Source organism: Phalacrocorax aristotelis, chromosome 4 (assembly GCF_949628215.1).
Source record: "Phalacrocorax aristotelis chromosome 4, bGulAri2.1, whole genome shotgun sequence".
Classification (NCBI taxonomy): Eukaryota; Metazoa; Chordata; class Aves; order Suliformes; family Phalacrocoracidae; genus Phalacrocorax; species Phalacrocorax aristotelis.
The window spans coordinates 43,477,090-43,610,179 of NC_134279.1; the positions used below are offsets into that span (position 1 = coordinate 43,477,090).

The 133,090-nt window shown below is 38.4% G+C and overlaps 1 long non-coding RNA gene across 1 annotated transcript; it reads right to left on the reverse strand.

The window, feature by feature from the left end:
• Window positions 1-42,632: 42,632 nt before the first annotated feature.
• On the reverse strand, window positions 42,633-102,583 carry LOC142056935 (uncharacterized). Its single transcript, XR_012660483.1, has 3 exons — window positions 102,359-102,583; window positions 47,884-48,033; window positions 42,633-42,833 (listed from the first exon to the last, which is right to left on the reverse strand). It is a non-coding gene; the product is annotated as an uncharacterized LOC142056935 (long non-coding RNA).
• Between the last annotated feature and the right edge of the window lie 30,507 nt (window positions 102,584-133,090).

The following is a 133,090-nucleotide window of genomic DNA, read 5'->3' on the forward strand; positions in this document are numbered from 1 at the left end:
TTTGGCTTCAATCATCATCATGCGAACAGTATTCATATATATTATAATGCTCATGCTTCTGTTTTCCAGCAGGATGGTGGGAGCTCTTCCCTGATCATGTGTAAATGTCTCTCCAGTGCAGGTTTGTATCTGAATTCTCACTATGGTCTATATGGAGGTATTTATTTCAGATCTAAAGTAGGTCTGAGGATGCATGCCCGAACATTATCCATTTCTCCAAAATATCTCTACAACAAGGAGATCCCTGTAAACACCTAAATGCAGGTGAGGTGAATGCCTCTACAGTACTACTACAATTTGCACTGTCAAAAACTACCTGCAGGTTTGAGATAAAGTTGCAGGCTTCTTATTTCTTATATTGGCCTGACCTATCTTATCTTTTTGTTTAAATTTCTTGTTGTTTTATGTGGAGTGGGAGAGGGCTGTAAAGACAGGTACTGACTGCAGATTTAGGAGCTCAGATACATGTTTTGGAAGCGTAGGACACAAGGACTGAGAGCACAACCTCAGAACAGCTTCTCCTCTTCTTCTTGCCAGCCCACTTAGTGTTTAACCAAAGTGGAAAAGAATTGACATAAGAGCCAGGCAGGAACTAGACCCAACTGCTGTCTGTCTTCCCATGAGTACCCAAGCCACTGAGATTTTTGGGGAATTCTCCCTCCCATTTTAATTTTAGCCAGGTCATCCATCTTGGGCCTGAATTTTTCTCCCAGCAGATGTTAAATCAAAACCAACATTTGCTTGCAAGAAGCTTTGTTTTGATGATTCAGCATAGCCTGAAAAAAAAAAAAAAAGAAAATGTCCCCAATCAGCTTAGTTAGATAAACAAAGAATAAAGCCGTGTTGGGAGAAGGTAATTGACACAATAGTAACCTGGCTGATTACAACGTCAGCTGCTGGTGTTTCACTTACTAAATTAAATAGTCACAATCTCTTTTTCACTTAGGTGTTCAAACTATAGATGGATCTTTTATTTCTCAATGAACCTTTCATCCTCTTACTGACATTTATTCCTATTTTTATTGAATTAACCCAGAAAGAAAGCTTCTGGCAAGGCAAGTCATCTGTTGTCTGTGGAAAAGAGACATACAAATCTTGTCACATAGCTTTTATTTTTATGGTCAGGAACCCTCGGGCCTAGTATTAAGGCAACTTAGGCTTGTGTGGAACTTTACTGTCTCCTGCACGCTCTGAAATAAGATTACATGATGGAGAAGATCAATTTACTGAGGACATTTAGGCCCAGAATATTAAGCTTTTTGTGCAATCACATCTCCTCTCTAGCTGTGTGGCAGAAAAGCTAGCCACAAGATCCTTGACAAATTAGATATTACCACATCTAACTGTGTATATTTAAGCTTATCAAACTGAATCGTTGCATTGTAACTGTGCTCTTATGCAGACAAGGACTCCATTTAATAAATGCAGTGCCATTTAATAGTAATTAATCACCCAACTAAAATGTCACATTAAGGTCAAAGAGACCAGAAGACAAAAAGAAGAGAACATTAAATTCAGCTGACAAACATAGGAAAGGAGAATATAGAGCCAAAGAAAGTTCTGGGACATTGGCACTGGTAAAACATTTAATCCAAACTTCTTAACTTTCCATTCAGTTCAGAAGTAATCACATTCACTTGGTTCAAAGATAGGTCATTTCTGTAACTTTTAAATGAAGTTTCCTCTTTGCATGTGCAGTGACAGCCCACTGCAAGCTTGGAACTGTTGGTGCATTTTACAGATGTGTTCTCAGTATTTGCTATTTCCTTCCTCCCTGTTCTTATGATATTCTTCATTTGGGTGGAATTTTCCTCAACGTATCCTGAAATAGAAACAGTTTGGAAATGTAGCCTTTCTGAGGTGGAATGAAATAAGTACAGAGAAGGAAAGAATTAAACATCGTCTTCAGTCATGTGCTTTACTAATTTGAGAAGTAATTTAAGAATAAACTCTACCTAAGATACGCAAATTGTGGCAAAGTTCAAAAGTATGTTGCAGAAGTTTTTGATACAACTGCTGTTGGTCCTAGAGCTAACGACCAGCATCTTAGAAAGCATCTAAGCATCTTAGAAAGTCTGAGGTTTATGGAGTATATAATACAGAATTCAGTTTTGTGTTACAACTGTGTAATATTTTAGCATCCAATAGCAAAAAAAAAATATTGAGTTGAATAAAAAGAACATTTGTGAACAACATTCTTAGAAACACTATATAGGGGGCTCTGTTGCAGAGGAAGTGCATTTATCACCTGAATAATTAAAAATGCATGGAGTTCCTTGTACTAAAGTTATGGAATATTGCAGAAAAGGTAAATATCCATTGTTAACCCCAATTCTTCATGATGGTGTTTATCAACTTCAGTATAAGTGTATGAAGAGGTTTATATATGTTTGCATTCTCTCTCACACTGTCTCTTTGCTTTCTTTCATAAAATTTAGAAGTAAGCAAGTGCTATCCACTTTTAAATGATATATTTTGAAATGCCATGGGCTAAATAGACTACTTTCTGTGCATGAAGAAATAAGCTAGTAAAATAGTCAAGCATGAAAATGTATTATTGTCAGCATGTTACAGAATTCAGACAAACTGCTTCTAAATAGACTAGTTCTTTAAAGCATCTATCATTTCTCCTTCCTGTTCCAGAGTTCCCAGCTTCATGTCCAAGAATTTTTGTATTAGTATTGTGAAAAAGAGTAATTCTTCAAAAATTACTCTACACTTGGCAAGTTCTATCTTTATAACATCTGCGTCAGTCCAAAGAATTTTGGCCTTTCCAAAGGTTAAATATTATCTTTCAAAATTGTGTAACTCTGGCTTTGTCAGGAAATGTGTCCATTTTCTAAAATAACCTTTTCTTTCGTTACCTTTTACATGGAAAATTTATAATGGGCCAAGTAATTATAAATTATTTGTTCACCTATGAAAGCTCAAACTCATGATATTGAATTATTTGGCATTCATTTCTCACACTTCGCTGCATGAAAGATTTTGCCTTAGTACTGGTCATGGCTGTGACACATCCAGGGAGATATTTTCATGCGTAAAGTTGAACCACAGTTTATATTGCTGGTTACCACGCATAGTTGTACATTTCAGTTTTTAACGAAGGTTTTGATGATGCAAAATTTGAGAGTTCTGTTGTTGACATCTGAATGACCTCTACAGTTTTTGTAGATATAAAAATACCACTCTGTTTGGGTTATCTATGTTTGTGCTGATTTCTGGAAGAGTATATGTCACTGTATTTCCACTCAGTTTCTGCGGGAATCCTACAGACAAGACTGTACCTCTTACTCAGCCCTGACAGTCCCACAATAAAAGCTCTCCTTTGTATGTTTCACAGTATAGATTAAAAGATTATTGTGTTTATTTTATAATCCAGTAGTTTCCAAACTGTGGTCTGCATTCCAACCTAGTGGGCCATCTTTAGTGGTGCTTGGCTGGCTTGTGATCTGCAGCAGATCCTGTGCTCTGGAGGGGCTCCATGAGGGACTACATCCTTCGGTTGCAGTGCAGCACCACAGCCTCTTCCAAACTGTGTGACCCATAGCACCTGAAACACAACACGGTCCTACGTTAGACCTTGCGCATGTATGAATGGGCTGCGTTGGGGAAAAAACAATAGGGACCTGTTCTCATGAAACGTGAATAAGTGAGAGGAATTAAAGTCACCTGACAACCTGAACACTAGACATGCATAACATTGGGTGGTCGCTTCTGAAATATAATTCCACTTTTTTGTGCTTTTTTTAAAAAACAAACAACCAAACCCCCCCATCTCAGAGTCAGTTCTGTCACGTGGAATGGTGTAAAGCACCAACAGATATCACAGGCAGTTGATTGTTCTCAAAACCTAGTTTGTGCTTTCTTTGAACAAACAAACATTTGGCTACATAGCACTTGATAGCTGTGGTAGTAAGTGCTCTGCCCTTTTTAGTCTGTTTTCAGCAGCTAGAAGGTGGCTAGTCATTTTTGTAAGCACATTTCACAGATTATAGCAGAGGCAGTTTGGGAACTTTGAACTAAAGTAGAAGAGTCACTGACATTTACAACTTTTCAGCTCTTCAGCATCTCTGTAATGACTCTCTCTTTCCCTCTACCTCTGCTTGCTTCTTGCATTCATCCTCTCATACACAGTGGCTCTGGCCCTTCTCTTTTTCTCTGACTTTGCCTTTGGTCGGTTTGGTTTCTGCCTTTGATTTCCTTCCCACCCTATTTCCTGCTCTCTCAATCTTTCCAGCTCTTATAAACTTTTTGCGTCTCTAAATATGCCTTCCATTTCTCCTGGCATTGCAGACCAGTCCTTTTCCTCCATTGCCTCTCTGCCTGGAGTGCACTTGGAGTGGAAGGGCTTTTGCTCTCACCTCTGTCCTTTCCGGAGACCACTCTCTCACTATCTGTTCCCTCAAGAAAAACTTTGTTCAGCTCCTTGTAGCTCTAAATTGAAACATGCTCTTCTGACAGACTTCTTGGGGAGTAACTAATTCTTGTATGAACACTCTGAGCATGTACGATATGAGGTTTTGTGGAGACTTTTGGTTAAATATGGGTGGAAGTATGTTGCTGTTGCTTGGGTAAACTTGGTGAAGTAAACTGTTAAACAAATACACAAAAAGAAAGTTGGAATGGGATACCTGCTGTAGGAAAAAATTTAGCTCAGTGGTGAAGTTTAGCAATGCTATAAGCAAAGGTTGTGATGGGAAGCTTTTGCCTTTGCCTTATTGGTTCCAGCAATTTCACCTGTGGAAAGGCAGAGAGATGAGCTCTGCGCGTGTGTTATTTGTTACGAATGGCTTCCTTCCTAAAGCATGCATGTCTGAACACGTGGCAGGGAATAGATGCTTCTTTCTTCATATCCTATGTATTTGAAGCACTTTTAGAAAATCTTTCTTTGCAAAGAAGACTTATTAAGCAAAAATCTCATTATAAAATATATCTTCTTCGTTTGCCAGAATGTTTGGCTCTGATGCACGTAACAGTGTGTTGTCTGCACGTTTTGCATTTTCTTGCACAACAGTATGGGTGTGACGTGGTGTCTTCACTTTCTGCCTATGATTTGCCTGTGCTCTGCCTGTCTTTTTCATGGAGTTGTTGCCAGAAGCTGGGGCTTCCTAAATCCCAAGAAATACAGAGTATTTATTATTAGTTTATTATATATTATATTAGAAGTTAGTTATTTCTAAATAAAATGTTGTAGCTTGACTGCTACTTTTCTATAACCAAATGTGACTGTGACAGGAAAAAATAAACACTTTTAAAATGAATTCAAGTTTAGTTTTAAAAAAAAAAGTCTTGAGCTAGAATCTGTCAGACTTGCCTGCATTTGACATTCTTTCTGACAGTGGCATAAACCCACTGTACAGTTACATCACATTAAATTCCCAGGAAGTTATTTGCTACAGTAGATCTTGGTGTAGAAACAAACAACTGATCCAAATGCTAATTTAGTCTTCACTAAGTGTTTGCACGAGGGCGATTATGTCAGTGCCTTCCCAGAACTAGCAAAAACTGGAGCACTCCCCCTATCAGAACTCCCACCCTCCTCATGAGCAAGGCCCAATTTAATTGGGTTTTCCAAGCTAAGATTAATGCAAAATCTGACCATGATGTCATGAATCAGGACAAATACTTTTTAAATCCCTACATGTCTAGCAACCTGTTTGTAATGCAGGGAAAGAAGTCTGCTGGCTTGCAACGGGGGATGAATATGCCCTCAGTGGAGTCCCCTCCTGATCCTCAGGGTGACACTGAAGCCTTTGAAAGATGTGCCCCCACAGCATCTGCGATTGGGTTTGAAGGGAGCCTGAGCAAATGCTGTACATATACATGTATCTGTGTATATATGTAAACACTGTACAGCCCAGTCATGGTATGAGGGAAGCAGGCGGGTGCACTTGCACTGCCAGCAAAGTCCCTCTCTTTCTGAGGCGGTCGTCCGTGTCCCGACCCCTGCTGTAAGGAGCGTTCCTTGCTGAGGGCTCCTCACCCCCTCAAGGGACGGTGTTCCCCAGCCTGTGCTTGCACTGGGGCACACTGGGTGTCTTTTATTTGTTTTCTTTCCCAGCAATACTGCCCCTCTCGGGGCAGGCACTTTAGTGAGATGGATCGCACTCAGGTAACCGGCAGTTCAAGGAAGTCCTTCCCTGGGTTGTTTACACCAAGGCGTTTTAGAGCAGCCATTTAGCTTCCACCCCGTCCCACCCCGCTGACCAGCTGTAAGTGTAAAGGCCGCCAGCGGGCCCGCGGGTCGCTGATAAACTAAACCCCCATTTGGCAGGCAAGGAAGCCAGGATGATAAGGATGTTGATTTATGTTTTATCTGTCACTACATTTTCAGTAAAGCTGGGCAGCCAGCCTTAACGGAGCGAGGGCTGTTATCACCTCTCCTTAGCCCTTTAAGTGCAGCAGGCTCTTTGGTGTCTCTCGCTGAACGCTGCTTCGTTAATTGCGAGGGTAAACAGGACACACAGCGCCAGCCCTCGCTGCGCTTTGCTCAGGCGGCACTTAGCACAAAACTGGCAGATTTGGGGAAAGGGTCTGCGTTTGGGAGGGACACATGCATGAAAGAGAGTTCCTAGAAGTATTTGGCATTTCCTAGACTTGTTTCTATCATTTAAAATGTGTGGCATACCTTGAAACAAATGTAATGGCTGGCTTAATTGGAGATAACTTCACCGAAGTGGCCAGAGGTAGCTTTTATGTCAGCAGCGAATGTGCCCTTTAACGCCGTGCGCCTCAGGTATGACTATTCAACGCAGGAAAAATCTGACAACATTAATTACCAGGGAAGTAAATGTTGTGAATTATATGTATGATTATGCACCATTTTCCCCTCATTTTGGAGGTGAGTGTTATTTTTCTGAAAGCATTGTAAGATTTTACACATTATATTTAATGGCAAACACATTTTTAGTTTTGAGAAGTACTGCATGCCTTTTGGGGCCAGTAGAAGTGCCCGCACAGAAGAGGGTGGAACGAGCTGGGATGGAAATGTGAGCATTAAAATACCAAAGTATTCCGGCGAAACCAGAACATGGAAAATCTGAAAAAAACCCTAAGCAATTCTTGTTACATCCTATGCTAAATGTTAAAGATACAGCTCTTTCTTTTCCCTCATCCCCTTCTGATTTCTCTTTCCTTTATTTCTCTCCCTCTCCCCAAATATTTCATCTTATCTTTCAAGTCTGTCATTATATTTTTTCCTAAACACAGCTAGAAAGACAAAAAGAAGCTAGTTCCTGCTTGAGGTCAGTGGGAACTTTGCCATTGACTTTAAATAGGTCCAGAAGTGGGCCCAACAGAGCATTTTATAGCTTCCTTTATTTATCTTAGGTTTTATTTTGAGCAATGTGTCTTTTGTATGACTGCATTATTTCCACAGTGAACACCATAACAACCTCGTATACATTATTATATACACACGTACTGAACAAAGCATTATTGATAGTTATACTCTTTTAAACAAGAGTAAAAGACAATTACAAAAGTATAAACAGGAATACTGCTGGTTACTGAGAGACAGGTGATTAAGAGAAAGGCAGTATTTAACGCTTTAGTCAAGGAAGCCCAGGCTGCCATTTCTTTGGTATTGTGATGCCCATAGCCAATCTATTCTTCCTGATGAGAAATAGGGGAAAAAGTAACCATTCGCCAGACTAGAATACAGCAGGAACCATACTGAAATGTTTGAGCTTAGTATCATTAGGCTGGTAGGTCAAGGATAACTGCGAAGTTTGGCAGAAATTTGGCTGATACCCAGGGATATCAGCTGTGGAGCGTGCTGGCCATTTGTTAGACATGATTCAGAGGCACAAATGATGGTAGGGACTATTTCTGTTTCTTGTTGACAGTTATGAATCTTGAGTTCATCTGAAAACTGTGTCCAAGGAATCCCCAAAGAGCCATCTCATGCATAGTGATAATTTATCACAATTACAAGTGCAGTGTATTACAATCATGAGTAGAATAACCAACAGCACAAATAAAGAGATGGCAGCGGTTTGCTGCAAATGTGGCTGCAGCCGTGAATCAGACCAACCAGCCTTTCTCTGTCTTGTCAAAAAGTAAGGTAGACCCCTAGCTGGATAAAGGCTTCAGCTCACAAAGATTAGGCAATGAAGAGGGATCAAAAGCATGTTTTTCTCTTTCAGTCCTCATGAGGGATCAGCTGTACTCAGGACACAGTGGTCTGAGGGAGCTGTGCTTCTACTTTCACCCCAGCCAAAACAGCCAGCTGAACTTATCTATGTGCAGGTACATTGCAGGAACAAGATAAAGTCACTGTTGTGCCCATTCCCTTCAGCTAGCTGAAGTGAAAAATCAATTTTCCTTCCAGTTAGTATGGTTACATTACTTGTAGGGCAGCTTCAATGCTGCTGGGTTTGTCTTCCACAATAAATTACAGCAGCTGCCTGGAGAACATATAACCCATTTATGTCTGGTTGTCACAGAAAAAAAACCTACTGATAGGCAAAACAGAAGCATTTATGGAAACCCATTGGTGAGTAGAGGCCACAGAGCCTGGGGCTTACAGCAGCTGTAGTCCTTCCCTATGAACAGGGACACACAGACACCGTCCGGCACCCAAGGAGGATGCCAACATGTCACAACAAATGCAGTAGGATTGGTGACACTGTTTTGCACCCGAATATGTTTCTAGGGATGAAAACAAAATGAAGTCATTAGTTACCACAAAAATATACTGTTGGCAATTAAATGTCACTCTAGAAACCTCAAGGGAAGGAACAACTGTATTGCTGGGAGAGCAGCCCTGCGTAGTATATTTGTTACACTGGAGCTAGTAAGAAATTTTAGAATATAGTCTAATTTTTTTAATTGATTAATTTCTCAAAAACCATCACGGCTGCTCTCCAGTGTATTTGTTTTCCCAGGTATTTGCTGAAAGCTTTCTGCAAACATATCTTTAGTGTTCATAAATTTGCCTGAATGCATAGTTTTCCAGTGTTTTTATTATTTATTTGTGGCAGAACAAATGCATCTCTTAGAATTTGGATCTTATAATAAATACATAGTCTGGAAATGGCATATATTCTCGCAAGAGGCTTTAGTTTCTGTTTTTCCAAGCTTTGCTACCAGTAAACTGAATATTCATGGAAAACGGATTGACAAAGGGTGTCAGTAACATGGAAATAAATCCAGTGTTTTATTCAACTGATTATCCAGCAACATTTTTGGGCCACTTTCCCAATTTCTATTAAAAATAATAAAAAAAGAGAGAAACAAGTCCTCCCATCCATTTATGAGTTAAGCCATTTTAAAAGTCGCTGTATTCCATTACACAGTCCCACACCCACTTGTTTGCCAAAATACAGTTTGCTACTAGCTGGATCCAGAGCAGCCGCCTTGCCCCAGAACAGCTGCTGGTGCTCTATATTTGCAGCTTCCTCTTGCTCTCTGATACTCTATAAAACTGTTTATATTCACTGTAAAAGTATTTTCACTCTGTTTGCTTAGTGACCATGCACCACAAATATTCTCTTTACCACTAACAATCATGAAATGAAAATGTTTACTAAACTTTATTTAGTGCCAGTACCTAATAAACTATAGAAATGTTCTGAAGTGAATGTGCGCACGCGTGTGCACACTTGCGCATGAACAAAGTGTTTGCCTAATTTTTCTGTGCGGCAGGAAGGTGACGATGTACTTTTACTAGGACTACTCTGAGATTGCATGCATTTGGTGTCTGCTGCCTGTTTTTATAACTCTTTGAAGCTTATTTATGGCCTGTGGAAGAACTGACATGTGAACTAGGCTAACTATTTTTGAAGATTTTTTTTTGGAGCCTTGGCCATATCTATTCAAGATCATGTGTTTATGCTGCATCAAAGTGAAGTTGTTGTTTCTCCTACCTCAGATCAGGTATTTGAGCTCGTTTGTCCTGCACTGCTTTAATGCTACCCATCATAAACTGTTTACACATTTCTCCCTGCATTGTTGTAACCTGATGTGTTCTGAAAGAGGAATTGGCCCATAGCTTTTATTATGGTGACACATTTGAAAAAATTTGCTTCAATATTTGGAGGGCAAGTATTTGCCTTCAAAGGAACTCTGCTCCATAAGAGGGAATCATACGGCACATTTTAGTTCATTGAGTTAATTTCCACTACCCTGAGAGTCTGAGACAGACTTGCTGTTCGCTGTTCTGCTTGCAGCTGACTCGTGTTTCTCAGACGATACACAGGATGGCTGAGCAACACTTGGTAGCTTTCATCCATTCCTTTGCTACTTTCATTTAGTATCTCACACACAGTATGTATTTCCAATGCCAAATCCTCTTTATCACACTCTCAAAACCAGGCTGTGATGTGTTGCCAGCGGGAACAATATGCAAAGGGGTAAACTCTTAGAAAGTAAAACTTTGCTGCTGCACAAAAACTACTCAGATCCAGCAGCAAAAGGATTTATTCTCTAGCTGATCTGTTTTTGAGGCAGGGTGGGATTTAGGCAGAAGAATAGCGATACCCTGTCTCTCTGAACTTCAGGGATGGAGAATCTGATTTTTTACCTATCATTTTGGGTATTTTTTAAGCATGTAGTTTGGCTTGGAGTATTTATTCCTTTTCTTGTGACCCTGAAACTCATGACTACTGCCAACATAGTAGTTGGATTTCTTTTATGTTCCCACAGTTTGTGTACGTAACAGATTCTTTGGTTTGGTGCTTTCCATTCATGTATAAGTGAAGAATAATTGGTGTACAGATTCCGTATTTTCATACTTTCTGATAATCTTGCAAATGAAATACATTGGGATTTCTTTCATTATTATGATTTTTGTTATTTTATTAATTTATTTACCGCTGCTAACCAAGTAACTAACTCAGGAACCTTCAGTTGAATTTATGGGTTCAGTTCCTTTTCCTGCTCTCATCAAGTGCAGGAACCAACACTACAAAGGGACAGACTGGGAAATTTTTGTTTCACAAATACACCTCTGTTGCTTCCTGCATTATAAGAGTCTCACACTCCAAAAATTAGAGCCTTTCACCTTGCACAGCGAATAGCTGCCGGTCCACAATGGAACCAAAGATGGTTCATGCCAGCACTGATAGACCTCCTGCCAGTGGCACTGCCAAACATTTTGCTCTCCTAACTGGATCTCAAAACACAGCTTAATAAACTTCCTGTACTGACAGACAACTTTGGGCTAAGAGAGTTTATAACATGCCAGTGCACAATATCTTCATTTTTTCTGGGATCTCTGTAGCAAAACTGTCCTGAAAGCGATGAATTTTGTGGCATGGAGACTCCTGAGGCTTCAGAACAAAGTCTTCCAAAAAGTCCATGAAAATTGTCTCTACATCCCTTTGTCTGGCCATAAATACCTTCATTTAAATAAAGACTCAATTTCAGTATCTCTTGATAGTGGAAAAGCTGTTTTTCTTTGAAGCATTGAGGACATTGTGCCTGCTCCTGTTCCTCCTTTTATGGTGCACATATAGATGATGTCTGATACTTCTACCTGATATTCTTCCACAATATTCACATTACAGCAGGTATCCCTCTAATTCAATTAAGACACCACAGATTGGCTTCTGTGCACTGAGGAATAGGGTTCGTGTTTCTCTAGGTTTCTCTTAGTCTTTGGGAAAGTAGCCAGAGCTACCTCATGCACCCTAAACTTAGAGGGGCCTTTGCTTGTCCAAAGCAGTTCAGAATATCTGATACTATAAGATGTGTGTGGGAGATGGTTTTCTCTCTTGAACACCCCCATCCATCGCTTCAGGAATAACTAACTTTTCTTTTAAACCTGTAGACTGCATATGTTTCAGATTAGTCTCATTTGTGTTTTTGTAGGTTTTATGAGTTTTTAAAAATAATTTTCCTGTTTTCTGAGTAAATTATATGAAACATTTGTCCTAAATTTAATCTATCAAGCTCATAAAGGAAAAGGCAGACATTTTATGAGTGATATTATAAAATTTAGATAATTATCTTATTTGTTTTAGCAGTTTCTATTTTGGTGTCTGTACAGTTTTCTTCCATTAAAAGACAATTTTTCTATGGTGTACTGGTTGAAGGGAACAGCCAGTGATCACATAAACCATACATATAATAATGCTTATGTTAATCAGTAATACTCTATGTATTTTTAACTGAACTATATTTACTGTATAAGCATAAACTTAATTTCAAGCCTGTTATATGCTTCTCACATTAAAAAGGAAACAAAAACCTCTGCATAGACGGCATAGAATTCCACTAACTTTCATTAGCAATGCTACTTATGCAAGTAGGATATATAAAAGTATGCCTAGAGCAATGAATATAAGGCATATTCACGGCAGCCTTTTCCACTGTCATCTGCATTAGTGCACTGAAGTTCTGCCATTGTGTATATACTGTATGTACAAATCTCTTTCATGGAAGGGGAAGAATATTCTGGGGAGATATCATCATGTGCACGCTGGTTCTTATGTTCTTTACTAGACATCTGCCACTGTCTGCTGTCAAAGACAATATACTGTGCTAGTTTAAACCACTGGTATGCCCTGATGTGGTTATCCTTGCTCCTTATGTGGTTATTCTTGCCTCTTTTTTTTTTGGCAAAAGCAGCTCCTTCCATTAACTTTGCAGGATAGAACAAAGTACTGGAGTTAAGATCCAAAAGGGATGACAAAAGTATTTTATTCAGGAGAAGATGCTGATGGTTTAGCTTCAAACAAAAAGCCGCTGGGGTTCTGTTGCCTGTAGGCATCTGTGAGACTATGCACCAAACAAACAGGATCACAATCTTTCAAAGCTCATTTCAAAATAATATTTTGACTGCCTTGGTCAGACCCCACCCCCTCCGGGCAGGTTTTGGAAGACACTTGTTCCATCCCTAATTAGGCCTTCTTTGAGTTATTCTAAGTGAGATATCAGTTGTTATCTCTCTGCTAGTTCAAATCTTTTTTCCTGATTTCCACAGATCTTTCCTCAAACAAAAAACCCAATAAAATTGGCTCAGACTCCTGCTTTGTTTTACCATGTGCTCAGCTGTTGTCCTGGGACTCTGTGCTGGTCAGGAGGCCCAACAGGCCTCTAGTTAAAGTAGCTTCTGCACTGGCTTTATGGGAAAGACTGGTCATTTCTGGCTTCAAAATTTCAAAAAATTACATGGTCTGTAAAATAGAGGTCAAAATGTAAACGAAAACCAAATACCTGGTAGAAATATAGAATTTTTGTCAGCCATGTGAAATCAACGCATCTTTCTGGGGGCTATTTATGTTGCAGAGGAGCTGAGAGAGCAAGGTAAGAGAAGCATGTGTGTTATTTTTCAGTGCAGAGCCTGCATCCTTTTCCCCCCAGTATATATCAATGGATAGAGATTTCATTCATTTGAAACTTGCTAAGTGGTGCCAGAAGGCAACAGAAAATGATAGCAGTGCTCAAGGCTTAGCTGTATGTGTGATATGCAGTTTGTGTCCATAATTTATCATGGTTAGTTGGAAATTCAGGGTTTAAAAGATAGATTTTAGGACTTTTGTGTTAATCCAAAGACTATGCCAGCATGGCTTTAGGGTCATGAACTAGTTAATATTCTGCTAATTCTCCCTTATGGATAGAATATATTATAGCAGACATTTGTGGTTCATACACTAGTAGTTAGGAATAACTGAATAATTCTCAGCAAATATGTGAATATTTTTTCTTGCTTTCTGTTTGAGAATTCTTGATTTCCACACATTCATCCATGGTACAGATTTACTTTTTTTTTTTTTTTTTTTTCATTTTTCTCACTACTTAATGTTTTAAATTCAGGGTTTTGTCAGTTAGCTTCTCTTTGCTGTCTTTGCCATTATTCCTACTCCCTGGCTGGATAAACACAATAATTTTTAACCACTTTCCTGATCAGTAAGTTTAAATGAAAGAAGTGCTACAGACCAAACAGAGAAGTCTGTGACCCTGTCTGGATTTCAGATTCTTACTACAAGTTGATACCACAGCTTCATGATGAATATAAACTGCCCAAAACTATAATGTCAGTGAGAGGAAGTTCTGGTCTCCCTGCTCCTCCAGGGGCTCCCATGCACCACCCCGGCACCTGTGCCTTGTCCGGTGGCACAAGCACTCACAAAGCCGTGCTGCCCCGTGCCAGCTTGTCCTGCAACTGTACCCATCACCTGCTCCGTGGGGGCCCGAGGAGGAGCAGCCGGAGAGTGGCGTGGGGATTTTACTTTTCAACGGCAGTGGCAGTCTGCTATCTTAAACTGATCATGAGACTGTGGGCTGAGTAACAGTAATAAAAAAATGTAGCTGCCTGCCTCAGGACGTGGCTACTTACAATTTTTCTCCATTACAGTAATTTCTGGTGGTTGACTTTGATATTTATCTTCTCTAGGTTGGGTCAATAACCAGTCATTTAGACTGTGATTTTTTGCAAAGCTGTGCTGCCGTGTTGCCACTGCCTACTTCCAAGCAGCATCAGGATCCCTGAGAAATCGGTGGTCTTTCCAGTACTTCCCAGTGAAAAAGTCATGGTTGCCTGTAATCCCGTGCTGGGAGCAAGAGTGCTAACTACACATATGAGAAATAGGAAGGGGCATTTTTACCTCAGAAGCCAGGGAAAGAAAGGGAATTTAAATGCTGGGAGACTCTGGGACTTCTGTTTTGTCACAGTGTGAGTGAAGCTGGAGGGCAAATGCTTCCCTCCTGCTCAGCCTTGTTATTCTGCCCTCTGTATATCCCACCAGCCTGCTGACATTTGAGCAGGGAGGGGAAAAACGTGCTTTTGGGACCTAGCAGGAGAGCTGACTGAATCTCCTTATTCTCCAAATGTGTAAATCTGGTATAAGCCAAATCAGAGTGCAAAATTAAAATATTTTCTCTTTTATATGTTTTCTATAATACCATTTCTTTGAGGATTTGAAATGCCAGAAAGGATTGCCAAGCTTTCATCTAGTTAGCTTACACGCTGATTGATGAGTTTGATAATATGTCTAGTTTAATGATATTTACGCTGTTTGTCCAGCTAGGTATATTAAAAGAATATTGAGAAAATAGTAGACGTGCTAAAATCCTATGGTAACAGCTCGTACATTAGTGGTGTTTCATTGTGAACAAAGTCATTTTTCAGCCGAGTCATAAAGTAGCCTAAAAACAAGTGTGGCACTGTTTGCTTCAAATGAGACTGTTGCCATGTGACCACCATTCATCTGACATCATTACTGACATTGCTTTCGTTAGTATGATATCTGATTAAGGCTCCCAGCCGTGGTGGAGCCAGACTAAGTAGCCTGAGCGAGGTGGCTGAGGAAAGTTAATGTGTCAATGTTACTATTGGGTGAGAGTGTCTGCTCAAAGTTTGCTTTGGAGAACTAGGATAGAAATAGTTGATGATCTTTCTAATGGGAATCTTCTGGAAATATCTGAAGATCTGGTATTAATTAAAGATGTGCTGAACTCCAATGAGAGACGTAATCAGTTCAGCAAAACATAAAGTACCATTTCTGTGTGAGGAAACGTGAATGTGGCTAAGAACTAAAAAAAATAAAAGAAAAAAGAAAATACATGAGTGAGGAGATGCGATTGATCACATATTTGCAGAAACCAATTAATTAAATCTCTGTGTAACGTGTGAATAAATCCCTGGCTTGTCTATATAAATAAACAATCAGCCTTGTTTAGGACTAAATTTCTGTTTTATAAAAAATATATAAGGACTGATTAATTCTTATTACCTTAGCAAAAAATAATTTTCAACAGGTTCTGTAAGATACACTTGCAGTCTTCATCTGAGGTGGGATGAGCTCCACTATTACTGCTTTGGCTTTTAAAATCCACAATGATTAGTACTGTATCCAGTAATTTAGAAGACATCCTGACTAGCTTGCTAAAGTAAAAAAAAAACCACATAATTTACTTTATCTCTATGCAATAAGATGATGAAACAATTTCTTTTGGCAATTTGATTTCTAAAGTCTGATATTAACCTGTGTTCTAATTTTGCTTCTGGACGAGGGACTTCTGCTATTGTTGTTCACTTTTTCCTTTTGAAACTAGAATATGGTAGGTTATTTTCCTTGCACAGATATCATAATGCTTGATATAGCTATTATGCTTTGAACCGTTATGGGATTAAGACCCATTTTAGACAGGACTAAGATCCACAGTTAAGACTCCCCAGAGAGCTGAAGCATTAACTTCTCCTTCCTGATGCTAAATGACTGCTCAAGTGAATTGGGAAACCGCTTTACACTGTCAAGGGTGACAGAGAAACATGAGCCCAAATAACTTCCAGTGGGAAGTGTCATTCCCAGTGTAATTTAAAATACAAATTTTACTATAAAAGAAGGGAGTTAAGGATTTGTCATGGGAAAGATGTGACGCTCACCAAAGACTAGATCACATATAATTTTAAGAAGCACTTTTAGGTCAAGGAAATCTTTAATTCTGATGCTAAATTATCATCTGACCCATAGTGTTTGAGCATTAAATTTGTCTAGGTAACCAGAAGCCAGCAGTTCAGGAGGCATACTGCATTTGCATGGCACTTTTTTTAATAGCACAGCTGTTGGCACCATCAAGTGATAAAGGCCATTACAAATCCAGAATGGAAAATCCCAAAGGGATTTGCTTCAGGCAAAATTTTTCAGATGAGTCCTTTGTTATCCTGCACAAATACACCAGAAGAAGAATAGAGTATATTTCAAAGAAATATTGAAATATTAATTGTATGTATTACTCACCCACGTTCAAAATGTTTAATGGGTTAGACCCAAAGTAAGATGGCCTAAATTCCGTATAATTTGGCCTGTAGCCAGCTGATGGGAAATCCTAAGGTTTTATGTGAGATTAAGTTAGTGCAATTTGGACATTAGTCCTCCAACAGAACAAGTGAAATGAATGGATAGACTTAAACATTGAGCCGCAGTATATTTTTTCAAGAAAGAATAGTAGAGTCTGTCCTATCTTCATATACCTTGTAAAAATGTGATAAAAGGTATTCATTTCAGCCCAAAGGAATATAATAAAATAAACTTGAAATTGTTAGAAAAATACTGAGTATTAATCTACTATAGCCTTTTAAATGACTGTTCATTTACTTTTAATCTTCTTTTCCTTTAATTAGAAAGGGTTGTAAAGTGATAGATTCATTTGACATTAGGCTCAGCAACACATTACTTAGATGAAATCACACTTAAGAGTGCTGTGGACTGGACCTGAGTAGCTTAGCTGATAAGGCACTGGTTTGTCATCTACAAGACAACAGTTCAAGACTTCTCTGATTTCTTAAGTCAAATTAATTTAGTTATGTCAGCTATGCTGCCATAAGATGATAATCCAAGCTGCATGGATGCCAGGCATGCTTTTACCTTCTTTGGCTAGATTGAAACTGTGTCAGAAACACTGGGGGTATATAGAATTCATTTCAGGTGTGATGAGGAAATTAGAACATTTGAATTGCATGAATTATAAAATAAATGTCACTATATATTGGGTTCACTGATTTGACTGGTCTAGGATTTTTTTCCTGCAAGACCTGCTATGACCCAGAGTGACACACTTCAAGCCCACTTGAACTCTGGTTGGATCTAGGATCTATCTATTACGTTTACTTAAAAAAAAAACAACCCTAAGAACCTACCAAACAAAAACCCCCACCTCGCTGCCTTCTCTGTGCAGGGCTTTAGCGTGCATTACTATCATGACTCAGCAGAGGAACTGGTCACTTTGTGTGTTTCTAGGATCAGCCAGCATATTGCAAACCATTCCTCTGAAGACATACACTCTCCACAACAAAACTATCTCTCCTAGGGTGCCTATTTCCTCTATGGATTTCCACTGTGACAGTAAATCTTTTCAGGAGAGATATGAGGATAACAGAGCCTAAATGCTTACAGAGAAAACACAAACATTGTTGTGCAAAAATGACTCACTCAGTAAGAGATAAATGGGCTGGAATTTTCCTAAGGAAATGTCTTATTAACTTATGTTTTCTGTCTGTACCTCTGTCAGAAAAAGCTGTCATTCCCTGGCCTTCCTCAATAACTTCAATTTCAGTCAAGATGTTGCAGAGAGAGAAAAGTCTCAGAGATGCAAAATACCTCCCAGTTTTGTCAAAGTATGTGGCTGAGTAGGAAAACAAAGTCTTTCATTGGTCCTACTGATAAAAATGATTTTCAGCATGAGCTGTCAGAACACCCACTTATGAAGGAATTGTTATGAAGATTCAAACTACAACATGTATACTGACTGTACTGCTAGCATTGTGCATAGAATGCCATCCCGATAAGTGTGCTGTGTACTAACAGTGTCAAGGAGAACATGTTGACAGAAATCAGCACAAAAGGAGAATAAAATATGATTCTGGAATGAATGGCCCAAATTTATGTAGCATTGCACAGAAATCTGGAAACACTGGTACCATTCAATAATATTAACTCTGGACATAATTAAGCTAAGATAACATCCCTCCCTACTTAATGCTAAGGAGACCTATTTAAGCTTGTTGCAAAAGATTAAGATATCAGGGACAGAAAGAGAGGTGCAAATAAAACTTTGGAAGTAGTGTTGACTGTAGGGATTCTGTCAGTTTAGTCTACTTCAAGTATGGCAACTGATAGCTCAGCTTAGAAGGTAACTGATCTCTTGAAAATGTGCCACTGTCATCTTATTTCCAAGACACCTTGATCATTGTGAAAGCATGTAATTGAAATTCTTATTCACTATTAAAAAATGTGCTTAGTATTAGTCTTCTCATGCAACTTCTACATTGAAGTCTCAATTATATGATTTACTTAGCTGGTAGCATCACTTTGTTTTTTGCAATAGTCTCAGTGATGATCAAACTTCTCAGGAATGATTGTCCACGATCTATCAGAGCTTGTAAAACTTTTACATTTATCATAGAGCAAATAATCTGGTAAGCAGCCAAGCCTTCATTTTCCACCAAAGAATACTAAAAAGAATCCAGTTCCTGGAATCTGATGCAAATGTATTTTCCGCGAACTGCTCTGTATCCATGCACAGTTTAGAAGACAACATCAGAGAAGTTATTTAATGAGTAAAATATTGTTGTTTCTCCCCCTGCCTCCACTAGAATTCCACATATCAAGTTTTCCAAGACACATATGCTCTTTTTAATGACTTGAAATACTTTTCTAATGATTAAATTCTGCTTAGCTGTAGTAGGCTTTTCCAGACCTTTTGGAAGCCAATATAATGTATGCAACTGATGCTAGGCTATAAACATTCATTTTAGACCACTTAAGGCAGTGCTTGGAAAACTAAGTTGTCCATACCAGCTTTGTTTAACAGCTTGTGTGATAAACATTCCTAAAATTATATATTATGACTCAATAAAGCCATTTGGCAGTGCACTAGTGCTGTCCAGCTACTTGAAACTGCAATGTCTAAATTAATCAGTTGCATTTCTGCAATACTTCTGAGACATGTAGAGTATTTTTTGCCTTGAAATTCAGTAGGCTGCCTGACATTTAAAAGGTGTTTCTTCAAGATTTGTGAAGTGGAAATCAATTGTTCTATATAATGTGAGAGCACAGCTTTCATGTTGGTAGGGATTTCTGTTTCCTATACTTTTTCATGTCTCAGTAACTTCCAGCTTCAACATATGGGGTCATTTTTTAGCATGCAGCATAACACTACTCTATGGCACTTTGCATCTCAAAAGTTTCAGGTGGCAACAGTTATGTATACATACAGGTGATCAGATAAAGGCCAGCTTGGCCAAAGACAAGCAATGTCGTGACAAGGTGCCACCTCCAGCGCAACTTCTGTGGCGAGGCAATTTTTCTCAAGCACTCATTTTCTCAAGCATACAATTGTTTGCTAACATGCGAATTTATCAGATCTGCCACATGTGGAAAGTGTCATGCGCTGCTGTCCCAGCCAGCATCTCCTGTGCTCTGTAGCGGCTCAGCTATAGTAGTTACTAAGAAGTTGGACACTGCAGCAAAATTAGGCATTTACACTGTAGACGCAGGCTGGCAGAGGTACTATCTTTCTATGTCATCTTCCCACAGCTGCTGACAAGGAATGTAAATTTGTACGTTGCAAGGGAGTTTCATTTCTACTCACGCACCAGCTAATTTAATAAGTTGAAACATTGTCCTGGTTTCAGCTGGGATAGAGCTGAAACCAAGACAAACATTTACTATAAAATCACCTTATTAATTGTATGGTTTTCGATTTGTTCCAAGTATAACGAAGAAGAGACAGTTATGACATAGAGGAGTTCTCAGCATGGAGATTATTGCATCATCTTCCATCCCTCCCAAAACAATTTGCCTCCTGTGCATATTTGTTCCTGCAGGGATTAGGACAACCTTTCAGGACTTCACCAGACAGGGGTGGCACAGGAATTGCACATTGATTCTGTAGCCTGAGCAACCAAACTTGCCCAGGATCCTGGCCATTCATCAGAGTTCACATCTCTATGCCCAGTGCCTGCCCTTCACCAACAATTCCTTTATGTAGGCCAAGAATCCTGCAGATCAATCACATGCCAGTTTCCACCTTTTTGGCAGAAAAAAGGGCATTCTGTTATGTTAGGTATGTCCCTCCTTTTTTCTTGCATGGCCAAGTTTCTAGTTCTGCTCTCTTGACTCTGGATCTTCGCTTTTAAACACGTAAAATTCTTCCTGTTTTTCATTAAGTTTTCCTGCTCCATTCTCTGGGTTCTTGCCTTTTGCTCATGTTTCCAACTTCACTTTTTCATTACTTCCTCTTCACCCCACATCTGCTGTTGCTCTGGTGCCTGCTGTTTCTGTCTTCCTGCTTTGGAGTTTTTGCTTCTTCCCACAGGCTGCTCTGGAAAGCTCTTTTTTTAGTAGACTCTCAGCCATTATCTGCTCACACATAAGATTAATTTGCTGCCTTTGAGGTATGCAGGCAGTAGAAAGGAGCAGTAGTAGAATTAAACTGGCTGGAGAGCCTGGCTGTTCCCTAAGCAAGATTTTTCTTGTTTTAAATAGCATGAAAATCAATGCATTGTGTCTATGGGTTCCTGGAACATTTTGACACTTAGCAGCTGAAGCACTCCCAAGTTGTCTTATGAAAAGAGCAACTGGACCTGGTGTTGGATTTTGCTTTACCATGCCATTCAAGAAGCTAATGGCATGATATATAAAAAAAACTTTAAGTGATATGGAAGTTTTATGAAAGTTGTATAATTCTCTCATATGACATTTTTTTCTTTTTTTCAGACTTGTACTTAGCACCATTCAAGTACGCTCTTTATCAAACTCGAAAATGGAATGGTTCATAGTAAGTTACAAGTATTTCAAAATTGTTTGTTTAAATTTGGTACTTGGTACTTCCAAAGGAAAGGACCGTGCATATTAAGGTTTGAAAAAACCCAACAAAACACAAAATAGAAACCTGGACTTAGTGTTTTATTTGCAGTATCACTACTGTAGCTCTTTGGAATATCTTGGTTTTGTGGTGTAGTTTTCCTACATTTCAGAGGACACCATGAATAAAGACCTCTGCACAGATGAGTTCATCCCCTACTTCATCATGCTACTGTATAAGTCCAGCTGAGACCCTGAATCTCAAAGAAGGATAGAGTAGATCTGGAAAGTATTCAGAGAGGGGGGACAAGATTGTTTCAAAGCAAGGAAAGACTTTCTTAGAAAGCAAGAAAAAGACATTTTGGGAAAGAAACAATAGGGGAGGCAGAACATGAAAGGCCAATACAATTGTGACTAGCATGGAGAAGTTAAAAAGACATCAGTTATTTGCTATTTCTTTGAATATTCTATCTGAGAGACATCAAAGCAAACAGAAGGAAAAGAGGTTCTTTGTGCAGTTGGGTAGCTCAGCTGTGGAACTCTTTGCCATAGGATGTTGCAAATGCTAAAAAAAGTACACGGTTTGTGGAGAGGTTTGATTTGTTCATGAAGCAACAAACAATTCGGTGTGACTATACATACAGAAATCACTTCCGGTTCAGGAAATTCCTTAGCTAAAATATAAGCAGATTCTGAAGCTACCTTTATTTTCATAATCTTTTTTAGGCATGCCACTTTTGGAGACCAGGTAGTGTACCACATGGACGGTAGGTAGTGTACCCTGTATTATTTTCTTGTGCTTCATCACTTCACAGAACTGTCTGACAGGCGATTTTAGGTTGTTCTAACAATCATGCACCTACACCAATTTTTAAAAATGTATTGTATTACAAATATTGTAATGTGGAGGCTGAAGGCAAGAAGAAAGGGGAACAAGAATGTTACAGTTTGCATGGATTTATAATTATGCAGGAATTGATACTTCAAAAGAACTTGGTTCCAGCTGACTGTCTTTTCTTGGCTGCCACATTTCAAAAGCTTGGTTGAAATTCTGCACATTGTAGACTCTCTTGGATAACATCGGTTGCTGAACTCATGCATTTGAGAACTTTTTGAATAGAGGCTAAACTGTGACCATGCCCCAGAAACGCAGACTGCTGATTGTGAGTAAAAGCCCATGTACAGGAATCTACAGATACAGCTGCTGGGAGGGTATTTCTTCTTCTGGTTCTCAAGACAGATTTGGCAAGACTCATTAGTGGGACTCTGGTAAGAAAAATAGACTTTTCTTGCAGGCCTTTAATCTTTGCAAGCTCTTGAAGAACTTGATCGCTTCGAAAAATTGGCTTTAGAACTTAGTTTGCACTTATTATCTATTTTACTGCTCTGTTTAATTTTGTTTTAATGAGTATGGTTAGATAATGTGAAATTTAGTAGTAATGCAGATTTCTTTTGAAGCAAGTTTAATTTTCGTTTTGATCTTTTACATTTTGCCTGCTCTTGGCTTTGTAGCATATAGCCAAAATCTTTTCCTGTGTGCTCTTTATTGAACAGTTTGGTTAAAGATATAAAAAACATTCAAAAGAAAGCTACTGCGTAAAATTAACAGAACCTAATATAGAAAGGTGTACTGGGTTCAAGGGAGACAGCTTTACTAACAAACTGAATACTCACATAGATAACAAAACCAACTGTACTTATTTTTCCTTTACTAAAAGGTCTGTATGTATAGGCTTTTAACTAATTAGCCATTCATCTTAATTTAGTTTTTAATAGCAAGCTAACATAGAACAGAAAACCAAAGGAGTTCAAGAGCTGTAGAAATAAGAATTAGCAGCTTTATTGCTTGTAATACTTTTTCTTATCCCTGGGGGGAAAAAAAAGCTAAATAAGTCCTTTCCTCCCTTGCAATCTATTTTGAATTTGGGCCAATGTGGGTGTGGAATTTGGGTGGCAGTTTAAAGTTTTAGTTAACTGTAGACCCCATTATTAATCTGCTGTGTGTAATTTGGCACAGTCCTGAGCTAGTTCGGTATGTAGATTAGGAAAGCAAAGCTGGCAGAAATTTAGGTCAAGAGATGGCAAAAAGCATGTGTAATTGTCTCCAGTGCTCACAATTAATTCTCAGAACAACACTGAGGAGAAAGTTGCAGTGACAAGGCCAGGCAGGCCCTCACGGGGTGAACAAAGTCTTGAAATGCCTGTAAGTTTTGGGAGGTGAAGGTCATAGGAGCAATATCAGGCCACTCAAAGTCTATGTCATAAACTGTCAATAAAGAGCTCTTGTGTGGAGCAGACCTCATGTTTTCTCTGCCTATGTTTGTTTTTCACCAGCACCCCATCAATTCACAGTGCAGGGTTAATAAAAATCCACACAAGTCTCAAGGTGTTTCCTTTAAACTTCTTTGGAGGTTGTATAGATGGACAATAATACTCAGCTGACTGAATGCTCAGAGCCCTAGTGGTCTGTGCTCTTTATTGCAGTACATTTTAACCTATATTGCATATATCTGGCATGATTAAACTGTAGGGCTGCATTTTTTAATGAAGTTTATCTGAACAGAAATTTTGCGTGTAACATAAATCCCAGAAATCCTTCAGAAGAGGAAGACCTGAATCATCTTAGCCACACTGCCAGCATATCTAATCCATTTTATCGCTACTTGACAGACCACCTCCCAAGTCTGGTTAAAGAGAAGATGAAGCTCTTCCGTCTGATCTTCTGGGCCCTCAATTAATTTTTGTTCAACTTTTTAAATGGATATCTGTGACCTTTACTAAACATCTTCTAGCTGTCTTCAGATTCCATGACATTTTACAACATTGTGTTTGGGCTGAAAATTCTTATTAATAGCAAGGTTGAATGAAGCAAAGACTAATAATACCTTGGAATTGCAGCAGCTATTCATCAAGCTTAATTGCCATCAGGCCTACTTAAAAGATAGCTGATTTACCTATGCTGCATTACACAGTAAAGGAGTATTACATGGAAAATACCAGAAAGAGACAATTTTTTTTAGCAGGTGTACGCTGATCTGTGGTTGAGCTAATTTCTAAGCTAATGAGCTAAGTTCCCATGTTTGATTTTGTTTGGGTTTTTTCCATAATATTATGAAAAAAGATCAAGGCTTTCCATAGTTTTTATGACATTGTGAAGGTGAAAATCACAAGCAAAAAACCCCCCAATAATAATAAAAAAATTCTTTTACAAGTCAGTTTTACCAGGGATTTCTGTGACCATCGGAAAATTTTGTACATGAATCACAGAAAGCCAGACTGATGTTGTTCAAACGTGGCGTTTCTTTACATTTCATTATGTTAAGATACAGATAGAACAACTGAAAATTATTTGATCAGTTGTCTGTCAGCTCCACAGGACTCCATGATGTTTTATCTCCAATTCTAGTCATTTAAAAGGTCAAATGATTTTTTTAAAGAAAAGACAGCTAAAGAAGAGTGTCAGGAAGTGAGATAAGGAAGACCCGTTTATGTTTGAAAATATAACCTTATCTTAAAGTCCACTTTTTATTTAAAAATATAAGCCAGCTCTGAAAAGAACAAACAGTGTTTTATTATGTAAAGGAAGCAAATACAATCTGTGTATTTTTTTCAGTAGAAGAACACAAGCATGTTTTTTTCTACAGTTGTCAGTCCATCACCTATAATAACAATTGTGCTCTTATATAAGTTTTTATATATATATATATATTTTTTTTTTTTCCCATGAATGGTATTAATTTTGTGTCAAAATGTAGTTATTGAAAGAGAACTAGACCCAAAGTTTTAAGAAAGATGTTGTTATGGACAAGCCATTTCATCATTGGATTCAGAAATTATCCTGTGGAAGAGGAAGTTTTAATAAATCAGAACTAATAAGATCATGACTGAGAAAATTGTCTATACCTCTTTATGAATAAGAGCATCCATTTCTCACAACTGATCATAACACTTTTATTCTACAGGAAAGCATAACTCTTTTTTAGTCTTCTCAACAATGATATTAGACCCTGACCTTAAAAAACTGATGGTATGCCACAACCCAAGCATTACAGTTCAGTATTGATGCTTCTGGGAATAACAGGAAAAAAAAAATCCTGAGATAACGTTTACAGTATGGGTAGTGAAATATCTGAACCATATGCAGGTTATTGAATGTACTCCCAAACTTCACATCCTGATTAATCAGGAATTACCACAGCTGCACACAGTGTAGGCAACAAAACATAAAACTATTTGATACTCACCTGGTTTGGAATTTATTATAAATTTGAAATGCAGACCTGGCCAACCGAAAGGTTTCCTACACATTTTACAAACTGTTGAACATAAGCTTACTGTAACTGATCTATTTTAAAGCAATTTTGTTAATTCAGGAAGCAAATCTTATCAAATAATTTTCTGGACAACAAAGGGTTCTTTAGAATACTGACTGGCTGCAGAGTTCTTCTTAGATGTTTCTGTGCATTAGTTGCTGAAACATCCTCTTCAACTCATCACGCTCTTTCTTGCACAGAGCTTTTGCAAGAAATAAAGAGTCCTTGCAGAGTGATCAAAAGTCCGACATTCAGGATAGGAAAAGATATTTCTGTTAACCTCCTGCATGAGGCACTAATTGTAATCTCCTTTGAAATTCTTTTGGAGATCTGTCTAGGCTGCTTAACAGAAATCTAACATTAGGATACACAGTAAATGAATCAATATAAGCCAATTCACATACAAACAGAACCTATAAAAGCAAAAGCACCTTGCTAGCTAAAGGCTGACCAGCATTACTGCATCTCTTTGTGGTATTAGTGACAGGGATGGGCTCATCACGACCTCAGGACCACACAATACGTTAGATGCTTTTGGACACATATCTGCATCTGAAAGCAGAGTGGTTCTTGGGATTTAATTATCTTTTGCAGACCCCTTCAGTCTTTTATTTTTCTTTTTTTTTTTTTTTTTCAATTTAGGCTTATACATATTTTGTATTTCTTTCAGCATTAATACACTGAATGATGAAATATATAATGCCGTACATCTGTCAGCTGAGAAGTGTCTACAGAGTTCTTGGTCATCTCTATACAGATAATATGGTAAATAGAGATTAATGAAAGGTAGTAGCATTAAGATCTTTGAGGAATTGTGTAGCAAAAGAGAGGTTGTCTGACAATGTCTGTTTAGGCCCTACTGAAAAGGTATGAACACAGCCAAAAGTACACAGAACTCTGTAATTCCTATTTGCACATTTATATTGTTTCCAGATTGTTTTCTTTTAATGGCTTTTTATGTCCAGTAGAAATAACTGTATTTTTACCCATTCTGATTAAGCTAGTTATGGTTCCAGCCGAATTAGTTTCATTCTACAAAAACATTCTGCAAATATTTGCTAGTGTATCACAATAAGTAATTCTGGCAATTAGAATCTTTTAGTGTGAAATTCTCATATACTTTTGAGAAATGTCTCTTCTTGCAGACAAAATTTTCTTTATTTACAGGAAAAAAAAAAAAAGCAGAAACAATGCTGGACTTATTTTTAAATGTTCTTGAGTGATTAACCATAAAGCAAGTGTCAGATGTTACCAACACAGAATCATAAATAATTAATAATTGGAGAGAATTATTTTGAGTCATTCCATTGCCTTGAAAAGAATTTTCTATTAACCTTGATAGCAAATTCCATCACCTCTTTTTGTTTCCTCTGGGGGGATATTTTTAGATGAATAAATAAGCCACACCTATTTAATGAATTATCCATTACAAATTATTCCCTCAATTCCAGCCGTCAGGTCAAACCTTTATTATTGCTTGGGAGAAATCACTTACAATCTGTCAAGCGCTCTAAAATGTTTACCACATGAAACAGGCAGGATTATATTTTTTTTTCTGGAAAAGCAAAAGGAAACATTTCTGCAGAAAACAACAGCCCACCTTCCAAATTGCCGAAGTGAAAGTTAAGGTCTGTCAAAAACTTAACTGCTTCTCTGTTTAGGTTAATGTTTTACAGCAGAAAAGTGAGGCATTTTATTGAACTCCCCCAAACTACAAATTTAGCGCTCCCTCACAAAAGAATGAAAAAGTGACTTTTGAACCACTGGTATTGGTAACAATGTCCTATTCCTCCTATTGCAATACATGGACAAGTTAAAGCCTTATTTCCACTCAGAGTTTCTACTTTTTGCATTAGACATACTTTTTAGATGCATAGCTCAGAACTTCCTTTTTTACCCAAAATAATGGGAGATTTTCTACCTAGTTCAAGCTGAACGTAATATGGTCCACAAGGTTTTAAACTAGGCATGAAGCAAATGATTTGGCTAAAATAAAACTGACCTGAAGCTTTATGCAAAACTGAAACAAAACTTTGTATCTTGCAAAAATCTGATTTAAAATAACCTGCAAATTTACTATGTTACTTTTCAGAGAAAAAAAATATCATATTTGTCATACTTACAACAAAGCTTGCAAAAGAGTCTGTTCTATAAGCCTACAACATTATTTTGGGGGGTTTGAGTTCATTCAGATAAGCATCCAGACTTCTAGATGCTTATTTAATTGAACCTCCCAACCTTTTGAGGTTTGCCCATCTCCAATTTAAAAATCCTCTCTGGAGGAAAATTATCCAGCTGTAAGCTCTACAAAAGCACACCTGGCAAAACAACATCTGCCTGACAATGACTTCGTGAGCCTCAGTAAAGGCTGACATATGTGCACATACAATTGGACCTTATAGCAACAAAGCGTTTTACATATTAGTATACACTGGGGAGTCCTGACTCCTGAGAGAAAAATATGACGGTTTTTACACTTTAAATTACAGTGAAGCTGTATCCACAGATGGTGCAGGTACAACACATGTTCTTATACAGCTGGCAGGTAAAGAAGGTCATTTCCATAACTGCCTCCTTCTGATTTCCAGCGTTTGTTCCGATGCAGTTGCAATTTGAAATCAGCATTTTTGGTGGGAGTTAGTTCCAGCTGCTGATAGGGCACTGACTGGAAGCCTGCAAGCTCCAGTACAGATGCAGAGGCTTCTGTTGACACTTCCAGATCATGAAATATCATTCCCTCTCCTCTATTACAGCATCTCTTTCATAAGGTACAGGGCACAGTGTGTTGTGGTTCGGTCAGTTAGGAGAGACAGACACTGAGTAAGTTAACAGGGTTGCTTGGAAACTAGTCAGCTGGAGAGCCCGCAGAGCCCTTACTATGTACCAAATGGCCGCGCTTTCAAGACAGGGAAAGTAAATCTTACATGGTAAAGTTCTTGAAAATTATCAAAGGAGCTTTAATTCTGAAGGAAAAAGGGCTGATACGTAGCCTGTTCTCTTATGCTGACCTTTGTTTTAAGATTATGACAAAAATTCCAGGAAATATTCATACTTGGCCAAATTCTGAGAGCAGGACATGGTCCAGCTGACCACCAGCATCTAACTGAGGGCAGGATAGAAGGAAGTCTACCTCCACCAGGCCAAGCAGTGGTGCTGCATTGCCTGCTTCAGAGCTGTAGGAGCCTTCTGGCTAACACAATCTTTCTTCTTTTCTTTCCAAGCAGTGTATTCATCTGGATACCCAGCCCCAGTCTTAGTTGTCCTCTTTCTCAACCTGCCTGAGAGCTTTGTGCTTCTGGGATGAAGGGAGAGTGTAGTGCATCGCAGAGTTTTGCTTAGTCTTGGAGGACCACTACTGCTTTCAGAAGGGCAGGCCTCAACTCTTTTTTAAGATGGCTTCAGAGGACTACCAGGGAGAAAAGCAGTCTGTGAGAGTTACTGAAATCCTCTGCCTACTTCTAACAGGCCTAATGTAAGCCCAGAGTGTCCTCATCCGTTTTTAAGTTAACCCTTTCCTCCCTCTTATTTTGTCACCTGCAGCTCATGGAAATGTTCCTTTATTTCCAGACAGCGAGGGGTGGTTGTGCCATAAGGTAGGTTTAACAAGTAATTAAAATTTTTGCGACTAAAGTAAAGTTGTATAGCCTAGTGATAAGGAAAAATGAGTCAGAGATACAAGTTTGCAGAGTTTGCAACAGGAGGGACAGCAGGTCCTGCTTGGAGGACCTAATCACAATCATTCCCCTATTTCCAAGCTGGTCAATTTTATGTTGACTTTAATCTTTTACTCGGGGCAAGAAGCTATTCATGTCTGAACCCTGCACTGCACAACATGTAAAATCTGAGCTGCCTCCTCCAAACCATTTCCTACAAAACCTTTTGTTGAGGCATCTTGCTGCCTCTCAGCTCACTTCTATACCCCAGATTTCTCCAAAAATATAGGGCAATTGGTGGGACATATGGTGAGATGTGACTCAGGTTAGGCTGTTCAACAACACTGTCAGCAGAGATGATGGTCATCATGGGGTACAGCTATCTTCTTATCTAAGGTACTGCTCCTAATGCTGTGCATTACACTCTCTCCCCTCTTTTCTATATTAACTGTTACATTGTTTTAGATGTTGAAAATTCTGAAATCAGATTTCTTTTCTTGGAAATTGGTATAAGAATTGAATAGATGCAGACTAGACTTTGCATCTGCATCTGGAATCAAATAGTCTTTTGGGATCTAACCTTAAAGACCAAGGCCAAATCTTTTAATGAGAACTTAGGCAGTGTCTTATAGCAACACAACTGACTTGTTGGGAGGTTTGTATAGCACCTACCAAACCGAATTTCCGTCAGGTTATGGTGTTTACACACTTCAGCAGTGTATATTTTATTCCATTTACTGTATTTCATTTAACTCTTTCTCTGCTGACCAATATCCTGTTTCCATTTTTTTTTAAACTGGGTAAATTTTTTTTATTTCAGTAGTTGAATAAAAATTTTGCAAATAATTAGATTTTTATAAATATTAGAAATAATGGAATAGTTTCAGATTAATATCCCAGTGTCAAAGACTGGGAGTAAATTTGACACAAGCATAGGGGAAAGACTTAGCCAAAAGTAAAGAGCCTCTGTTTCAGCAGAAAACTGCAAATCTGACTGAGTAGCCAGATGAAATATTGGTCCGCTCTGTGAAGAACAATGAAGATTTAAATGACTGTCAACACAGTTTCCAAGGAAGTCTAATAATTGTTAAGGCAGTTAATGGAAAGGATAAGGGTGAAAGTCAGGGGAAAAGTAAGGTTAATGAACTGAGACTGATCATGTAATTCACAGGCTTTATCCTGACTTTGTTCAATCCAAAGTAAAGTAGAGGATGGGAGCTTCAGGTGTGAACTAGAAACTCTGAGTTTCTATACACTAGCAGTGCAGGACAGGACAGTTTAAGCAGGCAAAAAAGCATCCGGATGTTGGATAGAATTGTTATGGAACACACTGTGAAAAGTTACTGGAGACCTCATTTAAAGGCAGTTGCCCAGCAGAAAATACCTCAACACTTTGGGCACAGGAGCTAATTTTAGGAAGAACAGTGTGATTACAATGTAGGTGGAAAGAGCTATCAGCTCACCTTCCATGCCTATACTTGTACTAGGATCATCAGTTGAACAAGTCTTAAAGATGTGTCTTCTAAAAATGAAAGCACCGATACCACTGAGACTACAAATGATTGCTCTCATCAGTTACTGAAGACCAGGCACCTATTAGCACAAGGGCTGCAATCCTGCTGGCTGTGGTGGTCTCAATACTTCTTTGTTGAAAGGGATCAAGAGAATTTGAAAAGAACTGAGAAACTTCTGGGGTTTTTCCAAGCTTGGAGGAAGCCAAGTGACTGTATGCTATGATTACTGTACTCATGAGGCCAGAGAATGAGAAATCTGAACTGATTGGACAGGACTATGTCAATTAAGCATATAGGAATGTATTTGTTATGCTAAACTGTGCATTTAAATTTAAATATTGAACAACATTTTAAAGAATGGGTGCTAGTAAATCTATCCTCCAGAACGTTATAATTAAAGTTTTTTTAAATAGTACTTACAAAGTTTATATTTTAAAATGTTTTCTGTGTGTTGACTGGAAGATGTTTTTCAGAGATTTCTTTATGGTAATGTTGAGGTCTAATCCTGTATTTTACTTTTTGAAATACTGTAAAACAACAGAACCCCAGGCTCTGTTTCAGCAGGGAGTTAAGGCGAGGTGCAGAAAAATGGGGCTGTAATAGCTGTGCATAATATTGCCTCATTACCCCTCCACGATTTCAGTCATACCACAGATATTTCTGGATGCTGTTGCAGCGTCTGTGGAACCATATTTCAGCTGTTCTCAGACTTTCCCATTTCTGGAAGCCTGCCCCTCCCTCAGCTCCAACCGCAAATGTCCACACAATAGAAATCCAGTCTTCCTCCAAGAGATCAAGCCCAGACTAACCAGAAGTTACACCAGAATTTCTCTGTTATTTTTTCACTCCCATCTAAGTACCTTTGGAATTACAAAGTCAGGCATGAATTCATTAGCCCAAAGTAAGACACCAACGCTTTTGTGAACTAGCCCTGGCAGAATTGTGTGTTAACATCTTTCCCAAAGTTACTAGGGCCTTCGGAACAGGTATGCCCAAGCTGCAAATCAAAAGCATGTGAAAACTTATAATAAAGCCCATTTTAATTAGTCACAACCCCCCCTAAAGATTTAATGAACATTTCCTAGGATGTCTAAAATTTAGGCAACTTGCTTGATGACAATCAGCAGTCCTGTCACTTTCAGATGTCACCAGCCATCACTTGCTGCTGCATTATTTCAGATTTGAAGTTCCATCTGCTCTTCCCTTGCCCTTTTTTGGTTTTAAAAAATCTTCCTCCTGTGGTGTCTAAATGCTTGGGAAAGCATTCTCCAAATGTACAAAACTTATGCAGGAGACCCCAGATTTTCTTTAAAAAGAAAGAAAGAAAGAGAGGAATAAACCTTCAGAGTTCTGCTGAGAATTTGTGCATCTGCATATTTCTGATTCCTGATGCCTGTAACCTCAGTTCTACTATACAGAACTCTACTGGATTCTTATTTCCAATAACTGTTAGTTATCTTACATCCTACTTCATTTTTACAACATTGCACACTAAGCTTACCTTTATGTGGCTGACGAGAACACCTACTATGTAGTTTAAACATGTAGATAGAGTTTGTTTATGTGTGCACCCACAAAATTTTTTTTAAATTAAGCTGCTAAGCCCAAACTGTGTTCACATAAATAAGTTGTTCTAGACTAGTCTAATACATTTTTGCTGAAGAAATCTGGTTTTGCTGGAGGATTTTTTACAGATTTTCTACAAGAGAACAGAATTTAACTAACGGATGAAAAATAGCAAAACCAGAAATGCTGGATCCTGGAAACATTAATGTACTACCTAAGCAACAGGGAGCAGTTTAGCCTGTACTATATGGACCTGTATACTGCGGACTGTATCTTTCAAGATAACTTCTAAACTTTCTTGTGTTCTAAACTTTTCTTTGATTCTTGTTTATGTAAGTTGCTTTTCCAATCCTGTCCAAGAAGGTGACTGCTCTCCATCTAAAAAGAAAATCTTTCACAATCAGTTAAGGTGATCATTAAATGATACTGGGATGAAATGTAGGGATAGTCACGAGAGTTTAAAGCAAATTGTTATCATTGTTATCATTGTTACATAAGGATAAAAACTATGTAGCCCTCATTATATAAGGCACAATGAATCAATAAATTTCTCCATTATCATGATACTAAAAACATACTAAATGCAACATATTAGAATGTGTCATTCTCATCCCTAAAGCAAAAAAACGAGAGTAGAACCAAAAGGTGGTACTGTTACGGGGAATCACTTTCCTATGCAAGTAAAAGCGTTATTCTTTTTTGCAAGGTGACATTTTAGTCAGGAGTTCATGAAGATTTTTCTTCCTTAAGAGATTTTTTTGGCTATGTAGAAGACCTTGTATAGTCAGGGCTAAAAAAACCAAGAGTTTAGGGTGATTTGCAACTATCTGGCTGCAGTTCTTTAGCTTACCTCTGAATAATAGCACAGATAAAAAAAGCCTTTTCTTCTGGATGTCTTATTCTATAGCAGCCTTCCTACATGAAATTTATTTCCTCTTTTTCCAGAACATCAGTACTGACCTTTAAAAGGAAAGTATTGCAAAACTAGCTGGTCTAGAGAAGATACATCCAGCATGGCAAGCTGCTTAAAACTTAATCAATAGCTTTATGTGAAAGAGGGAAGACTGTACAAGCAGAGTCTAGGATAAGGCATAATGCTACTGGAGGGATTACTAAAATTATCAGGGTATTGAGAGATTTCATTCTGCTACTTTTTTGGCCAAAATTAGTCTTTGTCCTAAGAATTTAACAAATGATAGTGGGGGAAGTAACAGACAAGCAGACAGAGATGATATGCAAGTGATTATGGCTGCTTGCAGAAAAAATGTCTGTGCTTTGATTTAAGTTTTATTTGCTGTGACGGTGTTTTTCTTCATTTCCATGACAACAGCAAAGAAAATAGTATATAAAAAGCTTGTTTTAAAACCTTTGCATTATTTTTTCTTGGCTTGTAATAAATAGGCAACATCAGAGATTAATGGTTATTTTCTGTGTGGATAATTCAGGATTAGAAAAAGTGTGGGAATACTGACCTATTGTTCATTCATCTCAAAGAAATGAACTTTTCTGTATAATTCCTGATTTTTCTCATGTCTCCACTGTTTGCATGCAATTGCTAAAATGAAATGAGTACAAGGTGGGTGGCAGAAAATGCATTTGACAGTGTCTCAGTAATACATATTTACAGAAGGATGAACACAACTCCAGTCTGAATGGGTGTGGGGGAGGCTGTATGTTCATGACTGAGTCATGCAAAAGGGTAGGCTGAATCAAATAGCACTAATAAGGAAACAACTCTCTTAATAGGTCTGGGAAATCAGTGCCTAATTTATATAAAGATAAATGAAAGTGGAATATACGACTAGTAGAGGGTGATAGTGAGCTGTGTTAAGAGATCTCCCCTCCTGTACCCTCCTCATCTTTCTTTCTCACCTTTATCCCAGGATTTCAGGATTTGGTAGCACATAGCCCAGCCCATGTGGTGCAGTAAAGACTGCAGGCTTTGGAGTATGAGAACTTGATTTGTCTCCCAGGTTGGTCCTTATAAAAGACAGCTCCTGTGAGGTCATAAAATCCTTGCAATGTGGGGCTTTAAAAGGATTGCCAAAATTAGAGTTGGGTCAGTCAAAATAAAGAATCTACTCTAAGCCTGTTCTTGGGGATTGGGGAAAACTGCCACCCTGCCATACCTGCTAATGGTATTAGGTGGACTCTCTTGAAAGAAGATGACATAGAACACAGAATCATGTATTGCTTTCATCAGCAAGCAGTCTTTGATGCATATTTTTCCTAAATCCAGCCCTTAGGTAACAGAAAATGGTAGAATGTATTTAATTTTGGACGCATTCCATATTTACTTGCAATAACTGCCCTGGGAGACTCATTAATGCTTTAAAGCTTCCTATTAAATGGAAACCTCACAGTATTTTCCTTTTAATAAAATAAACTGAAAGGTGAAAATATTTTCTGTTTGCTTTTTAATTATGAATGCCTGTCTCAAAAATTACTCTTAATTTGTTGGATTATTTTAGTTTTATGTCCTTTCACAGGCATGTAAATGAATAATGAAAAAAGAGTAATAAAAGCAAACAATAATTATTCATATTGACCTGAGGCATTTAACGAAATGGGAGAGAGTCTAAAGAAACAGATTTCCTATAGCACTACTTTCTTAAGTATACTAAGGTAATTAGCTTTAAGAGGAGATAATTTCAGTTCACTGAGATTGCTCTTTTAAGTCTTTCTGGGAAATTTGGATTTTCCATTGATAGTAGTTTTAACATGTCACACTGGAGCCAGAGTGAATTAAAGTGAAGAGCTACACAGTCTAAACAAACAGTCCTTCCCATTATCAGAAGCCTGACAACGTAACAGCATAAACTATAGTCACATGCCCATGAGTAATGCAGGAACAATTAAAAAACTAACAAAAGCTCACTGCAATCCATAAACAATATTTGGTGGCTTTTATTGAGCTAACATATTAAGTTGTCTTATTTTCCAATTTAACATGTTGCTTTCCTACTGATCTTAAGAAAATAAACAAGAAATATCCCCTCTGTTCTACAATCTTCTATTCTTTCTTCTGATTAAATGGTGACATAGCCTCCTCTAGCAATTCACCATGAAAATAACCAACTAAATCCTCAAAAACCTCAATAAACAACTGAAAAACTTCAGTTCTTTTTTCCATTTTGAAGGATAGTTAGGATATAGACTTTTATATATACATATATATATACATATACATATGTATACATATACATATACATATACATATACATATATATATACATATATATATATATACACAAACAAATATAGATATTTGTTTGTGGGTAGGAATCTTTTAGTACTTTTGTTACATATTGAAAATTTCTACTTTAATCTATGATTTACATGTCCATCCTACTTCCTGGACAGACTTGCGTTTTCATTGTCCCTACAATTTTTTACCCCAAGTAGCATAATCCATTCTATTTTTTCCCTTACTATTTTGGACATGCCCCATAATAACTGACATATTATTTATTTTTTCTTGTTCTGAGTCGATATTCCAACAGTTTTGCTAAACCTCATCTGTGCTTCCTCTGCACATCTCTACGATGATCATTTTATTTCCTCTCATGCTACCTTCTAACTAATTAAGAACTTAAAAGGTCCAATTACTGCATGATCTGAGGATCTCCCACTCTTTGACATTGTTATTCTTGTCATAGGATGTCCTCGTTATCTGTAATTATAGATGGAGAATTCAAACACAAAGAGATTATGGGCTCTGACTTATGTTCAGCAAACAAACATCTGACCTTTTTTTGGGCATTGCCACGTCCCTTGCTCCCCGCAGGTGTGTGCTGCTACCCTTCTGCAAGATGCTCCTGTTCCTCTAGGAGACTTACATTTGACCTCTTTTAGTTCACAGGCTTCAATGGCAACTTCAGATAACATCTGGAAGGTGGACTGGAAAGCTTAGGTGCAGGCATGTGTGGCAACATGCCCCAGCGCATACCCCCGCTCCTTCTCTGGCTGCATGGGGGTCACAGTGGTTTGACCACCACACCATGATGAGCAAGGGGACGAGGCCATCTCAGCAAAATGTGATGAAAAGACAGAGGATGCCATGCGTTTCACAGCATCCAAACAAATCCTATAACTATGGAATCTCTGTCCCTGATATCCCTGTGAGTAATGTCATGCTTTATTCCTTGTGCTTTGGTTAGGTCTCCAGCGGTGCCTTCACCTCAACATCAGATACAACAGGAATGGGAAAAAGCCCTTTTGCCTTTGTTTTTCAAGTGCATGTTACTGCAGACCTTTTCTTGTTTAAGATGTTCTCTTTCCTTGCACCTCTGGCCAAGTGTGAGTTAGATGGTAAGGTTGATGGCAATGCCTCTTGTGCATCATCCTGTTCTTTGTGCCTACAGACAAGAGGCGTTTAATAAAGACAGTGCATCGAGGAGTTCCTTAACTGGATAGTATGCAGAAGGAGAAGTTTTTCCCTACCTGAGCAGTGTCTGAAGGTGACTCTGTAGCACACAGAGTGAGCATGTTGTTCTCAACATGAAGTCATCCAGCCTGATGCTGCAGACATGAAAGGATATTAGAACTCTTTACATATCACAGAATCACAGAATCACAGGTTGGAAGGGACCTCAGGGATCTAGTCCAACCTCTCTAGGAAGAGCACAGTTAGACAAGATGGCCCAGCACCCTGTCCAGCCGAATCTTAAAGGTGTCCAACGTGGCCGAGTCAACCACTTCCCTGGGGAGATTATTCCAATGGGTGACTGCCCTCACTGGGAAAAATTTCCCTCTTGTGTCCAATCGGAATCTCCCCAAGAGCAACTTGTGTCCATTCCCCCTTGTCCTCTCCATGTGACTCCTTGTAAAAAGGGAGTCTCCATCTTCTTTGTAGCTGCCCCTTAAGTACTGGTACAAGGGGATGAGATCCCCTCTGAGCCTCCTTTCCTCAAGTCTGAACAAACCCAGTTCTCCCAGCCTATCCTTGTAAGGCAGGCTTCCCAGTCCTTTGGTGTTCTTGGTGGCCCTTCTCTGGACCCCTTCCAGCCTGTCCACATCCTTTTTGTATAGCGGGGACCAGAACTGTACACAGTACTCCAGGTGTGGCCTGACAAGTGCCGAGTAGAGTGGGATGATAACTTCTTTATCTCTGCTGGTGATGCCCTTGTTGATGCAACCCAGAATCCTGTTGGCCTTCTTGGCCGCAGCAGCACACTGCTCGCTCATGTTGAGCTTCCTGTCCCCCAGGACCCCCTGGTCCCTTTCCACAGAGCTGCGCTCCAGCCAGGTGGATCCCAGCCTGTGCTGCACTCCTGGGTTATGTTTTCCCAGGTGCAAAACCTTACACTTGTCCTTGTTGAACTTCATAAGGTTCTTCTTAGCCCACATATCACCTTGTCCTCTCCCAACTTCAGTGTTAAGATGTATTGTTTTCATAGATGTTATTTGTTGATCACATATGTATGGTCAACTACAGCTCTGGAAAGTGTCTTAAGAATTTAGACCAAAGGCTGCAGAAACATCACTAGGAAGTACGTAGAGAAAGAGAAATCACAGTATATGAATTTCTAGTTCAGGATGTCAATACTGTTCTCAGAAATGGCTGGCCTGGTACAGAGCCTAAAAGCATTGGTTCCTAGGGTTTTTCAAAGTACCAGCACTGGAGAGGCAGAATTTAGTCTCCGATTAATTTATTTTTAATCACTGTTTTTCACTTATAAATGTCAAGGATATGTTTCAGTGTTTTTCTGCTTTGGGCTCCTTTTATTTTTCACTTTGTATTAGTCAACAACCTACACTTGGCAAGAAATTATTATTCACATCTTCTAATGAAAAACAGTATTTAGAAAGGATAAATCAGAGATAAAGATTCTCTTATAATGCCTAAAAACCAGTAAGCTCTTCCGTAGTTTCATTTCGTTTTCCCTTTCTGTAAAAAACATTGTAAGCAACATTAAACTACAGGTTAGTTGTATATTGTTGCAGTTCCATACCAATCATGGCAACCATTTTTAAAAAAGGCAATTAAAATACTAAAAGCCTAAGTGAATTAGGTGCCTACATCCTATTTTAGAATGACCTGAGTATTAGGAGCAAACATTTTACCCGGACTCCCAAAATCAAGACCAGATGCCTTTCTAAATACTATGCTGTAATTCAGCCATATTTTTATTGGATACAGTACAGGAATTACAGGGTGAAATTCCATGGTTTCTGTTATGTAAGAAGTCAGACTACATGATGGTGTGATCCCTTATGTCACTAAAATCACTGAATAACTGAAGATGTCATTCCATCTTATTTGTTCAAATTTCATTTCCTTGGTTCTTTTGGTGTCATAATCCCCCTCGATCTCCAGCCACTGAAGTAGGTTCTAAGGAAAACTTTGTAGGCAAGATCTGGATTTTTATTCTAACAAACAGGAAAAAAAACCAAAACCTTGGAAAAGCCTTCCTGTGGCATTTCCACCATGCTTTATATGGTTATTTTACTTCAGGAACAAGCTGAAGAGAATGCATATCTCTGTTTTTGCGTTCACTTTAATGTTGTTATCACCAGGCAATAAACTGAGGAATTTATGCTGGGTTCATACCTTAAGCATCTGCTTTATCAGCAAAAACAAAATACAGATAAAGAGAAATAGAATCTATTTCTGAAATAGGACTTCCCATGAATTCACAAATTATAATGCCTTCTGAAGAACAGCGGCTTTCCTCATATCCTCAAGCACACTTCTGATAGGGATCACAAATTTTCTCTCGAGCTTTGAAAATCTCTTCCTTTTCATTGGCCAGCATTCTAAAAGCATATTATTTAAAAGAGTCCAAGTGGTGTTAAAACTCTTAAAGAACTCTAATGTCATTAAAACCTCCACATGTTTAAATCACATTCAACTAATAAAGCGAGATTGAAACAGCTTTTCTTTTTTGTTAGGCAAGATCATTTGAATGGAAGAAAATTGGAGATCGGTCCTGTCTAATGTAGCGCTCAAGAACCAGAAAAACCCGAACACCCTACCAAAAAACAACCCATAGCAATCAGCGTCAGTGGGAAATGGAACAAAACAGTAGGTATACTTTGACCTCACGATTGTTTTCCTTCGGGTCTGTGAAGTCATTAGAAAACTCTAGTACCCTCTGCTGGCCAAGCAATAAATCTGTAGCCGCCGAACAGCGCTGACATTCCCACGCATGCTGACATGAAATCGAGTGAGCAGCTTGGAAGCAAGAACCATGTTGACTTGCATCCTGTTAAAAGAGCGAAAAAAACCCCACAAAGCAGCATATAAGAAAGCACTAGTCGGGAGAAAAGTTCAGGCTACTGGGAGAGTACTACAAAAAAGAATATTGCTAACGAATATATTTAATGCTAGAGCTTTAAAAGGATTTTTTTAAATATTAAGCCTCTACCTAAGGATGTTAGCTTTTCAGAGTATGGTGTAGAAGTGCTATAAAATGACTGCAAGTGTACTTGTGCATTCTTCTTATGATTCAGGTTGGGACTCACTGCTGCTAAACAGAGGGAGTGTGGCACATCTAGTACACTGCTTTAACATTAAAAAACCATATACGTATTGCTCTGAAGTGGAGCACTACCTTCTGTTGCAGAGATACATGAGCACACTTTTAAGCAGAAACCAGTGAAGTTAAAACTTTGTTTTATCCATTTAAAATAATGTGTATTTGGTGCCTTACAGTTCACAAGGTTAAAGAGGTAAATGGTTTCATGTATACCACAGGCCTCTGCTAAAAAGAGGACAATAATGATGAGCTAGCCACTTTTGCAGAGGTGGAAAGTAACTAGTTAGAATAGTTAATCTTTCTAGACACATCCCTGGCATTAAGTGGATTCTTCTCATTCAGCTAAAGGCGCAACAGCTGGATTCTGTCATCCCTAACTGGGGCGGTCTTGTTAGTGTAGGATGACCTCTGGAGCACTAACACAGATAATACTGGCACCTCTCTCTGCTCTAATCAACTACCAGTCTGAGCAATTCTACAGGAGATGGGGGCATTAAGGCCATATTATTCTAAACAAAATTCAGTGATGGTAGCAGAGTATTGTGACAGCAAAAGACAGATTCTACCTTTCCCACCAAAGGTTTTTAATGTTGAGTTTGGGGAATGGTCTGTAAAAACAACACAGCTCCATATTTTCTTCCTTTTTTTAAAGTCATGTTTTGCAAAACTAGACTGTTTGTGTCAAGTATGTCTAAGCTAAAGCTCTCACAGTTTTACTGCCATATATAAAACTGTTCATTGCAACCACACATAGTTAATGTGCTCCCTCTTCGTCTCTTTCCACATAGATTAGAGCTGGCAGGGAAACAAAAATTTCTGGGCATTTAGCTGGAATGTGAAAGACTCAGGTTCAAGTTACTGTTCTGTCCTGTCCTGTTCTGGAGCAGGGCATTGAATAAGGATCTCCTAGATCTGAACTGACTACTCTCATGGATGGACCAGGTGCTGTTTTGGTGATGGAGCTTTCATATTTTGACCATTTTCAAAGAAGATTAATCAAAAATTGACTACTTCTCATGATGTACACCAGCTTTCACTGAAAATATTTCCTGTTGTAAAGTTTTTGGTCATGGCTAATATAGCTAGCTATAGATGAAAAAAAAAAACAAACCTGCAACAAGGCTTTCAGTAGTTATGAAACAACAAAATAAAGGTAGCTAATTTAATCAGAAGGGATTAAGGGATTCATATGCCACACAGGCATTTGTTGTGTCTCTGCTTCACATTACACTGCAAAGCACAGGCATGCCATTGATAAGAATTCACCGGTGCACAGCATACAAAGTATAATACATTAATTTTATAAGTAGCAGCAATTCTGCTTATCTTTATAATTTATATATGATTTATTAGAAAATAACCGATATCCACAGTGTCAACTAATTTTGGCTTGCAAATATAAAATGTGCATAGTTTGAGTATTTTGGTGTGCTTGGCCTTCTATAGCAATTACAAATGTTCTCAAGATCCTTGAGATCCTGGAGTGTTGCTACAGCTCCTTGTGCCTGGATGACATAGAGACATTGGCTTAATTTGTGTTTTGAGAGTGGCTTCAGTCATGTTTGAGAGTCTGCACCTCTGAAATTTAGATCCTATTATTGAAATCCCAACAGAAATAGATATCTGCATCTGAAGTAAGTGTTTACATTTACTGTATTGTCAGTGGAGAGAAACAGTGTGTCTTTTATCCCCCCAAATAAATATTTAGAATGCAAATGTCTAAAGTTAGTTGAGAAATCCCTCCTTTGATTTACCTATCTAATAAGAAAAGTACAACGATCATCTGTGAAAAAGTTGGGGTGCTTACTTGCCCACAGTCCTTCATGTCAAAGATGGGGATAAACCCCAGTTCTCCAGAGTAGTTTCGTTTAATCGGAGTAAGCACTGTGTTCCACTCTCTGCTGACAGTTTTGATATGACAACACCAGCTTTGTTAGCTATAAAGCTGTGATCCTCTGTTGGGAGACAAATACATTGCTCAGAGCGTGAGGCAGGAGTACAAGGTGTCCACGCAATTGAGGACTATGCCATAACGAGCACAGCTGTGGAGGTCAGATGCAAAGTTTCTTTGATGTGCGGGGAATGTTGTAGGAGCAGTGGGAATGTTGTACAAGTCCTTAAGCTTTTACAAGAGCATGGAAATTGAAAGGCTCATCCTTAGGAAATTAATCAAGAATACCGGACTCCTTTGGTGATATAACATAGTCCTTTACCCCTCAAACTAATGACAGCAGATGAAAGATAGGTGTCACCCTGTTTGTGAATCACTAAAGCAGACTTTTCAGAGCTTTAGTTTTCATAGATTTTGGTAGAAAGAAAAAGGATTTCAAGGTTCATGAGCCTATCTGGGTTTCCAGTGAAACTTTTTTCTTTTTCTTGGGTGGGAGAAGAGTGAAGAGAGAGAAAGCATGATTCTGACACAATTTTCAGCAGGTAAAAGGATATAAATGTTAACAAAAACTGTGAGTTTTTTATTTCAAGTTAAAAAAAAAAAGTAAGAAAGCCTCGTCATTGTGGAAATGACCATTAACTTGTTGCTTTGGATTCTTACCTGGCCTTCATTTTCAGTCCCTTATCTGCTTGATATAGACCGGGGATGTAATCTTGATCTCCCGTAGCCCATATAAGTTTCCTTGCTGCAAAGAAACTTCTTCTCCCTGCACGTTCTTTCAAAAAAACAAAAGTATATAGTGCAAATGCAAATAATATAAACTAAACTGTCACAACTTTTGCAGCCTTCCCACTCTGCTGATTAGAAAGATCAGGTTTCAATTATAGATCTCCTAGGGCATGTGGGTTAGTGATTATAGATCTTTTGTACTGCAGTCCCTGATTTCACCCATCTCTTTATACCCGTGATTGCCTCTACTGTTTCTGTTTCTTCCATGAACTCCCTCAAAGCGATTTCTTCTTTTCAGTGTTCCTCAAGCCCTTGCAATGCATTTTCCTGATTGAACGCTGTCAGCAGGGGGAGCGTCGACAGCACAGGAGACTCTCCCATAGGGGCTACTGGGTCTTCATGGGAGGAATGGGGACAGACCTGATGAAGCTGAAAGACAAAAATTTGGCCACTATATATATCAAAGACAGTTCCATGCTGGAAACTGCTCAGCCATATGTAAAAGATAGAGAAATCTTTATATTTAAATGGAAAGGGAAAGATGCCAACCTACATACATACTAGAGTTGCCATTAAAAAAAAAAAAAGACAGCATAGGAAATGTAGGATTGTATTTGAGGTCTTTCCCTAATTTATTTTTAATTATTTATTTTAGATAGTAAAATCTTTTTGCATTGTTCAATGGTTCTCTAGAAAGTTATCTCTTTGCTGGTGAATTTCAAGGCTAATAAATTGAGATTGACCAAATAAAAAATAAACCAATTTTGAATATGCTGGCAATGAAAGAAAATAACTTGGGTAGTCTGCACTGTCTGGACATTCTGTATCCCCAGATGATTCTCTCCTTTAGTGAGTCATTGCTTTCTGGTAATGTTGATTACCCCTCCATGTACGTTTGTGAAAATTTCAGCTAAGTTAGTCTGTTGCAATCAGTGCAAATATCAACATTTTATCAACATATGCCTAAAGGGAAAAGGTGCATCCTGGATTCTGCCTTAAGAATCCAGCATTATTGTATATAACACAATATTTTAACATACAAAATGAGGGATCTTAGCAACTTAGACATATACGGAAAAAAGCAAGTAAAATTCACTGTAAGGTTCTTGGAAGGAGATATATGTTTGAACTTCTCATATGTAATGGGACTGGGACAAAAACATAAGTTAATGAGTCAATTTAATCTGACTATTCAAGAGAACTAAACAGTAGAGACAAATAAAATTTTAAGAATTTCCAACCAAAAGTGAAGTTTAGAAACCCCAAGTATTTTGAAGTGATGCTACTTGGGTGCACAAGCTTGTGCAAGGACTTGCCCATCTGTCAGCTGAAGTGAGCAATCTGTCATTCACTTCATGCCCGTAGCTACTTATGAGTCACAGACAAAACATCCATGTGACTGAATTTTCTGGAAAGCCTGATGAGGTAGGAACCTTCTGAATGCAGTTAACTCACACCAATTTTACTGCATTTGGCTATAGTAAATTATACAGAGGAAAATATGCTGCTGGCATATGGTGATGATGGTGGTGCACATTTTTATTATTGCCTAGTGGTTAGAGTGTTCTTCTGCATTTAATTTCTCCTTCAGCTTGTGCGACTTTCAGTTTGCCACCCCAGAAGACAGCCTGTTTCAGCTAAGGAAACACAATGGTGCACTCTTCTCAGACCAGCAGTGAATGTTCAGGACCAAGACCAGAGAGAGATCAGAAGACCAAGATGACCAGATCAGAAGATGTCCAAGCTGGGGAGATGGAGGCCTGACATCTTGCCCTGGCTTCTAAAACTGCTTTTCTATTTCATTTTTCTGTGAAATGTGTCACTACTAGGTCTATTTGCAGGCGTGGATGCCAGCCAGTATTTTCTAAATGCTTTTACTGAATCTTCCTTCACCCCTGTTTCAGTAAAATACTAAGGCACGTACCTAGCGTTAAGCACCATCAGCAAAATTGTTACCAGTGGAACATTCATTTAGGTAAAACTGGGACTGTATTGTCCTACTTCATGGAATTAAAGCCTATATATTTGTGTTATCCCATATTTGTGATATGAGTTAAAATGTCCTCACTGTTTTGTGTCTAGGTGTACCTGCTCAAGCTGGGGGGTTGGACAAGATGATCTCCTGAGGTCCCTTCCAACCCCTACCATTCTGTGATTCTGTGATTCTGTGTCTGATATCATGACAGAAGTAAAACTTAATTCTACATTTTACATTAATTTCATTTTTACAACTTTTTTTGACGAAACAAGGGTTGACATGTACAAGACAATTAGCTCAGAAATTATTTTCTTCCCAGGTTTTGTTTTTCTTGAAAATTTTCAGGGCGTCCTCAGCAAAGTAGGAAAAACTGAATCTTGCCATGCAAAGGAGGAGGCTGTTGTGGGGCTTGCCATTCCTGGCATAGCAAATGTGCAAGGAAGGGTAAAGGATGTCATTAGGACTTACAGCTCGTGTCAGCCTTGCTGCTTCTCTGGAAGAGACAGGAAGGTCCTTCTTCCTCCCCTCAATTGCTTCTGGTGCCCTGCAGCTAGAACCAGACAAGGGTTCCAGAGCTTTGGCATCAGCAGTCCAGGTTGTGGGACCATGATTGTTTCAGTACCAGAAGCTGTTGGCTGATGTAGGTGGATCTCTTCTTTGCTTGTTTACATTCCACCCTAACTGCTTCTTGTAGCACACCATCAGAATGTGCCACAACTTTTAAAATACACTTATCCATTTAATTTTATAAATACAGAAGTACTTTTCATTCCTACAGAAGAGCAGAAGCACAGAAGGACAAGAGTGGTGTAAGATCCATAGGAAGTCTCTAGTAAAACAAGGCCCTGAATTCATCTCTTCTAAGTCCTAAAGCAGACCCTTAGCAAGCTGATCCTCTTTCTTCTCTGTATGTCCTTGTAGTTGTGCTAGAAAATATTGTAAAGCTGTGATTATCTTTTTCTCCTGGGCTGCTCTTCTACAAGATATGTATATCTTTGGTTCTGCAAGTTGAGTAGATACATTTTTCAAACCAGTAAGCCGATTGGTATATATATGTTTAGAAATGCCTTTGAAGACTTGTCCAAAGCTCACAGAAGCCAATGACATCTTTGTTTAATTTCAAGGGAATATGTATCAGGATGTGGATGAAAAAAGAAACTGTGGTTCTGCTTCTGCATTAAGAATTAAAGCAGGTATGCTTGAAGGTGTAGGACATAATTTGCCTGTAGAAGTAATGAAAGCATCTGGGATCATGAAGACTTCACCAAAATGGCTCAGTTTCACACTTTCTGAAGGGTGCACTACTGTCTGAAGCAGTAGCCATCTGAACAAAACTTTAACGTATAGGCATCTTCTCTGAGGACATTTTTTCAGCAAATTTCCTTCTCTTTTGAATTTGGCAAGCCTGGAGAGAAAATGTATCTCACCATTTAAAATACATCTAGAATAACTTTGTAATCTACAACAACATTCAAAAGCAAGTGAAAATAATTGTCTACATTTTGCTTTACATAGGATTGTTTTCATTGGGCCAATGGCTATTATTAACTTTAGAAAAATTGTTTTCAAGTTTAACAAAGTTACAGCAAACTGAAAATCCTGTTGAGCCCATATAGTAAAAAATGTTCTGAAGTCCCTTGGACAGATTTGCTGCTAATTGTAGCAACACTGTGTTCTGTTAATTAAATAGAATGATTGAATAGAAAGTCTTCATGGATCAATTTTTAGGCTTTTTTTTAGAAAAGAAATGGAGAAAAAAACCCTGTGCTTTAAAGCAATAGTAGCATGAAAAGACATATCAATGTGGTATTATTAACAGAGTCGATTATTTTATATAAAAAAGCTATAGACATGGTTATTTTCTCAAAACTATTATTTTTTTGATCTGTGAAAATATGCTGGTTTTGACAAAAAATTATTAAATAGAAAGAAGAAAGTGATAGTCCCCATTTCAAATTCATCACAATCTTTTGGGGTTTTAATTTTAAAATATCTTTATTTCAAACTTTTATTTGCTGTAAGTTTTTATGCAAGAAATCAACTTTGGCACACACTGTTTTGATTTGACCCTAAACAATTTTTCTAGGGAAGGGAGAAAAATGTGCACCACTCTGGAGAGTGAGTACGTGATGGGCAACATTGAAGTATGCTCACTAAACCCACAAACCTTTCAGCTGCTGGCAGTAGTTCATTCCTGGCAAATACAAGATTACTCCATTGCACCGTGAGTGCAATACTGCTGTGAGACTGCAAAACCAGCTCTGAACAGCAGAACACTTGAATGTGAGTGAGACATTTGCTGATGAGATGTAGTCAGACAGAACTATTATGTTTCTTGCGAGCCTTCAGTACCATCTGAAGTCAGACCTGGCGCAGATTTACCTCTGGTTGAACTGCACTCTACTTTCACTGTAAATTTGCATATTAAGACAACCAATGTTGTTACAAAGAGAAAGAAAATGGATTTCTGGTAAACTATAGACTTCTCTCAAACACTTTGTGCTGTCTTCAGAACAAAGGTCCAGCTTTCAGCATCTTTCTTGACCATTAAGACTTTTGAACATCTTTCAGCTTTCTCAATTACCCATCCATCTCAGCAATCAGCCTGTCGTTACCGAGGAAATACCCTTCAAGAAGAGTATTAGGAAGTCCATTTCAGTGATTATTTTATAAGGAATAATGACCACTTTGTTTCATTAGTGGCTTTCTGGTTCTAATCAGACATTTATTTTTCACATTTACCATACAAGGATGTACAGCATATGTTAAGGGAACTGTGTGTGAGCCATATGCTGTATAAAATGGAGAGAGTGAAAGAGGAAGAGTAAGGTAATATAATAGATAATGAATTCAGCTACATTATATGATTTTATTGTTATGAGGCTGCAAAGATGAAGGAATACTATGGAGCACACATGGATTTTAAACCCCAGTGACTGAGTTTTACTTTTAGTATTCTAAGCAGCAATCTTTTCCCTCACCCTGATCAGATGACCCAGTAGTCATGAAACAACATAGACAGGAGACTTAATTCTTGTGTAGAGTTGTACTGTCTAACTCCAGCTTCAGCAGAGGTGAAACACATTAAGTCCAGATATGTGAAACTGGAATCACCACTGAGACAAGCCTGTGATGTATTGGCATTGGGATAGGTTTTCTGTATTGCAAAACAGCACTCATAATTTCTAAGTACCAAAAACACATACTCTGGCTTACATTAAAAAAAATGTAGGCTCCAAAATCAGTTTAAAGATTTCTTTCAGAACTTGGCTGGACTTCAGAAAGTGAATTTTCCCCTTGCTCTAATCATCTGCTATTAAGGTTTGAAGTCAGGAAGCATCTTGAGCTCAAATCACTAGAATGAAGGGCTGAAATAAAAATGTTTTGATTTCCTAACCAAGAACCACAATTTTTAAGAGGTGTTCTGGAAAAAAAGTTGCTTGTTGGATGATAGCATGAATATAGATGGGACATTTCAAGCAATAATTTGCAAATTCTTACCTGAAATTAGACCTACGGAATCACAGAATCACACCTTGCTAGTATTTAGAGTTTGTCTGGTTCTATGGTCAAAATCCCACATAGTACTGAAGTCTTCAGCCTTGGTATTAATAGTGAAATCTGCATTTGGCTGGGCAATTTTCTGAACTGCTATGAATACAAAAATGAAGAAATTATCAGAATGTAAATTGGTGCAGAGCTACCTACTTTAATCCACACACAGTCTCATCTTAATAATGTCATATTTCACAGGAGTGCTAATTTTGAAAGTTAAATACACAAAATGCTTACACTTTTACCTTTAGGTTGTGTATTATACAGTCATGGTTGTACAGCACATCCGGCCTACAATCTTGCTTACATAGATTATATGATTGTTACAGCTACAGGTTTTTTATTACCAATATCTAAAAACTGTGCTCATTAGGATCCTAACCTGTGCCTCTCCCTTTAGAAGCATATTATCTTGGTTGTCAATATCAATAATTTTAATTAAAGTAAATAACACATTCCTGACATGATTTTATGATTTAAAGGAAGTTACTGAGAACCCTCCAGTTCTTAACATATAATTTAGGAACACCTAAATGTACACAAGACCTTACTTATTGGAGAATCAGAGTAAAAGGTGTATAAATCCATATTAGTTTTTCTTTACAACTTTTGTTTCAAGTAGACCAGCTAGATTTATTGCTTGACTGTGCTTCAGTAGTCTGACTCCCTGTGGTGATTTCCAAAAGTCTGCAGGCAGGAATACACCCTTACTGCTGCAAAAGATTATGACATCATGGATGTTAAAAAGAGAATGAATGATGTGGTTAGCCATGCATTCAATATATTACTAGAGAGGGGGTTATATGGAAACATGGCCTTTCTGTCAGGTAGAATGAATGAGATATATAATTTGTTTTGTCCTTCTCTTAAGAGAACAAGGGAAGGGAGATAATCTGTCTTAATAAGGGCATGCTTAGAGTATCAACCAACTAGAAAGTAATATATTTTTAAACATCCATATGTGATCCCCTTATTAAATTAGGATGTTGAGCTAAATTTAAAGTATCAATATATAAATCAGTCAGTCAGTTAAATTAGCCAGTTTTATACTGATAAATGGGAGTTAATAAAGCAATTACTTCTTTCTGAACCATAAGGCTCTGGTTTCCAAATCAGTTGTATGAGTTATGGATTACTGACATAATTTACAAGTTTTCATTTGTGTGACTTATACCCTTGATTTCTGAAGAATTAGTCCTTTATTGTATTAAAGGCACAACAAAACAGCATTTGCGTAATATTAAGGTTGGAGCAAAGCAACAAAACTCTCTGACTTCTCAATGTGTGTTGACACAGTGTTCCTTACTCTAGCTGCTGTTCATAACGTACAGAGAGTTAAGGACAGAATTGTTGCCTTAATATTGAAGGTCATGACTTTTGAATGTGTGTGTCGTGACCTATGTTCTATCCCTGTAGAGTTTAGCCTCTTTTTTTCTCTCACTTTTGTAAGCACACACCAGTAGCAGGCAGTTCTGCACCTATGTTGGCCATTTGCTATGAAAGAGGTGGTATTAAAACTTGTCAGTGTATTGCCACATAACCTTCACATTTTCTATTTTTATGAGGCTCAACTTTGTATAGGTTGACGTCATTGAGGGGTTGGAAATGATTACAATGTGAGCAAGGTCAAGCTTATATAGGGTGTGCCATAAATAAATTTTCATCTTAATTTTTCACACGCTTTTCTCCTTTTAATGCTTACTGCCTGGTATTTATCTTACTATTCTACTCAGACAGAAATAACCTGTCTCTTGGGCCACACAAGTCTTGAAGAGCTGCACAAACTAGCTGAAGTCAGGTAGAATTTTACTAAAGCCCAATTACTTATTTACAAAGGAGTTCTAAAATTCAAGAAAGAGGTAGTGGTCTGCAGATTAAACTTTTTACTATCCTCTACTGTGTTAGTAGTTAGGAGCACATAACATCAATGGTAACAGCCATTATGAAAGAGAGTAATAAGAACATTTCAGGAAGACTTCATGATGCATGCTGATGGTGCCTGTGTAGTTCAGTTCACCCAGTGTTTCAAAAAACAAAAACAAAACCAAAAAAATACCCAATCGATAAAATAATATGCTGATCGAAAATGTCACGTTTCTCATGAAAAACATATTTGGTTGGGAAGGAACAAGCAGCAAACTGAGAAATCAAACCTGGCTACATAGTGCCTAAGACATTCCAGATTAAAGTAAGGAATGAATAAGAATGAGACAAAAAAAGCCAGGCAGAAATAAGGGAACCAACAGCCTGTTGAAGGAGAATTCTCGGGGGGGGGGGGGAACCCAACCCCACAAGATTTTTGTGGCCAAAACTAGGACTACCCTGAGATCTGGCCCAAATGTCAGACTCCATTTTACAGACCAGCAAAATTAACAGGGGTCTGGTGAAAAAGTAACTTTAGTCCCCTTATTTACTTGATTATGTTTACTTTGCAGGCGATCCAGAAACTGGATTTAGCATTAAGCATGGGATAAACCATTTGAGAGACTGGCTTCCATCTCCCCAGCATATCTCCAGTCAAATTCAACAGCTAATAGATAGGCAGGGCTCCTAGATTCTGTCATTCCTAATGGCATGACCAATTGTGTTGTGAAATGTGGAGTCAGTGAACTTAGCCACTCACTAGGAAGAAATAGCTTTCATTAATAAAGGGAATTTTCCTATGACAAGAATTTATATTTTTCCTGCCGAAATGTGTTAAAATACTGTCGAATTCTTACCCCAAAATTATTGTACACCAGTATATACACAGTGCATTATTTATTTCAAAGTTCACGGAGTCCAGACTTCAAATCTTAATGAGCCAAACAATAGCTTATGACAAAGGTAGTCAGGTGGTGATCTCCCTGGTATGTGTTTGAGACCAAGTATGGTTTTCAGATGTCAAACTGTATAAAAATGCTTCTAAGGAAATATCATAATGGGTCTTCTGTAATTTTACCAAAGTTTACCCTCAAGCCTTATGTAATTGGATAATATCTGTTATGTAAAACAGCTTCAACCAGAGCAATTTGGCTTGCACTACTGGCATTAATATTATCATAAGACAATAAGACTGCCAGTTATGTTGGTGTTATGTATCATCTGAACCACATGCCTGGCTCACAAAAAAAATAAATGGATTTAAATGAAACATAAACTAACCAAGCACTATTGAATAGGATATATTAAAGCCTCTTAATAAACTTAATTAAAATGGCCAATGTTTGATAGACCTAACAGAAACTGGTTAAACTGACTAAACTATTCCAGTGTTGATACAGGAGTAGTCAAACTGCTTCTATTTGCACACCTTTCTTTTTGGACCCAACAAGAATGAAATTTATTAATCATTTAAAAGAAATGGGATTTTGTCAGGACTTCTTTTTTCCCTTCAGTCACCTATAATTTTACAGGACTTTAGATAATATAACTTCCCTTAATATACCTTCCTGGATGCTAAAGAAAAGCTATTTGTTTACAGTATACAGAGCCATGCCAGATCTGGCTGGTCTGGAGGCAAGCTTTCCCAAACTTTTGATCTGCAGGCTCTGTTTTCAAGAATGTTGAGATTCATGTTAAAAAAGGAATCTGGTGCACAGAGTCTGTTCATCCCATTGCCACAATTATAAAACAGAACCAGAAAAAGAATAAAGGCTGATACGGGATGATTAAAGGTATGGAATAACTACTGTACGAATAGTGACCAAAAGGACGTCTGCATAGAGTGGGTATTACAAAATCAAGATGTGGAAAAGGTGAATATAAGATGTTTATTTACTTTTTCTTCACACAAGAACTCATCCCATGAAAACAGTGACAACAGAAGGCCTTTCTTCTCTCCCCATAAAACTAAACGGTGATCACAGAGTACTACAGTACGGAGTTGTTAGCCACAGAACACTATGGAAGGCAGAACTACACAAGTATTTGGGTTCAAACAATACTAAACCAATTCTTGGAAGATAGATCCATCAGTGACTTTTAAACATGTAGGAAACTGCTCAGTGATTGCTAAAAGTTGAGAGATTGTGTCAGATTGTTTTGTATGTGTTTTTTATACCCCTAGATGACCACTGTTAGCGGTGAGGTACTGGGCTGACATCCTTTGTGATGACTTTGAATGGCAGTTATACTGTCAGGGTCCTCGACTGTTTTGACATGCTTAATTGTCAAAGACTTAAGGAAAGGAAGAATTCTCATCAGTTATGACTGATTTTTACCCCATGCCCAAAACTGCCCTCCAGGCTAGGTGTCCCTCTTATTCTGCTGGGGCTTCCTTCCTTTTCCCCATTTCCTTCTTGTCACATACACCCCTTTTAGCATTCTTATTAGGAGGACTTTGCAGAGGGAAAGAACCTAATTCCTGTGTGCTGAATATTGGTATTCTGTATGGCCATGTCTGTGCTCTACAGACAGTAATTTTTCCTTCAGCATGACTGTTGAGCATAAGGCTTGAACTAGATGACTGAGTCTTACTCTCTTCAAACCCTGAAACCTTTGTTTGAACGCAGCCTGTGCTCTCTTTTTACAAGAATGAAGGGGTACCCTACCAAATCTAAAAAACAGCAAATGAAAGATGTACACATAATGCCCTGTTTAACCATTTACCACTGTATTATCTGAAGCCACCAGCTAATATTTCACACGTTTATATGAGTAAAAGAAGCACTAATAGAGAACAATTGTAAAACTGCATAGCCTTGCATAGTTTTTCCTTCCATGCTAGGAATGTGATATTTATGTAGTTACAATAGATCATTGGATTAAAGTACAACTTGTGAGAATACTGAAAACATGGTTGTTATTAGAAGCTGTAAATTGGTATTGCTCAGTGTCCTGGTTTCAACTAGAATAGAGCTAATTTTCTTGATCCTGAAGACAAGCTACATAAATACAAAACTGTGTGGTGTGTCTAAACAGGAAAAAATACACCCACTGTATAATTATGATCCCAAATTCTAATGTAAAGGCCAAGCTGATGCTGGATCTCCAGGTCTCAATACCAGTCAGGTAGAGGCTTCAGACACTTCTTTTATTTAGATACACACACACACACACACACACACACACACACACATACACATATGTGTTCTATATAGAGAATATCCAGCTGCTACATTTATCTCCTTGACCAGATAAGAACTACCTTTTCATACCTGATTGTTTTGAGTTAGATATTTGTTTATATTCACCTCTTGCTCTATTTAACATAGAGCACAATGGTTCTAAATGACCACATGATCATGACAATTAATGTAAGCAAAAATCAAAATGCTTTTGGCTTTGAAAAAGAAAAGAAAGTTGGATCAAATTCAGGCTGCGTGTACTTAACATTCTCCAAAATGTTACAGATGGGTTGTATGGAAGGCTGCTTTTGATAAATGGTTCCAACTCTGAAGCCACAATGCAATACTTGTAAATTCTTTTGAGATGATTAGACCAGTAGTTTAGCATCTATCATTTGAGATAGACTAGCATGATTATGGATACAAATAACTCATCACACTTCCCTGCTGTTACTTTTTCCCTGGTATGGCTGATATTGCTGATTCAGTTACTCATCCTGGTGAATTTGATGGAATAATTTTTAGTTAAAAGAAGGAAAAATTGATTTTCAAAGGAGCCTTAATCTAAGGCAATAAGTACTTAATTGCCTTGCACACATTAAAGGACACAATCGGGGCAGGGAGAGGGAGGGTTTGTTGATTTTTTTAGTTTGTATTTATGTCTCTCAGATTCTATTCTTAGATATCGTGCACAAAACTGGAAAAACTGCAGAAAATCTTCCTACGCTGCAAAGATGTTATGGAAAATAACCTTATACACTCATTCTTTATCTGGATTACCATGGAACATTTTGTAATGGCAAAACCAAAGTAAACAGTTTTGGATGGTTTCATTCACTTTCCTCTCCCTGGGGGAGCTTGGGTGCCTCTCCTTTTGGCTCTGCCATGAGTTGCCCTCCAGAGAGCTCATTGGCCAGTGCAGGCAGATGCCCTTCCCTCTGGAGGCAGTGCTTTTGAGCACATGGCTGTACGGACCATGCAGGTGCCAGGAAGGTACAGGAGCCCAGAGGGATTTTCCTTCTGCGTGCCAATAGTGGACCCTCAGGTCCCATTCTCATCACCTTTGCTGAATCTCCACTCTCCGCGGAAGATTTATATTCTCTTGACATGGAAGAGTTAAATGAGGGGAAAAAAGACTTTTACACAGCCCTGTAAAAGTCATGTTTTGCTGGCAAACAGCAGCAAACTTGCTAGGCTTTCTTCATTAGAGCCTTGCCATTTAAACCATCAGCGTCATTTTGTGAGGACATCAAACATGTGTACACCAGATGCCTGCAAAGTAGAGCAGCACTAAGGACCTGACTCAACTTAACAATAATCTGCGGACAGCGGGTGTGAACCTGAGCTGGGCCAACACCTCATCAGACTGCATGGCTAATTGATTTCAAAATTAGAGTTGGTATTTCTGAACAATAATCTTAAAAGGCAGCAATAAAATACATCAGAATCCTTTGAGCTAGCCAAGCTTTCATCCAAATGGCTTATTACAAAGAGCTGGCACACCTGAACTTTGGCATAGACAAATAAATCCCAAAACAGTAAATGGAAACCACATTTGGCACTGGAGGTTTGTCAAGAGAAGTTTGTAGTCATCAGGAAACAAGATTTTGGATTTTTTTTCCTTAGTGGCAGGAAATCGTTCACTGGATGTATTTTACTCCAACTGCTGTGATTTATGCAATGAAAATATAGGTAAGGTTGAGGAGAATGATCTTTTTTTTTTTTTTTTTTTTTTTTTAACATTTCACAATTTTCAGGATCCCAGAAGTGCTAAAAGCACAGCAAGGGTTACAGTTATCCCAACAGTGATAACTTAATTGCATCTGTCGGCCTCCCTCTTTGAACTTTGAACTGCTGGTTTGTGGCATCATGGTCCAAAAGGATTTAGAACTGACTTTTGTGTGGCTACAATAAATTATACCCAAGTATCTGAGCAATGCCTGGAATCTTATCTTGAAGGCAGGATGAGGCATCTCACTTTAAGGGATGGTATAAATTTGGAATACAAATCTTTCCAGGAACTAGCATTTCAGACCAGGTAGAAAAGACTGCTTTTTCCTTTGTGATAGGTTGAATTATAAGCAACTCAATAATATGTAAATAAACTCATTAATCTCCTGAAATATTTCATTAAAAAATGGCTCCTCAGAGCCACATAAAGATAGGACTAAACAAATCTGTGAAGTCAGAGGCTGATCTGTGAAGTATCTGAAATCCATTTGGACTGCTTGGCTCTTTCCATTGTTTGTAAATAGTTTTATACATTTGAATTTGATGAATAAATATAATATTCTAGAGGCAATTGGAGCTTTCATCACTAAGTGGTCTAAGTGAAGTAGTACCCATTGCTTGATTACTAGCTTTGTGTTTAAAATTAGTGGTTAAGACTTACCATTCTGACATTTTCAGCTTGAGTCTGTGATAACTGAGATAGTTCTGTTCCCAGTTTTGAATAACTGATCTGTTCCATTTATATTCCTGTTAGTATGGTGCCAAGCTTCGCTCAAAATGTGAGTCTGGGTGGTATGGATTACATCTTCACAAACAGTCCTAAGACAAGTACAACTGCTGAATTCTATATTACTTTGCCAACAGATATAAGCAGTCTTTTAGGTACTCATCTGACAGATGTAGTAAGCTCAGCTTTAGACACTTCAAAATATGGATTTTTCTTTCAGTTTATGTCTAATTAGCATTTTCAGCATGGCCTGATTCTCATCTCACTTACAATGTGAGTTTCCAGATGTATCCCTGGATTTTCACTGGGTTATTCCTATGACCAAATTGGTCTGTGATATGCCAACTTTCCGATTATACAGGGCCCAATTCAGTTATACATGTTTAAAACCAGCCTAATTCTATTAGCTGTCAATCTGTAGTGTTGTGAGAGGATAATCAGAGCTTGAGGATTCATCTTGCCCTTATGAAATATTTTGCTGCCCACACTGCTACATCTCTTGATCTGGCCAATATATTATTGTGTCTCCAATGGGCTAGGCATGTGAGAACACCTTTTAGTCATGTACGATATTTTAGCCATGATTAATTTTAGAAATGGTCTTCAGCTGCGCAGGTTTGGGGGTATGTGGGGCAACTCACATTTTGACCCATTAATTAACTGCAAAGTTTGTTCTTTTCAGTATTTCAGTCCAGTAAAAGATGCTGAAATAATGGAGTTGTTTTTATAAAATAGCGTATCTATGTTATGGGCAGCTTTGGTAAAATAACTCGGGTTTCTCACATCCATACACATATTACCATCTTAATTAACATTAACATTGCATCCAATTACTTAGCTGTTAATGCTCATCCACTTGTTTTTCTTTAAAATAAAGCATAAATTAAACTAAATATGTAACATGCAAATAAAGACTAACGGGACAGATTCAAACCTCTCTTACGTCTGCTCAAATTGACTGACTTCAGCAAGGGTTGCAGAGGTGCAAATGAGGGCAGATTTGCCTCTAAATTTCTGCACTGCTCATAATGACACTTCCCTTTGCTTGTGTAGTATGAAATTAAGGGCTTGTTTTTGTAAAATTGAATAAGAGTCTGACATTAGTAACTTAATTTCAGCACACAGCTCTTCATGTTTTCCTTCTACTTCTACATGCATGCGTATGCAAAGCAAAAGAATATATCAAAGTGACACAAACAGCATAACAAAAACCTGTCTATGAAGTCCTGCGCCAGCTGGTACTCTTACATGTTTTAGATTAGAGTCCAGAGAGTACTAAGGCTGGACCACCGCAGGAGAAACAGCTAGGGGACACTGTGAATGTTCCCATGCACAGTATTAGACTAACACCTGGGTCAAATTAATCTAGGCTTATCCACTGTGAAAATTCACAGGCTTTAATGGCTTTTCTTACCTGTGAAGGGGTGGTCTAGTCATAGGACTTCTGTACAGAGTCTGATGCAGAGGGGCAGATTTCAGATTTTTGTGTGTTAATGTTAAAGGTCAAAATCTAGAGTAAGAGGCAGACAGGTGGGAGTTACCACACAGCAAACAGAAAAATACAGCAAAGGTATGAATTCCTCAGTTTTCCTTCATTTTTGAGTTTTGAAAAGCAACTCAGATGCTGCTGAATCAGTTTCAAAAGAAAACTGTTCTTATTGCTGTTAGGAAAAATAATAAAGAGGATTCCTGCTGTATTCTGCAGGCTTATTTTATTCTAGAAAAAGATAATGAGACATGTGTGATGCCTGTGCTTCTGTGTAGTTAGTTTAAAGCTTTTCCCCTATTTATAACTTACTGCTTTATGCAAAGATGCTTCATTATGAGTAGGTTCTCTATATTCTCAAAGTTTGGTCACGCTGTATCTTCCTTTGATGTTAAAATATTGAACAGGATTGTGTTGTACTTGAAGCTTCTTCAACTAGGACACAGCAGAACCAATAGAGATTATATGGACCCACCCATTTACAAAATAAAAGCTTGTCTTTATCATGTAGTTTTAAGAATACGCTTCAAATAGTCCCATTAACTGTCAGAGAGGTAATCAGCAGGTTTCCTAGCTTTAATGCTGCAGTTAAAATAGCTTTGGATTAGGGTTTGTTTGTTTGCTTTATCCATGCATTAGTCTTTGATAACAATGCTACAAACAAGACTGCGCTTGTCTTCTGTATGGAGATGGATGAATTGGGTCCCTCCAAAACAAGGCCAGGAATTCAACAAGATAACATGAGGGAAATCAGAAAGTAACTGGAATTTTTACAGGGCTGCTTCTATACTGTTAGTATCCCCTAGGGTTATTGGACTGTTATCTGGAGCAACTCGCTGGCTTGGTGCTTTCATTGCTGAAAGACCAGTGGGTACCTCAGTGTTCTCAGCTGGCTCCCCCAAAAACATAAAGTGTTTTAACATGGCCCACCACAGCCAACAGCAAGCTGTGCTGTGGTGTAATGTTACTGCTTTATCTGTAGTGATAAGGCAACAGTCTTGATGCTGTAGGAAGACTGTTGCCTTATCATTACATGTAAAGCACAAATATTGCCAGTAAGGTTAATGTCTATTAAATTTTATACTTAATCTGACATTTTCATACATATTTGTCTGTCAGTATATCAAACATAAGATCTGGTTTTTTATTTCCACTTTCAGATGAGCTGATCGTTAACCTATCAACACAAAAAGTAGAAATGAGGCGGAGGGACAGAGAAAATGAAGCAGTTCCAACAAAACAGTAATCTGAATAAACTGCTTAGCTGGAGGGTAGGCAGAAAAGGCTAAACAAATATGTAATGCTTTAGAAGAATAAAGATTTGAGGATTGTAAATTATTACAATTTAATATAACTCAAAAAATAACTTGAACATTTAAACCTGTAATTGCATATCGAAACACATATATGATACAAACTGGTTAATGAATGTATAATTGCCCAGAAATTGACTCCTAAAAAGAACACTACAGGACCCTGCTACCATTGCTATAATACAGAAAATTTGGGAGGAAGGAGAATTATTTGATTCTCAGGCAGGGAAGAAGAGAACACTCAGAAAGTCCTACAACCTGACAAGCACTGCAGACCAATATGAATTATTTGCACCTTGGCAGTCAGCTGAGGTGATGTGGCCCTCTGGGAAGAGAATGGAAGACCTCTGGAAATGCATAGCTAAAAACATCAGCATGTTGGTCTTTTGGTTGATTTCTAGGGCTTGGCCCTTACAAAGTTACAAATAAAAATCCCAAAGGAAAAGGATGGAGCAGACATGACAATGGTTGTGGAGAAAATAATTTGTATACTTGAAATAACATTAGAGGGATATGATATATGGATATACCACATGAATAAAACATTACATCAGGCTGGAGTCCTTTTTTTTTTTCCCCAGATGTTGCTTTGCTAAATCATATGGGCAGTTTCAGAATACATAATACACAAGGCACAGACTTTTAAAGGCAATGATGATATAATATTAATACTTCTGGTACTTCTCCAGTGTGTCTGCTTGGCTCTGCCTTGACTTCATGCTTACGGGAGTCTAAGAGACATCAACAAAAGTTAAAACTGCATCTCTCCCCATCATTGACTACATGTAAGTGTTATGGTGTGGCCTGACCTCTCAAAACAATGTCACCAACCTACTGGTCTAAAGAAAAGGGTAGACCTTACAGAAAGATGGTGTATTAACTAAAGAGATAATGATTTTTATTTGGATCAGAAGGGCCAAACTGCCATTTAGACACTTAAAAATTCATTTTTCTACCAAATATTCCCAGCTATGGAAAAATATCTGATAAAGCTCTGTTGACTTCAAGGAAGCTGTGTTATTTTATGCCAGCTGAAGATGCTGATGGCAGTCAGTGATGAAACAGGACAAAGAAAGATTGTATAGTTTGAAAGTAGAGTAATGTAAAAAGAGACAATAATAAGGACACCAAGTTATCTGATGTGCAGTATGAGGACAATAACGTCAAGATTAAACAACATGCTGATTAATATGCCTAATTCTAAGCATATTATTTTCAGAATTGATTTAAATTTTCTAGTTACCACTTTATCTGTCTTGCTGTGGAAATAAATCTATGCTATTTTTCTCCTTTTATAGCCTCATTTTTCCTTCTTTGTCCAGCATTATCAAACCATGCCACAAATTCAATTACGCTGTTGTGATGCCAAAACCTGTGGTCCTGGCAAAATGTATCATGCAGCATATCTAGGTAAGTGAATTAAAAAAGCATCTGAGCAGGTATCTGGTATGTGTCACAGTTCATTCTTCCATAATAAACTATGTTCTCTTTCTCATTCATTTGTCAATCATAGTAACTAAAGATTATTATTTGCTGTATGTACGTGACACCAGCAATTTGCAAAGTCTGTTGGCAAGAAAATCAGGTTACAATGACAGAGTGAGAAATTAAGCAGAAGTCTGATGTAATTAGCTACAACAATCAGTGCTCTAATTTCTGATTTATTGTTTCCTGTTTTCCTGCTGCTTTCAGTCCATGCATACTGTATGTGCTTCATATAGGTCAAACAATTGCCTTATCAGTCCTGGCAAACCAAGAGGTCAGAGTTAACAATATTTATTTAAACATGCAGGATGCTTCCCACTGCAATTAGGAAATAATGATTACTAATAGGCCTTTGGTGCTATTTCCTCATTTATGCAACTTTGTAAAGAAATAAAGGCAGTAGGGAATTCAGGTTTCAGACTTCTTCATAAATATTTCTTGCAGATAGATTTACTTAACTAGTAGCATTTTGTTTTGTTAAACTGGCCACATTGAAGTCCACCAAATGACAATCTGACAACAAGAAACTGATGTGAAATATTTACGTGTATAAGTTCAATATGAATAGACATGTGGCATATTTTACATTATGTAATGCCAGATCTCAAAAAAACCTGATTATCCAAGTCTTGGTCCCTCTAAAACCAATGAGAGTTTTGCTCCTGACTGTGATGGGATTATGACTTGGCCCTATAAATTTGTTCTGGCTGCCTTTTTCACATTGTAGAATTCAAAGTCTTTGGATGAGCAATCCCTTTTAGCAATTCAGGACTGTGCATAATTTACTCTTACCGAGTCCTTGCAATTCCAATAAGAATTCACAACTGCTTGTTTTGATTTGAAATCTGCACAGTAAATTGTGCATTTCACAAGAAATATATTTACTACATGTATTCAACCATTCTGGTAACAGACACACTTTCATAAAAAGTGAAACTACAAAGAGGCCCTCAGAGGTCATCCAGTCTGGCCTCCAAACTATTCCTAAAAATAAACTAGAACTAAAACATTCCTGACAGAAGCTGGCTTAGCCTATTATTTTAAAACTCCAGAAACTGAGATCCCACAACCTCCTTATGTAACATATTCCACTGCCTACTGCAGTACCCTTATGGAGAGATAATGGGGGGAAAATTCCAACCTAAATACCCTTGCTGCATATTAACCCCATTACTTACTTTCCTTCCTATAGTAGACAGGGAGAGTAATTTAGTATCTTTTTTCTTTGCAGTACTTTTTTACATAGCTATGTCACATCTCTTCTTAGTCTTTTCTTCTCTCAAATAATCCATTGTAGCTGTTGTTCCTTGAAATTCACATTTTCTTGACCTCTGATCATTTTTTATTCTATACTGAACCCTATCCAGTTTTGATAGAGCAACTGCAAAACCGGATGCTGTACATACAGTTCTTGTGTTTATACTTCCCATTGTGATATTTGCTTTATTGAAATGTTAAGACAATTTTGACTCATGTGATGCACTATAACATCCAGATCCCTTTCTGTAGGCCTGCTAAGTAGCAATTCATCTCTCATACAGTATTTGTGAAGCTGATTGTTCCTACTTAAATGTTTTATTTGTCTTCATGTAATAGCTTTCTATTTATTATGGCTTCTTTCTCCCATTTTATTTACTTATTTTGAATTCTAACCTTGTCCCCCAAAATGTTGGCAGTCCTCCCAGCTTGGTATTATATAAGAAATTAATAAACTTACTGCCCGTTGGAACACCTAAGGTATTAATGAAATGTCTGCATGGCACCAGACTCAAGACAGATTTCAGTAGAACCCTACTTGATACAGCCTTTCAACAGAAAAGTAGAAAAGTTATTTCCCTGCTTGGGTTTTTTTTGGTGATTTTTTTTTTTTTTCCCAATGAGGTTAATATGTATGCAAAACACTATTGGCTGTTTTAATGAAGTAAGGACACATGATTTTTGGCTTTTACTTATTACTGGCTAACGTTTTAAGTGCTTAGAAATAGATACTCTGTTTATTTTTCAGTGTTCTGAAGTCAGGCTAGCTCTTCCATGGTTCCTTGGCTGTGCCTTTCCTCACTTTTGGGAATAAGCACCATGTTTGTCTTTTTCTGGTGCTCCAGAACCTCCAGATTCTCTAATTCCTGATGATTCTAGGATTACTTCACCACTTAAATATCTGTGCGAAGTCTTTATATAACTCACTGCAGCCTGAGGTTTTACCCTGTTTTTGTCAATGCTAATCACAGATAATCTCAGATAACTACTTTTGGTGAATCATTAAACATTTTACCTATCTTCGCATTATCTAGCGCTGCTAACAGTACTGTCGGCTTTTCATCCTTGTTGACTACCAGGCTAATTCATTGCTTACAAAATTTAGCTGCTAGGAGAAGAGCCACCTGCTCAGGACCACTGGGCAATACTCATTTGTGATGGCAAGTTCTGGAGTCAGCTGTCCCAGCTCCAGGGCAGTGCTGTAAAGGAGGAGTCATGATTGCAGCATAGAATAGCAGCAGATTAAGGATGCAGGTAATATCAAGGGGCTAATATTCTATGGGCTGAATTTATATCAAGTGGTATCTGCTGCCTATAGAGTTGTGTGACATTGCTCTACCAAAGGGTGCACCAGAACAGAGGGAAAAGAAGTGATGGAAGGTGAAGAACACAAACATGAAAACTGGCAGCAATATGAATTGCTAATATTATTTTCATGAAATAGGAAAGGAAGAATACTTCAGCTAAAGAATATGCCACACAGAATATTTTTGCAAAAGAAAAGACATTTTGGGCTAGGACGACTTGGAAAATAAGGTATAAACTGCAGTAAGGGGAATCAATGGATGGATGGAAGATGGTAGAAAACTTCAGAGATTAAGTATTACTGATCTATTTGAAGTAGTTTTTATAACCAAACTTTAACTATTTTCTGTTTTCAGCTTCTTAGCCCTTTTTAGTTTGAATGAACTAAAAAGGGCCTCTTACATTTATTTAGAGGATTCTTGGAGTGTAAGTATGTCTCCTGTTACGAGAAGTGTGTTATTCTGTGTTTCTCTGTAAAGGCTCCTGAACGGAGTGAGGGCTGCACTTTCATGGTGAAGTTTCTTTCTCCAGCTGAAGAGAACTTACTGTCAATTCAGACTTTCTATGTATTGTTCTCTGTAATTTATTTATTATTTAAGATTTAATTTTAAAATCCTTACTTTTCTTCCATTGTTTTCATAATTATTCTTCTCCTTGAAATATACTGCTCAGGTTGGGTTACAAATTGTAAATGAAAGTTGCACAACAGTTTTTCTCAAAGTTTTGTAAAATGGATGAACACATGGGCTGAGAACTTATTTATAAGCTAACATTACCCAGACTGAATTTTTCTTTTGGCTAGTTAATATTCCCTTAGGGTTTGGTCTTGTTCCCATGGCTATCAATGGGAAACCTTCCATTAAGATAAAAGGGTGTGGAATCATGTCTTTAAAAAATTGTATTGAAATATGACATGGTTATAAATGCTAGGAAAACTTCCAAGAGTGATCTTTCAATGGCCCTAAGAATACAGGGCTGATGCACGCCAACACGTGCTTTCTGGAAGACAACAATGCACTGAAATGTCACAAAATCCTTCCCCATTGCCCATCCTCCTGAAAGTTATGGAAATGTGGAGTGCTTCCCAGGAAACTCATGCATTCAGGATGGATAGCTGTCCATGGAGCATATGTGTTTGGTTAGATTCCAGCACACGTTCAGGAGCTTTCTATAGGTCATAGAACAATAGAATCATAGGATGTCCTGAGTAGGAAGTGACCTGCAAGGATCATCGAGTCCAACTCCTGTCCCTGCAAAGGACAAACCCAAAATTCACACCGTATCTCTGAGGGTGTTGTCCAAGTGCTTCTTGAATAGCGTCAGGCTTGGTGCCATGACTGCCTCCCTGGGGAGCCTGTTCCAGTGCTCCAACACCCTCTGGGTGAAGAACCTTTTCCTAATATCCAGCCTAACTCTCCCCTGGCACATCTTCCTGCTGTTCCCTTGGGTCCTGTCATTGGTCACCTGAGAAAGATCAGTGCCTGCCCCTCCTCCTCCCCTTGTGAGGAAGCTGTAGACCATGATGAGGTCTCTCCTCCGTCTCCTCTTCTCCAGGCTGAACAAACCAAGTGACTTTAGCCGCTTCTCATACGGTTTCCACACTAAACCCTTCACCAACTTCATGGCCTTCCTCTGGATGCTCTCTAGTAGCTTTATATCCTTAATATACTGTGGTGTCCAAAACTGCACCCAGCACTCAAGGTGAGGCTGCACCAGCGCGGAGCAGAGCGGGACAATCCCCTCCCTTGACTGGCTGCAATTCAGTGCCTGATGCCCCGAGGACTCGGTTGGCCCTCTTGGCTGCCAGGGCACACTGGTGGCTCATGTTCAACTTACTGTCAGACAGAACCCCCAGGTCCCTCTCTGCAGAGCTGCTCTCCAGCCTCTCATTCCCCAGTCTGTCTGTACATCCAGGGCTGCCGTGCTCCAGGTGCAAAATATGGCACTTGCTCTTGTTAAACTTCATACGGTTGTTGATTGCCCAGATCTCCAGTCTGTCCAGGTCCCTCTGCAGGGTCCCTCTGTCCTTGAGAGTATCAACAGCTCCTCCCAATTTTCTGTCATCAGCAAACTTTAGTATTCCTTCAAGTCCTGCACCCAAGTCATTTATAAAGACATTAAAGAGTACTGGCCCCAAGATGGGTCCCTGCAGAACCCCGCTAGTGGCTGGCCACCAACCCAATGTAACTCCATTTACTATGACCCTTTGACCCTGACTCATCTGCCAGTTGTTCACCCACTGCATTATGTGTTTATCCAGCTGTGTGCTGGACATGTTGTCCAGGAGGATACTGTGAGAGACAGTATCGAAAGGTTTACTGAAATCCAAAAAAATTACATCAACTGGCTTCCCTTGATCAACTACGTGGGTAACCTTGTCATAGAAGGAAATTTAGTTTGTTAAACAGGACTTTCACCTCGTGAACCCATGCTAGCTAGGAGCAATGACTGTGTTGTCTTTCAGGTGTTTTTCAGTAACTCCCAGAATAATCTTCTCCATAATTTTACCAGGCACAGAAGTGAGACTGATGGGCCTGTAGTTACTGAGGTCATTCCTGTTGCTCTTCTTGAAGACTGGGACAACGTTTGCCAGCTTCCAGTCAACTGGGACCTCTTCAGATTCCCAAGAGCACTAAAAAATTATTGAGAGAGGTCTCAATGATTTAAATCAATCATTCAAGATACCTTGAATGCTGGGGTCTGGGTGCCCATCTCCATCTCTCAGCTGAGATGTGAAGATTGGCAATGACCTGACCTCAGGCTGGAAAACAACATGAGCGTGCACCAGGAAACCCACACCAGCAAAGAGGGAGCTGTCATACCTTCCAGTCTGCAAGCTGAAGGAGGTAGGACTCCAGAGCACAACAGACTCAGTTTAAACACAAACATGTAACAGCAAGCTAAAGCAGTGCTTTTGCTTCTCTCTTTTTTCTGTTCTAATGTGCACTGTCTGCTATCATTTCTGGTCATTTCTGAAGTTTCTACTTGTTTCTGATTTACCATTACTACATAGAATGCTTATTATTTTGGAAACTTATTATTATTACTTATTTCTCTTGCGTATCAAAGCAATTCGTGAGCAGGAAGAGCCTAATTCATCATTATTCACACATCAAAGTTTGGGTAAACAGGGACAGTGCAAATAAAGCTTAGTTGTCAAATGTATGTGTGTGAAGATACTGTAGGAAAATATCACTGTTGCTTTGCTGGATATCATTCAAGGATATAGGAAAATATCTTAAAGCTTCCTGGCACCATAAAATAAACCATTATAAGAGCCAATATACTGCTGAAGAATGTTTATTTCCTGTGACTGACAGTTCTTTACAAATTAACTTCTTAGCCAAATGTTCAGCTAACATCAATCATTATAGCTTCCCAGAAGCCAATTTACATCACCATACTGTAGATGAAGATAGGATATCATAAAGATAAAAGACACACTGATATAAAAAGGCCTTTCACCCTGTCAGGCTGGTCAAAATGTAAGGCACTGTTTTCTGCAAGAAGAGCTTCTTGGCCAAGCAGTGCTGTCAAGAAATTCATTGCTAAAACCCCTCTTTTTTTATTTTAAATTGGTTCTACAGTATGTTTTAACAACTTTGTTTTGGTTTCTTCATAGTGCAATGGTCTGTGCCCTTGGGTTTCTTGTGCTCTACCATCTTTGTTCCCCAAAACCGAAAACCCTGGCACATTGGGTAAGAGCTCATTAAACAAAGAAATTTAGGAACGCATATTATCAAATTAAAACGTCTGTGAGACATTCCTGTGACTTTTGTCACTTTTTAAAAAAAGTCAGAAGTTATGTAGAGAAAAAACTGTAAAACTCTCTAATCGCTTCTGCTTAAGACTCCTGTGGGTTTTCTAGAGTCAGGATTTCTTGTACAGACATGCACAGAGCAGAGCACCGGGGAACAGAGGAGGAGGAGCTCTGAGCAAAAAGCAGATCTGTTGCTTTCCACATGCAGCCCAAGTAGGAATTTCTTCGGTCCATCCTGAAGAACCTCAAAGTTACAAAAGCATATATTTAACATTATTAAATGAAACTCCAGTGGGAAGAATATCTCAAATCATATGCAGCATTAACAGCATTGGGAGTGTCACTGTCATCAGATATTATCATTTCGAAGGACAAAGATCCACAAATACTATTGTCAATTGTGTCCTAAAATTCAACTGACCAAGTATGTAGTGTTTTTACTGCCATGGACTAAAAGTGCCAAGAATTAATATTTTGGCTTTCATTTAAAAAAAGGAGCACCTATGACTTGCTGACTCTACTGTATTTATGGTTTTGGTTAAAGTTGAAGCTAAACACATGCCTCCATGCTCTGATGAATTAGTAATATTTTTAAAAAGAAATAAGTAATTATTTCAGCAAAATTAACAATTTCTACATTTCCATTCATAGCCAGTTACTTGCAGCAAACGTAAATCTAATGCGACACTTTGAGTATAGCACTTAAATTAAAAGTTTGTGGCTGATAATCATTGCCCAGACTACTAACACTAGGTATTAGTTTAATTTTCTACAATTTCAGGAAAGTGTCAACCCAACAGTATTATGGTCTTCAACGATCCTAATATTTATGTCCACTAAATTTTTAGTGGACTAGTTTTTGGGGGCTTTTTCCCCCAAAAAAGTGAGTTAATGTTACTTATTTGCTTCAAAAGATTAATGCTGATTTCTTTACCAGTTAATTTGGGGGTAGAAAATATAACTTGGGCTCAGTCCCCCTTGTTTGATAATTTAATACCAATATTACTTACATTATTAGTTTTACTGGTAAATCAAGGAGCAAGTTGTCGGAATCCAGCTGTGACCCCAGGGCAGGAACTTTCTGCCGGCTGTCACCTTCTGACAGTTTGGGCTGTTAATTACCTCCAACAGTTGGAGCACAAGCACCTCTCTGTCTGCCAGCTGGCAGCCTCCGCCTCACACTGGCAGCCTGAGAAGATTTAAAACCTGTAACAAAAGGCTGCTATGTAAACAGTTCATTGTATAATACACAATGGCAGCAGTAGACCCACATTGGGAATCAAAGGTAGTCTCTGCGCTCATGAATAGTTAAGACTGGAAATGGTACAAGCCCCTGCTTGCCTCTTTCCGTCAGTCAGCAGACAAAACCTGAAGTCCAAAGTGAAACAGTACAAGCTAAGGCTTCTCAGACTCTGAATACTGGGATCTAAGTGTCTGAATTGTTGCGCTACCATTGAACTATACCGATTACTTTAACATGTGAAAATAACACAGCAAGACTTTAATTGCCTGGTGACATGCCAGCCACCAGCCAAGAGGAACTGCAAAAATCATCTTTGAGGTTTTCTTCTCAGAAAACAAATGCAGACTTCATGAGCACCTTCTCAGGTCCTCAAGAGGCTTTAAAGTGGCACAAATGTCCCCTGGAGCTTTAGCTGATATATATCAAGGAAAGAGCTCATGATTACACTTCTGAGGCAGCAGTGTTGTATATAAAACTTGTGCGCTACTCCAAAGGTGTGAGAAGTAGGTTCCTCATTCCAAATTCATGAAAGGATTTCAATATGGCTCTAACTGCTCAGAACGTGCAGATAAACCGGTGCTGGTGCCAAGGCAATGGGAAATGCCCAAGAAGTGCTTGCATTTCAGCTTCTGGAAGAAGTTATTTCATGTTTTTACTTGCCAATAATTTAAGCTTAGAAAACTGAACCACCCTGAACAAGTGTCAGAGAAGGTACCCAAACCCTTTTGTTAGCTTCAGCTGAGTGGTTAGAGCACTTGCTGGGTGGCAGAGCTGGATTGCCATCCATCCCAAGCCTGAGAAGGTTCAAGCCCTCATCTCTCTTTTGCCTGGAAGGCAGCTTGATAATTTCCAGGTGAGCCTGGGCCACCGGAATCCTAGAATTGCAAAACTGATGAAATCAAACTGAGCAAGAAAGAGCATAACTATGGACCAGGATAAGACAGTCTTCCCTGGCAGCAAGGTGTTCTGGATCACATCCTAGTTCTCTGTAATTCTCAAGTATTTTATGTGCTGGCTGCTTGGTGCAATAAGGAGAGCATTTCCATAACAGAAATTTGGGGAGTTTTACAGTCCTGAGGTAACAACAAAATCACAATTTATCTCACAATTTCCAATTGTGTGTATATAAATTTGAATTGAATACATATAGGTAAGGAATATTCCCTACTATTAGGTTTGAATATCCAATTTAAGAGTGTTCAGACTTCTGCTATCTCTCTGTCATACTTAGGTAAAGGATATTAATACTGGTGTTAAGCCAGATCTTCCTGGGGCCTTTAAATGGTATCATTAGAACAGCTGAAATAATTCTTTAACTGTAAAGAGCAAGTGGAGCAGTAAACTTTGCATTTCAGGATAGGAAATAAGTGAAAAAGTAATAAAATTATTGCTGTGGAAATATTTTTGATTGATGATGATAGAACAGCCTTTCTCTCCTTGCCTCTGCCTTAATAGGTTTTTACTCAGAGTCAAAATAATCTGTTCATACCTTGGTATAAATATTACTTCTGACATGGAAATGAATTTTTATGTCAGTAATACACTTTCCAAACATGTCACAATATTGTTTATTAAATTTATTCTAAGAAATATTACATTTTCTGTCCTTTGAAATGACTCCTAGAGAAAAGGAACAACTCTTGACTTACAGAAAAATAGTTACTATTGAACTAGTGAGTCCTAGGGATTTCTACAGTAGAAGTGAGGCTGAGTTCCCCTACGTAGATACAGTTCCCAGTATTTTCAAGTATTTCACCTAGCTCATCTTTCAGATAGACTTCAGTACAGAGTTGCTTTTGAACATATTTCAGATCAGGCATGGAAATAGCTCTACCTCGTCCATCCCTCGCAAACAAAGGGACGTTGGAACCAAGATAAAGTAGTTCAGGAAAAGGGGAGACTGAACTATCAGCTTTGCAAAAAATAACAATAGCAGACCAACTACCACCTGCCTGGTCTGCTGACTTCTAAATGAGTCTAAGTGTACTAGGCCAGAGATGTCCACATTATTTTAAAACAGGAAACATCTGGGAATGGCTTTTGTATCACAAGAGAAAATGCCATTTCACTACTATACTTGCAGTTTGTGTATTTCTGACAGCCGTTTCAAAGCCACAAGCTTAATGAGTCTTAATCTCACAATATCCATTTAGACCAAACGGCTCCTGAGGTAGGATGTACCAAATTGTGGTTTTGGCTACGATGGCGCTTCCCAGTATTTACACCAGTACAAACAGGAACAAAGTTTGGTCCGGTGACTTCAACGTATAATACTGGAAGGATTCCTAAAATGCATATGTATTCTAAAATTTGGAATTTAATGTACAAGAAACACAAAAGTAACCTTAAATCTGTGTTTTAAATGATTTATATGTATGAATAATTGTTTATACATTCTTTGTACATTACTATTGGAGGATGCTTTGCAAACTATGCCGAGTAGTGTAACAAATTGCCAATATAAATGCCTTTACCACTAGCTGAGCTAAAGCAATGTCCATTTCTTTGCATTCTCCTCTCTAAAGTTGTGGCAAACCTTTTGACGGTTCCCATTCCTGCAGACAGTTCCCCCTCTTGCAGTTAACTGCTTCACTGCTGGCCCAGCAGTCACATCTGCCCTGTGTTGCCATATCACATGGATGCTCCCTTGAAGCTGGGGAAATGTCAGCAAAACATACCTGGTATCTATCACCAGCAGTCAAGTTATCAGATAACTGACTGGAGCAAAGCCATTTTAAAGTAATTTTACAAAATTTTCTATGGTTTTCACAGATCAGAAGCACCCCGATGGTATTGTTATTTTTTTTTTCATTTGAAGAAAATTCTATTTTATTTGGCAATTAAAAGACCAAACATAGAAATATGTCAGTGCAGTTGTTTTTATCATATTTTAACATACTATTTAGTATACTTTCTGGAAATAATATTTTTTGGCAAATCTATTGCCTTTTAGCCATTTTACTTGTAATAATAATTAAAATACAATTTCTTTTGTTTGAAGAATTTTTTATTCCTCTCTCCTTTCCAAAATATATTAAATTTGATTTCTGCTAGAATGCTTCTACTAGAAAATCTTTATGGCCACTTAGGCTGTTTCATTATTTCCTTGGAAAAATTCATGGTATTTTATTCATTACATTTTTTTTTTCCTCTTTTTCCTAAAACAACCAGAAATCACATCTATTTAATAGATATGGTGCTGGGTTTTTAAGACGCTCTGATGTTTGAGCTCTTTCAAATTGCTTAAAATGTCAAGTTTCACATCCTCATTCACATAATTTATTTTCTGAAGGTTGTTTTTAAAATGATGGCAACCCCCTGTCTCCATCCCTTCCTTTTGCCCTGCGTGCCTTTCAGCTATATCTTTGCACAGACATTACGTATTTGCTATATTCCTGTTTCACACCAGTCACTTCATGCAGCTAATTTTGTGCATGCGAGCAGTCCCACCTAACTCAATTTCTTTCCTGAAGTTCATTTTGGCATTGCTAATGATGCAGAACTGTCAGCAGAGAGAGCGCACGTATTCCTTGGTGCTTACTGTCCAAAGCCCATCATAACCTGTAGAGTGACAGCCCTGCAAAGTGAGTTAGCCTGATGGCCTGATGGTCCTGTCTGATCAAGACATAAAATTCTGTGCTTGAGATTGGAGGAGATGTAGCCTGTGGGGCGGGATCCTTCAATTTCCCTTCTTTTTGTGATTTCCAGCACCATAGAGCAGAGGGAAGTGAAGGAGAGAGAGGTTCAGGAGGAAGAGGCATTGCTCAGGCTTTCTTTGATCTGCTCCAGGTGAAGCTTTTCTGACCCAGGCAGAGCAGATCAAAGAAAGAAGCCAGAATACAGAGCACTTGAGTATTTCATGACTGTAGAAAATACTGCCACAAAAGTGCCCCTTTTTTATTTTGAAAATGTGCTCACCTTACATATAACCTGTCATGGCACTTATTACTAAAACCAGATGATCACAAACTCTTGATTATTTTATATACGTCCGTCAGGAAGGCATTAGCTATATAGTGTCTCAGATAAAAAAACTGTGACTGGTACATGCAGAGCACAATAAAACCAGCAGAAACAAATGATAATAAATTGCATATCTATTTTATTTCTAAAAATATATTTGCTTAGAGAGATTCTTATTTCAAATCTTCAGTAATCCAGTGATTAGTAGAAGATTTCCTTTGGTCATTAGTAAACACTCACTGCCTTAATAATTCAGTCAAAGGAGGCAAACAAGCTGATATATTACCATCTCCTTCAACTTGCAGTACTGAGTAGTCTTAAAAAAGTAGAGTGCTATACCTGAATAAGGCTTAAATCCCGGTCGCAGATATATGTTGTACTCAGCTATGTGCTGCATGCTTTATAGCCATAATTAGATAACTTGCTGCCCCGAAGGGGCCTCTAGCAAGGGCTTATCCTTGTAATTAACTCCCCGCACTGTGAGCAGTCCCACTGATCTCCACTGACTCTTTGTGGACCTTGTCGGGTTTTCTCACAGTACTTGCACATCACGTGTGGGATGTGCCTTTGGGACCAGCCACCTTGCTGAAAAGTCACCATAGCCCTGCTTATGTGGGCTGCTGGTTATTTTTTCATGCCTGGAGCTAATGGGCAACACCAGCAGCAGGACTGAGTGCTGGTTCCCCTCCGAGTCAGAGAGAAGGGTGCCACCTACTGAGGCACTCACATCCTGTCCTGCAACACACAGGCCTTTCTTGAAAATCTGTCAGCTGTGTGCCTAGCTGGAAGGTTTGCAAGACCACAGTAAATGAGATGAAACTCATTAAAAGGAGCATTTCAGGAAGAGCTGCGTTTGTTCAAATTACTGTGCTATTCCATTTGCTGTGTGCTAAATAAGAGTGAGCAGCTTTATGATGAACATGGTTTGATGCAAAAGATTTTTGGCACATATGCTTTAAAATAACAAAATTCATTATAAAACCCTACCATTTACTCTGTTATAGGACGGAATGAACTGAATAGTTATCATGTAGTCATTTCGGTTTTTAACGCTGAATTTACTCTGTGTATTTTTATAGAATCTGGAGTTTCTGTTAAGCCTTTTGTTAAAACCCACTTCATGCTGACAGCTATACAGTGAATTATCATTTTATGCCTTGCATGAAACCTCAAATCCATTATCCTGGAAATAGACTACAGAACTATTTCTGATAATACTTCTATCTGATAGTACAAGATCCTTCACTGTGACATTTTGTATAATGAGGGTCACAAATAAACAGCGTATTTTCCTCTTGCAAGAACATTTTTGAAAGTTGTTTTCAAGCACTTTGGTCAGTATGTTTGTTTCAAAAGCCAGATCTGTATTTTGCAGAACAGACTCATTTCATTATCTGTTGGTATCTGTCTTCTTTAATGAGAAATGGGCACTAAAGACACTGGAGAGACAGAGCAAATACCTTTCTATGTGACTGTGAGTAAATCACAGGCTGTGTGTAAGCCCAACACATGCTTTCTGTTCATAATCCACAGGGGAGTGTACTAATCATGTGTTTTTACTGCAGCTCTATGTATCCAAACATTTGACCAGGTAAAATTATTGGAGATGTCAGGTAAAAAGATATATTTGCTGTTTTTACTTTCACCTCATCTTAGAACATAAAACCCTGTAAATAAAAGCTAATCTTGGCAAATCATGCAGAAAAAGTCAAAATCAAGTTGTCAAAGTAATAAACAGTCCAATACAGCTGACAGGTTTCTTTGTTACAAAATAATATACACATGTCAGCTATAAAAAAGATAGGCTGAGACCTAAATGCAGTGTTTTTGAAACAACAAGTATGAAAAGTTCTTGTTCTCAGGATCCTATACAACTGAGCTATGATAAAGTTCAAAAGGAATTTTTGATGGTTTTTTTCTCCTAAATGTTTTTCATCAGCCTACCCTGATCTAACAATTTATTGCAGACTGATAGATAGCAAAAGCAGAGAGGAGCATTGGCCAATAGCTGTACTGGCTTTTAGGGATTTTTTTCCTTTTATCAGTGAATGGCAATTGTGATTGGAAATGGTTCAAGCTTATGCTGTTTGTGCTTTTGTCATTCTTACCACCAGATTATGAAATAAATGTATATTTTCCAATGCAGATGTAAATGCCATGACTGTGTTTGGTACCAAGAAGTATTTATGGCAGAGCAAATTGTTCTCTGATGGTTTTGGACAGGTTTTACAATCAACAGGTTAAGTTAACAGGGTTGCGAATTATATCTGAATGGTATTTATAAACAAGAGTCAAATTTATGTATGCAGGAGGATGCTGAGAACTTTGAATAACACTGTCAACATGTTTACTGCCAATACAGTCTTCCTCTTCCCCTTCACTACTCACTGGTAGAATTATTTTTTTGAGATATATAAGTCTCTAACTAGGTACGTGTGGATTGATTTAAGCTTCCAAATAAAACAGAGCACTGCAGTCGTTATTCCAGAGGTCACCCACTGGTAAAAGTACCTTTTTTCTGATCTTCCTACGGTATTTCCACTTCTTTAATGAAGCTAAACAGTGTTCAAAATATTTAAATCTGAATAAGTGCCTGGAAAATACCGTACGGCTTAAGTGTTTCTTGGTGTTTAATATCATCACCTATGATTTTGCAATAGGTGACTGAATACTCTTTTCTGAAAGAGGATTGAAGAAATAAGAGTTGAGCTTATCTGTTAAAAAGTTCAAGTGGATTTTTTTTTCTTTTTGTATTTTTGCTTTTTGTATTATTGCAGTTTACAGAGTTTCTGAGCTCCCTGTGGGCCTGTTGTGACAGTCACTGAACAGAAATGCAACAAAACGCAGTGCCTATTCAGTGCACCTTCTAACGATCTGTTGGGTCGGGAATTTTTTTGACACTGACAGCACCAAAATTGTGAAGAGTCATCACAGATTTAAGGCAGTCTGCTTGGGCTACCTCTAGAGAGAGATGCCAAGATGCCATAGTCTGACCATTACCAAATGATATTTTAAATAAATTGCTTTAAATTTGTCAATAATCAGAAAATAATCAGAAAATATTGTCCTCACATTTCCTAGTTAAACAGGAACAACATGTGTGTGAACTTTGTGGCCTACTGCATTCATGGAGGTCTATGAATCATGAACTCCAGCTTTTATATTCAGTCATTGTTTGGCTTTGGGCACAGAATTGAAGCACTCCATACTTTTTGTATATTTAAGAAAAGGGAGAGATGGCAACAGTGTACTTACTCACCTCCCCTTTTAAGGGATGATCAGTTAATACTGCTACAACACTTTGAAGATAGGCTTTCCAGAACTTAAATATGATTAGGCATTTATACAGATAATAAAACATCCATACTTACCTAGGATAAGATATGGGGGATTTACAATACTCAAGCTTCCCGGCATAACTAACTGCTTGAGATTAGGAGGGAAACCTTTCCTATGGGCAGGTTATTACTCAGGGTATTACTTTTGGTGGTTATGGAGTAGTTTACATGTTTCTTTGAAGTATCACACACTGATGGCTGGAGCAGGATACTAGGTTAAACAAACTGCTCGCCTCAATGTGAATGGCAGGTCTTAGTCTTCTGTGTTCCTAGATCCTCCCTGGCTGGTGGAGATGAACTGTTTTGCTTCTAGGTGTCTCAGTAAGATGCACAATGTACCTGGTTATGGCTACACCATATGGCTAAGACAGGTCCCATCCTGTCAAGCCCTTAGGTATTTCAGTTTTTCACATTTGTTGTATGAAATTTAAAGCTTGTGGTTCTGATATGGTTCAGTGGATGTAATTAAAATAAGAAGAGCCTTACTAATTAAAAACCCGTAAAACAACCCAGATCCATTTGACGGACTAGAGCAATTGTAAAATGACCAATTCTGGTGACAGATTTGGGGTTGGGACATCTCCACTGACAGGACCAGAACAGCACACCTGGGTATCCTGCTGATAACACCCCAACTCTCTTCTAGCCATTTCCTACCCATTTTGGGGGCGTGGGTTAAACACCAGCAGGTTGCAGAGAAGACCTTAGGCCACCTTGTGTCACTGACTGCAGTGCCTGTGAGCTAGTGACTTGCCATTGTGGTGCTGGAGGAGGCAATGCAGAATCTGTTTGAAAGGCGTTTGCTAAGACATCCTGAAATAGAAAAATTTCTGCCAGAATAAAGTCCTTTGTTAGACTATTTTGAGCAAAAGCAAAAATAAAGCAATAGATATGAGCTTACTACTAACAAATAAGAACATTCCTCCTTGAGAAAATGTAGTTTGCAGCTTTGCCCTTTTATTTTTAAATACACACAACTACATGCAGTGCGTGTGTGGTATGCGTGTGTGTGATTGTGTAATAACTAGCTTAAATTCAGGCCTGATTATTTTTCTAAACTTGCTTATCAGGCAGCATGTCTCATTTAACTTTTATTTAGTTCATAGTTTCTGCTTTATTGCCTTATGTTCTTCAAGTTCACTGCACATTTCTCTCTTCACCCTTTTTTCCCCTCTTGTTATATACTTTTTATATATAAATATATATATACAGAGCGAGAGAGAGCAAAATAATCGCTCATGAGAGATCTTGAAACCCTTTTCCTTCCCTAAGCAGCAACAAGAGATTTACATTTATAAATAGGGAGCCGGGGGCTGGGAGGCAGAATGCTAACACACGACAGCAGTGAAGTTAGGCAGATAAATTTTTCAGTTCTTTTATCTAGTAAACATCCTAATGATCAACATCAAAGGCTGAAGAAAGAAGCCGTTCTTCTCTTTTGTGCCAGATTGAGAAAGAGTGGGCTCTTTTACATCTCATATGGGAGATATGAGGAGCCTTTGAATGGATCATTGCTTTTTATGAGTAGTAATGAGGTGAGAAGTATTCTAGTGTGTGGCACAGGCCTTCATTAAAAGCGTGAAACAGAATGGCTTATGGTTAAAAGGAGTAATTTGTTCTAACATACTTGCTAAATTGTGCTGTAACCATGCCAGCTCACTGGACTACATTTTCCATGGGATTCCCGAATCCATTTGTGTGTAATTATTCTGCCTGTACGGAGTTCAGGGATTTTTCCAACGGCCTGTGCTAACTAGTTGACAACACTCATTCCTTTACTGGAAACTTCTCTAAATGCTATATTTTAAGAGGTGTGGAAGAGCCCCAGATTCTGTCACTCAAGCCTATATTTCCTCAGAAGAATAAGAACCAGCAAAATAGCATACAATAAACATAACTGATCTGAAGCTCTTACTAACACCGTGGAAAAGCAGGAAAACTCTCCCCAAAGTGTCTGTCCTCAGTCTGCCAGGATTTTATCAGACAGGTCCCTGCAAACCAGAGGTAATTAAAATGCTATATACTGCTGTGTCTTACAGTAGCCTGTTTGAGCAACCTGGCCTCCTAAAGCACTGTTCAGCCACTCCTCACATCACAGCCTATAGCAAGCAACAATGGTCATCACTTTGGAAAATCAGCCACTTGTATCCTGGTGCTGCTGAGAAACGATAATTATGCATCAGCACAGATAACACAATGTGCAAATTCATTTCTAAGTTCTCATTCCTGTCATGTTGGAAGAGGGGAAACTTAAATTATATGTGCAGGACAAATTTCTGCCCGAGTAATTTTTTTCAGAGGACAGAAAGCGGTACGGTCCCTGGGCACCACACTCTAACTGTGAGGGACTGGGATAAATTACACTGGCAAAGGAACAGTTTTTCCAGCACAGGTTATATGCACAATAGGAGTCCTTCTGTCAGCAAAGCGCTCATAGCATACAGATCTGACCTTTAGGCATTAAAACCACGCAATCTGCTGAGGATTATGCGTCCAGTCGGCGGCAGAATAAGGAAGAGAATGCAGACCACAGCCTTCCCCTGCTCCAGTCACAGCGTCGCACCGCCGCTCTGCTCTCTAAACATTTCTGTTCCCACCACTGACAGAGAAACTGCTTGATCCAGTGTAGGAGTAACAGCTGATCAGGAGATTTCCTACAAAGCTTCTTTATAAGGAATTGTTAATTCATCTAAATATAAAAATGCAGAAATGATCAGCTTCAATCTATGTTTTTTAAAACAAAAAAAAAAGAGGGAAAATTAAAGTAGACAATATGTCTTTTTTAAATTATCTGTCCTCATTTTAGGAGAAATAGCAATATCTAAAAAGAATAAAAATCTTACCAAAATATTTTAATTAACTCAAGCCAAACTTTTGTTTGGAATGCACATTGATAAAAATTTATGAGATTTCAAGTTTTTGCCCTGAGTCAGAGCAGGAAAATGTTTGAAATCTCAAAACCGTCTCATTCTAGCTTTGAACTAAGGGAAGGGATGAGACTCTGTGCGTGTATGTGTGCGGGTGCACTCGAGTGTGTTTGGCAGCAATTAAAATATGAGAACTGTGCTTAGAGCCATATGCTTCCTCAGAAACTGATAAAGGTTGCATGTGTATAACTGATGGAGAATTTGTCCCATAATGTTAAGACAGCTGAGTTAAGTACAGTTGTTTCTTTAAATCAGCTTCCTCTTTCTTCTTGTACAAATCAGGACAGGCTAGTCCACTTTAACCTATTTTAGATTAATGATGACATAGATAATTTTGTGAAGAGCACATGAAATCCAGTTTTATTACCATTTGTCTTCTGAGTGCCAGTCACTTAGAAACCTGAAAAACAGATTAATTAATTTCTCCACATATTTTCCATCTATATTGTGAAATATAGAAGACTTCAATATTTTATGTTCAGTAGTAAGTGCTGGGGTCCTTCCTCATAACTGTGTTCACAAAGTTTTCTTTTAAAATGTTAGTGAAAATAATTTAAACTCCTTATTTCAATTATGTGAAAAAAATAGAATAAAGCAGAGAAATACAGTCTGCTTTACTTAAACGGCCACTCCCCCAGAAGTGTATGTATATATATGAGTGTGCATGTATATATGTAAGCATAGTGTATATATATTATGTAAGTGTATATATATTATTATATAATGTATATGCATTCCACTGTTTGAACAAGTTACAAAAGACAATGTTAGACTTTCCTATATGTTAGATTATTTTTCCTACTTTTTCAGGCAGAGAGGCTAAGTGACAGGACAAAAATTGTATGTGGTATGGCAATAGACATCTGGATATCATAAGAGTCCAACCAGAGACTATATTTTCTTCCCAAGTACAAATGAGGAAGCTCATCTGGGTTCTTACAACAATGGTGTGAACTCAGGTTGTTGTGAAGGTTTCCAACAAGGATGCCTCTGACAAATGTCAGCTACTTGCTTATTGGGAAGATCTGAATGTCCTGACATTGAAAGATCTTCATGGGATGAATAACAAGATAAATATGCCTTCAAGCCAGATTACTCAGAATGCTTGTATCCACACGCTCTAAAGTTATGGCATTCACAGAAATTCACGGTTGCTGTGTTATGAATCACAATTTTGAAGATACATTTTGGCACTGATGCCTGTTCCATTGTTTTAAATAGTGTTTGAAATGAGATCTCTATTTTTTATTGATATCTTGGAATGTAGGTGTGCAAAGCCAGGTTTGGTCACCTTGCAAACACCATAGAGTTTGAGCTGCAACTACAGTTAAAATGCGTTTGAAACAAAAATTGACTTGAATATAATGTTACAATGCTGCCAGTGTTGCCCTTTCTCCCACTTCAGCTGCAGATTGGCTTTGAAACCATTTGTTTGAAATAGTTTATTCCATGACTAGTTGCTTAATTGGTAATTGCTTACGAGGCGGAGAAGATAAAGATGAGCAAATCCAAATCATTTGAGGCTATTTGCAAAACAGGAAAATGCAACACACCATAGATACGGCTACCAGAAGACAGAATCCTGACCACAATTTGGAACCAAGTTTACCCATGGGAGGTATGAAGATCTAGAAAATGTTGGTCCCAATCCTGCCCTGACCTTCCACACAGTATTCCAATATATTTTTGTTACACATAAACTAATATCTTTGTTTGAAAAGAATTCTGATAAGAGGACTGTAAATGCTGTTATTAATGTGTTCTTTATTAGCACTTATTAAAGAAGCAGGAATACAAGCATTATAAAGAGAGTAAGTCTTGCCCCATGCCTCGGTTTCTCTTTACAGTGTAGGTACAGGTCTCAGCAGATTTCTATATCTGAGTTTCACAGAGTTCAAATGACTCGATGGTATTCAAATCCCTTATTAACAGACAGAATCTGAAAGGGATATGGTTGTGTATATATAGCTGCTTTGTGCAATATTGTCATAAATTACTCCAAACATCTCTTGATTAATCTCGAGCCAAATTATCTTCAATCATTTGTCTCCATATTTCTTGCTTCATGGGACCTAGCAGTGATGATAAAAAAAAGCAGTATCAGAAGGTAAAAAAATCTTACAGTGAGTATAGTCTCCATGATATTTTTAGGAACCTGTGTCAAGGTCCCATTATCTTTATCTATTTTTAAAGCATCACACAGAAAAGTGTATACGTCCACTATGTTTTTCTCAGGCAGTTCCATTACAACCAGAATCCTGCTTCCTCCCTATTACATGAGTCCTGCCCATGACCCAGAATCGACCTAGCATTCAGGAAGAAATTACAGAAGGCAGGGATACATGTCCTCTTCATTCTCTAATTTACGTTATTTTTTTGCACAGCACAAGTTTCTCAAGAAAAAGATTGCACTCTTTAAGGTGACTGATCACATACTTCTGCTGAAAGTTTTATTTATTTGCCTTCTTCCCATGTCTCTTGCCTTCAGACACAGGACAAATCTTTATCTGGCAGGCCAGGCTCTATTCAGGCTTTCCAGGGCTGCTTTTTGGGTTTTGGGCCCCAATGCTGTGCCATGACTCCTGCAGGGAGCCACAGCCTTGACTTGTGTTAACATCCATGCGCCGCCAGAAGCTTTGATTTACTTGCCCAAAATTTCCGTGCCCTCTGAAAGGCCCGAGTATGTGCTGAAAAGTCCATTTTGCCAGTGTAACTATTTGCGGATATAACCAATTTAGTAGATTTGGGATGAGAAGCTTCATTTCTTGCCCTTGTCCTCCATGCAGGCGTACAGGGTGTAGCTCATCCCAGTTAAGAGCCATGGGGTTATGGAACTATATGCACTCTAGCAATTCCCGGCTTCTAGATGTTGTGCATTTATGAACCTTAATGACCTGCTGAGACAGTACAGGGAAAGGGTAAGGGGACCGGAGTAAGAATTAGCACATTGGTGGTTTCAGCCATAAATAGGTTATCTCTATCCTGGCGCTAAACTTCTCTTTTCGGAACTTATAAAACTTGCTTGGTATAAATAAATTCCATTTGTCACTTCCGGAAAAAGCTGAATGTCTGTCCTGTGGAATAGGATGTTTCTTTATTAAATTTAAGATTAAACCTAAACCTGTTGCTGAGCGCTCAGAGGTGCCAGAGGCTGGAGTTGGGTAGACAACTGACTGCAGCAATCTCCCTCTCTAACCCTCCCAGGGCAAGAGACTTGAGCTGTCTGAATGGAAGCTGCAGGTCAGGACGTCTCCCTCTGTTTTCTGTGCTTAAAGATACATCTAAAGCAAACAAACCTCGGTGACTTTGCATGTGGGTAGTACTGAAATGTCGCCAGTGTGTTATTCCTCTAATTAGAGTCCCCAAACTGTGGAGTGCAATGAGAAAAATAAGTCATGGCACTGACTAGAAGTGTGAGATGGAAATGTAGCTACAAGAAATGGAAATAATTCCAAAAGGAATAATTTTCCAAAACTATTGTTCAGTTAACAAATACGAGAAAAATGTGACAGTCTGTGAAAGGGAAAATTACTGCTGCTCTTTTTTTTTTTGAGGTCTTTTAACATTTTATACCACTGCACTGTTCCGACATAGAACACAGCTATATAAACAGTTGCATCGGCACAGCTGAGCAGGCAATAAATTGGACCTGGGGTAGAGAGAGTAAGTAGATGAAACCAGGGAAAAATAAGAACGTCATTTTCTCATTTTGCTGTCGAAATAATCATAATTTGTGACCAAACCTGTGCTTTATGGAGGTTTAACATCCTGTCCCAGGTTTATGCACATCTCAAAACAGCAAAGCAAAGGAAGATTTCCTGGTAGGGACAGTTGGTCTGACTGTGTCCTATAGCAGCAGGGGACAGTAGGGATACAGTGCAGAATATCGAAATGTAAGAAGTATTGTATAATGTTCTGACCTACTGAAAGTGAAATACATGGGCCACTGCTTAAATTGCCATTTCCCATGAAGGCTGCACTATTCTAATGTATTTGCTACCATTTTTCTTTTAAAATGCCTAGAGGAAATAAATTTTTATAAAAATGACAGTTAAGCCTGACCCTCTGTCCTTAAGCTCCTACTTGTGCCTTGGAGATCCAGCACATATGGTACAGTATGCTACAACCAGCTGCTAATTGGGCTCCCTGCAAACATGGCTATTAAGGTCAACTGAATCAAATGAGCACAGCTCAAGCTTTAAATCCAAGGAATATACGCCCTTCTGCTGATTGCATGCAGCTCCCTTTGCTACTGGTGAGGGTAAAATGGACTTACCCAGAAAGAATAGGCTGCTGGCCAGCTTTGTTATTATTCATAACACTTCTAACGTTAATATCCACTTATAAGTGCATTTAGAGCTATACATCAGAAAGTGCAAGGCCCATTCCTCAAATACTTTGAAACAAAAGTATATATACTTTGAATTATATAACATATAATGCATACTGAATTCATCCTTTATGTTCTGTCTTGGACTTCTTTTCAGTATATTTAGATGAAAACAAAGTAAAATTAGAAAACTAGAAATTATAATATTTTAGAGTGTATTAGAATATTAGAAATCCTAGCCCTTCTGTATTGTGAGAACATACTTCAAACAGTACTGTGTTAATCTTGTTGATGCTGGCATATAGCAACAGAGTACTACTTTTAGCAAGTTGAGTGGATGCAAGACAAAACTTAGGACAATACAACAGCACTGCCTAATAACAAAGGTCTGCTAATCTTGACAGTGGCCGTATAGCGTATTTGGGGTTTAGACTGTTGTTTTGTGAACACCCTGCCAACAGAGCATGAACCTTTCATCCATCTTAAGCTTGACTATCAAAGTCAACAGAAAATCTCCCATTGCTCCCAAATGTCTATATTAATAAACTGTGTAAACAAAACATTCATGGATACCTCACTGAGTCTGAAGTCTTATGGAACTGTTGCTGATTAAGGAGTCTCTTTACTTAGCATTTGTCTTTCACATTTATTTTTCAAAGTATTTCCGTAACAGGCCAATGTGACTGAAGTTTCCTGACCCTCTGCCAATCACAATATAACCTTCAAAGGAAAGAGATAACCTCCCACTGAAGTGAGCAACAAAGAAACGTTCTTCAGAGGAAAATCCAGTAAAATCCAAATAGGGAGTGCAAAACTGTAACTGTTTCTGAGAGCCAAATACTGAGATTGATTTAACTCTTTAACTGGTTAGCCAGCCCCATAGCGAAGGGGCTGATTTAAATCAGAGTTCCACCTACCCAACCGTGCTGCATGGAGCAAAACCAGGGTGAGATAAGACCTTCTGTGGCAGATGCTTTGAAAAGCGGTGAGAATCAAGGATCTTTCAGATAGGACTGCTTGGTGTTTATCAAATGGGAAGAGCTGAGATAAGCAGGACCTTGATCCTTGTTTGCATTAGAACTGAGTGAGCAGTGAAGCTTTGGTCCCTTGAAATATTCTGATACACTGATATTTATTTTCATCCCAAATCATAATGAAATTTGTAGCATCATGTTTTGTGGTTTGGTTTTGGGGTTTTTTTTGGTCTTTTTTGAATGAATAATTCCAAATGAACCTGATTTTGAAATGATGGATTGTTTTGACTGCATTTGCTTGTCATGCTACGTCGCCTCATGAGTGTGGTAACCCAGATCCCTTGTGCCCCAATTCTTTTCATGGCTAGGTTTTCTGTCTGAACGGCATTTCTTTTCAGGCACTGGATATACCATATCTTGATCAAAGGAATGACTGCAGAGAATAATAGAAAGAGTTGCAGGAAGTCCTACTGCTATGACAGCACCTATGACAACGATGCATCACCATTTATAACCCTCAGACAAAGATGATAACCTCCCCCTGATATGAGCAACCAAAACAGTGTTCTACAGCAGGAAATTTAATTGGCAGAAAATAAAAATTATTTTTTAATGCTTTACACAAGTTTCACAGAAAGGGTAATTTCCACCGAGCACGTTTTTTTATCTATGTGCCTTCTCTCTAGATGAATTGCAAAATGATGCTGTTTAACTGGTGAGGAACTCAGGTTATTTCAAGTGTTATAGTCAAGAGTGTTACCAAATCATCACCAGAGGCTTTGTCTATTTTCAGCATTCATTTTTACTTTTTTTGTGAATGACATTTACATAACTTCCTAGAAACTCCACCTTTTGGGCTGAAAGTTGAAACTCTGTCTTTATTGCACGGTGGTCAGTTCTTTTTTATTTTGTTTAAATTCTGAAGGGAACCAACTCAGAATCAGGCTGTGGATGGCCCTTGCACAAAGCATAGGCAACAACACCTTTTCTGCTTTTGAGTAACTTCCAGGAGCTTGTGCATTCATTTGGAATATGCGTCTGCAAAGAGTGCTCACACCCTCACTGCATTCTTTGAGTGGAGGAAGATGACTTTGAGTCATCGCTGTTAAATGCCGCAATAACCCATCATTGTTTTTACCAACACCAGCCTTGATTTACAGATGTGAAACCAAAGAAGAAACTGCTGTCCTTCTTGCCTAATATTCAGCCTAAGATTCTAAGTAAAATGCTGTGTTTCTTCTCATGAATCAAATGATGTTTTATTTGTGAGGGCCCAGTGCTTGGTGCTTGCTGAATTCTGGAGCAGGAAGAATGGGGACAAACTGTACAATAAATGTTAGTTCAGAAGTTAGCCAACTGTGGTCACAGAATCATTATCATCTCGATGATTATTTTTCACACTGCAAGTTAGTCACATTTTATTTTGCACACTAGAAATGCAAATTCATTTACTGTTTTAACAAACTTCCTCAACAAATGAATTCACTTAAATTTACCAGCTTTGTGATAGGAAGGTTGTCTCATCCTCTAACAGAAGCTAACAAGGCAGATTTAAGCTGAGGCAAGAAATACAGTGTTATGACAAATGTTTAAAATTAAATATTGTCCTTTAATTTTTTTCCTTGCTCAGCTTTCACGAAGACCACTTAAAGTTCTGTTTTGCTATTAGAAGCAAGGGAATACAGAAGGAGAAAAGGGGAAGAAATCCCAGCTCGTGTCTTTAAAGCTCTGGAATGGTGTAAATTATTACAGTGGTTTCACATTTTCATGGGATCAAGGCAACAACAGTAAGCTCATAAAACAGATACCACTAATTATGCAGAGGAGAAGTCATAAAGTCACTGGTGGAAGCATGTTTTATATTCATGAACACATCATTAAAATTTTAAGACGCACTATCAAATTCTACATTTTAATACTACACCCAACAGCATTAAACCCTCCCAACAAGAAAATCAGATTGTTTAATGATCGTGTTTGTCACACAGGTTTTATATGTCTGCTGTTGAAGCAGATGTGAACTTTTCTGTTGCTGGACAGCTTTTATCACCAGACAATTAAGAATAGTTTTTATCCAAACAGTTTATAGAAAAATTAAATACAACAAAAAGAAAAGAAAATCACCAAAAAGTTAGGAAGGTTTACTTGCAGAAATATTTAAATTTACCCAATCATATAAAAATCTTTTTATAGCATTGTCAATTTGTTTTTACTTCTTCTGTATTTTCTTTTTTAATTAAAAAGTCATTTTAAAGTAAAAGGATAGTGATTCAGGCAGACTACAACCCAGCACACAAATATAGGTATTTTAAAGGAACCTTTAAATTACGTGTGGCTTTAATGTAGCCATTTAAAATAAAGGAAGATCTAAACAGAGAGATCTCAGGTTCGGCTGCTTGGCTGAATCTCTTGGAAGACTGAAGAGTACCCCAAGTGACTTTCATTACTGTCGTGAAGTGACTGAGGCCACTGTGAAAATACACATATGAATTTTAAGGTTCCAAGTCCTTCAGTATAGAAAGAGGTGCAACACATGGTAAATGGATGGATTCTTGTGGAGACATTGACAGCATAGGCGACACTTTCAAAGCTGATTCTTGTAACCTACAACAAAGACTGCTGTCTGTGGGTTTGGACTAACAGATGCAAATAGCTGTGCACTTGTACATTCACACTTGATGTCCCTCCCATACCTCTGGTGTGGAAAATGCAGTCTTACTGCTCCATTCCCCTTCACTTCAGAGTGAACCATGTTGCTTCTAACCTTTGGTACCTCTAGAAATAACTCCCCCTCTAGAAAAGCAGGCACAGTCAAGTAAATTAAGGGTCATTCTTATTTACCAGAGTTAGTAACTAAAAACTCAAATATTTAATGTTGCATTTAAAGGACACGTTTTTAATATTTAAGAACTGATTTTTGTTAAAACCTTATCAAAAGACCTAAACTGGTCTACCTCTAGTTAATTACTATATGATGCCCAGGTACCAGCTAATACCATAGTTAAACATTTATCTGACAAGAAGTCAAGTGAGAGTTTGAATTATTAACATAAAATTGCTAAAGTGAATTCTGTTAGGACTCGGTGAAGACTTCTACCTAAAAAAAATCAATGGCTCAATGTGGCCTAATATTAGGCCTTTTCTCCAGAGCCAATATTTGGGCTACACTATCTGCCAGCATCTTTTTAATGAGAAGCACACATCTAAAACCTCTCACAGCTCTCAAAATTTAGGAGTAAATATTTTTAAATTAAAACCGTATGCTAAGCAGTGCAGATTTGCTGGTGCAGATGTTATTTTTGGCTCATTTTCTTTAACTGATTCGTAACCAATATACTTCAGCCTATGTTTCCACATTTATTATTATTATTATTATTATGAATACCACAGATGTAGTGAAAGATGTTAGCAGCATAATATCTCAAGATATTTTAGGCAGTTTTCTACTTAGCAGCAAAATTGCCATTAAAATTCTCTGAATAAGGTGTATCCTCAGGACGCCATAAATAGCAGAAGTGAGAAAAAAGAGAAAATGGAGATAAAGATGACTTAATCAGACACGGGGACAAGAAAGACCATTTTTTTGTGAAATTCTACGTTCCACCTCTCCCAGGAGGCTCACAGAATCCTTTGGCATTTAATTCTGTATTGCACTATGTAGTTGTGCAAGCACAGCACAGTCATGTCAGCTTTTGGTTTTTTTTATTGATGGTCCTCCCACATTCATTCTAATTATTTAGGATTCTTGATAATGTCTATTTTTTCTTGTTTAAATTCTTGCCCGTTATACACAGTGTCATTCTTTTCTGGAGGAAACTGAAGCCTCTGGTGAAATTCACAGGGTTTTCCACACTCTGCTATTTCTTGATTAACTCAGAATTAGTTAATTCTCTGGTTATGAGGGACCCTGTTGTCAGCTTTATTATATTGGCCAATGGTTTATTAAAGAATGGATCATGCATTTTTTCCATAAATTGATCTAATTAGCCTTGTTCTTTCAAATATTGGCTATTCTTGGGATCTTGAAACCACATTATCTCAGAAGAATATGGGCATCTTCTTTGGTCGTGGATGGAGAAATGCTAACATACATTTTGGATTTTAAAAATTATTATCATCTCAGGTTAATACTCAGAGCGGACAGTATGGTGACAGAAGGCTTAAAGCACAGAGGTGCTGTTCATGCCATTTACAATGGTTTGTTCAGATATTTTCCTGAGAGACGAAAATTGTCAGTTCTTTCAAGCATGAACAAATTTTCTTTTTCCAGCTGCATTTAAATAAGGTGAACAGGTTTTGACTGTGTATGATTATATCATTCTTACTGTTGTGAAGAACTACTCTGTAAATAAATATTTTTAATTTGCATACCATGTAGGGTTAACATGGGACTAATTTTTAGCCCAAAATTTACTTAGAGAATTAAAATACTGAACAATTATGACACTGGGCAAAATTATTCTTTTTTTTAAGCAAGCTAAGAAATATGAAATTTGAGAATAAGAAGCTCCTCAGCCACAGACCTGAAGACAAAATAATAGACTAAGATCAATTAATTACACATGAGCTTACACAGGAAGTCTGAACATAAGTTAAGAAAAGTGTCTGGACACTAAGGATCCAATCCACTAACCATCTAATTTTGTGTATTACTATGATAAGTAGGCCCACAACTGCTAGGGAACTGATCAAGGCTGTAAACAGCAAAATGCAGCTTTTGCAGGACCAGTTATTTTGGCAGAACGGCATAGGGTTTGTGCATTTCTGACTTTTATGTCTTGAAACATTTTTGTTTGAGGTCTTTCTGTTAAGTGTCGCTAGATATATCCTTGATGCTGAAAGTGTAACTTCATAACTATTCAAAATTTCTTTAATTACTAGCAACCTATAAAGTAGAAAAACTAAGTTGTTCTGGAGTTCTTACATTTTTTGAGATTATTTTCCCAAAATTGTGGGTGTTTTGCAGAGTGTCACATTTTTTTGAAAAGAAACAAATCTCAAACCCGCAGGTCATTCATTTTATTGCCCTCTGGAACACAACAGAAACATGCAAGTGACGGAAAATATCGAAACCAACACTTTAAAATTGTTATAAAAGTCTTGATATTTTGGTGAGAAAAGATTTAGGGAAAAACCCTTTTGAATGACATGTTTACAGAATGTTGTTCCATAACCAGAAGGATAAATATTTAAAACAGATAATTCCCTTTACCAAATCTATTAATGACACCCTGCTAGAATCGCTGGCTAATCAGTCAGCAACTAACTCTAGGCATAATTTATCAGACAAACGTCACTAAAAAAATTTTGTATTGTATATTGCACAAAACCAAACTCTCTAATAGGGATTAATTGCTACCTTCATCAGTTTTAGCAAGGTCACGGATTAAGCAGGCTTGGAGAATGATCTGATCTTTCATTAAAATTCTGCTTCCACTGAAATTTTTAGGTGTCAAATTCACAACTGTGGGTTTCACAGGAAATTGCCACAAAGTTTTGATGCTGTATGGTGTTATCCATGCCCCACTTTACCTAGCCGTGAAATAGTCAGACATTAACAGAACAGTTGTTTTGAAAAACAATGTGAAAATCATATTAACATGCAAATTTTTCCATGCTTTGATGATTTTTATTACAGAATAGGAGCTAAAGCTAAAAAATCAACCCAATTAAAAAGAAAAAAGATAGAGCAAGATTAATTTTTATGTTTATAGTGTTTATAGGAAGAAAAGGTTTGAAGTTAATATGGTTAGCTGAAAAATTTGTATAAAAACTCTTTTTGTATTGAAAACTGGTTTATGATTTCAACTTTTCATGAACATGCCCCTAAACAAAATATTTTCAGCCAAAAACTTGTCTGGTTTTGGTTATTTGGGAGGAAGGAGGTTGAGGAAGAATTAAAATTTTACAATATGGGTCTAGAAGTGCTCTTCTGCACTTGGTTATGTATATTCAAGCCATATCTCCCTCCTGGCATGATTTGCAACACAATAATGGAGCAATGTTGAGAAACCCACGCTATTGCTCTCTACTTAAATTCCCAGAATTGTCAGTCTGGCAGCTCTCACAGTACAACATTTACATAATTTTTAAATTACAGACAATTATACAAAACCCATCCCCATCAAAGGATCAGTTTCCTTCCCCACCCTCCCCCTGAAGTCAATAGCAAAGCGTCCTTTCTTAGCAGTGGAAACAAAAGTGTCTTGGTTACACTTACAGAAGAGCACCGTATGCTTAAAATCATTATATATTTGCTTTTGCCTAATACTATGGTATTTGAGAAAGTATGTTACTAACGGGCATGCTCTAAACAGTAGCTACAATGTCTTTGATGGTAACTGCTGTTCAGAGAAAGCATATATGACGACTATTTATAGAACACTACAAAATAAACAAATAACAATGGATTTGGGAGTTTGTAAAATCACAGAATCCTGTAACTTGAGATGAAAAGAGGTTTACCAAGAAAATTGTTGATGGTTTGGGGTTTGGGTTTTTTTTTTTTTGTGATGCAAAATCGGCATTTTCCTAAATGAATGTAAACTGTAATTGTCAAACAAGGAAACAGTTTCCCTAGTGCCTCCTCTCTGTTGCCATCAACCCTTCAGCTATATAAGAATTACATTCTTTACAACTGTTAGTGTGAAACAACACAGGATTGCTCTTACCTGTCACTGGTACTGTGATTTTTTTTAACCAAATCGTAGACAGATGGATAGACAGATGCAAATACAAATGGCTTACCGCTCATTTCATTTCAGACAGCAATGTAAGCATGTGTGCATATGTGTATATAATATACAATGTTTATGTGTAGGTCTACATATGCACACTTGTATTGTGACTGGCGTTTGGCATGTAACTCTGAGGCAAATGAGAGGGAGAACTTGATTGCTTTTTCCATACTTCTATATAATGATTCACAACAGTCTTTAGTTATAAAAAGCTAAATCCAAATACTTTTTCTTTTGCTAAAGCAGCTGTCCATACGAAAAAGGAAAACAAACAAACCCAGCAACTTTTCTTTGATTTTACTGCAGGGTACATGCTCAGTTGCTCTTCTTGTGATGAATAAATAATGCCCACAGTGCTGTGTAGCAGTGGACCTTGCCCCTTTTTGTAGTTAACCAGTGAAAAAGGCTGCATCTGCTTATTCTCAGACATTAATACAGCTAAAGGAATAAGACATCAGAGGCCTGCGATTGAGAAGGTCTTTTTAAATTTACAAAGCATTTGCTCCTGAATCCACCTCAGCCAGTTTGGGGAAAGCGCTTTTGGCACCAAGTCACCCTTCAGAGAAAGACTGATAATGATCACTAAAGACATACTATGGGCTCCTGCCTCGCTCACTTCAAAGGCCTTCTCTCTTAATCAACATTAAATCATCATTTTGCCTTGGATATAGGGACAGCTGTACACAATCTATTTGTTTTAAAACAGATTAGGAATGTTTTTTCTGCCAGAGTATAAGCTGCACGATAAATGTCCTTTAAAGACATAACTAGGAAAAACATTGCTCCCTTCATTAGCTAGATCCCGATATTAGCCAAGAACATACAACATCGTCCCAGGACTGGTTCCTTCTTCGGTTGTTTGGCAACCCCTGAGAGCACTCAGGAAATACAACAATTTAAAAAAAATCAAGTGCCCGTTGATCTTAGCTGTGCATTCTGGTGAGTTGTTGTGAACAGCAATAGTCATAGTAAATAGCACAAAATTTTCTAGATCTTCTGCTTTCTTCTTCCCTTTTTTTAACCTTAGAGTTGCCCTATTTCATCCACTGACAGTCTCACAAGGCGGCAACAAAGGCCTTTTATTATCCAATTAAAAGCCGATAGTCAGATAGTTGTTAAATAATTAAGTACAAGCCCTAAATTACAGGTGAAAAAATCCCTCCTCTAGATCCATACTGGAGACATTTTTACATCGTTGCTGAACATCTCTCTACAAGCTGGTCTTCGTACACGATACAGATGCACTGACATGCGCATAATTTAAAAGAAAATGCTAGAAAAAAGGCATAATTCCAGAGTAGGACAGTATGTATTGGAAAGCAGTGGTTCCAGAAAAAGATTTGGGAGTCAAAATGTGTACCCAAATGAACATCATTCCCAGTATAACTTTGTGCTGAAACGAGCTGCTCAGGTTTTGTATGTGTAGAGAGAATATTGATAATGGAAGACTGTAATGAGTCCTACTCTCTACTTTTAAGAAGATATCGAAACAATAAAATAGGCATATAAAAATATTACAAAGAATATGCCTCATAGTGAGGAAGTTAGAATGTTCAATCTTTATTATTTTTCAAAAATACCAAGAAGATTGACAAGCAACCTGATTGTATGTCACTAGTTCCTTCATGGAGAGAAAACAGTGTTTGTAACCCTTTACATATTAAAGAAATACAAAATGAGTTTTAGAGAGTGGAAGCCAAAGTGAGATAAATTCAAATAAAAAATGAGGTCCAGCTTCTAGGAGGGACCAGTAGAAAAATCTGTCAAATGAACTGGCCCCTTCTGCACTTGTTCCCTCTCTTGCTGTCTTTAAGCCAAAACCAGCCAATCTTTTGCGGGGGGTGTATCTTAACCAAGCACTAGCTGCTTTAATTCAAACTGTACTCCATTCAGAAGGAGCTGACTGAAATATAGTGCCTTCCAAAATAAAAGTGGGGTAACTAGACAGGATGTTCTAACAGCCCGTCTTGAGCTCAAGCTTTCCTCTCATGTCTTTGGTTCAAGTGCAGATGCCACTGCATGCCTATTATTTTCATGCAGCTACCTTAACTATGAGCATAAATCACAGGCCTGTGGATTGGCCTGCCTATGGGTGTCACCAGTTACACAAACAGTATACATATACGGGGTTGGGACTGTTGTGTCTACACAGAATGACAATTGTGCCCACCTAGTAAGAGGGTATCATTCATTTCTAAAAATACCCGCTATTTTTAAGACCTTTTTGTAGATCCAAGAAAATTTATTACTAAAAAGAAATATTCAGGGTTTTTAATGCTTTTATGATAAATCACACTTTTGCCTTAACCACTTAATCAGAAAGAAAGATGTCTGTTCTTGATGTCCTTATGACAAAACTCAGATTATTCTACTCTAAAAGAAGTCTAAACTGATTAATATTTCTGTCTATTATATATACAACTGTGCATTTTTGTGATAAAGATAATACACGACGAGCCAGCTTGCCAGAAAAGTAGAACCCAGCGTCACAAGGCAGATAGTACCACTGACTTCAGCTTTTACACTGTGTTTATCCCATAGTGGATAGAGGGTAAATGAGAAATGCAGCTCAACTTCTTTATGTAGGTGCTGTCATAAAGAATATTAGACTTCCAAGAGGCTACTGCCAGGCATGGGAATAAAGGGAGAAGAAAAGGTGACTAAATCAAATTTTAGCTAGCAAACAGTACAGGGAAGCAGCTAAGCAAAGGGTGATCAGGATATAAATGGAGTAAAAGCCAGGTAGATTTTTGACAAAAAAGGATTAGAGGTTGAGAGGAGAAAATCCTGGTGCTACCGAGCAGAAGAAGCTACACCAGAAAAACTGTATCCTAGCTGGAAAAAGGCTTCGTTCACTAGAGCAGTGCAGAAGTATTATTTTGAGTAAAGAGAGGCCCGTTCCTTGTCCTCCCTGAGAACCTATTTCTTGGTGGATGAGAATGCACCAGATGATCTAGCTAGCAAGCAGGATGCAAAGAAGGAAAAAGCATATAAAATGAATCGTACGCATTTGAAAAATAACAGAATGCAAATCAAGGCAACATAAATTAAAGAGAGAGGGAAAGTTACTCCAGGGGTTTTATCCCCCTCCCCCCACAGGATACAAGCTATTTCCTTTGACTTTGCAATAGTAATTTCAGAATGCTACTTCTGGCACTGTCTGAGCTGCATGTATTTTCAGCACTTGGCAAGAAGACTTTTAGAAGATAGAGGTTGTTTTACTTGGGAAAGGGAATTAGACTTCTTGCACTGTGACAGTAAATAATGCGTTTCTCCACTGAGGTCACCATTGCACAGACAACTAAGTTTGGCATTTCTTAATTTTTAGCTCCTTGACTTTGCAGCCTAAATAAATTTCTTCTCTTCATTGAACAACTGTCCACATGGAGTCCATTTTTATTGTGCGCGTGCTCGTGGCTAGCTTCAGGCACAGGGAGCACGTACAGTCCAAGAATGGACTACATGTGCATAACACATTTCAAAGAAGTACAGCTCCTGAGAGGTAAAGAATTCCTTACTAATGTGCAGTATTGAGAAAATTAAGGTGGAGTTCTCTGACCATTGCCAATGCAAATTACTGACCTTTCATAATGTACAGTGGATAGACCTAGTTCTGATTTCTCAACAACTTTTCACTACTAAGTAATTCTGCACAGTAATTTGAGACAATTATTAATTTGATATGACTGAAGAGTTGTGTCCCTTTATAAAATACATTAAGCTGACTAAAGATTCAAAAATTAATTTCCAATAAAGTGCACCAGTATATTATATTTCTAAGATAACTGTATCCTGTTACATAAAGAAGATAAACAGCGTGACCAACAGTAACGGCAAGGGGAAAGGTTATGGCTTTAATTTATGAAAGCAGTTATAGGACATAGGAATAGCCATACTGGATTAGATCAAAGCCGCAGTCTGTAACAGTGACCAGTAGCAGATGTTATGGGGATATAAGAAAGAGATGGTAACCCCTCCTTTCCTACGCAATCAGACACTAAGTTTATACCACCAGTCTTCCCTGAGGAGGAGCAGATATGCAATAAGGTAACAACTGATGGATATCTTTACCTGTTTATTGACAGAATTCACTGTTTTCCAGAGTTCTGTTTCATGCTGTGAAAGATTACACTCTTGTGACACAAGAGGGAAAGAAGTTTTATATATCGCTGATATTCACTGAGCAAAAAATATCATCCTCTTCAGAGGAGCTATGACACTCTGGGTGCCAAGATCAAGCAAAAAACCCAAAGTGTAAATCTGAGTTCATTCCTATTATATCTAACAAAGCTGCTGAGATCACTGGGTGTCTGCCATCTTTCAATGTCAGTATATAAAACTCACAGACCCAGCCAGATAACTGACCCTTATTGAACTGACAAATTGTAACTTTGATTTTTAGTTTTATCTAGTATTAAAGGGAAAGGAAAAACTCAATGTAAGAAAAATAAAACACCTAAAATGTGTGCATCTTTAATCAATGAGTGGTGTCATTTCTTGTGGGAAGAGACATTTGTGATAGTTATACTGGGACATAAAAAGTATGTTTTTAGAAGTTTACATATTTAAGGGCTTGCTTCATCAGTAACTATCATTCTTAAAAATTGGTAAACTTAAAAGGATTCCACCTGACAGTTCCACTTTCAAGTAGTGGCCAATGGCTGCCAACATGCAGTATCACAAGGCTTGGGAACTCAGATATGTGTCTGTCAGATACAAAGAACAAAAAAGGAGGAATCAAAATCATGCCTAAACTGTACCTAGTCTGGATCTTGTTGCTCCTTTAGAGACCTGACAAAGAATCTGAGCCCACAGGTTTGTTCATAGGAAGCTAAAGCTATTCTGAAAATTGTAATAGGAAGGTCAGAGCCTCGAACGGCAGTGGAATAGCTTGAATTCATTGGTATATCTGGGTGCTAGCTTAGAGGCAATATCAGGTCTTGTGTGGAAGTAATACAGCAAAGTGAGTTGGTGTTCATGTCTTTCAATTTACGTGCCTTCCTAGATAAGAAAGGGTTAAGCATGAGTTAGGGATGCATGTGAAAATATATGGGTGAAGTCGGAAAAAAAATTCTCATCTAGCTTGAGCCACTCCATCTGTTCCCTTAATTCAGTGGCAGACCTTGACTGGACCCTGGGATCTGCTAGTTCCACTTCATGCAACTCCTCTCTGTAAATTAAGTTGTTGGCTTGTGTCGCTGAGGGTTTAGGAAGGTGAGTGATGACCTTGGTTTGAGTATGTTTGTGTAGAAACATGTCACTGCAGGATGATCTCTTTCCTCCAGGGACATAGGGCCCAATACTAACCATTTGTTAAGAAAATACCAAAGCTAAACATATCCAGTGTATGAAAGGATCCAATGCCCTTGCCAAGTGTAACTTTCACTCATCTTTGAAACATCAATGTACACTATATTTTAAAGGTTATTTTTAGCACTTGTCTTTTAAACTGTTTCCCATCTGATGTTAACATCTTGCAACTTTAAAACGAATATGAGTTATTTTTATTATTAAAATGGGAAATCTATTATATTGTAGTATGGCAATATGTTTAATATATGTTTTAAAAAGGAGATCTAAAATTGTATTTATTCTCAAGAATGAGGACACGTAATTCCAGAGAAGCCCCACAATGCTTTCAAGTTCTATGTTTCTTTATATAGCAAAGATTAAAAGTAAAATTTTAAGGAGGATATAGTTCTCCTTTATTCCATCTTCTCTGAAGATTTTCCCAGCAGACATCTACGTTCCTGAGTTCTGGTGCACGTGTGTCTTTGTTCGGAAAATTGGTTGTGGTTGTTCAGTTGTCTGAGAAAGTTCTGTTGTTAAATGACAGGAGTTCTCCTGCAGCATTAATTTTGAAACCAGATAAGGCATTCAGTTAGATCAGTAGTTTTCCTTAGTTTGTGAGGTCCACAAGAGAACATGAACAGATAAATTCAGATTAGAAACACATTTTTCAAGCCAGGTAGTCTTAAAACTGAATTTCTAACTGTGGATTTAGATTCGAGTTTCAAGCATCTGAGTCTGAAAATGTTGGCCTTGTTTAATATCCCTATTCAGGATTGATTAATGTCCAGTCAGGATGTTTTTCCATACAGCCAGCCTATAAATGTTACCTTTCTAAAGTTCAGCCCATACTTACTTGGTATATCTTTAAATAATTTATCTTCCTTCCCTACACTTTTAAAATATTTCAGCCTATTTTGGGTTGTGAAACAGTTGTGAAACCGCTGATTCAGCACTAGAGCTTCTCCCAAGTATGAGGGGTAGCTGGTGCAGGGGACAACCTTTGCTTAAACAGGAAAGAATGAAATCTTAGCACCATCAGAGTCAATGGGAGCTTTGCCACCAGCTTCCCTGCGGCCTGGATTTTACCCAGGGAGCCACCTTTAGTCTTAAGTGGTGTAAATCAAGCGTTACTGCACCAAAGTCTGTGAGGGTGCAGAAAGCACAACCAGTAAGCAAAGGGCAATCAGACCAAGAACAGTCAGAAGAACTATGAAAAGCTGGTCAAGGGAAAGTACCTGTATTAGAGGAGGGTGTATTTTAACGTTTTCTCCCCTGCAAAATTTTCTTAAAAATATGTTTCAGGAAAGGCAACCCTCTGTCATGTGGAATCATTCCTACTGGGTATATCGTAGAAATTAAATTATAAGAATGCTGTATATGTGGTTTTTTTTCTCTCCCACAATGAATGGCTAAAGAAATTACCTAAAACTGATCATGAACCATTTCTAAACACCTCTTTTCCTCCACATGTAAACAATCTTTATGCCATACCTGAACTTTTATAAATTCTCAAGTCCTGCCCGCTCCAACATAAACAGAAAACTACCAACACATTTCAGTTGTTCCTGTCTTGCAACTGTGCCCTTTAATTTCATCTATTTAAAGAACTGTATTAGTTAGGAATGACTTAATGTAAGGAATGCACTTAAGCTCTTTAGCTGAAAATAGTCTTTATTTACAACCAATTTTGTATAACTTTTTTAGAGGTTGTCATTCCATTACTTTTCACATAAGTCAAAGCAAAAAAGAAATGTATTTGAGTAGAAGAGTGGGAATTAAAGGTCATTTCATTAAAAAAAAAAAAAGCATATGCTTTATTTGGGCCAGCCCTGAAGAACAGAATAAAAGATTGGACAGACATCTGGAGAAATGCTCCAAATGTTTTCTGGGTGAGAAAACATTTTTAATTTAATAAATTAATAAACTGTTAAATAAACAGAATAAAATGTTAAGTGCATTTTGTTCTATACTGAGCATAAAGAGGAGAATAACAAACCCTTTTAACAGCAGCCAGGATATTATTCCCAAAATAACTTCAAGAGATGCAAAAGCCTGCATGGTTAGAGGGCCACAGCTAAACGCCCTTTGGTGTGGGTAAAATGCTCTGCGTGAGTTAGGTGCAAACCACCTGTGGCCCCTCCATCCAGAATACAACTTCACTTTGTCACATTATCAGACTGTAACAGAAAGAAAGCAAAAGCTTTAAAACCCTCTTAACACCAGAGAGGTCTCTGAATTTGAGTTTTTCCATCAGGAAGAGAAGTGTACATTAAGGGGTCATGTGAAATCCAGGGTGGTGCCAGCCAAGCTCCAGAGGTGTGTGCTGGGGTTGGTTATCAGCTTGATTTTAGTTTTAATTAACACAGTGGCCTGGGAGTTGCAGCAATTTAGGAGGTGGACTCTGCTCTAGGAAGGCTTGTTTCCAGTCAGAGAAGTGGATGTGTGCGTGAGGCAGCCACATCTGAAGCTGCCTTAGCTTGAAGAGTCAAAACCTAGAGATGGGGGCTTTACTCTGGTGGAAGAGCAGAGCCCTTCATTCTCTACTGAGTCGGTCAGAGCTCAGATTTCAGTATCCCTCTCTACCCTACCAACTGTGGACCATTTTCCTTTAGCAGAAAGTTTTGTTAGTTTTTCAGCATCAGAGAGGAGACGTACACAGAAGTCTCCCAAATTATAAAGCTCCTCACCATTTAGACTAGCAGCAAATAGCATAACCTGGCTAAAAATCAAAAACATTAGATGCTGAAGATGTACAAGATCTATAAACACTTCAGACTTTTCCAGTGACAGAAACTCCTCACTTAGCAGGAGCTCTCCATGCACTTGATCACCATCCCTACCCGCAGAGAGAAGGTGGTTCCCCACTTTAGATCCCTCCAAATTGCTACACAGGTGGAGCATCTTTGCATGGCAGCTAGAGAACAGCTGCTCCTTCTGTTTTTCTATTTCTTGCTCTGTTTTCTGCTACTGCTTCTTGCTGCGAGGTCTGAGGAAGAATGAGATCCTCCTGGCACAGTTGTTAAATATAAGACATGAAGAATTATTTGAATTTATTTCCCCTTAGTCTTATTTCTCCAAGAGCTCAGGTAGAGAACAAAGTGAATGAAACAAATGATATAATATGGTCTACCAACAAGTATTTTGAAAGAGATGATAGTACAAAAGATCAGCATTATCTGCTTTTCTTTCTCTAAGTTGTGTGAATCTGGCATAATCATAACAGATTTTTAATAATATGTTAGCTTACCTCAGTTTAACAACCAAAAGCTTCCTTTCCTTAGGGCCTCTTACCATGTGCTTCCAGACAGAGGAGAGGTGCATGGGCTAAGCAAAGCCTGTTTATATGTGACACTTTAAGTGAATTTACAAGCCTGCTTGAAGACTTACATGAGCTCTTGTCTATAAGAGGTTCCTGTGTGGCTTGTCATCTACTTGTCAGGTATGTGTATTTTTAAACTGATTGATGCAAATCTGAGGTTTCAGCTGCATCTCTATCTCTTGTGGGTTTTTGCTTCTCTTTCTCTTGATAGCCCAGCAGTAAAGCAACAACTCTTAAATTCAATTAATTTCTTATTATGTTCATTGCTTGTATCGTAACCTTGCTGAATAATTTTTTGCCTTGGTTAGTACCAGCATCTGTAGATTCTGTGTATTTCCCATAGACCCAAGGCCTGAGCAACCAGGGGGACTAAACAAAGGGGCCATGGCAGGAAGAATATCTAAAATATCTTCTTGCTGAGTGTTTATTAATGCTGACCGTGGAGAAATATGAGAAAAACAAGTTACATGCTGAACACTTCAGAGCTTATTTAAACATTTGGGATTAAAGTGGTATACCTGTGTTTACTGCGTCCTTTTATATTTTTTTGTTAAGTAGCTTTTTGACTTGCACAATTATGTTACCTCCAGATCCTCACTAGAATTAATTGTTCTGGTAAGCAATGAGAAGCATGACTCTGTACCACTTGCAGACAGGAATATAATGGTTTCAAATTTTAAACCGGATTTTGTCCAAATGTATTTTTAGTCACATTTTTGAGGGAAAGTCTGCAGATGTCAGTCAGTGTTCATGTGCATGTCTGTGACTATATTTCTATTTTATTAAGAGTTTAGTATTGCTTCTCAGTATTTCAAAGCTGTAGGCAAAAATGTTCATGAAAAAGACATTTCTATGGCAAGTACGTGGCACTGTAAGCAGAAAACAGGCTGAGCTTTCAACATCCAGATTTGGATTACAATTTGGCAAAAATTGGTAATTTATTCTCCTTTTCCTCCTTGCAGAGATGAAATTAATATGTGAAATTTTGGCACAGTTGGTGTCAGAATTTGTCACACCACTTTCCCAAACTGAGGTGTTTAGGTTTGTATTTTGATGAACTTGTTCCCTAACAAATTATGAGAATGTATCCTGGCAGGCTATCTGAGTTTTTCCACTGTACATTGAATTTTTTTGGTGATAATTTGCTGTCTCTGTTAAAATTTGTTTAAGAAAACCCCACAGCAGTGGACTGCCTAAAGAACAGGTACTTCCCTGCTCTTTTCCTTTAGAATTTAATTCAAGTTCAATTTTAGTTTTATTATTATTTCCCATCCCTGTCTGGCAACCCCCCAGAGAAAAGCTGGCATCCGGGGATGTTAACATGGTAACATAACCCCAAGATCGCATTGCTGCAAAGCGGAGGGAGACAGCTGAGGGAATGAGTGAGAGCTGGGGAAGAAGGTGTTGTGTAGTGGGAAAAATCAGACCAGCTTCCTCTGAATTTCTGTTTCTCCTGGACTGTATTGTGGCGTTACATATGCAGAACACTACCACCACCACCACCACCACCACCATTGAAATAAGGAGAAAAAAGTAGGCTAGATCAGGCGCACCGGTTGCCATTACCAAACCGAAAACAGCACTTTGTCCTGCCTGTGCAGTCCTGATGCTTTGGGGTAAAAGTCTTAATGGTCAGTAGTTGAACCATGATGGTAATGACACAGAGGATTCATTGCAGGAGGTTTTGGTGTTCAAACAAAAACAAACCCTGGAAATTATATATGAGACCAATGCTAAAGAGATGTTAAAGTTGAAAAATCTAGGGTTTGAAAATGGAAACACCAAATTTATACACTCGTATCTTTATGCAACCTGAACTCTACAATCTTAAATCTGTTATAATGCGTATGTGTGTTATGCTGTGATTTTTACTTTTGCTAACTTACAAGACGTGAAAATGAGCAGTGTAAAATTTATAGCCTAGTGGTGAGTTCCACATATGCAAAGAACTCTCCAGCATAGAAATACTTGGTCTATATTTGAAACAATGATCTCTTAATTTAAGGTATTTTTGATTATGTGACTTAAGATTTAATTTGAAGACTAATTTTCTTCTGAAGTCCCCTGTAGAGTCACTGAAATTTTAGAACTTGAAAACAAAATGTTAATGCAGTCAGAAGGTGAGTAGTAGTTTAAGTCTGTTAATGCTTTCCAAACTCAGAAAAGTAATAATATCAGCTATCTGACTTCTGTAGTGATGACAGAGTGCTAAATTTATTAAGCACAACAGAAATTATCACAAAGCTTTCCAATAATGCTGAAATAATAATTGAAAGTAATTTCTCTACTGTGTGGCATGTTAAATAATGGTCTTGGGAGAAAAATATGAAGATAAGTAAGAGAAATTAACTTAGTACAATGCTAAATCAGTGTGTCCTATTAATCTTACAGAAAATTGTACCGAAAATTTAGAGGTTTTAATGACCAATAAGAGATTTTGTTTGCTTCCTTTTGATTCAACACTTTCTTAGTTGAAATTGATAGCTATTGAATAGCATAAATAGTGTGTGTAATAGTAGTTTATTTGAGGGGTTTCTATTGCCACCTAGTGGCTGCCCCCCCCCCACCCCTTTCCTGTGCACTATCTTGAGTTCTCGAAAGATTTTTGGTTGTCTGGAGCAAATGTGTTTGTTTACCAACAAGTGAGGGAGAGATGCAAGTGATTTAGTTTTTTAGATGTATAAAGAAGAAAGGCATGAAGTTACTTTTCCTCATTATACGTACTACAACAAATTCTTTGAGTAACTAACATCTCCGCCAGCTCCGTAAATTAAGACCCACACAATAACTTAGTAACGAACACTACTTAGAAAAAGAGAAGCTGTACAAATGTGGGTTTTGTTGTTGTTGTTCACAGCAGATGATATGGATTTGAGGTGACTCTGTCGTGCCTGAGTTTTCATCTTCTGTAGTTCTCTGATTTCTGTTGAATTGATCCATTTTTACCCCTGGAGCAAAACCTCCTTCTACTCTTCTAAAAAGGGTGAGAGGTACATGTTGGTCTTGACAAAGTATGTTGAGATAAAAGTGTAAGAAATATGAGGCCTTCAGTTCACTTGACTCTTTCTTAATAACGGTAACTATAAAATAATTTTCTGAGCTTTTGCCCTTGCACACTTACACCTGAGAGTTAAAACAGAAAAGAGTGAGAGTCTCAAAGCCTCTTACTTATGCCAATATTAAGTCTGAGGGTTCACTGAAGCCAGTGGAGGTGCTCATCTCTATGGAGGTAAGATTTGCTGTAAATAGAATTAGAATCAAACCCACAAACTTGAATAAAGTCTGGAAGTTTTTCTTTGTATCTGATCTCATGTGGATAGTACAGTACTGTAATAGAGTTTATAATACATAACACCTGTATGCAAGAGCTCCATGTATCAGAGTTTCATTTCTCCATGAAACAGTTTTTCAAAATCTCCTTCCTTTTGAATTAAAAACTTTGTTTTATTAAAATTGCTAACATTTTTTTTTTTGTTTCAGTACAGGCTAAAAAATGAGATTTTATTTCTTAAGAGTTCTATTTTAATGACAAGTAAAAATTATAAGCATTAATTTTGCCTCCGCTGCTCAAACAGAAATGGTGTGTTCTGAGTGATAACCACTCCTCCTTTTAAAATAAACCACACAGTTTTGTCTTGGCAGACATTCAGCTCTAGAAGACTTATCTGCTTGTAAAGTTTTCCTTTGCATACATGGTCACTCAGTTTAAATACATTTTTAAAGTATGGAGCAAACTACAGAATGGAAAAAAGTGTGAAAGCTTTGATATATATTCTATCTTTACTGTGCGTGTAAGGAGTTAACTCTCTCTTTCCTGGTGAATGACTCCTCTAGACTTGGTATGTCTTTTCAGAGTCACAAGAACTGCCCATCCGAAACTTAGACTTCTTGCAATAGGAGGCTTTTCTGAATATTTTTCATGTGCAAATTGGTTGGGAAAAGGAGGACTGCTATGAGCCTGACGTGAGACATGCATTCGTTTTCCCATTCGGTCAAAGCCTTCCTGTGTAACCTTGGCCAGTTCACTTAGGCTCAGATTTTCGGTTATTAAAATACTTTAAGAGGTACTTTTTAAATACCCTTCTGCCTCAGTCTTCAACCTATAAAATAGCATGCTCCACAGTAGCACTTCTTTTCCCTGTCTTGTGCTTATTTATGGAGAGTAAAGGATGAGCAAAGCACTTACCTGGCTTTTGTCTCTGCAAATCCCTCTGAAAGACTGCGAGTTCTTGGAGGTTTGGTCTGTCTTTTCACAAGAGGATCTACCTCAGTTAGGATGAGGAGGCCCCATACTGGGTTTAGGCTTTGAGTCACTGCCACGTTTCAAGCAGTAAAATAAAACAGGAAACCAATGTGAATGGTCATTCTTCAGACTCAGTGTGGCTTATTCACACTGAAATTTCTAATCGCAGAACGAGCAATTACAATGATTGCACCCTGAAAAATGAACACAGCTGATGGAAGAGACAGCAGGCTACGGCGAGTGTGTCAAGGCTATCTGCCAATCCTGCATCTATGCTTGCTTGACAACTCCAGGACAGGAGCTAAGCTACCGTCCCTGGGAACAGCAGTATCTCCAGTGATTCCTGATGGCAAGTTGAGCCAGTAAGAATGAGTAGTGCTTTGCAATTCATGTTTTCTTACTTAAATGTGTTTGATCTATCTACCCAGATATGCGTGTATCTGTGTGTTAATATACACACACAAATATTCGAATCAGAAAAAGGTTGTCCGAATTCCCAGTTCACAGGGCAAATTTTCAGGGTCTTGCTTTATTCTTGAATATTTTTGCAAAGTCTTGCATTATTTCTTGAAGTGTCTCAAAGTTAATCATTCCTATAGGCTTTAGTAAGCAAATAAATTTAAAATTAGATTTTGTTTTTACTACTTTTATTCTCTCTAGAGGCATTTTTCAGCTGAATGCCCTGCCTATACTAATGCAATAACTATCTTTGAAGCACACTCCAAGTGGTTTATTTATATCATATTCCAGATTGCATACTGTGAGTTTTTTTGCTGAGTGAATTTAAACTCTAGGAGTTTTTTTAATATTATTTTTTAAAGGGGAAACACAGCTTCCACATACAAGTGTTTTTCTCAAATAACACAAGAAAAAAACCCTATCAGGTTATATGTTTATACTCATCTGTTGTGTTTTAATATGACAAAAAGTACAAATACTTTAATTTTAGGAGTGATAGTAGCCAACTGCATAATTTGCCTGGTTAAAGACAGGAATTAATGGAAATTTGAAGTCACTTTTACAGCTCCGTAATGTGTTAAGTTTCCTGAGTGCTCTGTGCTGCCAGGTTAAGCTGTGGTTTACAGGGTTAGGCACTTGTGCCAGGTAGCCAGGATACTGCTCCCACAGTGCAGTTACACTCCAGCCAAATGTAAACTTTCCCAGTGCAAGCATTGGAGTGGCTGTGTTTAAGCTACAGAAGCCTAAGAAAAATTTCTGTAAGGACTTAACGTAGAAAAAACTTGACAGCTAATTGATAGGGTGAGAAGGTCACAGGGAAATGCTGGTCACTTGGATGCCTGAGATTGTAAATATCTTTCTGAAATGTTATGGCGTTTGTACGGCTGCAGTGAGTGAGCAAAAAAAGAAAATGAGGCATATGGGAAAAGATTGAAATGGTCAAGGTACAGAGAAGTAAGTGCTTCTAGTTGCTTTCCAATGGGCTCGGTGATTAATGACAGGTTTTTCTGAGCCTCTGCGTTGCTAGGGATATAGATGCTCACCACAGCAGCCCCCTGGGATGAACTGAGGTGAGTTCAGGAGTTGTGCCTCTCTGCATAACAAGATGACTGGGTCTTGTTCAGGTTGTCACCAGAAATCCCCCGGTACTGTAACCAGTACCATATTGGGTGTCACAAAGATTTTCTTAATGGCTTAGGATATTTTGAGAAATGGGAAATTCGATCTTATTTAACAAAACTAGACATGATGCTGGAATTTTGCTTCTCTGCTGTCATTCTGGACGTGTAAAATCAATACTAGAGCAGCTTCTGAGAAGTCTGTGTTACCATCTGGCAGTGCGCAGTTTACTCCTTAGGTAGCTCTGGGCAGCACAGTCCTAGTACAGTTCATTTGGGTTTAGCACATTTGCGAGGGCCCAGGTAGATGGGTACCTCCCTGGCCTGGACGCAGCGGCTCTGCGTGGGACATCCCCCACTCTAACAATGTATCAACAGGAAAAAGAGGGGTTGCCTGCTCATCATCCTTGCCATGAGCTGGAGGCAGGAAAAAAAGTGCTGTCAGGCATTGGGCTTCTACCTTCTCATCTTCTCTCAGTGCTAACGGAGTAGTTGGTACATAAAGCCTTCCATTCAGCAAAGCGCATAATTTAGGTGAGTAGCCAGGTGAGTAATCCCTTTCCTCCTCAGTGAGGCACAGCATGTGTTTAAATCCTATTAAAGCCTGTTGGACTTAAACACGTACTTAAAGTTTGGTGCAGTTGAAAGGCAGATGTGGAAAATGAAATTGAAGAAACGCAATTCTGTTTGTTAGTTTAACAAAGGCCTGACCGCATGCCTGCTGTGTGTGGATTCTAGCTGTCGTATTTTACCTAAAAAGATGTCCCAATACAGACAGGTAACATATACAATGGAGGATTACCACTTTTTGCAGACAGATTAGGATTTAGTTAGATCCTAATTGTTTTTATTCCCCAGAAGATTCGCCAGTTGCATACCGGGCACAAGCATGAATTTTTCCTCCCACAAATTATGGGTCCAGTACAAGTATTTGACAGAGAGAGAGAACTGTCAGTCTACTCTGAAGGTAGTTTGCATTTGGAAAGGATATTTTCTGGAAACTCATTCTCCAGGTAAATTAACTCTCCTAAAAAAAGCTCTCAAGCACTAAGTTTGAGAAGGAAAATGAAGTGCAATCCCAGGCTCAAGGAAAAGTTTTTATTTTAATAAATATTCTTGGTTTAAATAATAATAAAAACCCCAAACAACCAAAACAACAAATGAATGAAAAAAAAGGCAAAAACAAAGAACACCAAAAACCCCCAACAACCACCACCACTTATTTTCTGAAGCCCCCTCTAGGAACAGCAAGTCATGCTGCTGAGGTGCAGGAAAAAAAAAAGGCAGCAGTGCTATCAGGCCCCTTGGGTACTGTACTGCGTTGCTCTCTGATGGCACACAGTTCATGTCCTGACCTCTGGAGGGATGGCAGGGGGAAAAAAGAAAGAAAACAACTCTTAATGCTAAGGAACGAACATGGAGTTCAACTTGAAATATAGGGAAGACAGTCTTTCAAAAGTTGTAGCTGTATTTAGCATCAGAGTTCATGAGATCCACATGTCCCATCTTCTTTTTCTACAAATCCCAGAGGGGAAAAAACATTTATTATGATAGCCTGGAAGGAAAAAAAAATGTCTGTTCATCAATTTCCCCCTTTTTTAAGAGATAACCACTGACTCTACCCGTATGTTATCTTTATCCTGAGGCAGCAAATTTATCATAATTTATTCTGGTATATTCTAAATTTACCGTGTTGATTACCACTGTATAAACAATGTCTGGCATTTGCCTCAGCCAAAGAATTGAGGCTGGCGCTGATTTGGAGGAAAGATCTGTGGAAGAGCTTCAATTTACTGAAGTGGCTGTAATATCAGTACAAACACCAGAGATAGATAGCTAAGGATACGGTGGTTTTAAAAGGGGGAAAAAAAATAAGGATTCTTTTCCTATGTAATGCTAATGAGGCACTTACTGAAATGTATCTGTTTGGAGAGAGAAGTCCAAATGGCACAAGGTTAAAAAACATAAGAAAGTGCTCTGCAAGTACAGCTGACTGGACTCTCTCATGGAAAAGCTGCTCTTAAGGCTTCTTAGGGATCAGTGGGTAAGGGTTCAGAAAATCTTTTTGCAGTTACTGCATACAACTATAAGTAACATGAAAGCATTCTCCTAAGATTGGACTAAAACCGGTCCTAATCTTGGAGACTAAAAAGGATTTAAAAGGAGGACCAAAAAAAAAGGGGGGGGGAGTACCTTAACTGGAGATAAATTTCTATTTACAGGAAAAAAAAACCCAATATTTGATCAATTAGCCAAACTACGTATTTACTGAAATGTAATTGAGACCCCATACAAGCAGGCAGATTGAGCAAATCTTGTGTCTGTTCCCTCGTGCAATTTCAAGGTGACTCCTTTGTTCACAGCTCTTCAATCATAATTCTAATTTATATGATAAATTCTGAAATTAAAATCTAAATTATGAACAAAAGTTAAAAATAACATGATGAGTTTTTTATAAAATAGAATATTCAGGATTTAATTTCTTTTTATCTTTCTTGATGTTCTGTTTCTCTGTTGTCCTGTGCAGCATGCTTATTCGAGAACACCACCACTTCTGTATTTAGACTCTGGGTGAACTAAGCCTGACTTTAATGAGGCTGGAAAAGTCTGGGTTTTTTTCCCTCTGTGAGACATACCCAGACAAGGTACAATGTATATATATCAATTTTATTAATTAAAATTTAAAAGGCATTAATTACAATGTTCAGTAGCTTACTCCTGGTTTAATGATGTGTTTTGTGTTGTTAAAAAAAAGAGAAAAAGACACCAACTTGCCATTTTGGAGCTCTAGCTTGTGCATTAGCTGATTAAAATTAAAAATTAGCTCCTGCTATGTGTGGAGTGCGTACTGCCATGATCTGTGTGAACGTGAGAGACTTTGGGCAAGAAGTGGGCGTACAAGCTTAGTGAATGCATCTTTGGAAGCCTCTTGGAAAGTCTGTATCCAATGTGCTGTGTTTTTGTCTGGAATTTTTTTACCTTTGCCTAACAATGTTAAGGAAATCCAGTCATGAGCTATGTTGCTGATTTTCTGAGTTAAGCTAGAAAGATAATTTCACATTGTTTTCCTCCAGCTTGGCACTTTCTACTGATTCTGTTGTACTCTGCTCTTCTCTTGCAGAGAACGCTTAAATTTAATATCAAAATATGATTCATTGTGAAACAACAGCAAAGGAAATAAGTGAGGTTATTTACAGTGACATCAGTAAATGTACTTTCCTCTGTTTTCAAAGACGCAGTGTATGCTAAGGGGAATGAGGATGTTAAACATAACTTCCACACAAGAGATGCAGTGTCAGAAAATTCTATTTGCCCTTAGACCACAACTGCCCTGAAGCTCATGTGTAGTTCATTATTGAAGTTACGCCAGTGTCCTCCTAAACCCATGACATTGGTTGCTTTGTGGATCAAAGTGGACTAGGCAAAATCCTGCAGGACCAAGTATTAGAATGTATTTTTCATGCCTCAGTACTCAGTTCTGTCATTTCTGCATACATTCGGCATCTTTGATTCGTGCTACACGCAGATAAGCAACACAGTATATCCTCCAAATAAGAACAACAAGAAAACATGGAGAACTTGGTATGAGTAAAATAAAATAAAATTCAGCAGAATTTCAAAGTGTCTTTTGTGGTTGTTACCCTATGAGTAACAAACTCACAGGCTTGACCCAGCGAAGTGCAGGAGCACGTGCTGACCTTTGAGCATGTCATCTCACCTGCAACATTGCATGCTTGAAGGTAAGCACTCTGTTTCAATGTTTTGCTTTCTTGGGGTGTATAAAGTATGGTGGCTTTCCACTTTAAATCCAAAGAATGTTGTTCGTTTTGGTCTTTGCTCTTTACAAGGCTGTATTCTGATATGGAGCACTCTGCATGATACTGCAGTAGCATGAAATCTGACATTTTTTTTCCCTAGTACCTGTCAACCAGAAAATGATATTATTATTATAAGAGATGAAATTGTATGGGGTTTGACTTTGAATTTTTTGCTAGTATGCTGAAAGCAAGCTATAAAACCCGATAAATTGTAGGCTAAATCAGCCTCCCATTTCTGTGCATATGCAAGGTAGAAAAGAGAACAAGAACGTCAGGGCTCTGCTTTGGCAGTGGGTGACTCCTTTGCACCCTGTAGCACAGTTTTAAACATCTTCACGTGCAGCAGGACAGAAGACATTTGGGACAGCAAAAGGCAGCCCTGGGAGGTATTCATTAATTGGTCTGCGCGACCTTCTGGCACCTTTACCACAGTCTGCGTAACAACAGTACTGATCGTGATCTTTAGTCTGTCCGTCTGAAGCACAGATAAAAATGAGGGTGCATCTCTGCAAAGGTAGGTCCTCTATCAAGCCAAATGAAAATTAAAGGATTTTTGCTTAAAGTGACAGTACCCCGCACACAGCAGAGGTTGCAATGTTTGATAAGCCATATACTGTGATTCTTTTGCCCTCCTTCTCCATTCCTGAATCTTAAACTTCATTTTCTGTAAAGCCAGCAGTTGCTGTGAAGAATCCTTCTGACAGTTCTTTTCTGTGTTCTATTATGAGAGGTTTCTTTACACAGTCTCACATATCCACTTCTTATAATGCTAAGTACATGTTTATAGGAATTGATTTTGACGGAGCAATTTGAAATGCTAAATTTCTCTTAATGCCATCACAATCCTCTGGGACTTGAAGACAGAGACATTTGGTCCTACTTGATAGCTTTTGAATAATATCCTCTTTGAATATTGTATTTGGGGTAACTAAGGAAAATACAATACCCCCTTCTAAATGGCTTGGAGGGTTTTTTTGGCTGGAAGACAGAGACTGAGTCTTTGCTAATGTCTTCTTTAAAGCACGGCATTGTGAAATACAATATTTTATTGGAGTGTTCATAACAAACACACTCTGCCAGGAAAAAAAAACTGTGCTAATCCATTTTGTGGTATAGCAGTTTCTTCTGTGGCTTTCGCAGCTAAGCTGTGTTATGCATACTTCAGTCTGGAAAGCAGTTTGAGATCATTCAGAATGGTATGGTTAGAAACAATATGGTTAAAAAAATTGCAGGTATTTACACTCCATTTCATGTACTGTCATGTTCCTAGTAATGCCATGAAGAAAAGATTGAAGTTCTTTCACGAAGTATAACATAGTCTAAAAATATGTGTAACATTGTCTTGTAATTTAGTAATTATTACAAGAATGTGCTAGGCTTCATACCAAAGAATATACTCTCTTTCCCTTCACGGGCTGCAAGCTAGGAGACAGGCTAATAAAGTAGAGAAACTATTAAATTTAAGACATAAAATAGTATCAGACCCACTGCTTTTGATAGGGCCATGTAATAACTTGTTAGAGACACAGAGACTACCTAGGAGACTTTGCTTGTCACAGAGCCACATGGTGTTGGGTGAGGTGCAAGTGGTGATCACTTCTGCAGGGCCATGAATGGCTTTTTCCAGTATAGATCATGCTGTTTTGTGTACATTGGGCTTGGAATTTGGGTGAGTTGCTCTGGCCCAACTTCTCATGTGGACTCATGGTTGCCTTTTGGGGATGGCACTGCCCCCTCCCAGGAGTGCACCAGCCAACATCTCAGTCATCTAAGTCAGTGATAATGACTCAGGGAAAGGGCAGTAAAATTGTGGAGCGATTGTGGGTTTATTTTGCTATTGTGTTGGGATTTATCCTGGGGAGGAGGGGAAGAGTGAGGAGCTCCCTGAGAATAACCAAAGCCATAGCTCAGTTAAAAGTACTAAGGAACGTGTGCCAGAATATATGTTGAATGAAATACACTGCAGAACACAATGTTGCATGAAGAACTCCTTAACACTTTGTTCAACTTGGGAGCAAAATAGATGTTCAAAAAATTGGTTGCTTTCTGCATATAGAGTAAAAGCCACCATGCTCTGATGCACTGTAGTGAAAGTGGTAGAGATGGTAATACTGGCATTTTGGGGAAGAAATTGTTACCAGAAGCAGTGATGGTCTCTAGTAACTAGTTTTATGAGATCAAGAGTGAGAGAAATGTCACAGCTGTCTCCTAGGAGGCTCCTTTACAACATTCTAAAAAAACATGGAGTTGATTTGGGCATCCAAAAGCTACACTAGGTACTTCTAGTACAAATGGAGGGGAGTGAAAACCGAAGATGCCATAAATAGAATTGGCAGTCAAACAGCCTACATTTCCTGTGAAGATTGCTCCTTACATGAAAGCCGAAGTTTCCCCACACCTGCTTTACATTGCTGACTTATTTTCTCGGAAGTTTTTTAAATTTGGTCACTGAAGTTTAAGGAGCTGAACTTCTGAACTGGCTTGCTGGGACGGACACCAGGCTCTTGAAGGTAGGAGTTAGGTTTCCCAGAGTAATATCTGTTTAGTTTTATCCATATATTGCAAGCTGTTTCCACTACGATGAGTCTAAACATAAAAAGAAAGAATTATCTGAGTCTGTTTATATTTTCAGCATTTAGTTTAAACACGATATTATGATGTCTTTGTGTCTAAAGTAAACACTTGCTGCTTTGACACTGCAAAATGTGATGCTGTAAACTAACTGGATCTTTTCCAGCTCTACCTTGTGTGCCTTGGTTGGCCTAGAACCAGATTTTAACATTACTATTGGGACTACATTTTCAAAGTAATAAACAATTAAACAGTAGCAATGTGGTGGTGAGGAAATTTTTTTACTGTAAGACTTCAGCTGGCTCAGGTTTCTGTTTCCAGTGATTTTACAAGCAAACACTAAATTCCTTCTTTTATTCTTTCCTCAGATGACTTGCAATCAAAACAGAGCGGAAAAAGTTCAATATCATAATTTTTATGCAAGGAATTAAATTTTATTAATGATTTAATTCCATGATTCTCTGTCAATTAGACAGACCCAGACTTTTTTTAATCGATGGTCTCTCAACTGTTGTTTTTATCATACCTTCTGTTGATGGAAATATAGGACTGAGGCTACATACTAGACAGTCTAACAAAACTGTAAGTTGCTTTAGTTTGATTGCAGGCAGCATAACTATGGCCTGCAACAGCCATGGAGCAAGGAACAGTAAGTGAGAAAAAAGCTTTGAAGGGCATTTTGTTAGGAGTATTCACTACTGACTTTCACGCTGTAATAAACATGGAATAGGAAAACATATATGAAAAGCTGTACCCATTCTATCATTTTGTGCATTCTTGGAGACTTACATTCAAGGGTGTTATACCCTTTCAACTAATATTTTGTCTCCCCTCTATCTCAAATGGAAAGCTATATGTCCTCCAATATATTAAAATACCTATAGGAGGGTTCTGTGTAGCTACCACACAGTGTGCTCAAAAGGTAATATTTGGACTTCAGTCTTGTGATGTGCTAAATTTAACGATAACTTAATATCCAGTCAGAATAATGGATGGACTCACAGTAGAGAGCATCCTTTAATTCAAAACTCACAAAGGACAAACATAAGAGCAAAAAGACAGAAAAAATATTTCATTGTACAGGGAGGAAAACCTTACCATCTCAAAGGTCTCATCCTGTACTTTGGATACATTGTTCAGTTCTGGTGGAAATATTAGACACTACTGGGCAGAATGCTAGAAATAGTGAGAACTGGTTTTTCTTTGGATTGCTAATTTCTTTGCTCTGCATGGGTTTCAGCAGTACGAGCCTGGAGGACTGTGTGTTGTACCAGTGGTGCTCCCAAACCTGCAGTACGTGGACCACTGGCCTGAGCTGCAGAATGGGCTGAGATGGTGCCTCTGCCTCAAGCAGAGTTCAGAGACATAGCTGCTTTCAGGTGTCCTCCCTTAGTTACAGTGTTCATGTAAATATTACCCAAGTTATTCCCTGCTCTAGCTCTTTCTTACACTTGATCCAGTGACATGAAATTTTAGCAAGTTTCATTCTTGCACAGCTGTGATAAAGTAGTGCATGTCCTTGTAAACTGAGATCAAGACTGTCCCACAGGTAAAAATGGTGTAAGATAATCCAGGAAGCCCCTTCCCTCCCCACTTATAAGTAGGCTTTTTTTGTATTGCTTTCTCAGACAACTTTCCAAAGCATCCAACTGTAGTGTCATAATTTAAATCCTCGTCCAGTTGATGTTCTTTCCACTGACTTTAAAGAGCTTTGGATCAGGCCCTAAGTGAATAACAAGAATTTCTTCCACCTCAATTTATGTTTAATTTCCAAACTAATCGGTTATGTCTTTCATCTTTAATCTTTATATTCTTTTCATGACTCTGTTTGTTATTTTAAGGAAGCAGTAATATATACAGCATCTATATACACAGAGTGCAATATATATATATACTCCCTGAAGTCCAGTGGATTGTCTTGGTGAAGGGATGAATATATGACTGTAAGAAACTCTTTAGAGTTCATCCAGAATACATAGTTGCTCATTACTTTGTAGCCTGGATTCAGTCAAAGGTGTATTTAATAGTAATTTAAGATTTTATTTTTTACCAGTGCAAACCATAATAAATGATTTGGAAAAGATGCACATTCAGGGAGTTAAAAAAAAAGCCCTCTGTTAGTATCCATCTTGCTGCTTAAGTCTGCAAGAATGAGGAAATGTTAATATATGTTCAATAACAAGTTAAAGAATAAAACCAATTATCTCGTCTACTGACCAATGCAAAGTTGTTTCCAACTGTAGATTTTCTAGTGTTCGGTCCCAAAACTAAGTGCTTTTAATTCCATTGCTGTGCATGTGTGCATTTATGCAAGGGCCTTTCAGTACAAAATCACATAACACTAGAGATATTAGCTTCTCTCTTCCAGTTTCCAAATTAAGTGTTGTCTATGAATGATATCATCACTGGCATGCTGTCTGTAAGCTGTTTTTGCTATGACATGAAGTGCTTTGCATCATACCATACATTCTGTCACACACTAGCTTTCATTTTCATTTCTGAGTGGAAGGATAAATATTGCCTTTGGAAAGAGTGGCAGCAGAGGATAGAGCGTGCCACGCATCAGAGTGTGCTGTGGCTGTCGTGCACTAATAAAGCATTCTGTGAGATGTTGGCCTGGATGCACCCCACCTACCTGTAGGGGCGGAATTCTCTAAGTTAAAGCAACCTTAGCTGAGACAATGTTACCTTAACTCAACTTTAGTTAATTTTGAGCCTTACAACCAATAGAAAGGCATCCCCAGAGGGGAATTTGGATTCCAGGTGCCTCTCCCCACTGCTGGTGGTAGTTAGCTGGTGTTTTGGCAAGGTGGGTTTTATTGGAATTTTATGATACTGAGAGAGGAATAATATGACTTCAGGAAAAAAAAAAAAAACAGTATCTAGCCATCATCTGTGTAAGCGACTGTGGCCAAGGCATACTTAGGGGACAAATATGAGAATTATAAGAAGGACTATTAAGGTGGTACATAAAATCTGAAGTATGTATATGTATTGGCTGTAACTTAATGCATTCTTTCATTTCTGTACTAACCTTACTTTTGGAACAAATTAGGACAACTTATTAGCCTTTCCCCTTCTTTAAATGACATGGCAAAGTGGTACATGATGCTCTTTTTCAGTTTTTTTTTCAATTCATGTATATGTTTTAACAACATTTTATTGAGTACTGCCAAGTATGTATTTTCCTACTGCCAGCAAAGCAAGGAAGAATAAGGACCAGAAAAGCTGTGGGCCAGAGTACATATGGAGAAATGATTGTGGGAATACGCTCTTTGGATCTGAGATATGGGTCTCTGGGAGAGGAGAGCAGGGAAGAAGGAATGCTAGCAAGTGTACTGGCTCCCTAAAAAGGAGGAAGAACATAAGAACATGTAATGCCGCTTCTCCTGTAAATGTAATAAACAGAGGGAAGAGGGGTGGAGAGATCGTTCTTTCTATTTATTTTAGCTTTTAACATGTCGTGTTAGTTCATATAATATTCTCTTCATACAGATCCCAAGAATTCAAACTGGGTCACTTGAAGCTTATTTAAAAAAGGAACAAAACAACAACAAAAAAACCTCTACCAGATTGTGAGGAAAGTGTTTAATTTTCAACAGAATCTAGTGCATGATTCAAAAGAAGGAACAAAGAAATCTACTGGAACAAAAAACCCCACCTAGCTATTCTGAACCAAGTGTGCGCAGCAGCCTTTCCCCAGGTGCGCCCCTGTGCAGAACCAGCCTGGGAAGGAACTTCATCATAATCCTCTTTGGTCAGTTCCAGGCTGCTCTTTGATTTCAAAGTTAAGCCAAATTAAGGGACACCTCTGCTGAAGTGCCCAATATTTTAATGTTTCTCTTCTGATGTCACTGTGGTCTTTCTATGGATAGGCTTCACAGCTTTATGTGCTTTTAAAGTTGTTAATGAGTTGATAGTTTCAGCTTATGTATTAATGTACATAATAATCAAAAAGACATAAGCTTATGTATTAATTGGCTGAGAAATACTGTTGTTGCTTATACAGCAGCTACCTGTTCTCATGATCCTGCTAAAATACAGCCTGTTTTTTACATGCAGGTCTCGCTGCAGGCTGAAAGTGCTTTTGAAATAGTTCTTGCTCTGTGGCTTGCGTGAGTTGCAATATTTGCTCTTCTATTGAGAGTGCTCCAGTTAAATATCTGGTGTAATAATCCAACAAACATGTCCACATGATGTTATGAAGTTCTGAATAGCTATAGCTATAAACACAATTCTTTATGCAAAGTAATTGAAAATTAACATGGGCAGTGACTGACTTAGTGAGAAAATCCAGGCATGAGGTTTGAACAGCAAAAGAATTTAATTTATCTGTTTCAGTGTATTTATTCATGTAATTCTGTAGTTTCTGTTACAAACCCAGAAGCTGGTGTTGCCTTCAGATTCAATATGAGTATGTCCATTACTGTTTAGCTAGTGAAAGTAACTGTAGATACTGTAGAGAAATTTTTTACCTGTGATCCTTCTCTTTGAGCACATAGTCTGTAACTTACTTTTTCAGTCAATAGAGAAGTAGATGTTTGAAATCATGCCCTACAACGACAGTTTCTGTAATTAGCTATAAAAGATAACCTAGACAACAACTCTTGCTGCGGATATACCTGTGAACACATAACAAGTATTTAAATCTGATCACACAGTTCCCATCTTTGTAGGTTAAACTATTAGAACACAAGATATAACCAACATTTGCTGTTGTAACAAGGAGTCTGGGTGAGGGTTTATGTGTTATTTTAAAACTGAGGAACGGCAGACTATGTGAGGTAATGAGCTCCAGTTAGAAAGTAGCCTAAGTCTGCAGGACAGCAAAATAGCAAAAGCTAATCTGTCCTGTCCCAAGAAAAATCTTTGGTTTTCTGGAACATACACCGGTAGTTGCACAAAATGAATTTGGCTGATGTGTAGGGCCACTATTTAAATGTCTCCTGTACTTATTTGAACTGTTTCTGGGAATGCAAGTAACTGCTTGTAACTCAGGTATGGGCCAGTAAGCAAGGTTTAATAATTATTTTTAACTCTCTTGTGTACAAATTCCTTTGCCCAAAATAATGTCTGAGATTATATGTGTGAAGTTAAGCAACCAGAGAGGGCACAACAATGGCAGGAAGCCTACTGTTACTCATCTACAGTCTTGTAGAGCTCAGCTCTACAACTATGCAGCCTTTCTGCACTTCATACCAAAGAAAAAAATGACACGTGACTATATTACTGTGAGGGACAGATTTTCAAGCTAAAACCCCAGCCATGAGAATGCCTTCATGGAAACCTGTAGACATTTCCAAATAAGAAACTTGATGTTCAGGTGCCTTTTCCCTAAAGCATGCAGGATTCTTCAAATCAATCACAGTATCCCCAGAGCCAATTTGACCAAATCCAGAGATTGGGCACTTGGCTTTGCTTCCCTAAAGATAAAATGTCTTTTTAAAAAAAAAAAAACAAAAAACCAAAAAACAGAGGAAAGGGTAGGGAGGATACGCTTCTTCCCCTTTCTTTAAATGCACTCTGAAAGAAAAGAAACTTGGAGAGGGGCAGGGTGATGAGAACTGAAGCCAAGGAGCTGGTTCTGTGCTCTATGGCAATACTTTGCTGTGGCCCTGCTCCAAAGTGGACGAGGCTGTTGTAGCTAAGGTGACTGTCTCAGAATTGTGCTTATCGCACACTGGAAAGAGATGAAACAATAGGGGGACAGGAAAAAATAGGCTCACAGTGACTGCTGCCTTGAGATCCCCCTTTTTGGTTTTTTTCACTCCTGTAGATGAGGGGGGCAGCAAAGTATGCAAACGCTAGTGCTCTCATTCAGATATTTGCTTTGTATTAATAATTTCTTATGTTAACTGATTATAAACACGTGTGGCAAATTTTCCAGGGGTACTGAGCCTTCATGACTGCTGAAATTGTTCAGTGCTGCTTTTCAGAATCTATGTAAAGTCCAGTTTTTCACAGTACTATGTATGTTAAGATGGTCTCACAAATTCATGACCGCTCCTGATCTGAACTTTTGGTTACTCTATGAAGATAAAAATACCGGGAATCTCATGGGTCTTAATAAGGTGGTGTGAAAATAAACGTGCAAAGCAGTCCATTTAACTGGATGTGAGGGAGAAAGATGGAAGTGGGTATAAAAACATGAAATTCATAGCTTTGTATTCAAAGCAGGGCTTGGATAACAGTGTGTAATGCTTAAGCATACATTGAGTGCAGCAAGCATTAACAATGCAGTATTATGTTTTCACCAAAGAAGACAGGAGTCCTGTTGAGAAACTAATGCAGAATCATAAAAATAAAACCGGATAAAAGTGCATTTGCACAGGGGCAACCGATATGCGTCAGTTGCATGGATTCAGACAACATTCTTCAGGCATTTCTAAACTTTATCCATCATCCTTAATATTTGCTAAGTATCCTCTGGGATATGTAAGTTATACAATGTTTTCCTGTTTTGTTTGTGAAGTGTTAGCTTTGCTTTTAAGTATAATAGTTTGAATGTTTAGAATCAGGAAAGTAAGGGCGCTTGCAAGCAGAGGCTGGTATACATGCTAAGAACCCCATCATTCCTTGGCATCCTTTGTGGTTACGTTGCATGAACCATTTTGCAGTTCTGTCAGAGACTCTCTAACACCTAAGTGCATAAAATCTTTGTTGATGTTGAAATGTATGATACTGTTATTAATACTCATACCTTTGAAATATTTAAATATCCATATATTGTAGTAGGCCAAAAATTCAGAATATGCTGTTTGGTTCCCTTAAATTCCAATTTTGCGCACAGTAGGTGCTGAATCCAAGAGGTTTCATACTAATAAGGAACAAACGGCAAAGTCTAAATCAGGAAAGGTTCTGAGTTTCACTGAAAGTCAACTCCAACCACATCCTAGCTCCATTTGAAAGTGGGATCCTCCCAATCCCTCCTCCTTCTGTGTCTTTTTCCTATGGAGCAAAAACTTATACACAGAATCCAGACGAGAGCTGCATCCTCTTCCTTCCAGTCTTCCATTTAGGATGAACAAGGGCACCTTACTGTCCTCACCCATGCACTACTCTAGACATAGCCAAAGTATCTATAGCTGGTGTGGCTCTTGTGAAGGGTATTAGGGAAATTGTTTGTTTATTTCCTATTCACCAGAACAAATAACTAATATTCACTGTGGACTGGGGAGGTGCACTGTTCTTTATTTGTCTTCCTGTAGAGCCTTTAAATTCCGAATACCTGCCATGAGCTAAAGGTGTTTGATTGTCTCTAGACACCATGAAAAAAGATACTGTGTAAAACTACAACACTTGAGTAGTAAGCATACTATGATCTTGGAAATCATGTGGGTTCTTTGAGGTTGCACATTTGAGGGTGTTGCCTAAGTTCTTCACTACAGAAATTTTGACAATTTCTTTTGTCATTTTAGAAATACCATCTCTGTATAGAGAAAAGATTGAATTACTCTGAAATGTGCACGGAGTGCTTTCCTGGTTGTGGTTTTGGCACGTGACATGGGAAATAAGTATAACGCTACAGTTCTCTTGATCCTGTGTCCTAGTGAAGTCAATATAAAGCTTTTATTGATTCCAGTGCCTCAGGATTTGGATCAGAGTTTTCAAATTTAGCTTTAGAAAATTAAACATATACTCTTACAAATAAAGCTTAGAGGACTGTGGATAGTAGTATCTGTGTAAATCCAGACCATGTTTCATCTCTTTCAGTTTCATTTCCACACACAGTGTAAGCGGCATATTTCTGGGTAATTACACACATAACAGCCTTTTAAATTTGCTGGTATCATTTCACTTTCTCATAAATACAAATTTTCTTGTAAAATCAATTAATGAAAGTGAGATTATGTTGCAGAATCTTGGCTGGTGAAGAGATAAGAAAGCCGCAAGATAATACGTTAACATCATTCCCGAAGCAGAACGAAAATCTCAACTTCAGCAATGTCAACAAAAACATGTTTCTTTTCAGATTTAATTTCCATGAGAAACCATGTTAAATTAAAACCTTCCAGTGGAGTGTCCTTCCATTTTTTGCATTTTTACTACCTAGAGATCAAACAGTTTGACGCAGCAAAAATTCTAGTGAGTTAGGAAGAAATGCTGATTGGTTTGTTGGCTGGTGGCCGGGGGAATGTTATGACCGAGTAATTATGTGTTCTGGACAGATGTATTAACCAGGCTTCGAGCTGGAGCCACTGGGTATTATTTTAGTCATAAGACTAGAGGAACTGAATCATTTTCAAAGGGCTGGCTGGCTGACACTGCTTTAGTGATGCCTGTTCCAATGATTCTTTGGCAACAACTTCCAACACTGCACTTATGACACCGTAAACAAAAACTACATTAAAGGTTTGTTTTTTAATCATAAAAAAGTTGAACATTTCCAGTGAGTTTTTTTGCTGTTTATCAAGAAGCACTGAAGGCTATTGTAAAGCTTCCATCCTCGTTTCTCTGACCAAAGAATGGGAGCTGTTTAGCAAAACTGTTTTAGATCTTGTGATAGTAAGAATACTTCAGAATTCCAGGTTTTTACCAATTCATTGACTTCTTATCGCTGAACCTGCTGTGTCATATTTGTTTATTCACTCACTCTGTGAGGTGAGTAGGAATGGGTTGGGTGTTTTTTGGGGGTTGGTTTTTTGGGGTTTTTTTTTTTTGGACTGACAAGTAGAGTGAGGGAGGCTTTCATTATCAACTTCAAGTTAAGAGAGAGTGTGATTTCTCCTGTTCTGGTAAGTAATGATATTATTTTGCAAGATCCTGGAATATTATATTGATAGGTGCAGAAAGAAGTTAGAAGGGAAAAGAAATCTGTATTAAATGCAGTCTTCACTGAAAAAAATGTAACTTTTACATGTAAAAGGGCATAATGTGTGCATACATTAATATTTAATCTGTCCTAAATGTGATACTTGACATATTTCAGTTGGCTTTGTCACGTGATTACCAAGCATTAAAAAGGTCTTTGAGCTTTGAAGAAAAGTTGTTTTATTCATTTTTAAGCCACTTCATTCTTACAACTAATTTGCAAATGCACATTGCCAGGGTTGGGTGTCTTGCTTTTTTTTTTTTTTTGTAGTTCTAATCTGACTTCATCACTGTTCTTTCCTGAGGACACAACATAGAACAAGAGCAGCCCTTCAGAACGAAGCAGGAAAGAGTCTGTTGTTTTGATTTCCCTCTGCAGTGATGGATTATGAATGTAAACTGTTATGTAAGGTCATTTTGAACATTGCCCTGGAGGCAGTATGTCAAGTGAAGCATAGCAAACAAGTCAAAGTTTCTCTTTCTTGGAATCAAAACTGATTTAAATGAAGAAGGCTCTTTTCTGCCCTCAGATTCTGAGGACACAGTATGTGACTGGAAAAATATAGATACATACCTTGAGCCTTGGCAGCCGGTTATAGAAGGCTTGAGAAGTTTTCTTTTTAGGTCTCCTACTTATTCATTTGACTGTGGTAAATGGCAGCCTCTCTGTGCTGCGGGTTCACCTTTCGTAAAACACAAATGATAAAATGTTGGGGCTGACAACAGCTACCGTAGTGCTAAGTGTCTGGGTTTTGTCCTTTGTTTGATTTGGAGGTTGTGTGAATAAATGAATACTAAATCAATGAAAGAAAGGGCATGCTATGGCAAAATGCAAAAGAGTGAAATCAAAACTCTCAGAATTGTGCAGGGGTAAATTCTCCTGTTCCCTGGTGACCCATGGTGTCTTTTGACTATTCTGTGCATGTTGAAGTGCCTTATAAATTGTAGACCATGACCAATTATGAAGGAATAATTTGGCCTGCATGTTTGCCTTCCACCCTGCTACTGTCGGCAAAAGAGGGGTTTGTCTGCGAACTTCCTCTCCATATACCACCGCAGCCAAAACTTCAGAGTCAGCTTGCAAGACAATGAACAAGGGAAAAGTGACACCCTGGTTATGTATTTGTTTTTTCTTTTTTTTTTCTTTTTTTTCAATCAGGGTAGCCCAGTGTTTCAGAAAAGCATAAGGTTTCCCTCTGAAAGAGAAAAAGAAAGGGAAAGCTATAGTAATTGGGCTCCTTTACAAAAACTTATTTTATAATTGCTTTATCTTCTTAATATTTTTAATAAACTGTAACTTGTTGCCAGTGCAACACCAAATATTGCAAAGTTCTATGTATTTCCTGGCTTGATGGAAACTTAGCAAACAGCAGACAACCAGATGCTTGTCTGACAGGGAGCCATTGAAGGAAGAATCAAGGGATACCTACACGCTTCTGTTTCATTGCCTGTTCAGTAATGAACTAGGTCACTGCCCTGGTTTGGCTCTTCCAAGAATCTTTCTTGTCCAGAGGAGACCTGAAAGTAAGTTGGGGGGGCTTTTTTTGTTTGTTTTTCCTCCTTTTCAGAATCCTGTAAGGGAGTCAGAAAAACATACACTTAATTTCCTAAATAAGACTTCGTGCTCTACTTCTTTGGGAGCATCCATGTATGTACATCTGTCTGGGCGTGTGCATAAATGGTTCAGATTATAATCTGAGAGCCATTCAGTGGAAGACTAACAGACAAAAATTAAAGCCCCAAGTGGCACTTCTAAGTTTGTTCCAAACTCTTGATGTGTTTAGGAGTCTGGCCAAGACGAGGTCTGAAAATGTATTCTAGAGGTGCTTGCTTCAGTGGGCCAAAGCCAAAGCGCCCCAAGTCAATAGGAGACTCTCCTTTTGCATTTGTCTGATCTGGAATGGGCCCAATGGATCCAACAGGTTGATGTGATGAGAAGCTAAGTGATCACATATGCATAAATGAAATCCTGCTGTCGTTCATGTCTGAATTATGCTCATTTAAATCCCCAGAACACATATGAGTGCTCAACAGCCATTAATTCCTTATCCACTGTAATGAGCTTAAATTGTGAGCTGAGGTCCCTGGAAGATTTATGCAAGTTTCTTCTTTTCCTTAATTGTAAAAAGTTGGCTTTTTTTTAAAAAAAAGTAATAATAATAAAAATTAATCCTTCTGGTTTAGTCATGATTTCTTTTCTTCTACTTACATCTGAGAAGTTGACACTAAAGTATACAGCCCAGACACTGAATTCTCATGAGGCAGATATGTTAATGGTTTATAGATTACAATAGTTATTATCTCATTTACTCTGGGAACAAGATATGCGGTACAAAAGAATGAACGGTGTAATGAATAAATCTACTGTAACCTAGACCAAAAGTTGTTTTCTAAAGATGAAAAGTGGAAGGTCATGGGACTTTAGGCTGGTACTTTATTAAAAAAGTGTGCTGACAGTTGTGTCAGGCAACTATAATCCTTAGACTACAACGATGCATTATCCTACTACTTTCTGTAAATGGAAATAAACAGTGGTGCTCAGGGCGACTGGCTTAGCTTACACAGCAAATTAAACCACTGAGAGTACGAATCAAGACCATAATGTTTTGTCCTTCATTAAATTCTTAGAAGGGTGTATTTACTGCTAAATCTATGAAATCAAAATTAGAAATATATTATGCATTGGATATATGGGTGCACATACAGAAAGGGGATGGATAAATGCCCTCAAGTATTGGGATCAGCAATTCAGGATTTTGGTGTGATTTTAAATGGCAAATGGTCCATTGGTATAATCCTAGGAGCCGGGAACTAACAGCATCTTTAGAGAGCTGTCACCAAGAAGTGGCATTTTGTTGCTGCTTTGGTATTTGGAAATCAGCCGGTGGTAGGAACGGCTGCCTTGAAAGAAAATAAATCCTGCTCATCTGCAGATCAGTGCCATCTTTCCTCCTTCAGCCATAGCAGCCCTTGGATCCTGGATGGCTTATAATTTTAGTTAAAAAAAAACCCAAACCAACCTCATTCCGTACTGTCTTTAAAAGCCAGGGCATTTTCATCTTGTGCACAGTACGTAGCTGAAGAAAAATGCCACCTCTGCTTGCCATGCTGTGTGCACTAGCTGTAGCACACAGGTTAGTTTGGCCCTTGGCTGATAGATCGCTTCTGAGTGATTAGATTAGGTGTGATTTACAGGCTGATGTGCTTTGCCCTGCTGTTTTTGTATTGGGAGCTTTTTATTCTTGTTCTGCATTTTTTTGTTTGTTTGTTTGTTTTGAGCACAAGAAGAACCAGGAGGATTGTGCTACTTTTAAACACCTACACCACAAAGTCTTATTTACAATTTGTGGGAGTATATACTGAGAATAAATCCATTATCAATATGGTGCTACTTGGGCACGATGTTTATATGGCCACCACACGGACATTTCTGTTTTCTTACAGAATAAATCTCTTTTATACTTGCAAGACTCCTGATACAAAGGAAAGCAGACTATGAATGAAGATATTTTCTTTTGTTTTCAAAATGAAGAAGAAAATACAAATCCTGGTGCTAATGGGTTAGGGATGAGGATGTTTACAGGATAATTTGAGCGGGGAGTAAAACAAAAGGAACTTTTTCATCCTTTCTGATTAATAGGTGTTTGTACAGAACCATGAAGATGAGAGGCATGCTAAGTGTTATTAATTAATATTCTTTCAAGGTATTTATAAGGTATTTATAATATTTATGTATTTATGACAACAAAAATATTTCAATATAAAAGTGAATTATCCCAGAAAAAATGCCAAGCTTTTGATCTGCTTATACATCACATCACTGCAAACCTTTTCCTTTCAACCTAGAGTTACATTCAAAAGCAGAAAGATATACAGCTGACGTTTCAAACTGAACGACACTACGATAAACTAGGGTTTCTCTAGAAGATAAAATACATCATAAATCGGTGTAACACTTACCTCATTTTAAATATTACTGTCTCCTTTTATCAGGTAACACTATATAACCTCCCTTTACCTCCTTTCTTCCCATATTTTATTTGGTATATTAATTCTGAACAATGATCACAACCAGAATTTTTTTTAATTAAAATCAAATATATGGCTTTAGAGGCTTAGGTTATCTGATAAAAATATTTTAATTTAAAAGATACCAACTCTTTTGATTCCCTGATGAATTGATAATAATTGAAATGTACAGTGTTAATTGCAATCTGCACTCAGTTGTTTAAACAAATAATTCCTACCCTCCTTCAAAGTCAAAAATAAATAAGTAAAAAGAAATCTTTTAAGGGGAAGAGGAATCACTAGCCCAATGGGCTTTTTTTTTTTATTGCAGGTTGTCACAAAATCACCCATTATTAGAAAGACCTTATTACATTTACTTATAAAGTTATTTTATTTTTCTAAGAATAAGGAAGTACTTGTCTGACTACAGGAGCTGAGTTGTTTCTGCTTTCACAGCACTCTACCTCTGCAGGAACATTAGATCTCTTACAAAAGCACTTGCTTTACAAAATGCTGGCTCCATCAGATTTCACTGAAGTGAGGATTTCTCCTGGCCTTGCCCTGAGGAGCACGCAAGTAACAAGGACAAATTTCAAACCGAGAAAACTATTGGTATGTCGGGAAAACGGTTGCTGTGTACCAGGTCTGCAGTGTTCCGTTAAAGGAAAGCAGCTTAAGGAGAGGATAGAAGAAAACATGCAAATGCTTCAAGAACAAATCAAAAGCATACAAAACCAGGAAAGAGAAAGTAAATGTTGATTTTTTAAATTTTTAAAAATTCATTAATATTGTGAGTCACTATCAGATCGTCTTCTTTTCCAGGTATTTTTGAGAACTTCTGGGTCAAACTTCTATTTGAAAATCAATTTTAGTACAAGCTTTTTAAGATGGGTCAGATATTTAGGAGTGATTAATTATTTTATATGGCAACTCAGTGTAACATGAATTTGGTAACTGAGACTGAGACAAAAGTATAGAACTTGACTGGCAGCTACTATATAACTGTTTCTATATAATGTAAGAAAAGTTGGAAATACAAGATACACGTGTATAAGTTACTGAGGAAGGGGTTTTTTTCCCTTCTGAGATTGCTGTGCTTAATTAGATATTAATTCCAGGTGGGATGTCACCTGGAATTCTTTCATTTAGAATGATTGATTTTTAAGATCTAATCCGTTTTTATAAATCACTGTATGATCATGACTCAGTTCAGATGAGTGATTTAATTTTATTGTGACTATTCTGACCTTAAATATTAAGCAACCATGGGATACTCAGTAAAAACTGTTATGAAATACTCTTCTGATTAAAAGCACTTAGATTTAATATTTTAGAGAAATTTGAGATGTCTTTATTTTCCAAATCCGAAAACGATTAAGCAAAATCAACTAACTACAATCAAAATCAACTAAATTCAAATAAACGATCACGTTTGGCTTTTTTTTTTTTTTTCCTGTAACAATTTAGGTTAATCTACATGTGCATTGTCTCTAAGCCACCGATAAAATAAAAATCTCGGAAACTAAGAGAACTTGTGCATGCCATTGAACACTACGTAAGAGTAAAAACGGTTACTGTGCTACCCACAGAATAAATAGCACCAACTATGTATGGTAGCAGACCAAGTACGCTGAAAGTGTGTATGCAGATGTCAGGATGTGGAGTGTTCCTCCCTTTCTTTAATATGCCTTCTGTCTAAGCAAACACCTTATTCTGGCAGCTTGATAAGTATTACAATTTTCAGACTTACAGGACACTTCCCACTAGCATTAGCGGGAATTGTTGTCAGGACTTTATTAGGGGGCTAGATAAGATCCTCAGAGGCCAACTGTAGGCATATACTTCTAATGCTTTTGTTCAGCAGCCTTAACCTGTAAAATTTCTTAACGTATGCATAGTTGATTAATGTCACTCTTTCTGGAGCTTGAAGATATTCCTGGACTCAAGCTTATTCTTGTGAGTTCTTTAGATTGTGCCTAAATATTTTCTCGTGTATCAGTTTTCACTTTGCCTATGTTGTTTTTTGTTGGTCCTGTAGTAGGGGAAGGGGTAGGATTTAATTATTTATGCATACTATTTATTATTTTATATGTTATTTCTGCAAAAGTTTCATAAGTTCTAATAAGATTTGCCAGTTTTTAATACTTCCTGAACATGTAAGCACCTTTAGGGTACGAGAGAGGATGAAACTTGATTTGGTAAATCAATGAAATGAAGAATCAGAATTTTAGAAACAGGTAGACAACTGGTTTTAATTTTTTACATTAAACTTAAAAATGTCGGCCTCTGAAGAGGTGTCACTATTTTCTTGTCATTCAATGTTATAACATGACACTTTTTTCTTCCTAATATCTCCCTAATTGCCATTAGGTAGTCATAGTAACAGAATTAAAGAGGCATTCTGGATAGATGTTTTAAATCAACACTAATCCTTGATGAAGTAAGGTGAAATGCATTTGTTATTGACTCCCCAAAAACATATTCAGTTAGTGAGTGGTGTAGAAACAGGTTGGTGGTGACCAGACATCCAATGGGTTTTACTTGCCTTTCATCTCATGTCTATACTTTTTGCTCCATAAGAGAACAGGAACAGTCAATATGAAGAAATTTGGGCTCCTTAAAAGTTATGTCAGCCTGTGCTTTTCTTGAGTATAGCTTAAAACAACGTATTTCTTAACTCTTTTTTTTTTTCCTTTTAATGAATCAATCTTTTATTATATCCCTTCACAGAAGGGCAACATTTGTTTCTTTATTTTGTATATGATGTTACTACAATAGATAACAGGATATTGCAGTCTTTGTGATGATTTAGAACCAAGGGGGGGTTCTTTCTTTTTCCTTTTTTTTACGTGCTGTTTCTTTACCTCCTTTGCTTTTGGTTTTGCTCATGTTGGATTGACCTGCACATGTGCTGTAGACAGTCTTCTGGCTTGCATGCATACACACACATGTGGTGCATATACCAACAGGATCTACCATGAGAGTCTGCATGCATTCCTGCAAATAAAACTACTCTCTCTTTTGAAAATGTGGCTTATTGACATGTCTCACTACAAACAACCAAAGAAACCCCTCAAATTCACCATATCCTGAGAGAGGAATGCTCAAAAGCGACGCTAGTATGTGGGAGAGAGGTCTGTGTTCGTGACTGCTTTTAGCTTCCTGTGTCTTTACAGGAGAAACCCTAGTACTGTGTGGGGTAGCCTTTCAGCTTTGAAAAATACACACACACACCCATTGCAGCGACTGTGCCCTGAATATGTGCTTAATGTGTATTTTGATGATCAATCGATGCATGTTTTTGAGAGCATTTTTGGTTTTCTGATGATACAGAAGCAGAAATTATCATATAGATCACAGAAAAATAATATTTCTAAAAATTGACATATGCACAAGCTAAAATGTCAGTGGAATAGTCTGCTAGATGAGTACACTAAATTGTTTATTCTTCAATTTTGTAAAACATTTTTATTGTTTTGAAAAAAAAGTCTTCTCAAAAATTCAGAGGAAAATGACATTAACTCCTTCAAGAGAACATTTATTATTCTGGTTATGTGCAGATCAAAACTGTAAACCCATGAAGTTATGTCTGCTTAAATATTTTGTCCAGAAATTAGTTGTATTAATGAATCAGTCTCTTTTTTTAAAGCAGAAATAAAGCTTAAACATCACAAACATTGTCACCAAGATTTGTATTTTATAAATCTCTTAAGCATTCTTTAAATAACTTTATTCCCTCATAAGAGAAAAAAATTTCAACTTCGAACTATGCGTTACTGCTAAAGGTATGAAAATTTGTTAAAAAGGAAGTATAGGATCAATTTACTGTTAAATGTATTACAGAAGTGAAATGTTAAAATGCTGCAATGGTATGTTGGAAGCATTTAATTTTGATAGGCATGATGTATAGCTAGGGAAGTAAGTGTACTCAAATAATTATGCTGTCTTTGAAAGACTAGGCAATTTAAAAGTAGATTATCCAATGAGACCGAAGTAGTAGTTGTCAAATTTTCAGGAAGTAATTAAACAAGCAGAGGGTCTCTCTTTTTTACTGGCTGTTTCTGGGTTACATAGGGATTATGAAGAGAGACAAGAAAAATGACAGAGCAGGCTAAACAGCACACCAAACTCCCCTTTAAGAAAGGTGGGGTTTTTTTCCTTAGTGGCTTTCTGGCTTACAAATAATCTAGGTAACACTTGACAATATTTTTGATGCAGGTATCTGAGAAAATGTACCCTTTGGAACAGCAAGAGAGTATAGACTCTTTTTTTTTTTTTTTTTAAATACCTCTCAATGAAATCTGTGTTGCCCCAAAAGACTAGTTCCCTGTTTAGGGTTTGTGCTTTTTTTTTCTTTTCTTTTCTTTTTTTTTTTTTCCCCCCTTCATTTTTTTCCAGGTCTTTTGTTTAGACCTCAGCTCTTCTGGTCGGCTGCCATCTGGCACTCTGCCTTGTCTTTCCAAAAGTAGGGCCGCAATTGTTTCTCCAGCTGCTGCTGGTGCTGCCTGAGCCTTCGCACAGCTCCACACTGCTCACGGGGCGCCTCAGTCCTCCTCCAGCTTACACAGCCTGGCTTTGTAACGCTCTGTTTTTTTCAGTTCACAAGCTGCAACATGCAATAGCTGCCTCTGGGTTTCTCGGCAAGATTATGTCTGGTAATGAGCTTGTGTCTTGGTTCAGCTAAGAAATTTTGATGCCTACCCTTTGGAGCACAGAGCAAGGGTGTGCAGTGGGATCCTGCACTGTGGTCCAGTGCAGGGATGCAGTTAGGTGATCAAAAACCACCCACTGGCCAGTGGAAACATGGAGGGCAGGGCTGTGTCTTTAACCCCACCTATTTCCACTTGCCTCGCCTACGGGTGGACAGAATTGCTCCATTTTTTATGGTTCATAAGCCAAAATGCTCCATGAAAGGCAAGGTAATTGTATGACTTCTACTCTATATCTTAAACTGATTTTAAACACAGAAATTGCAATTTCTCCTTTAAAAAAAAATATAAAAAATAGTTATTTGAGCCCTTACAGTTTTAAAAGTCACTGAGTCTCTACCTTGCATTTCCTGGCTGTCTGACTGAGCTGAGCAACAATAGCACATTTATGTGCTGTTCTTTTTAGTCTAAATAAATACAACTGCATTTGATACAGAACTTGATCCAGCAATTACCAGAAGATCCCAGGAAAAAGAACAGCTGACTTCAGTGTAGCTAAAATGTTTGAATACTTTGAACCATGGCTGAGTTTTGGATTCTCTAAACAAGACAGAGAGCCCTGAACAGTAAGTCTAGTTCAAGGTAGGGCTTTGGCACATAGACACTTCTTTGGAAGGGTGTATGTACCTCATATCAGTCATTCTTAAGTGAAATAGAGCTGAAACCTGAGGGTCTTTTTAGAATATAGATTAATGGTGTGTATGAATTTGTAACAACAAAGTATCTAGTTTTAAGCAGTAATGCAGTACTCATGCTGTTTTCTTAAAAAAAACCCAACACCCACAATATACACACAAAAAGAAACCCAGTTCTTTAAAGAGTTATTCCATTTCAGCTGTGCCCTGTTTTGTCCAAATGTCATCTCACTGTCAAAGATATGTTCCTAACTTTGTATGCACTGAGCTGATCTTCAGGGAAGAAAATAAAGTTCAGTATACAATTGTGCAATTTTGTATGTGTGTTGCTCCTTTTCTTTCTATTCTTGACAGGCACATAGTGACTTTCAAAAAGCAGCCTAGCCACAATTTGCAAGATGGCCAAACTAATAAGCATTGCCTGAATAATACGTGCTACTTACACTACAGGGCTCACGAGCTGTTTGGCAGGATTTTTGGCTTCAGGCACATGGAGATGCACAGATTCTGGGTATCTATGCTGACTGTACAAACCAGCTTACATGCCTCTGTGCCATCCTCCCCTCTCGTCTTGGTCTAGTACCGGGACAATTGTTCAGGAGCCCTGGCTACTTATAATCTCTTGATAACAGCTCACCGTCCACCTCGTGCCAACACCCACAGAACATATTTCCAAAGTAAGTAAAAGCAGGAATGTAGGAATCTGATACGTGAGTGTACAGCCATGAAAATGGCTTTCATCTTTATTTCAAAATTTCCATCCCCCTTTCTCTGTATATTCCAGTAGAGCAGATGCAAGAGGAGAAATCACAACCATCCCATCCCAGAAGGTGATGGAGCAGATCAGGTCACTGCAGCAGGTTTCTCCCAGAAATGCCTCAGTAAAGGGTCATAGGCAGTAAAAAGCACTCGGGTCCTTGCACGAGTCTTTGGGAAACCTCCTGCAGTGTCCTCTGCCTAGATTTGCCATTGTACTGCACAAAGCAGTAAGCAACACCTGAGACCACTTGGGGGGACTCAAGGTCCGTCTGACTGGACTCTCAGAAAAATAGGAAGGGAGCGTAATTATTTTGAATAGCCAGACCAACACTGTAATTGCCTACAAGGAGTCGTTTCTCTCTTGAGTTGTTCCTGAGGCATGACATTTCTCCTGTGAGCAAACCGCTGACCCTGCTATTTCAGTTGCCTAAAGAGCTAATTCTTCCCCACACCAGCCAGTGCTTCACCCGCTTTCTCACCTGGCACTAGGACTAGTGTGGAAGATTTCCATATTGATAGCAGAGCCAGAAAAGGCTCTCTTCACCTTCTTTTTTACCCTCTCATATGATAGACTAATGCAGGAGTTCTCTTTAAGACATAAGGATTTATAGCTGTTTACCTTACCCGTTCCCTGCTTTAAACTGCTGGACGTAGACTCCTGATTAATGCTGCTGACTACTGAACCAACAGCCGCTGTGCTCCGTCAGGAGGACTGGAAGTCACTGATGGCATCTCTTGGAGCAAAATTTCCTTTTAATAAGTCCATAGTTGCCTGTGCAACAAATAATCCAATAACATTTCCATAAGTAAACCTTAGACGTGAACTTGTAAATGAAATGTACATCTTCATTTTCATAGTGGGAATTTGAGAACTTGAGTAAGATTTTTTTTTTAATTCTTGAAGCAATCAGCTTAAATATTTTCACTTCCACACCTTACAAATGGTTACACCATTTTTATAAATAAATTGACTTTATTTTTTTTTCCTGATCAGCTTCGTATTTCTACATAAAAACTGCATTTTTGAAACACTGTTTCTGGCAGTTGGAAAATTAACATAGTAGGAAATTATAAGAGCAGATGTAGGTGATAGCTATTTTTCTTAAGACTTTCTGCAGTTGCAGTTGTGATGGCCTGGAGTAAGGTGAGAGGGCAATTGCTCCTCTGCAATTGCACCATCTAATTAGGAGTGTATGCATGACACTGGATAGTGTTGATGACACTAAACAGGCCCTTTCCAACCTCTCCGATCCTTGAAAACCCAAATATGCACCTGCATATCAAGAATATTGTACACCGGTTGTAAAGACACTTCTGACTGCATCCACAATATACAGATGTTTGCAGGAGCGGTATCAGAAAAAATGCTCATATTTGCTAGGATTGTGTAGATGTGCACATTAATTCAGTTTTAGGACAGATCTGTTAATAGACTGATTTTTTCTTCACTGAAGCAGCTGAATGGAACTGATTGTATTTTACAGCCTGCTGGTTTTTATGAAAGTGATGCTGTAACCAATGTCCAGGGAGAGGCTGACTTGTGAAGAGGCTGAACTGTTGCAAACTGTTTTGGGACTGGTGGGGAAAAGCTCCCCTTGACAGCCCGGAAAGGGGTACTTGGAAGGTCACATTTGAGAAAAAAAATGTTTGAGAGTTGTTCTGCGTGTGGTAGTAACACCAAAATCTGCAAACTGCAGATCAGCAGCATATTGTTGTGTGGAGGATACTACTAGACATTAAATTGAAGCTGTTAATTGCAGTTGATATTAATTACTGTGGGTATACAAGGGATTACAGGAAGGAATAAAATTGATTTGCAGTCTGAACGCGTGTGTGCAGAGCGTCCTTCAGCATTATGCACCCTCTCAAGCTAAAGAGCAAGAGACTCATTCTTCAAAGGAGCGTGGTGCGAATAACTTCACGGTTCCAGTGAAAGGGTTTGGTTGTATGTGTCATCCTCGACATCTGGGCAATTATTGGGCATGATTATAAATCCGGGGAGAAAAACTTGTGGGTATATGTGAAAGACACCAAATAGCCCTCTCTTGAGATTCGTTTTCAGTCCTTTATCATACTGACTCAGGATTAGGCGGCTTCTGCGTTTGCTCCAAGTAATTAAGATGTAACTGAATTTGGAAACCCCGTTCGATCATTTGGCTTCTCCGCAGAAAGACATGAGTGCGAATACACTTGCCAAAGCATTTAGTTTAAAAACAAAACAAAAACAAAAACACAAAAAAAAAAAAAAAAAAGAAAGAAAAACCCCTGTCAAAGCAGATCTTGCTGTTCTTTTTGCCCAGCTAGAAGGCTGGGTTCTTTCCTTAGTCCCGCGGCACTCCTCGAGCGGCACAGGCTATTTGCAGATAGAAAAGAAGGGGAAAAAACCCAACAAAACCCCAGTGATTTTCCCTATCATCGAATTTTATTTGCACGTTTTTAGGTTCATTGCGCATTTCCCGCCCGTGTTTTAGGAGCGGCCCGCTCTCTCCTCTCCGTCCCCGCACCGCGTCCCTCTTCACCCTCCCAAACACGCAACCCCCGGCTCCCCAGTCCCCGCAGCTGGGGAGGCTTTCCGTGCCTCTCAGCCTTCCTCCCTCCTTACTGGACTCCTCCTAATGCTCTTTTGGTTTTTGGTTTTTTTTTTTTCTTCTTCTTCGGGTGGGGGAGCCGGCTGGGCTGGAGCTGAAGGCGAAGGCAAGCCTCCCGCCGGCGGCACGGCGAGGGGAGCCTCGGGGCGCCCCGCCGCTCCCCTCGCGTCCCCCGCACTCCGGCTCTCCGCTCCCTGAAGCTCTGTGTGCACAAGGGGCTCGCCTCTCCCTTTCCGTTAGGTAACCGAGATTTATCTACCTTTGCTCTTTCTCCCGTCCCTACCGGTATTTAGTGGTTGTAGTTCCTGGCAGCTTTGGGGTTGGTGGTTTGTTGTTTTTTTTTTTTTTTTTACTTTTTTTTGTGTGTGTGTGTTTGTTTTTTCACTTTTTTTCCTCCTCCTGAAGAAGTTATTTGTGTTTCTCCGGAGGCAGTTTTAAATCAAATGTCCTTGGCAGGGTGGACTCTGTCCAGCCTGACTCCTAAAATAAGCCGGCGGCTCTCCCCGGCGCAGCGTGCGGGTGGCGGGGCGGGTTTTGATGAGCTGGCGGGGCACATGAGGGCTCCGGCCGCCCTCCTAACCCCCCCGCCTCGGCAGGGCTGGGGCTCCCCGCGGCTCTGGGGGTGCCCCAGGAGCCCCAGTTGTGTGGGCGGCTTCTTCCCGGCACGTCGGGGGAGGGGGGCACGCCGAGCCCAGCCTCAGTACACCCCCTCGGGGATAAAAAAAACCAAACAAACCCAAAACAAAAAAATAAACCAGCCCCCAAACCAGCGCGGTGATGTTGGAGAAGGAGGATTTCCCCGTGTTCAGGGGCCCGGGGTGGCGGGGACAGCGCTTGGCACCGGCGACTCCTCCGGGGCTTCCCCCGACAGCCTTATCCCCCGACACGGGCGGGGGGAAGGGCGTCCGCCCCCGGCAGGGCTGCGAGGCGCCGAGCCCGAGCCGTGGGAGAGCCCGTGGGTGTGGGAGCCGCCGCGGCGTGTTACACGCGGCCGTGTGTCCTCCCAGGGGACAGAGGGAGCGGCTGCCGGGGCAGAGGGGGGATCTCCGCGGAGAGCCCGTCCCGCCAGAACGGCGAGTAACGGCGCGTGCCGTGGCCCCCCCGGCCGGGGAGGTACATCTGACTCGGCCGCTGAAGGGTTTTTGTGTCGGTGGTGGTTTGCGGGTTGCGGTTTGGTTTGGGGGCTGCTTGTTTGTCTT